Genomic DNA, 133,406 nt, shown 5'->3' on the forward strand with positions numbered 1-133,406 from the left:
CTCTCTCTCCACTCTCTCTCTCTCTGTCTGTTGTATGTTCTGTGTGTCACTAACCTCTCAACCTACTCGTCCACCCCCTCCCTCCACACTCTCTCAAACACAGCACACAGCTGTGACCTTACATGTGCATCTCTCTCTCTCTCTCTCTCTCTCTCTCACACACTCTCTCTCTCTCTCTCTCTCTCTCTCTCTCCATCCGTCCCTGTGTCCCTCCCTCCAGATCAGTCCACTCTCTCTTAAAGGCACAGAATCTTCATCTTTCTGTCCTGTCCTCTTCCGCCCTTCCCTCCCCTATGACAGACTTGCCTATGGGTTTGCCCTATGGGTGTGATCTCTCTCTCTCTCTCTCTTTCCTTCTCTCTCTCTCTCCCTCTCCCTCTCGGGCACTGTATTGCTCTCTCCATCCCCTGTACTCCTCCCTGCCCAAGCTGCAATGCAGTGTGGAAATCAAGCCCTTTGGACACTTAATGAGATTACAAACAAATGACATCATTCGTCTCTCCTACATTCCTCTTCCTGTGCTAGGTGCCCTCACTGGACCTATATGGTGCTGTCAGCAACAGTTATGGTTAAGTCCTTTCTCTCATGCTAACTCGATTGCTACCTAATATTTAAACCATTTTCAGATGTGTCTAATCATTATAACAGTCTTCTTCATCCCTCACAATAAATAAGTACCATACTATGCAGTGCAATGCAGTTCCAAATATCCAAAATACTGCATTTCCTGCATATGAACTGCCAATCATTTCTCTAAAACTGCAGCTTTTGACACCTGAAGTAGTGCATTTTTTGTAGGGAGCTTCCCTAATATGATAGTCGTATAGTACTAGCCTCCCTCTGTATGCTAGCCTTGCTCTTCTCTTGTAGGCTAGTCTCCCAAAATATTCTGTCTCTTACGCTAGCTTCCTTTATATTATTTGCTAACCTAGCTCACGCTAATGCTATTCACTCACATTTTCAAGCTAACCAAAGGCCTTTTTTTCTCAGAGCTATAGTAACTCACACATTTTCTCATAAGCAAACTTGTCTAACACCACTTCCAGTGAGTTATGCTAAGCTAGGATAACTGTGGGGTGTCAGACACAGAGAGGTTATTGCATGCACAGAGAGGAGAAGGGTATGTATACTCTTGTCTAACTCTGGGGGCAAATAAGCTAATTCCTCAAAAAGCTGGCGTGTTTGTTTATAAGCACTGCATCAAACCTGTTTGGCTCAGATACACTGTAAATTCTGTACATAAATTCTATCCTAAAGAATAGTTGACTACTACATTTCAATGGATTATTTCACATCAACATCAACCCGCAGTGCTAAGGCTTCAAATAGTTCATAATAGAAACCACTAGGGTAAAACAGTCAAAACCATTAAGTACACGGTTATACGGCCACTGTAAGCATTCTTTATTTTTCCTTACTGTTCATTCTAATGATCTTACAAGACAGCTGTTCTTATAACCAGACATAGGCTTAGCAGGGGCCTAAGTTACAACGTAGCCCACAGAAGTGCTCTAGCATTATACAGGTTCAAATAAACCCAAACACCAAACATGTTCCTTTCATTTGGGTCTTTGTGATGGAATGATTGATGGGAGCATAAAGCCTTACTAACTTAATCTCCATACTTTCATGTAAAGTAGGCGTGCATAGGCCGACATGAGAGACCATGAGAAAGATCTGCAATAACAGCCCAACAGCAATGACACGTAGGCAGGCTCTGTTCTCCAGTGGACAAACACAGACGTACCGTTCCTCACAGTCCGTGTCTCTCTCAACCTCCCCTCTCTTTCCCCCTCTCCTTCTCTTCTCTCACCCCCTCTCTCTCCTGTTCTTTCTCTACCTCGCCCTCAAAAGCTTCCAGAGAGTGCACTCTCCACTCTGTGTGTGTCCGTATGTGTGTTTGGGAGGGTGGATGGGTGGGTGGTTGGAGTGTGTGGGGGAGGGGGGGGAGAGAGAAAGAACATATAGAATCATTCATATTCATATTGGAAACATAACACAAATACACACATACACACACACACACCTCAAAAGTTAAGGAAGATTTAAGTTGACAGCTGGGAGTCTTCCACATAAATCCACAAACACTCACACACACACACACACACACACACACACAAATAACACTGGCCTGCGTGCAGTCAGTGGCAGTGGGAAACGCCCAAGAGTCTTTAAGGCTGGCACGGGGGCCTGGGTCTTATCTGGACACACCCTTCTGATGTAAACCAAGCGCCTGTTGCCTCCCACAAGCCGTCTCTACACACACACAAACACAGACACACACGCACACACGAACACATACACACACACACACACACACACACACACACACACACACTGACCAAGTTTCTCATACAGAAACTAAAAACACTCAACATACAGGAAGTCTTTCAAACAGGAAACCAACACAAATTCAACATGTAGCCAATTTAAACAGCCTTTAACACAAAACACAAGCCACAAACTGTCTCCTCTCCTACCTCAATGGAATTGGGTGCGTTTAAGTATGTGGTACTGGCTCAACAGTTTCTTCACACAAACACTACTCCCACCACAAAATTACTTTCACCAGTAAATTACTAAGGGTTGATTTTCCGTACCAGGATTAAGCCTAGTCCTGGACTAACAGAGAATTTCAACTGAGCTTTCCACTGAAAAAAACTTTTGGACTAAAAGAGGATCACAAAAAAAAAGAACCTTGGGCTAGGCTTAATCCATTTATGGGTAAAAGTCCTAAATGTTTATTTTGCAGGCACTAGACACTGGCAAGATAATATATGTATATTCTTTTATTTTCTTTTTTTCAGCGCTGATGTGCTCTCTAGGTATCAAGCCCATAGCTTTACCCCCTTACTCACACGGGCTAGCCTACAGTCTTGTGACTTTTATGCTGCTGTTATGCAGTGAAAAGATGTTGGTCAGACTTTCTCACACTTGCTTCTTTCTCTGTTGCTCACAAGCTAACCTGTTTCATATGAGGACGACCAAAACCACACAGCGCCAGAAAGAAAGAGCTTCACTTCTCTACAGCGGAGGTAGAGATAGACAGGTGGGGGGAGAGGGGGAGAGATAAAGAGAGGAGGAGAGAGAGAGAGATGAGGGAAAAGGGAAAATGAGAATGGCAGGTAGGCAGCTCTGGTGCCAGTGTTTGAAATCCTGGATGGCCTTCTCAGTTTCCATTGCACAGTTACCTGAGAAGGTTTGGGTTCTTCCAGGCAATACTATCAAGAGGTGAACGTGGTGATGGCAACAGCTTGCTTTTGTACTTTCACTCAGGATGACAGAAACACTCAAAATGTGTGTGTGTGTGTGTGTGTGTGTGTGTGTTTGTGTGTTTAGTCATATGTATGTCACACACACAATAAACACATACAGCTCATAGCCTTAACTCTCTTCTGACCCCGGCGAAAAGAGCCTGACGTTTCCAACATCAATAGCCTCATATACTCACACACACACACACACACACACACACACACACACACACACACACACACACACACACACACACCACACAAATACACATTCAGACACACCCTCCCCACCCCTCCTCACCCCTACTTCCCTCCTCTCCCATTTCATTGCAGGCAGTTTGGCAGAACTGCAGGGGTTGCTATGGGGACGGGATTCTTTCCCTCGTTAATGATTGTGCGGCGATGGCAGGGGGTCATTCTGTCACACCGGCCCTAATCTGGGGAGGCATGGACGACGTCCTCACACTCCCTCCACCACATTCACACACAAACACACACATACATACATCCAAACATGTACATACAAACACATACTGTACACACAACAAAACCACATTAACAGACACAGACACAGCAAAACACACACACAAACACACACACGTACACCAGCATTTACAGTACATACACAGACACACAAACATGCTCACACACAACCAATCTCATATTTACACACTCTCCATCTGGGCTACATACAAAGTACACACACCCTCATACTATATCTCAATTTGTGTGTGTTGTACATAAACACAAATGCAACACAAATGCACACACAGATACACACACACACACATATTTCATTCCTCCAGTCTTCTGCCAAGGCCCAAACCAAACCCAAAAGCTCTGAGCTCTTCACACTGAAGGCCCTCTTCTTTGTAAAGCACAAAAACAGAGCACTTCCTGCTTCACTCTGACAGCTAGCCCAAACCATGCAATACGCACACACACACACACACACACACACACACACACACACACACACACACACACACACACACACACACACACACACACACACAGACTCATTCTCACTCACACACACACACACACAGCCCACCCACCACCTGCGTCAGACCACTACACAAATCCACCCCTGCAAACTCAATCCAACCCTGCCAAAGTTCCCCACAACACACACACACACAGGCACAGACATACACACATACACACACACACACACACACACACACACACACTCTCTCCCTCAGCGCTTGCTTACAATGCCCCTCCTCCTCAACCACACCACACTCACATACACACAGACATACGCACACACCCTTTCAAGGACCCTCCCCTTAGCTCAGTCATGTGCTCTGGGCCCTTGCCTCTAAAGTCAGCAGTTCCGCTAATGCTAACAGGCTAAATGTATTACTCTTGGAGGTCACAGACGTTTTCGCTCTCTCTCTCTCTCTCTTTCTCTCTCTCTCTCTCTCTCTCTTCGCAGAAATTCTCACACAAACAGTAATACACATTCATTCATTCATTCAGTCAGTCAGTCAGTCTGACTCAAACTCCCTGTTGCCTTCTCTCTTTGCTTGTGTTTATCTCTCCACTCCTCTCATCCTCCTCCCTTAGCCTCTCTTCATCTCTCTCTCTGTCCCTCTTCCCTCTCCTCCCTTCCTACCTCGCTCTCTTTTTTGCTCTTTCTTTAGTGTTGCCTCACCAAGTCATCTATCCAGTGTTGACACTACCCAGTCCCTTGGCTTCCACCAGCAACACACTCATGCTCAAGGTCCCCACAGCTTCCCAAAATGCAGGACTTATTTGGGGTAAAGCCTGAAAAGGCTACAAGGCTACAAGGCTCCACGCAACAGAGCAGTATGGGCTTTTCAGAAGAAGGGAAGATACCCTGAGCAAGGCACCTAACCCCTCACTGCCCCCCGAGCGCCGCTGTTGTTGCAGGGAGCTCACTGCGCCGGGATTAGTTGTGTGCTTCACCTCACTGTGTGTTCACTGTGTGCTGAGTGTGTTTCACTAATTCACGGATTGGGATAAATGCAGAGACCAAATTTCCCTCACGGGATCAAAAGAGTATTAATACTAATACTATACTATACCTCCAACCTATTCTTATACAAAACTCCAACTTACTCCTATACAAAGCACCATAAGCATTGTTTTTTTTCATGTGATAAAGGTAATTGCAAACCATCTAGACTTAACAGTGGGTCATTTTGCACACACCAACTGAATCACATCTGGGTCAAATCTCTAACTCAAGGAAAAAAAAGGTTGTTTTTGTTTAAGAAGTGAAAGCCTGCATTCTTTCAACTGGACATCTTTAGAAATTGACTAGTCTCTAAGGTCCAAGTGAAGTCCATCAGATAGCCCACAGTTGTCCTCTTATAACACTGCCAGTTTATTATGACTAATAACGCACACCACTAGCAGAGCATAAGTGATATACATGGCCGCTAACAGTGTCTGATGCACGTGCCTGGTAACAGTTAATGGCAGAGTTCAACACAGATGACCCTGGCAGCTGAAATAAAGTGATACGGGGTCCAGGGAGACAATAAGGAGGTCTGAGAGCAGACCAGCCTCTCCACTCTTTCATCTTTTATGACTGGCCATTGAGCCAGCGCAGGGAGCTCGCTGTCGCTAAGGTGAAAACTGTGTGTGTGTGTGTGTGTGTGTGTGTGCGTATTGCATGGTTTGGGCTAGCTGTCAGAGTGAAGCAGGAAGTGCTCTGTTTTTGTGCTTTACAAAGAAGAGGGGCCTTAAGTGTGAAGAGCTCAGAGCTTTTGGGTTTGGTTTGGGCCTTGGCAGAAGACTGGAGGAATGAAATGTGTGTGTGTGTGTGTGTGTGTGTGTGTATCTGTGTGTGCATTTGTGTGTTTATGTACAACACACACACAAATTGAGATATAGTATGAGGGTGTGTGTACTTTGTATGTAGCCCAGAGTGTGTGTCTGTGTGTACTGTAAATGCTGGTGTAAATGTGTGTGTGTGTGTGCATGCGTGTGTGTGTGTATCTGTGTGTGCATTTGTGTGTTTATGTACAACACACACAAATTGAGATATAGTATGAGGGTGTGTGTACTTTGTATGTAGCCCAGATGGAGAGTGTGTGTCTGTGTGTACTGTAAATGCTAGTGTAAATGTGTGTGTGTGCGTGCGTGCGTGCATTCGTGCGTGTGTGTGTGTGTGTGTGTGTGTGACAGAAAGAGAAAGAACAAGAATGACTGACAGTGTGTACATAATCAAGCAAGAAAGGAAGTTTCCAGGAAGAACTGACATAGAAGGCTAAATGGCAGTCCAGGTGTAAATTTGTGTAGTGGTGGAGGGCCAGTTTTAATACACAAGTTTGTCTCCCTTCAGTTGGAGGTGTGAGCACCTTAATGACACTGAAACCTCAAGTCACAACACCTTCTCTTGTCCTCTTCACTCACCAAAACACACACACACACACACACACACACACACACACACACACACACACACACACACACACACACACACACACACACAGTAGCCTAACAGTCCCAGATGCACTCCTCCTCAAACTTTAAAGACAGCCTTCTCCCTTTTTTCTGGCGTGGGTTACCATGGCAACAGGCTTCTGTCTCATCCTAACTTTTAACTGAAATTCTTGCCCATAACACCACATACAGGCAAACAGGCACACACTAAAACACCCAGCCACTATATACAATGCAGCGTCAGTTAGGACACCCTATGCGCTGATACGCATAGATTCCCTGAGGCATTTATGACATAGGCTACTTATAAGAGTCAGCGAAGTGCAGCAGTTGTACTGAGTGGGTGTGATCCCAGCCACTTGTTTACTGAGAGAGAGAGAGAGGGAGAGAAAGAGAATTGCTGAGGTGAGGAGGTGTTGAGAACGTCTGGGGTGTGGCCCCCGAGAAACAGCCACCAGTCACTTCCTGCCTCGTCTCCTCGACAACTGATCTGAGATCAGCCCTGCCAAGCACCAACGCCCAGTTCCTCATCACTCTAATCAGGAACACTGCAACACGGCAGCGCTTCTGCCTGATGTAAACACAGAGAGGGAGGGAAAGAGAGAGAGGGAGACAGAGGGAGATCTGGAGGTGAAGTAAGGAGAAATACTGAGAAAGGCAGAAAGGACTGATCTGGATGACAAAGACATAAGGAAGGAGACTGACATCAAAAGAGAGGGGACATGGCCAAGGGTAGACTATGTGATGGTGTTTGTGTGCATCATCCAACCAGCCCCCCAGTTGTGTGTGTGTGTGTGTGTGTGTGTGTGTGTGTGTGTGTGTGTGTGTGTGTGTGTGTGTGAGAGAGTGAGATAGAGAGGACCAGTCAAAAAGAGAGGAAGAGATGAGCAATGGACAGCGATCTAGGTTATGATGACAAAGAGAAGATACAGGGTGGGAGTCAGAAAGTGAGAAGAAGCGAGAGAAAGAGGTGCACAGTTAGAGACAGCGAAAATAGAGAAAGAAGAGAGAGAGAGAGAGAGCTGCTAAGGCGTGCCCGCCTCTCCCTCTCAACGTGTACGTGCAGCAGAACCTCAGTCACACCCCGGACGGCTGCCTGCCTCCCCATTACACATGGAGCGCGGACACTAAAAATAAATAGCCACTCCAGGACGAGGCCAGACCTCCCTGCCTCCAAACCTAAAAACAGTGCGCCCTGCTAGCTAGCCGCCAGCCGCTCTCTAGCTGCTTGCTGTTGTCTTCGCTCTTCACCCAAAAAACTCCAGCTGATATGGCCGTCCAGTGGGCATGACCACAAAGCCTGGAAATGTGAAGTCTTCAGGAACAAGCTTCAACATCCCCTGACACTAACCCAAAGGAATGCTAACATCACTGCCACTATGCCAATGTCATCACCGCCCCCATTTAGTTGCTAGGCCTTTCCTCATAAACATCTCAAACACACATAAGCACACCAACACCGACACCACACCAAGTGCAACGTCACTGTGACAACGCCAGAAGGACTGGACCCATGTGCATGCACTAGCTGGGGTCTGTTGTATCTAACCTGTTGGGCAAAAGTTTGTGCACATCTGTTAATGATTGCTAGCTATGAGGCACACCCCTCACATCATGGCAACCTTGCCATCTGGCCAGAGGCTTCCCCCCTCTTTCTCACACTCTCACCCTTTCTCTTTCTTTCCCTTTGGCCTCTTGGACTTTTGAGCAATGTTGAACAATGACCAGCTGGATTTGTTCCAGGGCCTAACTATAGGTAACTTAGTGTCTGTGGAGGTCTATTTTACTGTGGGACCAGGTGAGATGCAAGCTGAATGGATTAGATGATAAAGTGAATTACACAAGCTAAAATGTGTTTTGCTCAAGAGAGCCATTTCTTAATAGACTTCACCCAACTGTTTAGCACATGGCACAAATGGTAGAGTGATTGCTGAATAGAAGTTTAAATGAAAACAGAATATTAAGTGAAATAATTTCCTTGACAATTTCTATGCTTACAGCCTATATCAATATCCGCAAGGGTCATCTGACATCTGACGAGTTAAGTCACTAAGATCAGTCAAATATGTGGCCACTGCCTGATAAAACGCATGATCTTTTTCATGTCACAGACACAAAGTACAGGTCTGATGATCTGTGCGTTATGGGTAAGCGCTTAAATGGTATAGCTTTGTTGATAATGGTGCCTGAGGATGCATTGTTCCGATTCCCAGGAGACTGTGCACCTGGCTTCAAGCCTGCCACCGTTCTCTGCAACGGTAAAGGCACTGTCGCTTTAAGAAACTAAGATGGAGTCTCGTTATCAAACAGTTGCCGTGTTTCCTTCCTGCCGCACGCATTGCTCAGTTGAACCCTGCACAGAGGACTCAACCACGCAGATGTCGAGAAATGTTGGTTCCATCCCGGTCGCGTTCATTTTCGCCGCATTTGAGACTCTCAATGCGAGGAATCACTATACCGGGGAGCAGGTCGACAGAAACATTCGTGCAGAGAATTTCACAATATTTGTGATATTGGTGGCAGCAATTCAAGTTGCCATGGGATTCTGCGCCAGTCGGTTATAGTCATCTAGGCTACCTAGTTACTCCACTATTGATTCGTATTAAGGGCTTATAGATGCTGGTATACGCAGGGTAAATTCACTGCTGTATGTCTACTGTCAATACTACTGTCAATACAACCTACCCAAAAGGACTATGTATTCAAGCAGACAAAATATGTTTAACTGTAAATATGAACTGACTGCTGTCACTGACAGTTGGACTGGAGAGTCAATAACGGGCAAAACGGACTTACTTTCGTGTTACGAGTCTCCGTGTGCATCTCGGTAGCTAAGCGGGCGAAGGGCTGAAGGGGTGGAGTAGGGGGATCGGTCGGGCGGGGTGTATTTGAATAATAGTATTCCTGCTTGCAGTTTTCTACCTTTAGGATTATTTTTAAACATGAAACGTTAACTGTTCCCTCGACTAGTCATTTAACGCATATCTCCAGCGTCGAAAATTCTCTTTCGCTCCCCCAGCCTCTCTCGGTGTGTTGTAGCCGTGTTCAGGGTTGGGCTCGATCTCTCCGTCTCTCCTCCGCCTCTCCCTGGTTCTGACCCCACCCTGCGTCCCCACCCCTCAACTGTGTCAATCAGAGGCTATGTAGCCAGCCGCAGAGCAGCTCGCACCAGCAGCAGCGTCCAGTCCTCTCCAAATAGCCTCCACACCGCTTGCTCCGATTTTTGATTTCATCGCCATGGTCGCTGGTTCAGTTTGCTGGCCAGCAGAACACACCCTGTCACCTCACCTAATGACGTCAATTGTACCGGATGTTCTAGGCTTCTCCAGTGATACTTTTACTTGGCGCTGTGTTGAGCACCTGAATTCTGCACTGTTTCCACCACGAGCGCGAGTGCGCGCACTCTCTCACTAACTCTCTTTCTGTCTCTCTCTCTCTCTCTCTCTTTCTCTCAAACACACACAAATTAAACACACACACACATTATAAACTCACATATGACAGAAAATACCCTCTCCCTAAAACATACCAAAAAGTATTATTTCAAAGGAGCACCGCTGTTTCACAAATCCTATCATTGTTGAGCAGGCAGCATTTAGTTTGGCACAATATATTGAACACAATATATTATCTTTAGTTGGCTTATGGTAAATATTTAAGTGGTGGGCTAGGATAAAGACCTATTTAAAAGTTTTAATTCACTGAGAAGCATAGGCCTACAACTTGATCAGTAGCCTACAATTTGCTCTTGTTCATCACGCTCTCTGAATGTGGCAGAGGAGGAGGGCCAAGCTTTCACAGCCACACCCTCCGTGAGCATATGAGAGAGGGTGTGGCTCGGTCCTTATCTATCCGATTTCTGTGCGCTGTACAGAGAGGGAAGCATGGTCAAACTAAACGGACATTTTGCAAATCATATTGACATTTTACAACTTGAATTCTACTGCTCAGACAGATGCATACCTGTCGCTATAAACACTATGTAATACAAAATAAATACAACGCTGCTAAATAAAGACGAAGATAGCTATTCAAGTACATTTTTAATCAACAAAGTAATCATAGCGATTAATTAGTGTGATTATGATTGCAATTATTAACATATGTAATTTTACAGATTTGAATTTCAGCAAAAGAGTTTAGAGAGCAGAAGAGAGTGATCCAACAGTCTCCATAGCAAATAATACTCTGTTTTTGATTTTATATTTCACAGTTGCTTTTTGCACCTCACCTGAATTTCTGCAAAAAAAAAAGTACACTTCTCAAAGCCAAACAGCCTACCTCTTCAGAAATGGAACCAGAAGTTGGGTGCAATTACATTTGTTGACACCATGGTTAGGGTAGGCCTATGGTCATGGTGATGGGGCAACTAACTTGAAAAAGAGAGAGTCATTAAACCCCACCCAGAGGTCAATAGTGAACAAAAAAAAAACATACAAATCGATTACTTAAACAAAACAGAAAATTCACTTCCCTTTTTATGTAAAATTTTACACATATCTTTACATCAGTCTACACCACTTGCACTGAAATTAACCATTTTAATGTGCATGTTCACAGAATGTAGCCTAGTCGTTTTGAAGAACCCAAATGCTCTTGACCACACACAGATATAGAACTTTTATGGTTAGAGACTTTTACTTTGACTAGCGATGGAAATTATACTCTTGGGTGGGAGGGTGAATGTTTGTGTGTGTGTGTGTGTGTGTGTGTGTGTGTGTTGTTCAAGGGAGGGTGTGTACTCTAATGTTTCCACCTAGTGGGTGTGTCGTGTACTGACATCCGTTGGAGCGATTTCAGCACGGCAATCCATTTAGGCACCCCTTCCAGAAGGGCAGCTGACCCTGGAGGACATCCGCTGCAACATCCTATAGCTCAGCAGCAGCACAGGTAGGTGCTAACCACACCAAGGGCATGGGTTTGATGCCCAGGAAGCTCACATGCAGGAGGCTTTATGTAGCTATACAACACTACAGTATATCTCATTTTGGATGAAGGTGTCTGCTAAATGATGACATGTACAATAGATCTTACATGTCATTTAGAAGTCAGCTGCTGAATTTACAACTGCACTGTCATTCCTCCTTTCTCATTATAATAGTTAATAGTAAATAAAAATAATATTAACTATAATAATAGTTAATAGTTAATACAAATAATAGTTAATATGAGTGTCAGAACACCTATATTGCACACAATACCATCTCAACTTTAGGCTGCACATTTCCCATCTATAAGTTTGTGTATGTTGTGTAAATGTGCAATGTGTCAGACCTTCATACTGAGTCTGAGGAAGGCATAACTATTAAGCGGTCAATTTATTTTTGTAATAATGATATGGTGAAGCCCATGGTCAGCTTTCATAGGAAAGTAAGTACTTAGTGTATGTATAGTTATTGACCAGGTTAGGACAAAGTACAAGCTGTGGCACAGAATTGAGTGAATTGAGAGATAATTGAATTGGCCGAAGAGTTGAGAGTTAAAATCAGGAACCTGTCAAAATAAATATTAGGAGGATGAACAGATGGATGTCACATGAGTAGGCCCCCTGGACTTGTTCCCTGTCTGGCGTGTTGAGCAAGGAGAACATACTGTATATGGCCAGGGCAATATAACAAGAGATATTTAGCAATTACAGCTTTTTCACACATTGCCAATGTCCATTATGTTTGGAAAGTGTTATTGAGAATATCTAGTAATATCGAGTAATAGACACAATATTTTAAATATCTCTTCTGTTCACTATCTGCTCATGGCCTGATGTTCTACTAATGTGAATTGTGAAAAGAAGATGTGTAAGACGTGTCTGTGGCCCTCGTGATCAATACGATGTGAAGCCCTCAGAGCTCAGTGTGCCAACAGCTGGACACCAAGGGAGGTGACACCAGGTGACATCAAAGTTTCAGACAAGTTTCACATTAAAACCACTAGATGGCTGCATAGGCTATGCAGTCAGTCTATGCAGATATTCTTTGGTACAGTTACATTTTATAATCATTTAACAGCTGTTTTCTACAAAGCAGTTTACAGAAAATATATATAGACATTTTTATTTTTTGTTTTTATTTTTCATTATAATAATGATCATAAGGAGACAATACAAAATCACTCATGAGAAATAAGAAAATAATCAGCAAATAATAATAAACAAAAACAGTAATAACCTCCTCCCTCTGCTTTTAGGAAGTGTGCCTATTTTATAAAGTATTCAATTATTTTGCATATTTATTTATTTGTCCGTCTACCCATTTCATTTTTTAATCTATCCATCTTTCTGCTTCTTTACGTTTAGCCCATCTTTCAGCATACATAACCTTTTTTGATTCATATGCCATTTGACATTCAGTTTTACAATACAGTTTAATATAATTTTTAAATCTATTAATATTAATCATATTTTTATGTTGATCTAAAAATATATATTTTTTCCAAGTAGAATAATAATATTTTGCATATCTTCTGTCTCTGACAGGCTACCAAGTAACACTGTAAACATATTTATATATAATTTAATGTTATTTTCAGTTGGCCACTTCTGGACTTCTAACCAAAATAACACAGTTGTTGAACAATACCAAAGTAAATGGTCCACTGTTTCTTCCTCTTCTTGACAGAAACGACAGTTTGGAGATTATTCTATTCCCCATATGTAAAGCATTTTTTTGTTTCCAAATATTTATATATCAATCTGTATTGGAAATATCTTGTTTTACTATCCAATATTATTTTGTATAAATTTCCTGTTTCCTGTTTGGTATGGGAGTATCCAACATTCCTTCCCAACTTGTGAAAAGTTTATGTGGTATATTCACAATCTTATTTTTGCCCAAAGAATATATAGATATTTGTGATATGCCATATATGTATGACATTTATCAATATGTACTACTTGGGTGTCAAACGCATGGTTTTGAACCTGTTAGTACAATGTAACAATGATTTCATTTTTGTTTTCAGGGACCATACAAAATGGACCAAATTCAATAAATAGATGATCGAGCATTCAAGGAATAGAGATGTGATCTTTGGTATAGCTGGTATAGCTAGATAGTGATTGCTACAGGATAATAAGCAGTAACAACACCATATCAAGACTATATAGACCTTGCTTCATAAATAAGTGTTTGTTAGGCTACTCATTAACATATCCTGCACCATGGGTTAAAATTCTGGCCTTAGGGTAGTTATGTATGTGACCCTGAATTGCAAAAGTATTTAGGATTCGGTGATCTATAGTATGGTTTTGTGTATTCATTTATTTTGCATTTTATGAAATGTATTGTGTTTCATCGTTTATTACACCTTTTCCTTTAGTTTTGTTCTAGTAGACTATTTTTTTTTTTATACATTCATTTTAATCTACTTTTTACTTTTTTGTTTAGTTTTTATTTCCTTTAATGATAATCTACAGTACATATATTATCTACCTTGATCTATTTACATGTAAAGCATGTTGGTAATCTTTGATTAGACTTAACTTTTAATGTACACACTTAAACCACTTAAGTGTGCATTATTACCTTATTACCACCATTAACATAGGCTGTGGTACCAGTTGAAAAGCATGGGGTAAGTGAGGCACCTAAACATGAAGAGAAAGCTAGATGTTCAACAGCAGTTTCTCAAGCGAAACAAGGACAGTGGATGAGCTGAAGATGAAGATCAGCTGGAGAGAGCTATATGGTCCATGGATGCCAACCACATTAAATTCAATGTAGTAGACATTATGATGTTTTTCCAACTCCACAGAACTTCAGTCAATGGGTGGGTGAAGACGAAAGCTGTAAGCTATTCATGGGTCATGGCTCTTTTTAAAGGTGCCATAGAATGAATGAACGAAGTGTTTTATCTTGTTCTCCAATGTTAACTTTGGACTGTCAAAAAATGTTTATTACCTCACAAGCCCACATTTTTCTTATTTTGGTTAACAGTTATCTGCTGTTAACTGCTGAAAAGGCAAGCCAAAGGCTATGACTGTGGCACTCATACCACTTGGGATTATGTTGTAACTTGGATCGACTTTGAGAAGTGTGAAATCATGCCACTGAGTTTCTGGAGTGGTAGCCTGTTGTTGGTGCCTACACGGAAGGGCTTCCGTGTAGGCTGTGTATGTTGCTGATTGGATTGTAAACAGCTACAGCAATGAAGAGGAATGACCAGAAAATGTGTTGCTATTTATTGGTAGAGAACCCATCATTGGTGTGGCGGGGGCTGGGTCTGGGACACTGTTTAGCCTTCTGGACGTGTTGTGGGGATGAAACAGGGAAGGTGACTGCTTGATAACCCCAGTGAAATGTTCTAGAAAGCTGCTCTGTTGATGATGGTTTTTGTCCACAAAGGTTGCTTGGTTGGTGATTTTGTTTTGATGGTAAAAGGCTTGGTTGTTGATTGGCCATCGTGATAAATCCCCTACCTGTAGCACAAATACTAACATCTTTCCCGTGTATATCTAAAATATGTGGGTCTCTACCCTTGTGTTGTTGGTTGTGTCAGCTGATAGTATGCTTTGTTACTGAAACATTTTTAAAAGGGTGCTAACAACAAAAAGAGAGGCTGGACCTCACTGAGGTAGCCTAAGTCATGATCTTGAAAGTTGAAGATGGAGCCTGTGGTCCATTGTGTCAGGCCTACTGTTAGCCTATGACTTTTCCTCTGCACTGCAGGAGTGATCTTCTGAAGATGGCATATCAGAGAGTATTGAAATCCTTTAGCCTTTCTACTGTGAGCCTTAAGGCTGTCCTCTATTACATTTCATATATGATACTGTGTGCTCTTTGTTCTTTTAGAAGATTCTCATGGCTTTAACTCAAACTGTATGACTTAAGGTTATAGTAGTGAGATGCCTCTGCATGCTATGATGCTACAATACCTCAACTGAGAATTATTATGTTATTACATTATTATATTATTCTATTCTATTCTATTTTTATGAATAATACAATATTTTATGCACTTCAAATTTGAATTTATTTAATTTATTGAAAAGGAAGATCATGGGAAACCGCTGACTGTTTTACCTAAATGTCAGTTGAAGGGAACTCTTCAAAATGATCAATAATAAGTGGAAGTGTGTGCACGTGTATGTGTAGAAAGCTATACACACTAGTACCCAACTGTCCTGTCCAGATGCCATCGTTCAGAAAGAACTACCATACAGTTGTATTGTTACCACAAGCAAAAGGTTGAATCATTCAACTCAATCATTTGGTTAATGTGTAAAAGTAAAGCTATGTGGACAGTATTTGGATAAGTGGGCAATAAACATGATTCCCTCTTCGTCTCTTCTCTCTCTCCCTCTCGGTTTCTCAGCCAGACCTTGTGCAGCAATGACTTCAATGGGAGAACTCCACTTCAGCTAATATTTGGCATGGGTGTGAAACAAACACAACCCCTAACGCACAGGTTCACATGTCCCCTGCTCTTACCCTGGTCAACAAGCCAGTATACAGTATCAACTCAGCATGGAGTGAAACTATCGATCAATGGCCAAACAAGTGCTTGCAGTATTCAGTAGTTGTGATCATAATCCTGTTTGCTGTTTACTATGACATGGTCTATGACCAAACAAGTGCTTGCAGTATTCAGTAGTTGTGATCATAATCCTGTTTGCTGTTTACTATGACATGGTCTATGACCAAACAAGTGCTTGCAGTATTCAGTAGTTGTGATCATAATCCTGTTTGCTGTTTACTATGACATGGTCTATGACCAAACAAGTGCTTGCAGTATTCAGTAGTTGTGATCATAATCCTGTTTGCTGTTTACTATGACATGGTCTATGACCAAACAAGTGCTTGTAGTTCTCATTTGTTTCTCTGCTCTCCAGTGTTCTGATCTGTGTGCACGTGACAATTTTATCTGACATGCAGTACTTTCAATAATTAATATCCTAATAATACAAATACTACAAACATTGCAAAGCAGTTACAATAGTGATATGAAGAGAGACCATCCTTCACCAAATCCTGGATAATTATTCTCTTTGGCATGTATAGGTATATTATTTTTTACATTTGTTTCATTTATTCACAATTTAACATCTGTTACTGGTTGAAGCAGAAACTGTTGGATCAAGCATCTGTGATCATAATCCTGTTTGTTGTTTAATATGACATGGTTTTATATTTACAAACACCTGGATGTGATCTGACAGTTTTGGAACGGGTGGTACAACAAAATGAATGCAGCCACAACTCACAAATTAATTAAAACATTCATTTACTTCTCAAAAAAGTAATCTTAAGGAGCATCTTAAGTACACAAACACTAGTCAGGGATAGAGTCCTTTTTTGTTGGACTGCCAGGTGACCTAATTCCAAACCTGAGAGCCTGTATACATGATAAAACATCTGACTTCCAGTGACAGGACTAGCTTGTGAAAAGTGCACATGTGGACATATGAATAGATGGAAGGAGGGCTAGTGTTGTAGCTGGCAGTGGAAAATAAATGCTGATTATCCCACAATCTCTTTATTCTTAACTACTGTATTTGAGGTGCATAAAATATTCAAGATCATGACGACTGACTACACATATGATTATTTATGACCACTCAACATTGTAAATGATTACAAATGTATGAAAAGTAAATGATAACAAATGTATGAAAAATGTATGCTCATGACTCGCCCTGTTTACATGGCTGTCCCCAGTTGAGCAGCTCTGGACAATCTTGTAGTGGTTAGGCTGTGGAGGCTGTAAGTGGTTAGCACTCTGAAAAAAAGTGACTAAAGTCTTGCAAAAAGGAGCAACTAGCAACTATTCTCAGAATATCCAGATGGCTGAAACATCTGGTCTTGCTCTCTATTAAAACTAGTTGCTTCTTTCTGCCAGACTTTGTCTAGTCACTTTTTTCAGAGTGCCAACCACTTACAGCCTCCACTTCACATTATTGGTTCCAACGCACCTGGACTTAAAAACTGTCATCTGGGCACAGCAATACTTCTCTGCCAGTGGTTAGGCGGTCCCAATTTGAAAGGCATATGGATAAGCTGAGTTCAATTGTAACCAAAAGTTTATCTGTACCTCTTTTACAAGAATTTTGGCCATGTTTTGCATTGCTGCCCAGAGTAGTTATGTGAGCTGAATGTTTCGTCAGTCTCTCTCTGCAGTTCATGTGCAGTGTATTAGCCACAGGACTGTCTGAGCGCACAGAGTTCTCTCCTCTGTGCTTTGGTTCAAAGCAGCCATCGGTAAAGGCATTACAGTCACATTCCCTCCAGTACAGCAAGTCTTTTTTTTTTACCAACAATGGCGCCAGTCCAAACACAAAATCCAGTCCATTGACACAACTTTTCTTTTATCATTTTTCTTTTTTGAATGGTGGCTGAGATCCTCAGTTTCACACATACCCAGTAACATCATAGCCAGGGGCTGCCTGTTGCCGCGGTGACTTCCGGGAGCCTTGCATGGCGACATGGGTGGAATGGCTACTAGTGCTGTTGTGGCTGAGCGTGTTGCCCTTGGTGGCAGCGGCAGGGGCAATCGGACTCCGCAATGGCATGGAGCCGCCCCCACGGGCGCCCCCACCACCTGTGCCCATCCCGCTGCCATGCGGGTACGGATACCCACCCCCGGGCCTCCGCACGCCCCTCATGCCCCCGGGCCCGTCGATCTCGTCAAAGCAGGAGACGCTGAGCAGCCCACCGCCCACCATGGACAGCAAGGAGGATGCGATGCCCACGTACAGGCAGTCCCCCAGCTCGTACTTGAGGCTGTCAGGCAGGTGCAGCGTGTAGAACGTCTGCACCACTTCATGGGTCTTCCACGCCACTGGGATCAGCGCCAGGAGTCCCGCCGTCAGGAACAGGCACCCGCCCGCCCCGGCCACCCGCACCTTGGCCGCGGAGCCGTCCATGCAGACAGTGCACTGCATGCCCAGGGTGGACACGGCACAGGCTAGCACGGAGAAGAGCACGGAGATGACCATCATGGCCCGTGCTGCCTGCAGGTTGGTGCTCAGTCCCAGGATGGTGTTGTAGGTCTCGCACTGGAAGGCACCGGTGCTCTGGTACACACATTCCATCCACAGCCCCTTCATGTTGTACACGGCCGTGACAATGTTGGCACCAATGTGCGAAGAGATCTCCCAGTAGGGCAACACCGTGGCCGTCAGAGTGCCAATCATACCCACAAGGCCCAGGAAAAATCCCAGCAGTTCTATGCCAGCGACAGCCATCTTCAATATTTTCTGAGCTGTTTTTTGTTCTGTTTTTTTTTTTTTGTCCTTACTCTTTTGGGAAATTCTTTGTTGGATCACTTTGTATCCTCTTTGAGTCACTGTAAACATCAAAGAAAAAGTGGGGGAGATCTTGTGAAACTTACCCCAATGTTTATGAGCTAGCTACCTCCAAAAAATGTTGCACTTCCAAGATTTTTCTCTGAATGGCATTCAGTACAGCAATATAATTTCCAGTGAGTTTACTTGGCAGTTGACTTGTAGTTTTCCAAGATGTGCTGCTTCTTAATCATTGTCTCACTCTTGTGTGTTCATCATCTCCCATTTGCAGTCTCCCTCTCTCTCTCTCTCTCTGTTTATTTCTCTCCGTCTGCCTGTGTACTTAGAGTCACTCTAGAATCCCTATCCTCAATGGTGACACAGAGAGGCCACGGCCAGCAAGTTAAACATTCACACATCAATTTCCCAAAAGAAACAGACCTTTGATATGTGTGCCTCAAAACAAGGCCAGCAGATCATGGAGCCAATTTTGCCAAAATAAACAGTTTTCCCCCAAAATCTTCTCTCAGCTTTCCTCCTGTGGAAATAAAAATACATTGTGTCTTTATAAAAACTTCAACAGCTTCATTATATATTTAAAAGTGTATTTAACAGTCTTCCTCAGTCAACACAAAACACATTAAATTGTTAAAAGCACAGAAAGCTTCATAATGACTGAACTATATTTCTGTGTGAGTTTGTGCTTCTACAAGTGGCTTAGTTGGGGAAAATCCCTTCCAAATTGTACAGATTTGAAATTCCTTGATTAAGATTATGTTAGTTTTCTAGAGATGAATTGAGGCGGGTTAGTCTTGACCTTATACTACAAAAAAATATTTAAAGGAAACAAATATAATATAACTGCCTACTCCATGAAAGCATGAACCACACATACACTCATACTCTATGCACACATACATACACACACACACACACACACACTCCACACACACACACACACACATACACACACTTACTGTAGTTGTCTCCAATCCAAAGTGGTTATGTTGAATATTTGAAAGAGAAATACCCTAACCTATAGCAAAGAACAATTTGCGAAAGTACAAGTGTTAGATTATGTGAATGTGCTTGTTTGTGTGCCTGTTTCCCTGTGCTCTCTCTCTCTCTCTCTCTCTCTCTCTCTGTCTCTCTTTCTGTGTGTGTGTGTGTGTGTGTGTGTGTGTGTGTGTGTGTGTGTGTGTGTGTGTGTGTGTGTGTGTGTGTGTGTGTGTGTGTGTGTGTGTGTGTGTGTGTGTGTGTGTGTGTGTGTGTGTGTGTGTGTGTGTGTGTGTGTGTGTGTGTGTGTGTGTGTGTTACGTTGCTAAGGGGGTGTGCACTAATTAGCAACTAGAGGTGCAGTGGTCCTGATCCACTTGCCAGTAAATGCAGCTAATCTCCACTCACATGCCACCAACAATGTAATGAGATTATGGCATAATCCAGGCCTCGTTTCTTTCACAGGCTGGCATCATTCAGGCTATGATTTATCACAAATGGACAAAGCCTGGCACTCTGGTGTCAAACCTGTAGGCCTATTTGCTGTCCTGCCCCCTAAACTGGATCTAAATCCCTCTCACTATGCTGCCACCACGACATGCCTATACTAGACAGAAAAGTAAATGAAGAAACTCACTTAAAAAAAGACTTTCACATCAATGTGTTCATGAACACATGTGTTATATTTTTGGGTGCTGAAGTGGACATTAGACTTTACAAATGAGGTCAAACAGGTTTGTTGAACCTGTTGTGTAGAGTGCCCTCTCCTGGAAACGCTGGAAGTCAGAAATTATAGGTCAAGCTCAATTTTTGAATGTATGTGACGAAGTGCACTATATTTTGTGAAATATGAATTGACAAAAGTACTCATTGAACTTTGAAGAGAAAGTTTGTGGAGGTAACACAACCAAGCGATCTGACCCCTTGATATGAAAGGAACATAGCAACTTTAAACAGTGAAGCGATTGAGCTCAATGAATCACTAACAATTTCTGGAGAGAAACTTGAGGACTAAGTCAGTTTGGTATAATTGCGGTAAAGTTAGTTTAACGTTTAACATTCATTTAACATTCAAAATTAAAACAACTGTAGAGAATGGAGATTACCTTCCCTCATATGGTAGCTATAAAAGCTTGATTTTTACATCCTACTTTTCCTTTTTTATGACTTTTTAGCACTTCTAGCTATGAATCTATGAATCCTTTATGCTTCCTGACAACTGACCTAATGACACCAACACAGAGCAACACAGAGACCAATGTCTATCACATGCCACAAGGCTTGCTTTTCCAAAATAATTTTTCCATGATTTTATAGAATTTGTTTTTCAACATTTTTAATCAAACTTTCGGTCAAAGACATTCTTCAGGAATAGTTCACAAAGTGAGAGTGAGTGCTTAGTTATCGTGTGATCCATTGTCCATCGTGCTCGTCTTACGAGTAGTAAATTGACCGAAAAAACTAAAGTTATGCTAAATTACGTGACCGCATGCCCCCCTAAACTCATCAGATGAGAAGCGATCTCATACAAATCAAAGGACCCCCAGCTCACAGCGAGTTCTTACGACAAGGAAATTATTTCATTTCACAAGTTTGTAGGGTTCTCACAAGCCATCAGCATGTACAAATGGAACGCAGGATTAAAGTCACAGCACTTAACACAGAATACCTGTGAATGGCAATTAGTGTAGCCAAGCATCAAAGTAGAGTCCCAGATTGATAGGTCTACATATTAAACATTGTCTACAGAGACAGCCATGAAACAAAACAAATAAATCGATGCAATGTAAAACATCAGGCTATATGCTCAAACCCTTCGATTTAATCTTTTTGTACAATTGTTGAGACAAAAGTCTTGGAGAAATATATAAATACTATATGAAAATGAGAAGTTAGAAACACAGGAACTCTAGGGATCCTGAAATCATCATTAAGCCAGCCAACAAGGGCGTTGCCATCGTCTTGCAGATTATGGATGACTAAAGAAAAGAAGCCTATCGCCAGCTCAATGATATAGACTTTTACAGAAAACTAGAGGCTAATCCTACTCCAGACTTTCAGAAGAGAATTTTAAAGGTTACTGAAATGGATTTGCAACTGAACAATATTTCTAAGAACGAACATGTTTTTCTGAATTGTAAACATCCTGTGAATCCTATTTTTTAATGTTGCCTAAAATTCTCAAAAGCCTGGTTAACAGTGTGATAGTGGGAGATATGTCTTGGAGGAGGTTGGTAGGTATAGGGTCTAGTGGGCATGTAGTAGGACAGCTACATGTTACATGTTCAGACACTTCACTCTCAGTGAGACGGGTTAATGACGAGGTCACGCAGTCAGACTGCTGCCTGTAGGTTCTTTGCTGCACACTCAGCCTGGGGAGGCAGGTTGTGACTGCTTGGTTCAGTGAACTGACTACTGATGGCTTCTACCTAGTCAGTGATGAATGAAGAAAATATGTCTGCTGTGAGGTTAGAGGCTGGTGGAGGAGGGGGAGGATTGAGTTTTGAAGGTGGCACTTTGGATCTTATCAATGTTAAAAGCCCTCTTTGCAGCAGTGACGCTGAATGAGAAGGAGGAAAGTAGTGACTGGTAGCTTGAGAGGTTGGTAGGTATAATAGTTAGGTGTTGTGCTATTTCCTCTATGCAGCTCTGAGACCAGTACGCAGAGTTCAGAGGGTATCATTCAACCATGGGAGCAGGTCTGGTGGATAGAGGGCACAGGCTATTCAGACAGGAGCTTATTGTAGAGCAGAGAAACTTTGTGGCATCATTAACCTCAAGAGAGGAAAATGTGCTAGTAGGTGGAAGAGCAGAGGTTACTAGAGAGGAGACATGGACAGGAGAGAGGTTGCGGAGGTTGCTTCAAAAGGAGACTATGGATGGAGGAAAAGAGGGCTGTTCCGTGAGGCACACGTTGAACTGTATGAAATAGTGGTCAGAGTGGTGCAGAAGGGTAACTGTGAGAGTACCTGTGCCAGTTTCGACCGACAATGACATCAAGCTCTCTGCCTGCTTGTGAGTTGGAGGAGTGTGGACCCGTGGTAGCTCAAAGGAATGTGTGAGAGACAAGAAGTCCACAGATTTTGGATTATCTAGGTGGATGTTCACGTCATGAAGGACAAGCATGGGACAGTCATTCTCAAGGATGGAGGAGGGCAAACTCATTAAGGAAAATGCCTAATTGTCCCAGTGGACAGTAAATGACAATCACATAGATTTTGACCTGAGCTGTTACAATGATGACATGGTATTCAAAGGAGTCATATTTGTTTGATGATGTCAGTAAAGTATGTTTCTAGTTGTTGGAAATTACGCCCATCCCACTCCCTCATCCAGACAGGCGTGTAGTTGATGGAAAGTGCAGCCAGGGTGGCACAGTTTTCCGGTTTGATCGAGGTCTCAGTGAGAGCCAAGAGGTCTAGAGATAGGTGACTAGTATAGGCAGAAATGAAATCTGCCTTGTTTACTGCAGATTGGCAGTTCCACAATCCAACAGAGGAGGTTTCACTAGGGCAAAGTCTGCCCTAGTGAGTGGAGGTTAGGTTACAATGCCTTTTGACATACCTTCTGTGTGACCTGGAGATGACAGGAATTGGCCAGAGGCACATTACTTAAGAATGATGAGAAAACCAGAGCTATGATAACAGATAAATCGGATAGTTAGTGCTTTATTCTGTGGCCTTACCCGGTAGACATGCATGTCTTTACTCTATATCGTCTTCACATGATTAAAGCTGAACCCGATACGGGCTGACACTACAGCACAGCTTTTACTGTTATTGTGATTCCACGTTTTGCTGATTGCACCCGGCCGAGACCGAACCAAGGAATTGCCAGGAGAGGAGGAGTGGATGGATTTACAGTATCACAAAGCAGATTGAAAATAGCAGTAAAAACATACCTTGCAGACAGGTTTTCAGCACTCTGAATCGCCGCCTCAATTTATCTTCAAGAGTATCTTAGCAGACACTTCTTAAGGCTCTATGAGAAGCTTTCTCAATGTATTTCCAAAAGTATTGCAGTTAGGTTGTTAAGCTGGAGCTTTGGTGAGATCCTGCCTCTAAATGAGCAACCAATGAATTGCCAGGAGTGAATGGATTTACAGCCTCACCTCAGTTCAGGTGTTATGCAAATAGCATCAAAAAGACACAATATCACAAAGCAGATTGAAATTAGCAGTACAAATGTACACCTTGCAGACACCTTTTCAGCACTCTGAGTCACATTGTTCCCATTAATATAGGGCAACGATGTATTTGCTGGAGAACTTTAATCATCAGTATGCAAATTGCCATGATCATCCATACACATCACAATAAATGGAACTGGCTATGTGGTTTCCCAGCAACATTGCTCAAAAAGTTGCACCATGTACCTTGTGTGTGTGTGTGTGTGTGTGTGTGTGTGTGTGTGTGTGTGCATGTGTGTGTGTGTGTGTGTGTGTCTGTCTGTCTGTCTGTGTGTGTCTTGTGTGTGTGTGTGTGTGTGTGTGTGTGTGTGTGTGTGTGTGTGTGTGTGTGTGTGTGTGTGTGTGTGTGTGTGCGCTGTACACTAAATTGTGCCAAGGGTGTTTGATGGGAGTGAACAGAGGTAGTGCAGAATCAGCTTACGTGTTTGTTGCTACACCTTTGGGCTCATTTCGGGGAGGTGTGGGGCAGCCACCCATCCTCACACCTCTACTGGCACTCACATTGAGCTGATAGGCCTGACTTGTCTGGACATTCACCGCCTTTGTCCAAAGAGAGGAATCACATATGAGAAAACCTTCTTTGAGAAAACCATGCCTATGTAGCTATCTTTCTCTAGCTGACCAATGTCCTAAGGCTATTGAGAACTACATTTATGTTGCAGTGATGTTAGCTGTCACTCCTGCTATTTATCTGTTTTAATCATAAATGACCAAATTAGAGATAAGCTATTATTATTACCCATATCAATTGAGACACCTGTAAGAGGCCTCTGTCCAACAGCTCTCCAGGCAGTGTTTCACTTTCATGAATGACCCTATAATTTTGATCCATTTGATCAATATTTCTCTCCTGATCTCATCAGAGGCTCACAATATATTGCAGACATCTAGTGTTGTAAATGACTAATGAATAACAGTATGCTCAAACAGTGCCATCATCTGGACAATTATGTGAATGCAGTTGAAAGTAAGATTGATCGGAGATGAAATTTGGTTACTAATGATATTTTCACATGGAAGAAAGGCAAGACAGGCCACAGTAACTTTAAAGATGAGTAACAAAACCATAAAAGTATAATATCATGAAGAAAAACAACAGGTGACTTTACTTTGCTTTATTCTTTATTCAGGACACAAAAAAACAGTTCATAGCATAATACAAAACATAGCAAAAGACAGACAAATACAAGACAAAACACATACAATAAAAAAAAATACTACAACAGCCAAAGTTCCAAAATACACAAAAAGAGATATTAGCATAAAAACTAAAATGCCAATGGTTCCACAGTCTCGAAGTGAACCTAACCGCACTCATTACAGGGTTCACTAGTGTTGCAATTATGCTGTCGAATGACACATACATGTGAATGTTTATAAATTAAAGATTTACACTTATGATATACAGTGTGTACAGTTTATTATGAGAATTATTTTTCTGTGATCTTTCTGTGGGTTCATAGGCCACGGGGCCCCAACTGAGCAGTCTTCACCTTTTCAACTCTACTCACACCACCAGTCAGAAGTGGGGAGGAGTGGGGTGTCACCATCTCCTTACACTCCAACAGGCACACTCCAACACCTCTTCTCATTACCCCCCCACACACACACACACACACACAAGAAAGCTTTATTGGCATGAACGTTTCAGCAACATTATTGCAAAAGCTCAGTTACATTATGTACATGTAGAAGGATAAAGTAAATAAATTAAGATAAATTAAGTAAGACATAAATAAAATGATGATTTTAATCATAAAGACAAACATACAACATTGTTGGTGGTTGTGGCCTCACTGGCTGTCCCTCAGGTCATGGCAGGCATAACCTCATATCGAATCCCATATTGGCAGGCTCTATAGGAGATGGAAACAAATTGACAAGAGGGATTCATTTTCGCGGAGAAGATGTACAGGACTGAGCGGTATAATGCATCTAGTTTAGATTGTGGTTTCGTGAATGTAATTTGAGTCTTGAATTTCCCTCTGGGGATCAATAAATTATCTATCTATCTATCTATCTATCTATCTATTTTCCTTTTCAGTGTTTGTAATTTGGTTGGGTCTCATTTTTCAAGCTACTGTAACATTGTCCTGGGCCTCAGTGATGTGGGATGGTGTTAGGTCACTGAGTTGGCTAAGTGGGCTCGTTCCCATGTTTTGTTCATGGCTTTTCAGAGCTAGATGGTGGAGTGAGTTGGGGTTGCTCGTGTTTTGCTCGTGTGTTTTTAAGAGAAGTTAAGGGATCTTTTTGAGTGTTGATAATAATGGAGTATTGGCCTAGCTCTGTCCTGCATGCATTGTTCGGTGTCTTTCTCTGTACCCGGAGGATACTTTTGCAGAACTCTGCATGCAAGGCTTCAGTTGGGTGTTTATCCCAGGTTTAGAACTCATACCCCAAACCCCATACCTCACAGCCATATAGTGCTATTGGCTCAATTACGGTTTTAAATATTTTAATCCAGATTCTAAAATTGATCTTTTGATGGCATAAAATGCTCTTTCAGTTTTTTCTTTAAGTTCCTTCACAGCCAAGCCAAAGTGCCCTGTTGAAGTTAGGGTTATACCTATAGGTATAGTTATTTGTATGATCAATTTTGCTGTTGCCTATTTTAAAGTTGTTGGTGTTTCCTTGTAGCCTGGAACATTTTTTTAAAGTATATTGTTTTGGGCTTTTATGCATTTAATGCGACAGGATAGTGGAGAATGACAGGAAGTGAGTGGGAGAGAGAGTCGGGGTGGGATCCGGAAAGGACCACGGGGCGGGAATCGAACCCGGGTCGCCAGCGTACAGTGGAGGTGTGCCACAGCCAGGGCATGCCTGGAACATTTTTTGAAAGATTAGTACCTTAGTTTGTTCAAGGTTTATTTTCAGGGCTCATGTCTGACAGAGTTTTGCCAGTACATCCACGTGATGCTGCAGGCCTTCTTTCATCGGTGACAGCAAAACCAAGTTGTATATTTATAGATGTGAGAAAAAGTGGAATAGAGCATTATGTCCAATATTCCAATATGTGATTTAATATTCTGCATTATGTCCAATATTCCAATATGTGATTTAATATTCTGCATTATGTCCAATATTCCAATATGTGATTTAATATTCTGCATTAGGCCCAATATTCCAATATGTGATTTAATATTCTGCATTAGGCCCAATATTCCAATATGTGGTTTACTGTTCTGCATTTCTCACTAGTGGGTAACTTTGACACTAAAAGATTATATGTAATGACTTTGTATGATATCTGTACTGTCCCTGTGTATATCTGTGTGTGACTATGTATTTAGAGATAAGTGGGAATATTATGACTTTGCAGTGTTTCACTGTTCTGCATGGCTGCGTCAGTAGCTATCTGCTCCGGATTCCCAGGTTGCCACTAATCAGAGTCTGATTCAGTGTAGTCCACATGAGATGGGATGACCAACGCCATCTCCCGTCAGCTTGGAAGGATACTTAAACCCTAACTATTTCCTTGTCTAGGGCCTGTCTTTGCATTAATACTATGCAATGGTGGTTGTGGCAAGACAGTTATGTCACAATCTATTTCCTGTTGTTCTTTGTTGATATTCCATTTGTCAAGAAATCAACAAGTGTGTCAGTTGAAAAATGACTATAGGCTTATGGATCGGCATGTTCTCCTCTACACTGGTTAAAATGACTGCTGAGCAGCACTCAGGCATCCAATCAAGCACACCTCAATCCACCTCACACCTCTATGCTAATTCACCTGCCCCCTCACACCCCAGCAAACACACTCCAGGACCCTCACTGTCTTTACCCCTCCCCTCTCCTGAGGCAGCTTTTTGACACCCATTCCAAATCAGTCAGTGCAGAATAATTTCAAGGGTTTACAGAGAAATGGTCTGAAAAAGAGAAAATATCCAGTGAGTGGACACAAATGAAGGGATATGCACAAAAATTATCTCAAACTGGTTTGTTGAATATAACAATGAGTTCACTCTAATCAAATGACCACCATAGTCACAAGATCTCAATCCAATAGAGCACCTTTGGCCTTTGGGTGTGTGGTGGAAAGGGATATTCACATCGTGGATGTGCAGCAGACAAATCTGCAGCAACTGTGTGATGGGGGTCATCCCTATGTTTCCCGGGTCCTGTTCCAGTTAGGGTTATAGGGTCCTATGTTTCCTGGTTCCATACAAAGCGGGGAACGTAGGACCCGGGGAACATAGGGCCTAGGGAACATAGGTATGCTCCTGTGTGATGCTATCATGTCAATATGGAATAAAATCCATATTAGCAATTAAGGCATTTCTGAAGGCAAAAGGGGGTCCAACCTGGCACTATCAAGGTGTACTAATAAAGTGGCCAGTGAGCTCATTGTCATTACATTTAGTTGTGTTTACTTGTTTGGCTGCGTAGCATGCTAATTTGTTTGTTAAACAGTGACATTAAGCTATGTTTGCTAATGTCCAGCTTCTAGATGTTATGTGGCAAACAGTAGTTATAATGTGATCATGTAAAAGCTTGCTAGGACAGACGCTCAAGGAGTTCATCGCTGGATTTTAGGATAGCCTATATGGCAGCCGATTGCATTCCAACCTACAGTCAACTCAGGCATTAAATGACTGGAAGCTTTGTGGATTTATAGATTGTCGTAATATTCAACTGTTGTTTTAAAGAAGATGGTTGAGCCTGTGTCTGTGGTTAAAGGTGAAGATGTTGATGAAATTGTGAGGGATGATGTTGGAGACCACACCAGAGAGCAGAGGATTCACACACACATACACACACACACACACACACACACACACAGATGTGCACACACTCAGGTATACACACATTCATTCAAACGCACACATTAAAGCAAAGCACAGGCGAACACACACACACACACACATGCACGAGTATGCAAACACACACATTTCAAAATGCTAAAAAAATAAAATCTAGATATACTAACTAACTCTACCAAAACATAGCAAACTTGGCTATGTCAAAACACTAGTATGTTTTTTTTCTACACACAAAACCAACCAACGAACACATTTGTATGTATTAATTAGACATTTCCTAATTACATTTCATGCTCCTCCAAACAAACTCTAAAAATGGTTTTAGAGAGAAAGTGTGTGTGTGTGTGTGTGTGTGTGTGTGTGTGTGTACCCAGACAAAGGGAGGAACACCTTTTGACCTCTAAGGCAGCATATTTTAAATTACTATGAAGCTATATAAGTAAATACATAATGTGCTTAGAGTTCGTACCCATCATCAATTTGTTTGGCATAAATTTGTCAAAACACTATTTTGCGTGCTGGAATGTCAGGGCAAGCCTTTGTTGGCACCTCTCCAGGGAGAGGGATGAGTGACTGGAGGGTGTCTGTATGTGTGAGGGGAGGGTGCCACCCCCTACACCTTCCCAAATGAGGTCAGTGTGTTTGTGAGGGGGTTTTCATCAGGGTCACCCAGGGTCATCTAAAATAATAATGCTTTTAAGAGGGGAGTGTGCTTACAGGTCGGTCACAAAGTTACATGTATTTACATTTACTCATAAGCTGACGCCTTCATCTAAAGGGACTTACTAGTGAGGAACGTTCAAGCTACAGTGAAATAGGATATCTCAAACTAAATAATAAGTACCGGTAATGCATTTTATAAAAAAAATAAAAGATAACTAAGGCAATTGTGCTAAAAACTTGAGAAGAAAATTATGATGTACAGCATACCTGTCAACACTCCGGTTTTTCCCGGGTTCTCCCGTATTTCAAGGTCATCTCCCAGCACCCTCCCGTTTTGTTATTTCTCCCGGAAAACTCCCATAATTTGCATGGTCATCAAACTTCATTTTAAAATCATTGATCCATTCATTTTTTCTATTAGTCTGACATCTCTCAAGTTGCCAGATTGTGTATGAAATACACCCTACACATACACGATCACTAAGTTTCAATTTCAACCGTTTTGTCATAGGCTAAAACCTGGCAACCCAAAACCCAAATAAGGAAGCGGGTGCCGACAGCGCAGCCTGAGTCTCGTCGTAAGCAAGCGGGCTAGTTAAATGGCCTACTCCAGAACTAGCTGTTGTGAAATTGTTGGGAATTTAATTGATTAACACATCACATAAACTGTTATTGAGTGTTGTTGATACACTGAAACTTGTGCCCTCGGAACCAAATCTGGCAGCAAGCAGCTTTGGGGTTTTGGAAGTAGGCTGCAGGCAGGCAGCTGGTGGATACATAACTGGCATGCGTAAGGTACGCCCCCCCCCCCCTCAAAAAAAAAAAAAAAAAAAAAAAACCCGTTTTTGGAAAGCTAAATGTTGAGGTATGATGTACAGTATGAGAGATACTAGACAGAAGAAATGTATGGCAAGTGTGTGATAGGCATGTTAAGGTTGTTAGAAGTGTTAGAAAAAGAGAGACTCACAAAAGATGTAGGTCTTTAAAAGAGATTCTGGAGATAGAGAGGGACACCCCAGCTCTAGCAAGTAGCTCGTTCAATCATCATGCAAGTCATCATCATACAAAGCAGATAGCCTTTATTGTATTGTGTGTAGGAATGGCTGTGCCAGAATGCCTGGAGGAACACAGCTGCTGAGAGCTAACATTACATACGCCTTTGTGATAACATGTTTTTTGTAGTGTCTACACTTTTAAGTAAAAGGGTCTAAATGAAGTCGGCATGTGAATGTTGTTGTCATATGCTTGTATGAGATTAACGAGTGAAATCCCTCACCTCGTCACATCAGACCAGAGGTGTGAGGGGAGGTGTGGAGAGCTCGGGTCAGGGCACTGACCTCCTCAGTCTGACCCAGGCAGAGGTGAAATAATTATCAATAATCTGTGTTCAGTCAGGATTAGAATAGGCTGTCACTTATTTTACATAGCCATCTGGATATGTTCAATTAGTGTAATTTGATTAACTTGCTCATTCAGGTGATAGAGAGCAGAATAGGGGTTCCTGTCAAATGTATTTCAGGGGTGTCTGCCAGTTTAACACCTAAGGCAAATGGATAAGGATATCGACTCCACAAATAACATTAGGATGCATTATGATGATACAATTAGCAATACACAGATAAGCATTGATCTGTCACCTATTTGGATGTTGAAGTAGAGGAAGGGGCATCAAATCAAATGGAGTGAAAGGCCAATGGTAAGAAATGAAAGGTATCTAGCAGGAGGGGCAGATAAAAGTGCAGATAGTGAAGCTTGATGGATGGATAGAGAATCTGGCAATTTAGAGCTCTGTTGATTCAGAAGTCCCATTGCAGTGTGTTACAGTCCGAATTTAGAGAAACAGAAATGAGAAAAGAAAGAAGCTAAAATCCAGCACATCCACGTGATAACCTTTGGACGTCCCTCCATGTAATACTGATTAACACAACTGTTAAATGTTAAAAGCATAAGGTAATACGTCATCCACTATAGGCCCAGCCTATTTTATTGATGGCAAAGCGCAGAGGGCAGTCATTCTGTTGTGATTCGCCATTGCAGACATTCCTCTCAACGGGGGATAGCGATTTTAGGAAGGATGGGGGTATCCAAGCCCAATCTGTCTCTGTGATCAGCAAATGTGAAAACAGAAGGCAAGGCTCATGCCCGCAGACTCGCAAATGAACCAAGTAAACAACTCAACACGGGTTATTTTCTTGAGAGATCATTTGAAAGATTAGACATTCGTAAATAACCACAACGTCGGTTAGCTGAGTAGTAGCCTATAGCCTAATCTATTTCATCCAGATGGTGAACAAGTATTAACATTTAAAAGAAGCAGAAGAACCCTAAAAACAAAAACAACAAAGTCTAAAATAAGTTCGTTAGGGTCAGTCGAATCTGACAAGGGCCTATTGTTCCAAATTATGGAAATAAGACTACAAGTAAAATAATTTTAGTCTTTAAAATAAGAAAAATAAAATAATAAAGGCACTTTGTTCAATTGAGGAAGGCAGCCTATGATCGAATTAAATTATAAAACGCTCATTTGGTCTTTAAACGATCCATTATTAAATTAATCAAGTCTACTTTGTCCCGTTTGTCAATTTGCTGTCCAAACAGGGGGTAAATATAACGAGGTTCTGCTTACTTTTCCAAATGGGCCATTGGGGACTGTTGTGAGTCCATTAGAGGATCATTAACATAGCCTTGTGCTATTTCTCGCACCTGGTCTGACTGACAAGTTGGGGTCGCGTGCTGAGCCTCGAACCATGCTTCGGGTCAAAAGCTTTTCATAGGGTTGCCAATCATATGCAACGTATTTTTGTACAATATAGTTGACATGAGTGGCAACAGTCACAATGCTATCTATGCCTGAGTTAAAATGTCAGAAGAGAGTTGCGTGTTTTAACATTTAGTCCTACTTAGTGATAGCCTAATGAGGCACATTGGAATAAACGGTTCCAAATGACCAACCATATGTTGCCCAAATCAATTTAAATAGACTATGTTGCTTTAACCTCCCCAATTTCCACCAAATAATACATGTGACTAGAATGCTATGCTTCTTATCTATTTCATTTCAGTATTGTAAAACAGCCTACTAACTTACCCAATTATAGGTTTATATGGCCCTCTCTTTATTTGCCCCCTGTTGTCTTTCGCGCAGATGGTGCGTAACTTTTCCCCTCCGTGTTTTTACAAAAACCTCACGGTACCAGATTTCTCACCGTCACGCAGCGCTTCTGTGTTTATACAACTGGGTAAGTCCTCACACCAAATTGCTTATGGTCACCCGAGTGGGTCACGCAGTCACAGCAACCCCCTCGTTCTATCGTTTGGCAGTGCCCCCTCCCCACCCCCTCCTGCGGCTAGGTGCCTTTATAAACCTCGGGCTGTTTGCTCGGCTAGTCACTCGATCGAAAGCAAAGGATAGCAAGCACTCTGCTGGCCAACCGGACCGAAGACAACATCCTGCGGGGAAACTGATCGACTTAATTGCGAATATAGTTGAAGATTAGCACGAGCATCATCAAACATGCAATCCGCTTGTCTCGTAGCTCAGCAGACGCCCTTCGCCGCCTCACCTCGACTGGTCTCAAACGGGAACTGTTCAGTACACGCCAGGTAAGACACGTCTTCCTGAGTTAGCTACGATACATTTAAATGCATTGTCCTGCTTCTACTGTCTTGTTAATATTTCTGCAACATTCATAATCTTCAGTCGGATTTTGAAATGCCGCTGAAAATAATAGACCGTGTAAGCCTCATATAACTTTCATTTACAGCCTTCTGACACAAACCATTTTCTTTTTCAGCAGTAAATCTGCCCTGTGGAGACCATGGCTCGTGACTCGCGACAATGCGCAAACTAGATGCCAGAGAAGCCAGCTTGCTTGTGTAAGTATCTATTTCTCTGAGATATAGCAAATACATGTTGCTGTCATGGTCAGATAGACATATTAGATATCCAGTCTCACTCCACCAGAACAAATAAAATGAACAGGACTAGCAGCAGGGCTGCAGTAGAGGAGACAGACGAGCATGCTGTGAGCATTAGCCTCTGTGTTGGCTCAGAAGGTGTGACGGTTAAGCTGTTTTCTTGACACTGAGCCACTTACTGGAGAGAGAGAGAGAGAGAGAGTGGGGCAAGCAACAGCCATATGGCACTACTTGTCTTGTCTCTCATACTGAGGAGCCAGTTAGGTGGTGCAAGAAGAGAGGGGGGTCGACAAAAATGGAGGTGAGAGGGAGGGAGGTGTGCCTCTCCATAATGCAAACTGCCCATGCTACCAGCCAAAACAGACACCTCTGCCTCTTCCGCCTCCTCCAGCCCAGCTAGTTTCCCACAGGATAGCGCCACCCTAACACCTCCTAAGCTGCCACACTGGAGCCAGTGCTCTAGCTGGCATCCTGTAGTAGGTGCCACCACGTCCAGGGGCACCATCCGGCTATCATCCACCACTTGGCAGGAAGTTGTCATAACTGCCTTTTGGGTAGACACCGAGAGTGTCAGAGTGAATCTTGTTTTATTTAATTGCAGAGGACTAATGTTTGTCCCTCTCTCTTTCTCTCTATCCTCTTGCAGCCTTACTCCAGACCTCCTGTGCCAGGCGCCACCACAACCTCCAGCAAACTACAGCCCTTTCAACACCCTGTCAGGTTAGTAGTGTCTGGGAGGACATTCTCATTCCCCTTCTACGATGGTGTACTGTGTGTTTGTGGCCTCATAGTGTAAATGCCACGTGAACTTACTTTAATCGGACCAGGCAATGTGTTAGTTGTTCTAAAACCCACAATCACACCTTGGGTGGTGGTAATTCGATAAAACACCCAAGGCGCTTGTGTGTGTGTGTGTAAAATGCCACACATATGTAGTAACTGCACCTAAGAGTTTTAATTTCCGCCCGCCCTAATTTTATGTACGTGTGGGTGAAGAAAGTGCAGACACATTTTTTTTTTTTAATCAGTGATGGTAGTGTGTTGTGGGATGTCGGAGACCGTGTTTTTAACTTTTTTGCCTCTCTTTACCCTCACAGGCTTTTCTGGCCCAAATCTAAGTCATATGACTACCTGTACAGCGATGGAGACGCCTTGCTCAGAAACTTCCCTGTCCAAGCGACGATCAGTTTCTATGAGGAATCGGACAGTGATACTGATGAGGAAGATGAGGACAATGAGGAAGAAGAACAGCTGATGGAGGCAGAGCAGAAAGGCCAGTCTCAGGAATATGTCCAGCCTCACCCTTGCTTTAGTGGCTTAAATTAAATCCATGGACACACTGAAGATGCCCCAGAGGGGGGAGAACTCTGGTTTCTCTGCCGTAAGTGAACAGGACTGACCACCAGTCAGATGTGGACAGCCTCTAGTTGGCAATCAGAAGCAGGGCTTCAGGAGCTGACGGCGGAGCTCACTCCAGCCAGCATCAGTGCTCTCGCTGCTTTCAGCTTGGGCTGAGAAACTAAAATGCTCTCACTCTTTTGATGTGTGTGTTCTTAGAAGTTCCTTTTGGGGACAGAATCATTGGTGAACAAATGGATCTCACATTGGGACGAGGCTGTTTGCCATCCATCTCAGGACCTAACTCTTGTTACTATTTTTAAATTATAGTGTACATATCCACATAAATATATTTATCTTTATATTGACTATTTTTCTACTTTTCCCATGTTATGCCAAACACAAATAAAATTGAAAAATTGACAGTTTTGTTTGTTTTTTAGCCTCTTTGTTTTGTTTGCAGTCTAATTGGGGTGGGGTGCAGTAGTTTTAAAAAGGGAGGGGGGGGCAGTAGCATAAAAACACCTCCTTTTAAAAGCCTCATTCCTTTAATCCTTTGATGTGAGGGGACCAATGGGACTGGCAGAGAAGTGGGGCCTGTGCTGTGTCTTCACGCTTCGCGCAAAGATGGTCTGATAGTCGGAAACGCCAGGGGAGGAATGTCAGGGAGGGTAAATCCCCTTCAGTGAGAGGTCAGCACTCAACCTCTTTTGGGGTTAGCTTTACTAAATAGGGAATTAGGTACTTTCCCACATTTTCAAAATAAATAAAGCTATAGAAATAAATGAAGTTATCTTTCATACCTTTTCTCACACTTTGTAGATGATAGACTTAAAGATTGTGAGCAAATGCATGGAGCATAGTTTTCACTGAAAAATCTTTTTCCAACTGTAGGCTACAATAGTAGATTGCCCTTAATATAAATGCACACATGCCAACCTAGCCTTACAGCAGGCCTAATTTGTGTAAGATATACAGTTTTTGTTGTTTGTTGTTTGCTATTCATATCTGGAGGAGTCTGGTAAGATTAAATAGTAATAGTCTAGGCTAATTGATAATTTTGACTGTGTGTGCTATTTAATTATGGATCATTATTCCTACAATACTCCACCCCACTTGTCTGATAAAAGCCCACTTCAAGACACTATCCAATCTACATTATACTGACCTAATATAAAAAAAAAAAAAACGCCAATGACACCAGGCAAAGGGTGATCCAGGGAATTGTAGTTTATATGAGTAAGGTGTGGCATGAGCAGAAATTTGGCTGGTTTTATTTTTGACTTTTGCAACATCTTGAGCAAAATGACTGTACGTGGTTTAGTATACGGACACTCGTATTCACGCAGTTATATTTGAATCAACATTAAGAGATTAGTTGCCCCAATTTTGAAAAAAAAAAAAAAAAAAGACCAGTGGCATGGTTTAATCCAGACTCCAATACCCACAGTGCACTTCGCCATCAGGGGGCTGTGTTACAGACTCAACAAAGCAATAAGAGTCCTTTCATTGGACAATTATAGATATTTCACTACCCTTATTGGATAGTCTATACCTCTGTCTCAATTTGTGTGACTCATGTGGCTCTTCTGGGACTGGAAATAGGGACAGAATGCGAAGGCATCTGCGATAGCCTGACAGGTAGTGTATGTTTTTGATAAATACAGTTGAACTTCGTGTTCATTTGGAAGCCTTTAAGTCCAATACAGTGATAAGTGGCGAGAACTGAATGATTCTGAGCTCAAAGGCTAGAGATAAGTGCCCGCTTTTACAGCAATCAGAAATGGCTAGGCTTTCAAGCTGATTAATATTTTATTTGCTTGTATGTTAGAAATCTGGCTGCAAGAAAAGCAAAAAAGATGATAATATTTTAAGAACAGTTCAGGGGAAAGTGAACATGGGTTATGATGGTTACCTACTGTATGTTTTAAACAAAAGCCTTTTTCTCAATTAAACCTTCCAATTAATTAGGGTAGCGTGCCTTGCCATGCTGGCATAGCCCACTAACCTGTAGGAAACAAATTTGAGATCATTTTTACAACTTAGGCCCAGTCCTAGCCTAGTCTTTTAGTTGGACATTTGTTCGTGGTCTGTTTTCTTCGATAGGATGCGCCTGTCTGTCTGTGTTTTATTAGGCTAGTAGGTTACAGGAGCATTGAATAGAACGTAGCGCTCCGAAACTGAATTGAGAAAATAGGCTGAAAAAAATAAACAAATTAGGCTACAGCCTGTTTGCCAGCCCGTAGTTTCACTGTGATTGTTTTGTTACAATATGGTAGGCTATTCCTCTTGCATCCACTTCAGTGGTTATTTTATGATGACATGCTCTCCGACTCTCACCGCCGCCTCATCTCTCGAGCGCTTCCCTGATCAAATCATAACTATTATTTCTAAGGCTAGGTATTCTACGTGGTCTGAAACGCGTGAGTAGAGATATTTTTTGAAGTTGGATATTGATTCATAAATTGTTACACACTAGTTTAATCAAAACACTGAGATGATTTGACTATTTCAATATGATATTATTTGCCAGCAGGCCTACTTTAACTTCCAGGTCGTGTCATTAGAGCGTTTAAGTGAGAGCTCGGAGAATTGGATGGTTTCGGAGAATTTTTAGTATTAGCCTACTGTCCACCGATATAAGATATAAGCTATAAGATATTAGCTACCTCTATTAAGCATTCCAGTCTCGGATACAACCGAATGGCTGAATGTCACGGTGCAACTGCTAAACTGGTATAGATAATGTAGCTAATGTCTATTACTCCAATATTTAATGGGGGCAACATAGCCTAGGCCTATGATTATATTGAATAAACGCGCGTCTCTCTGGGCTAATATATCAGTTTCCATGGGAACACCTCCCATCTCTTAAAATAGGATTTATATGAATAGGGTAGGCTATATTAGTTCCTAATTTATTGGGATACAAATTGGATTAAACTGAGTAGCCTTTAGTGTAGTCGGCTAGGACTCCATATTCAGTATTGTTATAGACATTTTGTTGGTTGTTATTTTATTCCTTTGTCAAATATTGTACACACCTGTTTGACAGATAATGTGTTATAGCCTAATTATATGTTTTGGTTTTCAGGTCAGCATATGCCAGTCAGAGGAGCTGAGCAGCATGGCAGCTGGTAAGTGATCTGCAGTTAAAGGTAGCCTACACAAGGTTAGAATAGCATGAGGAGAAATTCACTGCTTTGATAAAAAGTAAATTGGACTAAATGGACTGTAGATTTAAATTTTAAGTGTTTTTTTTAAAAAAAATCTTATTCCTTATCTTATGATACTTCTTATCGCTTAAGTGTAAAAAGGGTTAGCAATTAGATTGTAATGTAAGCAAACATATAATTAGCTTTTTCTATTTTTAAAAGATAAAAGCTTGGTGCAGGCTCATGTAGCAACAATACAAGGTAGAAAAAGTGTGGTCTGCACACTGCAACTGCTCCAAAATATAAACTTTATTAATTTAAAAGCAACGTTTCGATCCCCTTGGATCTTCGTCAGGCATCGCAACAATACAAGGTCAAACGCATTGTCTCCCTGACAATATCTGACTTCATTAATATGGGTGGTGGTGACCGAGAATGTGTGTCAATGCATTCAGGGTCATGTCATGTGGTCTCAGCTGATGATTTAGTGAGGTGTTTCTGTAAATAGCCTGAGCATTTATGTGGTCAGAGCAGGGTCATTATTAATGAGAGGGAGATGGCTTGAATTCTGTGGAATGAAAATGAATACTGGGGATAAATGGTATATGATGTTACTTTTTACATAGGAGTCACCTAAAGGCTGCTTGAGGATAGACACGTAGACACAAGTACATTGTACACATTTTGGTAACAAAAAGACTTACAACAATGCCTAAATTCAGGGGATATGATACATATACTGTGTAAAGATATACTGTATCATTAGTCTTAGTTGCATTCCTGAGTTGAGGCAAGAAAAATGCATACAATCACACACATAAAATCATACATGCAGCCTTTGAGTCATTAAGCAATATTTCAGAAGTTTCTATGCATCCAGAAACAGATGTGTAATTTTGCTACTTTTCTGGTGTAGCATTCTTGGACGGGAAAGATGCACACTCACTCCTTAAGCGCTTCCCGCGGGCCAATGGCTTCCTGGAGGAATTCCGCCAGGGCAATATTGAGCGAGAGTGTGTGGAAGAGAGCTGCAGCTTTGAGGAGGCCAATGAGGTGTTCGAGAACAAGGAACGCACGGTAATCCAAAATCTTTTTAATCCCCAGCAATTTCCATCTCCATTTTACCTTTTCCCACAGATGTGTCCTGCATGTCTTCCAGCTATGATCAGTACATGTTTAAATACCCTCTCACTCTTTTGCGCTCTCTGTATCTATTCATCTGTCTATCTATAATTGTAAAGACAGATCATTTTAAATATCAGACTGCATTATTCTGTAATTAAATAATATTAAATAAAATTAGTCTGCATTGTGAAATATTAAATAAAAAAAAATCCCCAATGTAATTAATTAATTTAAATAAATGAACACACCTGCCCTACACCACTTAGACTAGGCTACAGTAAAGTTCTAAAGAGAATCTTTGCAAATATGTGTGAATTGTGAAAAGTGATATAGTGAGGTGTGAAGTGACAGATATAACAAGGAACTTAAAAATGGAATTCTGATAACTGCTGAGAAAACACTAATAGAAAATAATGGGAGAATCATTGAGGAAACATTCTGAATTTCATTATATCTCAGCATGTTATAAGCCTACAGTATGTGTGCACTGGACTCCTTCTTGTTCACATGCTTCTCTCACTCTGAGTCAATTTGAATACTAATTGGTCCCGATGGAATTATGAATTTCTTTTAAAAAATCAATTGAGAAAGGAATGAGAAAATGTCTAAGTGTCATTCAATTGTTTTGGATGAAGTTTAGGATGAAGCTGTATTATACCAAGAGCTGACCTTTTGCCTTTCTCTCTCTCTCTCTCTGGCTGGTCTAGATGGAGTTCTGGAAGATGCGCAGTGCCGGCAGTAATGCCGAGTCCCGCTCCGACAGTAAGGATGTGGTGTTTATGGTGGTGCCCCTCCTGGTCATGACGCTGCTGGCACTCATCGGGCTCTTCCTCCTGTGGCGCTGCCAGCTGCAGAAGACCATGCGCCGCCGGTGGCCGGCCTACCCGCAGAACCGCTACCTGGCCAGCCGCAACTCACGCAGCCTGCCTCGCATCCTGGTGCACCGGGACACGCCGCCGCCGACGTCCTCCTCCCAGGCTGACCAGTCCCACCACCATCACCACCACCACCACCCTGCGGCCGCGTCTGCCCCCGTCCTCCCTGAGCCCCCTCCCTGCCGACCCACGGTGATCATCAGCGGGGTGGAGAGAAGCGGTGGTGGAGGGAGGGGCAGCGTGTCCGAGGTCCCGCACCCGCCAAACGGCCGCGCCCTCTACGTGCAGGATTCCTCCACATCGGTGGCGTCGCGACTATCCGGGGCCACGCCACCGCCATCTTACGAGGAGGTGACGGGCCACGCCGAGACCAGCAGCGACGAGACCACCGCTCCTTACAGTGACCCGCCGCCCAAGTATGACGAGATCATCAAGGACAAGTGAACTTGTGATGCCAGGACAGTAGACAGTGGCAGGGAGAGGGGGAAGAGACCTTTTTCAATTTTGTCAAAATGCACCCTTTCTCTTTCCAACTCCGAGGGGTGTTTTTGTAATGCCTGTTGCTGCCAGAGCATGCCATTTGTGTGAGTGTTTGGCTTTGCATCTGACTTTCCTTTCCTCTTGTCATTGATTGCCCTGGGGGAGTGTGTTTTGCGGGTAGCTGCCTAAGTGTTTGGCTGTGTTTCATATGGCAATTCTATGAAGATTTGGATGATGCTGAAAAGAAAACGCAACCTCTCTATGACAACAGAAGCGCAGGCTCAGGTCTTCACCCCTCTTCCTGTTGTGCCATGTCCTCTGTCCCACCACTCACAAAGAGCACTCTCTCTCTCTTTTTCTCTCTCACTCTTCTCTCTCTCTCTCTCTCTCTTACCTTGTAACGCCTCAACTTTGGCCTTAACATTTGAAGAAGGGACAAATATCATTATGGAGGGGGGAAGGGGATGGAAAACACTTCCTCTACATCTACAGTTTATAACATTTCTGACATTTAACACAAAGGCAATCAAGTAGGGTGAGATTAATCTGAAGGTTCCTGAGGTCATGTGGTGAAATGTACTTCAGAGCTACTTATGGAAACATAAGTTCCACAGAGTCTAAAGAGGAAAAACAAAGTTAATTATGAATAAGTTGCTTATGATCCACATTTCATGTGCCAGAATGGGGATTTATATAATTCCTTGTAAGATAAATTTACGGTAAAGTTTACGTCACAGAGAAGCATTCTAAAAAAATGTCATGTGTTTAATATTTACTTATTGGAGTGCCAAAAAACACTATAGCGTATGACTTTATATATTTATCTGTATCCTGAGAATTAAAACTGCCCTGTATTCACTGCCAACACACACACACACACACACACACACACACAGTGTACACATGTACAGAGACGCACACTTGTAAACACTTGTGTATCTTATAAAGTGCATGATCAGTGTATCAGCCAGGAATCCTACTGAGACCAAAACATCCACATACACACATGCATGTGCACACACACACACACACACACACACACACACTCATTCAAAGAATGGAGTCTACATTCCGGTTTTAATCCCCCAACACAACCTTTGACTGTTTACTCTTTGTATGACAAAAGACAACTAAGTAAGATTGTACAGAGCATTCAGCACTAGCTTATTTAACCATGTGCTGTACTGTTTCATTTATTTTCTGTGCTGCTTACATAATTGTGGTCTGTTTTATCTTGACTTAGTGACTGTCGATAATGCTAGGACTGTGATTCATCAGCCAAGCAGCCCAGCATACAAGAACAGATGCCCTATGCTCAGGTTTTATCCAATGTTAAACAGCACAAACCTAGTGAGTTTAACACACTGCCAGAACTGAGAAGACCTCAGAGCTTTACAGCAGGACAGAACATGAGTGATTGAGAAACGCCATTGACAAGTCAAGGAAGACTGGACACATGGTCTTTTAAGTGACCATGCGCTTACTTTCAATGTCTGGTGGGCCTGGTGAGAGTGCTACCGTGCAAATAGTTTTAGTTGTGAATTGACTTGACTGACTTAAGTATTCATTGTGCCCCAAGCACTGGAAAAGTGTTTCTTGTCTTAACCAACATGAGTGCTAGTAGGATGATTATATACTAAATGCAGTCAAAGCACTATTATATACTGTGTTGAAGAGAATGTGGTTGCGTGTGTGTGTGTCTGTCTGTGTGTGTGTGGCGTGTCGGCGTCCTTGCACATGCTCTTGTGGGTGTGTGTTCAGTGAGTTTTTACCTGGAGGTGTGTCCGTGTGTTACAATGTACGTTTTCTGTAGGAAAAAATCTAAACATTAATGATAGGAAGGAAATCACTGTCATCCTCATATGAACATCATTCATTTCATGTGTACAAGCTGCCAAAACCATCTTACACCTCTATGCCAAATTGCATGTCATTTTTTATATTGATCTATTTATTTATTTATTTAGTAATGAACATCTCTGCTGTATTTTTGCTTTTATGGACTTTCTATGTTTTCTGAGTCGTAAATGACTTAAATGAGTTGGCCATCAATATTGATCTGTTTGAATTTTTGATTAATTGTTGAATAATTGATGTTTTGTATATATAAAAAATAGATACATATATATATATATTGCTATTGTAATTGGTGCATCTGCAATATAGGGTCAGTTTGAGTCTGTACCATGTTTTTGAATTCACCACAATGATTTAAATCATAATGTGTCAGTGGGTGAGTTAACAAATTGGAGTTAAACTATTATATACTTGTGTATTTACCATATGTACACATATATTGTCTATTTAATATTTTTGGCAAATCCAGTTATGGTTTTCATTCAGAGTTGATTAATGCATGAATGTATTTTTGTTTTGGACTTTTGAGTTAAAGTCAGTTAAAGGTGCCATGTGTAAGAATCGAGGTAAAAATATCCAAAAAAATTAGCTACACGCATCAAAAGAATGAGAAGAAATAAGAGTGATGATGTCATTAAAAAAAGACAAGGTATAGTGCTGCAGAGACATCAACCTGAATTAGCATGCTAAATTACTAGCCACAGCCCGACAGATGTATACTCTTTGGTTCAAGTACGTCCACAAACCGTGCGAGTTATTCGTGTATTGCAGTTTGGCTGACGGTTATGTTGCCCGCATACCGCCTCCCATGGCCGAAACTGGTATTATGACACCTGTCGGGCTGTGGTTAGTAATTTAGCATGCTAATTCAGGTTGATATCTCTGCAGCACTACCTTGTCATTTTTTTAATGACATCATCACCCTTATTTCTTCTCATTCTTTTGATGCGTATAGCTTATTTTTTTTGGATATTTTTACCTGAATTCTTACACATGGCACCTTTAAAGTGTGCATCTGAACAAATTGACAACTAATTGTTCTTATGCAATTTCTATTTGTTTTGGTTAGTGGTACCTGAGTTTTGTGAATTTAATGAAAAGAATCATAGAATAATTCAAATATCGGGCTTTCTGTGCAACAATCAGCTACTGCTGGAGCTGGAGGTAGCTTTTCCCAAAGAAGAGAACTCTTAAGCTAGTTACAACCTAGTGCCATGCAAGAGCTTTCTTTCTTTGTTTGTTTCTTTCTTTAAAAACAAAAAACAAAACAAAAAGACAAACACTTATGTTCTGTAGCTGCCTTAGAGGTTGATGTATTCCATCATCTCTTTCTTTTTCTCTTTCTCAGAAATTCAGAATGCTAAAAAGTATAGCTTATGAGTTATAACTTGACCGATCTTAGACATTAATCAAGGCATCCTAGGTACGGCTGAGAGCATTCACATAGTGACATGTTCTCTTGCCCTCCACTGTGGGTTTCCCTTGTTTGAAATATAAAGAGAAATTATAAAATATACATTGCCTTCACTTACACCACACTTGTAGCCTGGGTGAACCCAGACATACCTGTTAGCCTGTTAGGATCCCATTGATGCCTGTTTCCGAATTTCCCATTTTACAACATCCAGGGCCTAACGAGCAGTGAAATTAAACTTTAATTGGTGCATTATACTCTTACCAAATCATTTCAGACGTGCAGCAAACACATCTTTCTGGTAAACAAAGGTTTTAAATGCAGTTGTTTACTCAATTCCAAAGAAAATATGCATCAATATCTGTTGTCATCAGTGCAGATATGTTAAAAGGTTTGTCTGGGTTCACCCAGGCTACCACACTTGTCCATAGGCCATCAGAACTCTAATGTAGTTTCACTCCGTTGAGTGTGTTTTCACAATCTCCTATTTTAGGGGAGCCTAGCCTAATGAAATACATTTCACATATGGCAGTCATTAGTAGCAGCCTATAGATGGAGGCCTATAAAGTCTAAATGGGATGAAAAGGTGTAAAATAATATTTGACTATCACTGATATGACTTTCTGACTGCATATCAAATGCGGTGAAATTTACTGGCTTACCAGGCATTCTACCATACCCTGATGTTCCTCTCAAGCTCAGTTTCATTCCTGTCAGAATAGTGCTCTTCAGCTTTTAGTTATTATAATTAATATGTTGTAACCATGGTGACCAATTTGAAGTGCTGTTAATGTTGGTTATGGTCTCTGATCTATAAAGAACACTGGATAGTGTGTTCTTTATAGATCAGTGGTTATGGTTGGTCACAGTGTCATTTTTTGTCTCCATCCCATCCTGCCACCTGTTTGTCACCATTTTGTCTATCTAAGTGCCAAATCTTGTCTTTGAAAGCACTGATTCCTTTTGTGAATATGTTAAATGAAGGATTTTATCTGCTCTAGCTTTGTGTGATTTTGCATTAATGACATAAACAGCCTCTTGAAACATATCGACATGAAACATTTAGGCTACATTTTGGAATGTTGCCTACATCTAACCCTGGGTGTAGCCTAATGAAAGTGATAATTGTCAAGAAATCTCTGGTAGCCTAGGCCTAGCCCACAAATATGAAATTGGCAACTTGCTGAGGAAGAAAGCCAATGAGGAAAACTATAAACATACATTAGCTGATCTGGTGGACAATTTAAACTGCTTCTTCGAAAAGCTTGTGAATTGTGGTCTATTATTATGATTGATGTGTATTGCTGTTATTAATTATGTATTTATTTATTTGCTACACGTTTTGCTCGCTTACTTATTTAGTTTGTTTGTTATTATTGTAGATATTAAACCATGAGTAGGCTAGTCTATGTAGGCCCTATCATTCAGTTGTGCTACTTTGTATGCTTGCTTTGGCTACTGTAGGCCTACATCACATTGAAGGGTAAACAATGGGTAAACACAATGCTAATGTCATTGGCCATAGCACGCAAAGGGCGTATTATGTCACGCAGCCTACGTTAACGACGTTAAGTTTCCGAAATAGGAGTCAGACTGCTATGACAAAGTTTCGGGGGCGTCTTGAATGTTGATACGTTCCTAGAAGTAAAGGTGTGTGATTCTATCATAGTTCATGTGAAAAAGCCTGGGTATGGTTATTTGCGGTCGCGTGCTTATTTGCATTTACAGAAGTCGAATGCACTTGACCGGTCAGCGTCGTCCTCTTCTTCGGAAGTTTGTTACGTTAGCTAACTAGCCAGAGAAGCAGCTAGTAGATTAGCCAGCAAGCAAACATTAGGTTGCTATGCATTTATAGGTCTGTCAGTGACATTACGCTTAATTTAGGCTAAAACACATATTTTACTTTATGCACTTTGTAAAGTTAAATTGCTGTTTTGTACGACGTATACTCGTGGCTTAGAATACAACCCTTGTTAACTAACAGTCATAGTTCAGAATGTCAACGTCAACTTTCCAGACATGCACATGTAAACCTTGTTGTCAGCATAGATATAGATATGGTTGTCAGCAGTGGCTTTGAGTTAAGACCGTTTTGCCTTTGCTAACATATAGCCTAGATGTAGCTGATTTATTGGTGGCCTGGCACGTTCACCCTGTCAACCGGATTCATCCTTAATCTTGTTCCCAGGTAGCCAGCCTACACCTATGCTATGCTGTGTGCGTGCGTGTTCAGCTAATCTATGATCCGAACTGACAAAGTAGCCCCACTTGGGCAGTCCGGTTTTCAGTTAAGCCTCTCTTCGACACATTTATCAACGGAATCTGTTCTCAGATTTGGGGGCATACTATGTTGTGGATGTTTTGAAAAAGAAAGCAAAAGAAAACACTAATTTATTTGTCACGGGTTGCAGTTGTTGCCTAAGCTTGCCTTTATAATGGCCGCGCAGATGTTTGACTACGCACCAGGGCGGACCTCCAGCCAACATCCATCCGAGGTGAGTGAGAATGTCTACAGTTTTATGAGACGTTTGAGATGTAAGCCTCCCAACAACACGAGAACGACGTCCTTAGGTTGTGACCCGTGACGTGACGTTCCCTCTTCAAATTATGTGTCGCATAACCTTTGCTTGTCCTCAAAAAAATACTTGAGAAGAAATGTAGAGTTCACGGGGGATACTGTTAGTGGAAAAAGTTATTAGTCCATTAGACTTTTTGTGGTGAACCTAAATTTGAACTAAATTTGTCTGTGAAACTGCTGTAATCCTTTCTGGACTATTTTTTAACTGTGCATATAGTGACTAACCAGTGCATAACTGATCTGAAAGTGCTTGAGGCTCACCGAATCTTGAGAAGAACTGAAGATCTTCAATGAAGATTGATTGTTTGGTGTAAAGCGGTGTCCTTGTATATAAGCTAGATTTGACTCTTCAGATGGTCTTTAAGCATCCAACTTTCATATCATCCTGTATTTCACCACAGGCCAATTGGTCCACTTACTCTGAGGGCATCAATCAACGGATGCGGGTACCTGAGCGAATCAGAGTGGCTCCTGGCACATTGGCAGAGGAAGAGCAGAAACCTGAGGATGTTCATCCTGCCTACACCATGCACATACCAGACAAGCTTGCATTAACAGGTAAGGGTGTGGGCTTCACACGGTGGTTTAGTGGTCCATGAAGGTTCCACAAGCACTTCAGTGGATTATTACATTACATTACATTTGGCTGACGCATTTTTAACCAAAGCGACTGACAACCTGGTAAACAGTTTAAGTTTTAGAGCAATTCTCTGAACAATTTTAGGACAATTTAAAAGAGATTATGGTAGAGATTATGTATTGTGATGTTCAATAGAACACCTTGGACTGGTCTGTTCGGTAAATCGATGCACCACCAGTGTTGGGGAAGTTACTTCTTTTAAAAAAGTAGTGTTTGCTCGTTACTCGTTCTCAAAAAAGTAACCCTTTACTTTACTTAGTTAGCCTCTATGGAAAGTAATTTTTTACTTTACTCGTTACTTTTACATTACTTTTATGTTGCTCGACTGGGCAGAACCCAATATCTGTTCCTAAATGTGTAGGCCTACATAAAGTTCTACTATGGAGGACATAACAGGTATTTCTTTTGTGCTCTTTATTATCAAAAATGCCACAAACCGAGCACTTGGCAAGAAAACACTGGGCTTATAGGCTTCAACACCACCACTAAAGCCCTATGAAACAATATCAAATAACATAGCCTCGATACATCTTGGGCACAAAATATATGAGGGCTTATTTTATAGCCTTATACTGTTTCATTTAACAGGCGCTCCTCCGAAATTTGGTGCAAAGCTAGTGCAAATAGTATCAATAGGCTGGCAGTTGAGTTAACGGCAGTAGACAAAATCAGGACACAGTGTAGGCTACAACTAACACTCACATTCCTCCCCTTAGTTTCAACGAGTTCGAAGTAATGTGAATACCTCCAGCTCTCAGAAGTTAGCGTTGGCTGCGTCTCGCTTGCTGTGATTGCTCTTCATTGCCACCAGCCTCTGTCACGTACCGTGTGGAGCTATGATTGCACTTCATGCTACCAGCCTCTGTCACGTACTGTAGGCTGCCATGTGGAGCTCATGCCTATTGCGCAAGCGCAGCAGCTTAGAAAGCAGCGTCACTGTCAAATCTGTCCCTGGGAAAAGTGACGTTGCGTCGATATGAAAAAGGAACTATGTTACGTTACCAAATCTTCAGTAGTAGTGTGTTACACTACTTTTTACTCGAAAAAGTAGTTACGTTACTGTAACTCGTTACTTTGTAACGCGTTACACACAAGACTGTGCACCACATCTATCAAATATCAGATTTTTATTTTTCAAAATCCTTCTTTCTTTTTAATCTTTTTTTTTTTTCAAATTAATTTTGTATGTTATTCTGAATTAATCATTTGGTTTATGTCAAATCATTAATTATCATACCTAAATAGGATCTTTGGCCTGTCAGTAATAACACAAACTGTAATGAAGAACACTCATTTTGTCAGTCTATATTTAGTCCATTTGCAATGCACTAAACTATGTGATGGTCATGCAGTGGCTAGTGTGTGACTATAAGCTCACAGCTGTTTGTCTAGCAGATGTCCCAGACCTTAGTGCTCGGCCGATGTTCTCCAAGCACAGTTCAGGCCATGCCAGCTCTGTGTGGGACCTGGGAGCCTTCAGTGTGGATGCGGCCCACCTACAACATTCTGCACAGGTGTGTGTCATATAGTACCGACATTTCCATGATTTTTGCCAGTGCCAGTGTATGTTTGTTCATTCTCTCTTTTTGTTGTATTCACCTGCAAAACATGCCTCTCTCCTTTATTCACCCCCTTGGCAGTTTTACTCTTAAAATTGCACTGATGGATTGGAAAAATCAAATCATTGTACAGATTATTATAATGTAATCATTTACATATTGATAATAAATTACATGCATTAGACATGGGCAGACTGGCACTTGTATTTATTGTGGTCACACACAGTTTCGGCAAGTGACTTAGTGTCTGGCCTTTGAACAGAGCCCCATTCGGAGGTCTTACAGCGATCAAGCCTTTGGCCGCAGCCCCCCAGTCACCCCCACGCGCACTAAAGAGGCCCTACAATCTCCACCCTCGTGAGTATGCTCTCATTGTACCATGATTGCTCTTAATAAATACATAGTGCTTTCTGAATGACACTGTTAGGAGCTTTGTTACAAGATTGCATTGGCAGATAAATATTTTAACAATTTGACCAATACTTTTCAGAAGGGCATTAAGCTGCTCTGTGATGGGTTAGTTGGTTGGCTATGTGTTGTAGTGCTACTTTTGTATCATTATCACTAGCAAATAATACATGTGCAACCTTGATGTGACACTGCTGTTGATGGTGTTTATTCCTCTAAAACATTCTCCTATCAGAAAGTTAAAGATAACTTCAAGGTAGGGCTGGGCGATAAAACGATAGCGATATGTATCGCAATAGACATGTAATCGATATCAATAAAAAATGTGTTCGATAGAACATTCCATAATTAAAAGCAACACACACCTCCCGCCTTACGTTGTCCATAAATAAATAGGCTAAATATATCTTGCATTGTAGCTAGTATGTGCAACTCTACCAGGGTAGACGATAGAAGTAGGCCTACCTCAACACAGACTTTCAATGAGTCCTTGCCCCGTGTGCGCTCTCTCTCTCTCTCTCTCTCTCTCTCTCTCTCTCTCTCTCTCTCTAGGTGCATCCCTCCTCAGCATGCGCATGTAATCCAAACATTCACAATCGTGCAAGACGACTGAATTGCTATTAAATCCGGTTAGCATCATTAGCACGCTGCACAAATTTGTTTAAAACTGTTGCATTCAAATTGACTGCTAAATTCTAATCAACTCAATCCCGATGCAAATGGGAAAGTATTTTCCAAGACTCAAACGGGCCTGTCCCAAGGAGAAAAAGTATTCATTTGAAACTTAAACACACGTGGGGAAACTGAATAGTCTAACCAGTAGATAAAATTGAACTTTTTTTCCCCTTCTGGTCCTTATCTGAAATAGATTTTTAAAAAATCAATAATTATTAGGGCTGTCAAAAATAACTGATTGATTTCGATTGATTAATTTCAGAAAAAATAACTGATTAAAAAAATTAGTGCAGATTAATCGATTCCGTATGACCTTTGACCCTGAGCCGTTCTAGTCAGCAAAAATTAGACTGTAAAATGAAGGAGAGAGAAGAAAACGTGCTGCCGGAATCATTGATTGGAACATTTACTTTTAAAAAACGGCCTGATGGTGTTGATAAAAAAAAAAAAAAGTGTTGAAAATAAAGTCCTCTGTGATGTCTGCAGCAAGGAATTTGCATATCACTGGAGTTCATCAACTCTATAGTCGCACTTCAATGCAAAGAAATAAGTGTTGACATTGAGGGGAGTGTTAATTTATTTTAATTGTGTCCCCTAGGTTATATCTGTGGCCTGAAATGCCTTGTATGTGAAAAAAAACTTCTTCCCGAAGCACTTTTGAATTTATTTCCTCAGCATATTAGGTCATATCAGATTATTATGGCAATTATTTGAACAATGAAAATAATAATAAAAGAGTCTTTGAATTTGAATGTCACTAATGCTGATTATTCAATGATTCATTTGAATTTAAATATTTAAAATACTTTCACAGCAAAAATTATATATGCGATTAATTTAGATTAATCAATCACAGAGTATGTAATTAATTAGATTAATTTTTTAATCGATTGACAGCCCTAAGAATTATCGATATCGACCGATATGAAATACTTATATCGTGATACAGTTTTCAGCCATATCGCCCAGCCCTACTTCAAGGCACCACAAACTCTTTTTTTAGTTAAGGCAGACATGATGGAGGGCTTGTTGCACCTTTGTGTGATACTGTCAGAAGCTGTGTGTGTGTATGCAGCACACAGCACTTGGTGAAGCCCACATACACATGAATTTACTGTCATTGTTGCAGTCATTGTTGGTGAGGAAGATCAAGTAGCTGTCAGTCTGAACTCACAGTAGCCGTAGTGCTGTGAGATAACATAGCTACTCTGCTGTCTTATTCTCTCAACTCACCACCACTCCGACCTCTATCCCTCCCTCCCTCCCTCTTTACCTCTTTCCACCAAACCCGACTCCTGACACCACCCCACCCACCACCACCGTGTTGCTGTAGTAGCCGCTGTTCCGGAAGAGCCTTGGCTCCTAGCCAGCGAGGCAGTGCCACTGTCGACCCCCCCGCAGCCACCCCCCAGGCCCTGGCGCTGGGCTCTCTCCCGCCCAACCTGCTGTCTCCCCAGGGCGTGCTCCAGGCGGCCAAGGAACTGGGACAGCAGGCCTCCCAGCGTCTCCTGCAGACTGTCGCCCAAAAATACTCCTCCAGGTGACGCAACTAACCCCTGGCTTGCTTGCCACCCCCACCTCCACCTGCACCAGTCCACCAGCTTACTAGCCCTCCCATAAATGCTCACCACGACACACGCATCCCCATCAGATCACAATCTCCTGCCTTCTCATCCCATCCCATCCCTGTTATTGGCTACAATCCTTTAGTGAAGGGCAGCTTCCAACCCTGTCTTCTATGTAGGCTTGTATTGCTGTGGTCGTGCTGTACCAGGAGTGGCTTTACTAACCCTTAAGTTTTCCCTGACAGTTCAGTCTGGTAAACTATTTATAATAACATTCAGACAGGCTCACTTCAGTATTGCTGTCATTTATTTTCCAACCCCTCTCCCCCAAAAACATCCATTCATTTGGGCTTTAAAAACAATAGTATTAGCAGGCAACTCTGTGTTTGTGACCAGTGCATGTACTTTCACCATAATGCAGGTGAAGGGTTGTCCCGGCATGCTTTAGTATTTCTGAATGTTGGCCATCCTCTTGTTGGATTCAGAGGCAGAGCTCCATGTCAGATCACTCATTTGTTTACCAATCTGTGGCCTTTACATAAGATATGTGAAAGGTTATCTTGCCTTGTGCAGGCTATGCCTTATTGTCTTTGCCTGGCTCTCTACTGATCACTCTTGCTACATTACCATTGGTGCAATAAAATAGGAATAATTCATAAAAACCCACTCACGAATTTTGTCATTTGGTATTACTGAATTACCTCACTGCCTTTGCTGGCCAGCAGAGGGTGTTGTACTCTTACTTTTTTGCTTACTTTACCAGGTTTCCTTGTACTTTCATCAGTAGTCTTATGCTATTGACTCAAACCACCAGGCAGTATGGTTTAAGCAAAAGTGGACTGGTAACACAGATAGCCCCAACATCTTTGCTATCCTTGATGTGACACTGAATATGCACAGGGTGTCTGTACATGTGTGGATGGATGTAGTTAGTGTTGTGTGTGTTCTGGTTTCCAAAACCTCTGGAAAGCTACTTACAGTGAAAAACATATGTTTTGAAAGTGCTGCAGTGTCTTGATGGTTTAACCCTAATTAGAGTCTAACTTCAGCTTTATTTTCCTTTCTGCTTCTGAAGGTTTGGCATCCCAGAGAACCACTCACGCAGCTCAGCTGAGGTGCAGCCATACACAGAAACCAGGAAAAGGTGGATCTCTCTCTTGTATATATGTTAAAAAAGATAAAAACGATTATTTTTTGATTCCATGTTTCTACCACATTGTCTTACAACCTTTTGGCATGTGGCAGTGCAATTTTCAGTCAGAACAAACATATTGGTCAAGAGAAAATCAACATTACATTAATATTTGCCAGGGGTATGAACAATTTTGTTCGCCTATATGTGTGTGTGTACTGTATATATATACAATACAACGTATTACTTGCTGACTTTCTCTTTCAATGAAGCGAATGAAATCATGGAATGATATGAATGACTTGAATCAGAAGCACAATACTTGTTGCAATTGGCAGCAGATATAATTTTTTTGCCGCAGTTATTATACATAATTATGGGCCTTCCAAATGTTGGGAATGTCCGTTTATGTGACTGGAACTTTTCGCAGTATTCTGAAGAGCTGTATAATACATCATTTATAATGGGTTTGTTTGGGTTATGTATATCACTATGGGAGCCCTCATCAGAATGGATTCAACAGTCATCTACTTTTTCCCATCTGTATGTATTTTAAATATGTATTAGTAATAGGAGCACATACATCAACCTATGTTTTCGAATGAAAGCTACGTTTAACAAATTAAGTATGTTAAACATATTAAAGCTAATGGACAGAATCATTACCTGGAAGGTAAACCTACTTAATTTCTCTTGACTTTTGTGTGTGTGTGTGTGTGTGTGTGTGCGCGCGCGCTCTGAAGTGCCCTTCAGGAGCCTTGGTTGAGCCCAGAAGAGGAGTCTGGAGCAGCAGTGGAGTTCATTGTGCTTCGGCGACAGGTGAGAACAACATTCTAGACTGTCCTGCTGACCAGATGAGACCCAAGCATTTCTGTTCTTAGGGACACATTTGTGGCCTTTGTCATGGCCTGAATTTGCCATTTGTCATCCCTGGTTGACAGTATACATAGGCACTCAACAAAGTGTCAAAGTTTAGTATGCTGATGTTGCACAGTATTACATGAACTAGTTGAGCCCAATATGCCTCAGTCTTACCGACGGAGCCTCTTGCATACAGTATATGCAGTATATCTCATAGCCACCCCTGCTCCAAGCACACCTGCTTTAAGTCAGTGGTATTATCATAATTATGCCCCTTGTCCAATCACACATAAATAAATAGTTTGACCAGGCTGTTGAATAATATTAGTCAAGTCAGGTATAGGACTGAGATCCACTTGTCAAACTCATCCTTGTTATTTCATCCATTTGCAGCTCCTGAAGATGAGTCGTCGTCTTGCTGCACTCGAGCGTCAGAACGTGGAGCACAAGCAGGCTGAGATGCTGCTCTTCTCTCTGATGGTGTCGGCCGTCCTGCTCAACGGCTGGCTGTGGATGCGCAGATAGCTTCTCAGTCAGTCTTCCCACCTGTGCTTGGATTCCATTGCCCGCCCTTGGGCCTCCATCGATTACCACTCTCGGTCGCAACCCTGTGTGGGTAGCCCTTCAAACACCGATGCCCACCACACTAGGGCTAGCTATGCTAACACCACTGAGGACTCAAAGTAGCAACGGATAGCTAGAAAACACCAATTGCCCACAAGCACCGGTGTGAGTTGTTTGTAAGCAGGGTAAGTGTTGTGAAGGCCGTGGTGAAGGTTTGGGGTGTCATTTTGAGTGTGTTGATTTGCGAGGTCATGTATTTATAAAGTCAGGAAAAATGAGGCTTGAAAAGCTTGAGGTGTTACGGGCTTAGAAAAGTTTATTGTTTATGATGGAAGATTATAGAAAATATTGTATTTGTATTTACTCACTTGACAGATGTATCTAGAGTTGTATACTATTAAGCACAGCATTTTACAGGTAGACATAATCTGTTTTTGCTGCATCTCAATTATCCCTCCAGGACTGGTCAAGGACAGAGACCAGAATATGCAATATAAATATTTCTGTACACACTACACTTCCTGGAGTTCTGTTCATTTGTCAAGGAAGATGTGACCATACAGTGTTTTTGGATTGTTTGAGTTTTACAAAGTGTTTCTGTTACAGAGCTATTCAGCGGTCAGCAGGTATGTAGTGGAGACTAAACGCAACTCAATTCTTGAATTTAACTTGCAATTCAATTGAGGTAGCAATCCTGCTAGGAACCATTTACTGTAATACTGCTGGTATTGTTATAAACATTGGACAATAACCTCCACCATCATCAAACATGTTCTGAATGCCTTTTTTAAAAATCCGATACTGCATTGCGCAGTCCACCTCACCGAGATCACAGAATTCATAGTTTACCCACCTCTTATTTTACCACTACATCCCTGACAGTCAGCCAAACCTGTGTATGTATGTATGATGAAAGGAAAGTTTGTGCTCCTTAAGCCCTACTGAAGTCACTTGCAATATTCTCTCCTGCTCTTATCAGTTCAGAGCAGAGGTCAAACAGTAGTCTGGATGCAGCAAAAACAATGAACTTACACCACACAAGGCGTAATATGTTGTAAGTAATTTAATTTATATATCAGGTCCGCTATGGGGAAATGTGAAATTTCACTTCTATATTAAGCTGTTGATGCTGTGCACTTATCATCAAGGATGCAAATAATGATTATTCCATGGAATAATTATAGACCATGACAAAACTTTACTCTGGCCTACAGAGTGTTTCTTGTCTAAAATGATATTTAGACCAAAGATAATACTTTGGTTTTCTCTCAATGTGAAATGTGGATTCCATTAAATCAGTTTTACAGCAGATGCAGTTACCCATGTGTTGGATTTTTGCTATATGCCAACATTTTTCAGTCCTGACAATTCAGCTACTGTACTGTAGTATACAATACATTTCAATGAACTGGACTATTAATACTACAAGTAACCAAGAGAAACAACAAGTCTGTCAGTATATTACAGAGCCTCTAAGGAACATGGTCAAAAGAAAAAACATGTTTAAGTCACTAAGCTTTTTTCAAGAACTCATAGTGCACACCAGATACTTTCTTATGTCATGTGCACATGAACCCCAGTCATTCAACACAAACAAAACAAAAGGTTAGGAAAGGCATTTTCTTTTTAATATCAAGTGGTTTTAACAAAAATATGTGAATAACAATAGAAATTTTAACAAAAAGGAATTCTTGTAGATTTTACTCCATACAAATTTAAATTAAGAGTTAACTCATTATTTTTTGGAACATTGCAGAAGTAATAACAAAATAACAGTAAAAGTCAAAACCACAAAATGAAACCAGCATGAGATGATTTGTGTCAATTGAATTCTGATTAAAGGAGAATACAAGCTATTTTTTTTTTTTTAAAGAATGATTGTATGGTAAAAACATTCTCAAGCAGCTTCTCTAAAACATACCTTTTGAGACAAAACAAACCAGAAACACTATGGTAGGGGATGTTGGCACAGAATGAACTGGAAATTCAAAGAGACACGCAGCTTTGTTAACCACATACAGTAGACACCGTCCATTTAGGCCCAGATTAATCTGGTGACAATTTCCTAAAACCATCGGTCATGAGACAGACAAAAATGTCATTGTAGATGTGATATTCTGTCAAAGAATGACAATAATTAGTGCCAGTGATGCAAAAGGATAATCTACAATGGTCAGAGATTGCAATGACAGCTATGTAAATACATCACAGGAGATATGCAAACATGACACGTGACCAATAATAGTACATGACAATGGCATGTCATTGGAAACAATGATAACATATTATGGTTTGTCTGCTGTGACACTTTAAGGTCAGTTTTATAGCTGTTACCAAGTATGTAGTCGGACAACTTGTTGGGCTCCCATTAGCCAGAAGAGGAAGCAACAAGGATAGTAACAATGGAAGAGAACAAGGGAGTGATAACTAGGTTCCAACTTCACCTAATCATATGTCCATTTGTTAGGTATTGTAGTAAACATGAGTCAGCTGCCTAATCAATTAATTAATTAATCAATCAGATGCCAGAAACACAAACCTCTAGAAAATGTCCTCTATCTACTGTCCACACAGGCATGGTTAGTGAATGTGTCCAACCTGGGTGGACTGTGACTGCCTCCATTTTCTATGTTCCACATTGTAGCCAATTGTTTGATTTCAACAAGACAGTTAGAGACCAGCAAACTAGACCAAATTTAAAATGTTAACACATTTTCATGACACAACAATGTTTGAAATTAAACTATTGAAAGGCACCTAGTACAATACGTTTGTGTGCTGACTGGGGACTGCTATAGATGAAAATATGAAACCGATAGCTCATTTAGTGCCTATTGCTGCCAGCCAAAAGACATTTCACCTCACAGATAGACAAGATGGAACAAAGTCTTCTCTGAAACTGTTTATGGGGGACAAATGAAGACAAAAATAGCAGTTTCTTTTTTTTACATAAGAGTAAAGCAAAACCACCAAGAAAGGCAAGCCAGACCATCAAGATGGGCAAAAACACTTTCTGGCATTGAATGAAAGAATTGGATAAATATTTGAACCACAGCTTCACTGGTCTAGAAATGCAGCTCACCATCAGATATGTGATGTTGGATCCAAAGGAAAAACACCAGCATCTGTGATTATTGTGGATAATTGAAATGTCAGTATTGCTTGATTTCTTTCTTGAAATGTTTCCCCAGTACATAGACAATGATAAACTACCCTTAACTGCAGTCATCTTCAGGTAACTGATAAATATATGATTGCAGTCTGTCTATTCAGCATGTGAATTTAGAGCCCTCTTGTCTGGTCTATTGTCTAGAGTGAGCAAAGTAGGCTGTGCTGAAAATAACAAACATTCAAGTAGCACAATAGAAAGGCACAGAAGCAGTCTTCTTTCAGGCACTGAGAATATGGCATATGCCACAGACACGACATATCCCACAGTGTTTCTGCTAATGATTTGATCTTTTAACCACTGGTCAGAAAACAATTCCAGACTTCCAGATAAGTCATTCAGGACAAAAGTGTAACCCTGGTTTCTCCAAATGTTTGTAACGCAACATTAACGTAACGTTTGTAGTCACAGAAACTACATGAATACTGTCATAGACCTCTGTGGTCCTTCTACTCCCACTGTTATATGTTGATTCCTACAACTCTACACTCGCTGGATACCTCTTTGGTCATTAATTTCTTTTTGTTTGTAAGAAGACAAAAATCTACAGCATTCATCTCAGCCATCTACTATTGTTCTTTAATGATTTAATACTCATCATTGTGTTTTTGATACATGACACTCTTGAAATACATTTCACTAAATGAGCTGATAAAGATGGGACAATGGCCTGAGTGGCATTTCACAATCTCCTTAAGATCTCCTTTTTGTCCTATTGGGAAATCATCTGATTCACTGCCTCTCAATTTTCCTGGGCAATCAGCTTGATGTCTGATGACGACTGTTCGGACATTATAATAATTATGATTAATCCCTTGCAACTTAGCTGCGTCTGGTTGTACACTGAAAGCATTCTGAGACTAGGTCCATTCAATGAAAATGCACAGCGCACACTGGCACACACACACCCAAACAATATACACATATGTACATAAACTCTCTCTCTCACACTCACACACACACACACACCACTCTGAAATGAAATCCTTTGATAATTCTGAATGAGTAAAACGCAGTACGTCTTACCTCCCCAATATTTTACCACAGCCCACAAACACACACACACACACACACACACACAGGGCAAACATCAGGATTCAGGAACCCCAAACCAGTGGGCTTTTTTACAAGGCACTATCACACCACTCACATTCTGCCAATAACCTTCCCCACAGAAACTCCCTCCCAGTATACTGTGGTCCTTTACTGACAATGCCTTATGGGGCATAAAACCCTTATGGTTTTTTTTTTTTATCTACCTGCTACAAGAAACATTCAGTTCAACCATCGCACTAACACCACATCTATGGACAACTATGTACATAGTTACACGTCATTTCTGAAGGAAGGTGTCCAAATAAAACGGTTGGATTATAGTTCTGTTCAAACTGGTGACCTTGATTGTAAAGAGTTTCAAAGGCTTAACTAGAAAAGGGACTTGCAGTCAGAACACAGCTGTGTTTTGTGAAAACCCATTTACCTTTAGGGATCCGTTTGTTTCAGTTGTGCATATTTCATTGTTATGGGCAGCTCATTAACAGACACAAAGAAATAAAAAAGCAAATGTTCTACTACCTACAATATTTGGGTCTGCTACCCCAAGTGCCATATGTAACATCACTAAATATCATTCTAAACATAAATATACTGAGTAAAGAAAAAAACAGAATGTGTACAGGGTAGATAGTGCAATACATGCAAATGGTAGAGGAGCAAATTGGAGAAAAAAAATGAAATGAATGATAACTAAAGACATTTGGTCCAAGGGTTTGGGATTGAAGGAAGACAAAATTCTTCCAATAAAAGAGGACTGATTGTTCTTTTAACACCAAGCGCGGCAAGTTCCTTCCTAACTCCATGAGGTATTTTTCACTGAAAAACACCTTTTTAAAAGCACATGACAAATAGTGCATTTACACACACCCTCACATAGAATCAACGCAGTCTGAGGAAAAGAGGGGGAAAAGAGGAATCCTTCACATACATTGAAAGTATGTATCAAGCATGGCATAGAAAAATGTGTAGATGTGTGTGTGTGTGTGTGTGTGTGTGTGTGTCTGTGTGTGTGTGAAAGCACTGTGGTTTAGATTAGAATCTCCACCATGTCATTGTCCACATCGGATTGGCTGAGAGGTTGAGGAAGTGACTGCATTGGGGCTCTCCTCTCAAGCGTGCTGCAGTGATACGCAGGGACATCTGAAACACACACACACAGGCATGATCTATTGGATTGCCATTTTTCTGTAAAGCAAGAATGCAGACACACAAATACAATTGACTCAATTTGTTTGTTACATACAACCTGATCTTTAAATGGACCAGCAGTGTTTATGGTCAGACCAGACTTGGATTACCCGTGCGGTTGAATATATGTGCACAAACATGATTATGCAATATCATGTGCACAAACCTGTGTGTTCCTATATATGTCACAGTAGATCCTTATGTTTGAATCCAAGATACAGACGGCTCCAATGTAACACTGCTGTCTGAGGAACATTGTCCAATTTGCATAAATATTTTATGAATATGCTTAGGCGAGTCTGTGTGTGTGAGGGGTTGGTACACACATCCATAAGTATGTATGCGTGTGTGTATGCGTGTGTGTGTGTGTGTGTGTGTGTGTGGCTCCTACCTGCGATGCGGTCTGGGATGTAGACTGGGCTGGGGCTGGTGATGCGGGACTGCTGGGGCAGGGAGGGCAGGGCCGGGGTGCTGGGCTTGCTGGCCTCCTGGCTCTTGTCCGTCTGTGTGCAGCTGTCCCTGCTGCCTGTCTTGGAGTGGCTGGAGTAGAGCACAGGGGATGGGGACGAGGAGATGGACTCTGTCCTTAGGGAGTCCATGCGGAACTCAGGTCCCAAGAGCACTCCTGCAAGCAGAGGATTCTCGTGGTTAGCACACTAACAGAGGTTTCAGGTGATTTGCTGGTCAAGGAAAAGTAACACATTTGATGAATGGAAAGTAACAAGTTTCCAAAAATTTCCGGAAAGAAAAACTGCCTTGAGCAACATAAAATTCCTATCTGGAATAGAGACATTTAAGTGTTACAAAGTAACAACAAAAAAAAACAAAAACAATACAAGTAGATGAATATCCAAACATTGACACACACACACACAATCTCTTTTGTATCCAATGATGACACTTGCTCCAGGGAAAGGGTTGGGTGGGGAGTTCAATGCTGTTAGCGTTGGTGCCAGTTTATTTGGTTGGGGAGGCCGATGCATGAGCCCCACACTCGCCCAAAGGTGGGGCTAGGGTGTCCTGATGTTAGGATGGTACCAGCTGACACATCTTTCGGTCCTCCAGTGAAAAAAAAGATGTTTATTTGTTCAGTCGCCGTGACGCTGATGGCTTGCCAAGTTGTTCTGCTGAGTGTAACATCAACCCAAACCATTTTGAACCTGGCAGTGCTTTTGGGGGTCTTTGGTATGGTCCTTGTAGCGCCTTTCCTGTCCTCTGGCAGCCTGTTTTGAATGACTAAGTGGACCATAGAAGGTTTGGTGGGGGAGGCAGAGGTCAGGGGTGCGGACGGTGTGGCCAACCCAGCAAAGGTGCCTTTTTGCCAAAGCTGCTTCCATATACAGTGTTGGTCATGGAGAGAATCTCAGTGTGGGGGTCTCGGTCTTTTCCCATGACAAACTTTTTTTTTGGTATCTGTGTGCAGGCACCAAATGTGGAAGATCTCCAAGCTTGTGATGTGATGCCTTTATGGGGTCCATTTTTCTGCCCCATAGAGCCGGAGTGGAGACACACACTGCATTGTACACTTCGACTTTGGAGCTGACTTTCACCCCTTAGGCAGAATTGCCCAACGGCTTATGAGGATTTACACTGATATGGCAGTTAACTCACACACACACACACACACACACACACACACACACACACACACAGAGAAGTGAGTGAACACACACACAAGACCGCACACACTCCCACTGGCTCACCCAGGCTGCCTTTCCAGCTGCGGTCGTCCTTGCGCTGCTCCTCGGTGATGGGGCTGCCGCTGAGGCCCAAGCTGTGGGACAGGAGGCCCGAGCTGCTGGCCCCTCCCCCGCTGCTGGCGTTGGCAATGGACATGAGCGACTTGGACGGCCGCATGGCTGAGGACGGGGAATCGCCCTTCCCGCCAGGATCCTTCCGTGAGCGCTGGTGCAGCACCTTGATCATAGCATCCTTCTCAATGATCTGGGCGTGCAGGTTCTTTATCCTGGTCAAAGAGGAGAAAAAGGGCCTTTACTACAAAATGGTCCTAATAAAATGACTGAGTCATTGAGTACTCACTAATCAGCTGTGCACCTGGGGAGATCTGACGTCCACATCCTATTAGCCACTTTACTTCAACTTAAGAGGCTTGTGTGTGTGTGTGTGTGTGTGTCTGTCTGTCTGTTTGTGTTTGTGTGTGTGTACACTGTATTGAGACCTGCTCTCCATGTCCAGGCAGCGGCGGTTGGCCATGAGGATCTCCTCTTCCTCTTTCTGGATGCGGGCTTCCACTGATGTGTCATAGCTGCTGCTGGGGGAGTGACTGATGCCTGTGGAGGACGTATCCCTGTGGAACACACACACACACACAAGCCTTTGATATACAGTAGAGATGCATCTACATTTTGAACATATGAGTGAGCGTATGTGTGTGTGTGTGTGTGTGTGTGTGTGTGTCAAACTTGTTATACATGTCTTACCTCTGCGTAGCCACAGAGGCAGCTGCATCCAGGGCGAACTGCCTCATGACGCTCTCCTCCAGGTACTTTTGCTCCCACTTGGTCATGTCGGCCTCCAGGGCGAGGATGCGCTCCTCCTTCTCCCGCAGGTGCTCCATCAGAGCCGTGGCGTTGTACTCGGGGGCAGCCGTGCTCTGGGAACTACCCTGCCTCTGCACACACACACACACACACACACACACACACACACACACACACAGAGAGAGACAGATATTCAGCAACATGAAATGCAACCATTATGTGCAAAATGAAAAGGAGCAAAGTGCAAACCCACACAAACTCTTATTACAGTATAATGATACTGGTAATAATAATTATGGAGGACTTCAGCTTAGGTTAGTGGGTTCAGTAAACTAACATCACATATACCTCTGGATGTAATATGCACTTCAGGTTTACCATTAAAGCATGTAGTAATCAACTCCACATACATGTGAATGTTTAGTGTACCAAGATAACTCACAGCATATTAATACAATGCATAACTTTCCAGGTTACTAAAATGGCCCAGCTGCTATTGTAATCACTATTCCCAGTCGTGTTGGTGAACAGAGGCCTGCTAGGAGTGTGCTGTCGGGTGTCTGCTTAATCAGTCTGCACTCTGCAGGCTATAGGAGGCATGTGGAGACTGGGCCCCTTAATGCACAATCCAGCTGTGAAGTCTTCCTCTCTGTCTGTAAGTTTACATGTGTAGACAGATAAGGCAGGCCTCAGACACACACAGACACAGGTGCACACAGAGAGAGAGAGAGAGAGAGAGAGAGAGAGAGAGAGAATAGGCCTTCACTTAGACAGTAATAGGACGCAGAAATGCTGACCACACACAGACACAGACACACACACACACACACAGTCACACCACCGCCAGACACACACACACACACACACACACACACAAACAGTACATATGCTGACCACACACATTAACAACCCCCTCCCCAAACACATACACACATACACCCATGCTACTGTAACCTTTACCCCAGATACTGATCCCCAGTCTGGAGACAGAGAAAGAGTAGAGCAACAATGCAAGCTGGAGTCCTCCTCAAAGACTCAAACCTCCCCCCAACCAACTTGACTACAATCATTGCTCCACTACTCGGAGCACAGTGGTGTACATGCCCATGTGTCCTAGTGTATATGGTGCTGGGTAAGGCTTTGGATATGACCACATACTGTGGGCCAGACTGGACACTGCTGTGGGCGTTAGTGACTGTTTGAGAAGACTCAGAAGTGTATGCATCTCTGGATGTTACCCACTTCATGTCTGGTAGCGCTAGCTCTCTCTCCGTGTGTGTGTGTGTGTGTGTGTGCGTTACCTGTTGCATACGCAGCGACTCCAGCTCTCTCTCCAAGCGTGTGCGCAGACGGTGCTCCAGCTGCTCTCTCTTCTCACAAGCGGACTGCAGCTGAGCCAGAGCCTGCTGCATCCTCTCCACCTTCTCCACATACACCTGCTTCTTCTTCAGCTATACAGACAGACACACACACACACACACACACACACACACACACACACACACACACACAGGCAGGTTAGACCATGAGGACCTTAGGAGCTAGCCTAGCAATGTAGACACACCCTAGCGGCAACAAATGTAATTTGCAGCCAGGGTCGTCTAGCAACTCTCCGATGGCTTGCAAGCTGGAAAAACCAAACTCTAGTCAGGCCAGTCACATCATGTATAGAGTCGGTGGGCTGGCTTAACATAAATGATTACAGAGTTACGACAGTTCCGTGTGTATTCCCTGCTACTTAAAAAACAAAGGAGATGGCTGCTGTTGCTGGCAAACAGCGGTCTTTCGAATCGGCTTTGGCCGCGAGTCTTAAACTGGGTCTTAAGAACGAGTCTTAAGAACGGCACGAAGTCATAGCTATAGTGCTAACCTATTGCGTGCAGCAGGAATTTGAAAGACAACCGTTTATCCCGCCCCTCGGATTGAGGCCTGCCAATGGAGAGTTCCCAGACCCAACATTTTGATGTGAGTCTGGCTCGTCAGGCTACTTAGGAGCACTCCTTCAAAGCCAAAAGTTAAAAAGCGTAAATCAAAATAAGAATCATAAGCATCTAATAGGCATGACATGTAAGGCCCAAACAAAGAGCCAGTAAAGCTTTAAAGTCCAAAGTTGTACACTCCAGGAAAGTATAAATAGGACTTCAGACTCTCACACTGACAAACTCTGTGCCACTAATACCCCTGCCTCTACTGCACTCCACCAAGGACTTTAAAATGTCGTTGAGCAGATCTTTATTCAGACAGACATTAAATGAGCTCAACCAAACTTACATCAGATTTTCATAGACACCTCCACCATGAGCTAGTAGTCATGACACCTCTGTTCCACTCCATACAGCCTCTATGTGTCCATACTAGAAACTCCTTGCAGTGGCTCTTTACAGCTGTGCTGAATACACCAATTTAGAAAACAGAAGACAGGATAGACCAAGCAACAATAGGAGAGAGAAAAATAGTAAAGAAGAGAAAGAAAGAGGGAGGAAGAGAGTGGGAGAGAGAGAGAAAGACAGCCAAGAATCCAGCCATCTCCAGGCTCTTTCATGGCAGGGCTTAAACTCAAGGGCTTTTGTTGGGAGAACAAGCAGGCGTTTGTGGCGGGGCCTGCCCAGAAAGTGGAGCAGTCCTGGGCTTCAGAGGGCACTCATACTGAGCCCGGCCATTCTTCAGGGCCCAGTTACCAGGGCAGCTGGGCCACGGCCAGGCTATTTCAGACACACACATCCAACGGATGGAGAGGGAGATGGGAAGAGTGGAGGAGAGGGCATCAAAAGGCTGAAGACGAAGAGCATAATTCACACTGAAAAAGCCCAGATCTCCTCCAACCATACAGCGGGTGGGTGCTCCCTCTTTCTCTCTCCTACTCCCTCGATCTTGTGGGGTTCACCCTTTCTTTCTTTTTTCCCTCCTTTATACTTCTTTGTGTGTTAGCTTTGCAGTAGAGATTTGTGAAGATTTGTCTAGGTGTTGGAATGTGTGCCAAGATTTAAATAGGGGAATCCCTAGCACAGAGAAAGAGTCGATCTAGGGGCCAAACAGATAGAGCCACAATCTCCTGTGAGTTCAGTCTATAGGCAGTCTGCTGTGAGTTTAGTCTAAGATGAAGTCCTATAGTGGTCTCCTGAGTAATCATCTTTAAGGGGTTCAGCTCTAAGGTGACTCTCTATGGGCTATTCTCTCCTGTTTACCCTTTAATTAATCTCCTATCAAATCAGCAATGGAATTAGACTAACTATGGGGTTGAGCTTGGAGCCACAGTAGCCACTGTGTTCAGCCACAGTCAGCTGCTGTCACTATTGTGCTCAGACCTATAGCCTGGCTATAAGCCACAGCTTCTACTGAGCTCTTCTGAATAGTTAAGAGTGGAGAGGTTCTCTCAGTGTACACAACTGTTGATTTCCAGGTGAGGGAACAGGTCCTGGATCAGACATACACAGGATTCTGCTTCACCACATGACTCTCTGGCACATTATGAAAATGGAGTATGCTATTAACTTTTTTTGACTTGCTATTAACTTTGTCATTACAATTCAAAATGTGCTGACTGGCTTTTTCCAGAGACAAAATGGCTGCTCTATTGTAAATGTGCTGGTGTTTTGTGCCATCCATTATGCTCTACGCATTCTTCTGTCCTCAAGGGGGGTCCGAGAAACCCAGCTAATTTAGGAACAGTGGAGAAAAATAGAACTTAGAATTCCTGTATTTGTGAATAGGCCATTTCTCTCTCTCTCTCTCTCTCTCTCTCTCTCTCTCTCTCTCTCTCTCTCTCTCTCTCTCTATCTCTCTCTCTCTCTCTCTCTCTCTCTCTCTCTCTCTCTCTCTCTCTCTCGCTCTCCTCTCTCTCGCTCTCCTCTCTCTCGCTCTCTCTGTAAAGCGGTACTGAGCAGCAATTCAAAACGGGACTGACTCCAGTAGCTAACATTGTCTGTGTATTGATTTTGGCTTGGGCTTAATAGTGTTAAATATAGCTAACCTTTCCAAATGTCAATTTCAGTAACGGTTTAATGAATTTTGTTTCCATTTCAAGTCTTATGAATCCAAAATGAACACTGGGAAACTTCTCTCTTCTTGGAAAATTTGTGTCAGCGAATTATACAAAAAAAAAAATGTTTACTTCACCTCTCTCTTTATGGAATCGTTAAATTTGATGATTCAGAAATAGACCATCACAAAAACATACAAACCAACACAGTTCACAAAAGACAAGTCCGGAACAAATACTAAACACATCCGAGTCAACGTTTTCTAAATTTCAAACATTTCATCCTCCACCCTGCCATTTCAACACTGACCAGGTGTATGTATGGCTCTAAAGGTATGGTGTGATGGGCTCCATGGCTCCTCAGGCGGAGGTAGGGCTTTGGCTCCCTGCCTGCAGGTCTGGGGAGAGTCAGAGTCGCTAGAAAACAGAGCCCTGTCAAAGACGTGTTCCTGGCGTCGCAGTGCCGCGCCATTTACCAGATAACACAGCTCCGAGCTGAGGACGCCTGAAATGCCTGGAGTGCTTGTAGGGTACACGTACAATACTTCCCTGAAAACAGGAATATGTCCAGCCCGGGTATGTGTTCTGTGATAGTGATTTTGGATTTCATAGTGTGTTTATACAACAAAGGATTTAGTTAGATGGTAGTTTCCTTTCTGAAGACATGTGAGACAATATAGACCTCTGTTTTGAGAGCTTTGATGCCTCAGCATACATTAAGCCATCTTGACCACAGGGTGGCGCATATTCCTATAGTGAGTTCATAAGTAGGTGAAACAAGTCCTCCCATATACATGGGGCCAAATTTAATGAAGGGTGTTTTTCTCCCTCACGCATCTACAGTAACTTGGCTAGATGCACAATGATCAGTTGCTCCTCAAAGACTGATTAACCAAGAAGCTTTGAAATGTTAAGTCACCTGTGATTAAATGACAGTAATAGAGATTATTACTTTTTTAACAGGAGATAATAGAACATTATCACCACTGATAGGAACTGTGAATATTTAAGTGATCTCCTTTGCAATACAGCGCTGAAAGAACCATTTTATTGGCTTCTGAATCTTAATAAATGTATAAATCATAACATAATATGAACCGTTTCTTTGTATAATATATATTTAAAACATAATATGAGGACCATTTCTTTTGGGACATTTTACTCAGACGACGCGGTGCGTTGTTGACACAGGTCTGACTCACCCAAAAGAATGAGGGCCCACACAGCAGATGATTCATTTTGAACAAAGACCTTCAAGGAATTAGCCGTTGACAGTTAAGCAAGGTATGTGCATCGTATTTGCTCTCGTCATCGCCGTTTGCTGTGTCTAACGGCGTCTAGAGACAGTTGTGTTCCGTCACCGCATGCCAGTGCGTGTTCCCGACGGTCGGGGGTGTGTAGCCTACCATGCAAATGCCTTGAAGTAGGCCTATAACCGTAATTTGATTGTCTGGTGCCTTCCGTTGCTCTCTGCAGTCGGTGCAGTTTAACTTTTTGACAGGGGCGACAGGAGCGACGGGACGCAACGGACCCACAATTCAGTTTGGCAACGGATGACGTAAGCCTATGTAAAGTGAAGGAGATGCGTCTCCAGCACTGCACTGCACAAAACTGTGTAGGCACCGCAAGTGCCGAGACACTGGACTGAAAAACCACTATTTTGTAAATATGGTTCACCATGCTTATGTCCTCCACTGGTCCCATCTGTGTTCGTCTACATGTCAATTCAACAAACAAATTCCTCGCTGGTGTGTGGTAAGCGTTCTGGCGCATAATGGCTGCCGTGCATCACCCAGGTGGTGATAAGTGAGGTCCCCCCTTCCATGTGAAGCGCTTTGAGTGTCGAGAAAAGCGCTATATAAATGTAACATATTGTGTTGTGTTGTTCTGCTGCTGCTTCTGCTAGGTTGAATGTGGCCCAGACCTGGCCCAAATTCAGGCCAGACCAGGAGAGTCATGATCTATGGGACGGCCATGTAAGAAGAACTCACCTCTTCCTCCAGTTTGACTACTTTGGCCTGGGCATTGTTGAGGGCCTGGTCGCGGATCTCGATGTGACGCCGCTGGTCCTCATTGGTGGAGCGCAGGGCACTCAGCTCCATCTCCAGCTTCTCCTTCTCACGCTGAGTCTCCTTGTCTGTCAATGCAGCAGGAAAGATGACAAGGCATTACAGTTTCAGGATTATGCTAGTTGCCTGGCTGGCATACGGAGACATTTTGAGGTGGTAGGGTCTCCTTGTCTACGAAACACAATAAAAGGACCTTTTTCATCATGTTGGACACTCTCATATTGTGATCCCATGAGGGAGAAACACTAAAATGTCCTTACAAGTTTAGTGGTGACAATTCACTTCATCACTGGAACACACAAACTTTCTATTTTGTTGATTTAGGATGAGCTTTGGGGGTGGAAATGAATGACAAATGAAATAACATGAATATGCATGCACTGCATCCTTTGCCATAGACATTCTGAAGGCACACAGCAGCCAGTATTTAATACAGGGTTCCCACTCTCAGTCAAATGTAAAATTCCATTACTTTTCCCTGACAAAAAAACCCCTGAATTTCCATGACTTACTATACAATGAATAGTACAAGATACCGACCAATGATTTCAGAGCACCCGCATAGCAGTCAAGAGTCTTTTACTTTTTTAGAGTGGGAGATGAATAAATAGGAATTGAATAAACAGTTGGGCTACTCAAGCAAGCCGTAAAGCTAACAACCAGATATACACCAATTCTGTGTGGAAATATATTTGTATTAATGTATTTTGGCAAGTACATTTTAAACTGCTACAGCAAAATTCCCTGATATTCCATGACTTTGCCCCCAAAATGATACAATTCCCTGACTTTCCATGTCTGGAATAGTCTTTTTAAAATTCCATGACCTGTGGGAACCCTGTTGGGTGAACTGATGACTCAGTGAATCTTAAACACAGCCATGTCTTTCTCTTAATCATAACCTCAAAACACACATACTGTCTAATACCAGAAGCAATGACACAGCTATTCGTCATCAATCGCATCCAAAATGGTGGCACTATTAGTGAACTATATTCACTAAACTGAGTCCAGGGTGAATTGGGAGCACTGTACTGAATTTATTGAATTATTCAGAATATTATTATTATTATTATATTATATTATATTATATTATAGCTGCATTTGGCAAGTCTGACAGATTGAGGGGACTTAGCCAAAATTTTGAATGTTTACAACTCTCGTGCCCCTCCCCCACTACCACCGAGCACCCCCTCATCGAGTTTGTGCTCGTCAGTGTGCACCAGACTGTGATTGACAGTCAGATCTCACACAGCCCTGCTTTGATTGGACCAGAAGAACCGGGAGCTGTGGATTTTTGCAAAACAAATAACAGACTCTAGGTGGAGGTAGAAGTGCGTTTTTTTTTTCCAAAACCGGCTGATTTATGTTGTTCTGTCGGAATATAGTGTCGGTTTCAGTGAATATGATCAAAAAAATCTTGCCAACTGCAGCTTTAATCAGAAGTTATTTAATGAGCCAAACTCAATCCTGTTGGCCAGTCTTCCAGTTTCTGTTTGGGAATCAGTTTGTGTTTTCCAGAAGATGGGAGGGTATACTCACTCTGAGCAAGAAGCTGAGAGATGGTCTTGCGGTTCTCTTCGGAACCTTCACACTCTTTTGCTGCCAGCTGCTTGTTGGCCGTTTCCATGCGCTCTGAAAGTAGACAACAATAACAACCATAAGATTTCCCTCCACACACCATCTATAAAAGTCTACTTGAAGTGACGAAAGCCTGCAGTTTGATCTGTTTATCTCTGTCTATGATCACTTATCTTGTGGACTTGATTAGCAGGAGAAGCTTGTTTTTCAGCAGAATCAGATGCTTTTCTAACCACACTATTTCCGAGCATGCAAATGGCTCAAACAAATGCCTTTTCTTCAACACACTTTCAACCACACAATTGCAAGCCCAGCCCCACGTATGTTAGTTTGACTACACTGTGATTTCTTGAAAATCTGTGGCGAAGGGGGAATTATTAGTCAGAGATACAGGATATTCTGCAACCCTGCTGGGGAAAAAAATAATATGGCAGTTGTGTAAATCCAGACCTTCTGGAGTGGAGCTGAGACAAGAGATGGATACAGAGATGATTGGGTGGGGGTCGGTAAAAAAATGGATGAAGCGTTGTCTGTGGAGTGCAGCACTCAAAGCGCCTCTCGGCTTGGGCAAATTACACTCAGATACTGCACCGCTGGGGCCTGTTGCTCAGCAAATACCAAAACAAAAAATTCTAACAGTAACCTTGCATGAGGAAATCTCCCTCCCTATCCAGCCCAGTCATAATTTAGCAATGGAGGGAGAGCAATATTGGATTCATTAAAAGATGTATTGTACTACAGGGCTAAAGAAGAGCACTCTTTTCTTCCTTCTTTTTTAGCTGAGGGGATGGGAATGGGGGGAGAGCAAAAGTAAAACTTTCATCAAGGAACTGGGCCAAAGGTTACAATAATATTTCCATGATGGTAGGACAACGCTGCTCAGTGAGGGACATTCTGGCATTGACTGCCGGCCCCATTATTTCCCTAACTCATCGCAACGCAATAATCAAAACAGCTTGTGCTCTGAGCACGGAGCATAACCCTTTCAAATCAATTCTCTTCTCACGTACAATGAACACCATTAAACTCACCCCAACCAACAAACAATCACTCCTATAATGCGGACTGCATGACATGCCAAATATGTTCCCACAAATCCCGTCAGGAATACGTGTGCAGTGAAAACATCCAAGGCATTCCTAACGGCTCGGCTTTGACAAAGCCTCTTAAGACGTGAGCCTTGGGCCGCTAAAAAGCCCAGCAAACAGCCCGAGGTGGTAAGCGTTGTCTCTGGGTGGGTCGCAGGTCGGGTTTGCATGCATAGCCCTCACATCACACCACCCAGTTCTGGAAAGCTCAGGGAGCCCTGCGGTGTGAGCAAGACCCCAGGCCACACTGCACGGCCAGAAGAATGAAAAACATGGAAAAGAGAAAGAAAGTGAAAAATAGGGGGTGGGGTGGATGGGGAGGTGGTGTTGGAACGGAGCTGAGCAGCCTGGAGGGGGGAGGGGGAGTAATGTGTGTTATGTGTTGTAAAAGTGAGGGCTCTCCCAGTGGACATACGTCTGGGCACTCCGCCATGTGTTGAGTCCCCCCACCCCCCTAACGAAAACGCACGGCCGGTATGACTGTGCTCGGCCGACGTCAGCACCAAAGACTGAATAAAGAAACAGGAGTTTGCTTGAACAAAGGAGGCTTTGCTTTCCCTTGTGCTGAGATATATTCATACTTTGCCTGCAGGAAAAGTTCTTGATTTTCGATTTGATGTGGCTGTGTGCGAAAGGAAGGCAGGGACTGTTTTGGCCTGGATACTCAACAAGAGGGGGTGGGGGGAAGTTTTGGGAACATTCTAGAAGGAAATCCCTTGTTGGGAGCAGAACTTGAACCGGTCCCAGAACCCAGTTCAGGCTGAAAGCTTCTTCCCATCTGATTGGCAGAAGGGACTCTGGACGGGGGTCAGGATTTTATGGCGGTTAGCCTGAGCCTTTTCTTTCTTTACTGACCATCTCGCCAACTTTTGGGCGAAGCAATGCTTCACTTAAGGGAAGAGGAAAGATAGACTTCTCCGCATAGTCGGTCTGCCTCTTCACCCCCTCCATGTTTGGATACTGTCTGTCCACTAGCCACTTTACCACCGTCTTTCTGCCTCACTGTTTGCGTGCTATATTAGCACATTAGCACATATGCATAACCCCTCCCTCCATGCCACAGCCGAACTGTGGCCACACTTATACCTTTTCTTAATATAGTTATATATATATATATATAGATATATAGATATATATAGACTTTATTCTTGCACTGTTGCACTGTTGGACCTACTCATTTGCACCATCACCATGACATTCACTCACACAGAGCACCTTAACTTACCTTACTATGCACAGAGAATCACAGGCTCAGTCCCTGCCTCAGTCATTGCAAGCGCCTCTTGATTGATTAATCACCCACTATGTGGATACTGTTTTTAGAATTGATTTAGATTATGTGTTATTTAGTATAATTTGTATTTTAGTATATTCTTTATCTTCTACTGTCCTTATTGCTTAGTTGTGTTTTTTATATTATATAATTGTAATTACTTTTTTCTGCTGTTAGTAAATGTGTGTGTGATGTCTGTAGGCTACTGAGACCTTGAATTTCCCCTGGGGATCATTAAGTATCTATCTATCTATCTATCTATCTATCTATCTATCTTTTCTTACCTCTGTCGGTCATACACACTGATGCTTGCTCTCTCCATCTATCAGTCTCAATCTCTATCACACACACACAAGGAAAACAGGAAATAACAGAAGGACACAAGGGTCTTGTAACAGAAGAGATCCTGTCCTGTCCACACCCCGGAGCGCAGCTCAGTTTGGTTTGCTGCTGATGCTCTGCCCTGTGCTCTGTGCTCTTTGCTGAGCTCTCTGCATGAGCACCAGTGGGTGATGGGCTCAGGAGGCCTACTGTGCCTCTCTACCCTCTGAGCTTTACACAAAATAAACTAAATAAAAAGTAATGTGTAATACATAAAAATACCATCTGTGTGGTAGCAAAGTTATATTATGTGTACTATTTGCTCTGATGATTGACTAACCAAATTACTAAATGACTGCACACACGGAAAAAAAAAAATGCACTACTAAGCCAGAGGCGTGTTCAAATTCCTTACACAAGCAAACATTCGCGGTGAACCTGTCTTCTCTAAACATGCAATTTGAACAATTTTATGTAACCATTCCATCTCAACGGTAACCATCCGTCCAACTCCCAGCTTGTTCGCGGAGAACTACCTCCTCAAACTCTTTGCGAGTGTTTGCAAACATTCGCTGGAAACTCAAGTCGAACAGAAAATGAATTTAAACAACTCCGTTTCCCCACGTCATTTTCCAGCATGACCAATTCTTAAAAGCATGATGGTGCAAGGCCACATGACATGAACTCAAGGTACACTTTACAATAGCTCTCAGGTCAAATTTACCTGATGAAGGTCTGAAACCGAAACGTTGTGTTATATTCTAATAAATATTTGCATGCGGAATGGACAGTGTGTGGAATCTCTTCTAAACCACCAATAGCTCTTCAGGTACCAAGAATGCAGCGCTGCGATTGACTAAATGATGAGAACTGGTCGAGTCCTGCCCTCAGGCTCACCTCTGAGGTCCCGGTTGAAGTCGTGCAGCCTCCGCACCTCCAGCTCCAGCTTGTTCCTCATGGTCTTCTCCAGGGCCTCGCGCTTCGTTGATGACTTGGCCAGGTTCTCGTACGCCTCCGACACCAGCTGAATCTCCGTTTCCAGCTGAGGTGACACAGACACTCAACTGGCTCAGTACCGGCTTTTTTTTCACTGAAGACATGTTCCAGCAAGGTGAGTTCAATTGCGCATCAACAGATAATAAAAAGAGATAACAGAGAAACACTATACTGGTCCAACAGCAAACCACACACTATCCAACAAGCTTTTGTCTGACCACTTCCTTACTGTATATGTTACGTTTCAAGAGGAGGCTTTTGTTTTCACTGAAGACAGAGATGTTCCAGCAGACACTCAAAAGAGATGGTGTAAACTAAAATATTAGTCCAGTAAACCTCACATACCACAAATAACAACACAGCAGCCTGACCATATCCCTCTCTTACTGTAGAGGTCAAAAGAAAGTGATGGTTGCCCCTACCAGCAGATAGACTACTGTTAAAAAATGTGCATTGATAACATAACCCAAGAAAGAACAACTGAAATGGTCATGTGAGAGTCTGACCTTCTGCAGCTTGGACACCTTCTCGGCACACAGCTCCATCTCCTGTTTCAGCATGCGGTTCTCCTCTGTCAGCATGTCCACCATCTGCTGTGCCCGCGCCATCATGGCGTATGGGTCACTCTGCATAGAGTACGGATGCCCGTAATGCCCACCCTGTCCCGAGCCGGACCCTGGTCCGGGTCCATGACCCTGCCCAGACCCTGGTCCCTGCTGGTGCTGGTACTGGTGCTGGTGTTGGTGCTGGCTCCTGGGCGCCGAGCCGTAGGGGTCCTGGGGGAATCCATGTGGCCGCTGCTGAGGTGCGTGCACCGGGCCTCCAGGCCCGTAGGGGTCTCCCTGATGGGAGCCCGGGCTCCGGGGGCCCAGGGAGTAGGGGTCGCCCTGGTGGGCCATGTGCTGTTGGGAAGCGTGGCTGGAGGCGGCCGCTGCAGCCATCAGGCTGCTAAGGGTGGCGGACTGGGCGCGGGACAACGAGCCCACGGACGTAACGGACGAGGTGGGGCTGTGGTGGTGGAGGTTCCTCTGAGAGTGATGAGAACTCTCTTTGCTCGACCTGTAGGGAAACAGACACAGCAAACAACACAGCTACTTAACGGAGGGATCGGAAATGCCAGGCAATGGAGACCGTTTACTGGATTTTAAGACCAACCAGAGCTCCTTAGTTTTAACATAGAAATGAATGTGAACAGACTAGCAACTTTGTTTACATGTAGCTATATCATTCATCTGACCCCACTGTAAACAAATACTAAGGTATTTATGAAACACAAGGTCATTGATCATTCCGGACATTAAAACAGACAAAACATGGCCTACAAAATTTAAAATTGGGAGACATCCTTTCTTTCAGGAGGAGGTTTGAGGGTTTGAGACTTCACCGCAGGAGCAAGTGACATACAAAAGGGGAAGAAGAGGGACTATTTTTGGTGATTCTGGATGATATGGAAAATAACCACAAAGGGAGTCACATCTACAGTTGGTGTTTGAGAAATCTCATGACTTGTGACTTACATTCTCCAACTTCCCTGCAGCTTAAATGATTTTGAAAGAGGTAAACAGCCTAACTAATGGTCGATCATCAAAAAAAAAAAAAAAACATGTCAGGACTTGTCAGTTGATTATTAAAATTCTAGATGCATTCCTCTTGTCATTCTACGCAAAATAGCGCAGGATTAACACATGCAGAGAGAACAGGAAAAACAGGGTTCTTCCTAGACGCCTTTGTGTCAGCGAGTCCCCATCGGGAAGGGCCCTACATATTTCCATTGGGGAACATCAAAACGGCAAGTCCCTACACATCCGCATCAACAAACATCAGGTCACTAAGTTTACAGCTGGAGGTGTTAAATGGAATTTAAATGGAATTTTAACTTGTTCAAAACAGGTCATGAATGATGATTAGTGATTTCTCTAATCATTAGTATGGCCAGGGCGACCAAAGGCCTTTGTATTTATGCCTGTTGATGGGGCAGAGAGACATTTCAAGATGTAGGATATAGTGCAGCTTGGGTTGATAGGACAGCAAGACATATGAAGTGGCCCCAGTGTTTAAAGCACCTAACCAAGAATCTAACTCTTTACTGGATAATCTGTTATCCAAAAAACTACTGCTAGCACTGCACAACAATGGCAAATGCATTTTGCCTAAAAGGCTACTAATCAAATTTAGCAACAACAGAAACTGAATTGATTTGGAGGGATTGAAGGGGAATGTGGATGAAGAGGCAGGTAAGGCACTAACTGTTTTCTACAGTTTTTACACTTGTAGAGGTAAACAGACACACATGCATCTCTGTAGGGATCTTCTACATGTTGGCAGACACTTACTTAATAACATGCTGAGCCTAGTCAGTGACTGACATTACTCCATTCACTGTTGCTCAATACTGTCAATCTAACTCAATGCCACTGGTCTTCTCAAAACGGCATTCTACCTACATACTGGACAACTATACTTTAATTGAAAGTTTGAAAAAAGGGCCCAGAGTTTCTCTTTAAGTACTTATGGTTAGCATTACCTTATTCAGGTGTTTCCAAAGACAAATACGTTTTACATCCAGCAACAAACCAACCAGATAACTTCCACAACCAACAAACCAACCAACCAGATAACCTCCACCTTTACAGCTTACAAGGTTTTCAACTTTTCAGTTTTCAGCTGAAAAGGTGGAGGCGGACAGTGGCTACATCCTATTATTTCACACAAGGCAAGGAAACAAAACACCTCAGTGAAAAACGACTAGTCAGAGAAACTGCAGCCAAAAATGAAATTTCCTTTTTTTCGAAAGACCGGTTTTGTCAAAACATGTTGTGTCTAGAATGTAGTTATCACTAACAGCCAGTACCTTTGTGAGTTTTTTGGCACTGAATGCAGTCATATCAACTGTTCTTTGCATGCGGACAGATGGCAATTCATCTGAAGAACATTTACATAAATTAATTTAACCATCATCTGTTGTACAACCAAGTAGGACAAATGTATATGTTTAATCAATATGTGCTCCACCAGTAGGACAATGTATATGTTTAATCAATATGTGCACCACCAGTAGGGCAATGTATATGTTTAATCAATATGTGCTGCCTCCACCAGTATGTGGTGTTGTAGTGGCTAGGACGTTACTCTACCAGAAAAGCTGCAGGAACATAAATCCCCCTTTCAAGCATGAGGGAGAATCCAATACAAGTCAATATTGGTCATTTTTTGGAGGAGAACACACTCCTATGAACATGTTTTCACTGCATAACAGGCCTTGACACTGAAGAGTTAGTGCAGCCAAACAGAGTTGCTTTTACACTCACCGGAAGGATCCGTACTCGGGCGGGGGCTGGTACCGGACGTGGGGCATGTCGGAGCGTCCCTGCTGTGGTGGTTGCCGGTGGGGCTCGGTGTAGTAGTGCCCCCCTCCCGGCTCCTGCCCCTGCAGCTGCTGCTGGTGCCCCTGCTGTCCACCCTGCTGGCCCTGGTGGGGCTGGTGTTTGGGCGGAGACCCCATGCCTTTGAAGGGGTAGTCGGGCGGGGGACCGCGGTGCGGCTGGCCCAGCGAGGTGGGCTTGTAGTAGTCCCCGGGGGGGCCGGGAGGGGGCAGCTGTGGGGAGAGCGGTGCGCTGGTGACGGGCGCGTGGGCCTTCACCCCGCTGGTGGCCAGCGACAGCTGCATGAGCCGCTCGCTGAGGGAGCGCACGTGGCCCTGCTTCAGGTCCTTCAGCCCGTCGTCCTGGTGCACCTTGCCAGCGCCGCTCACCCGCTGCACCGTCGGACGGCCCTCCGTGCGCACCTTTGCACTACCGCCACCGCCACCGCCGAATCCGCTGACCCCCGTCACGTAGAAGGCCGCCCCTAGCTGGGACTGAGGCTGGGGCTGCTGCTGCCCACATTGCTGTTGTCCCTGCTGCTGCTGCTGCTGCTGCTGCTGCGATGGAGGTGGCTGCTGGTGACCTCGGAAGTACTGCGACTGCACCTTGGCCTCCTCGTAAGTGGGCAGGTCCTCCGGGTTGGGCCCCTGGCCCCCTCCCATGCCGCCTCCTCCTCCTCCAGCTCCTCCGCTGCCTCCCCCTGCACCTCCCCGCGTCCCAAGCTGCTTTTCCAGGCCGCTGTCCGCCTGCAGCTCCTGTCCCTGAGGCTCCTGCCGGGCAATGTGGGGCATCATGGAGTGGTCATCCACTGGGCCTCCAGGACCCTGTGGGTACCCGCCCATGGACCCCTGCTGGCTCTGTTGCTGTTGGTGATGTTGCTGCATCTGCTGCTGTTGCTGCTGATGTTGTTGGTGTTGTTGGTGTTGTTGTTGTTGCTGCTGCTGCTGCTGTTGCTGCTGTTGTTGCAGAGCCAGGTAGTTGCGGCTGTCGCCGTAGCGCATCTGCTCCTGTAGGAGGCGCTGGAGGACGGTGTTGCTGCCGCCGCCACTGCCTCCGCCGCCACTTCCTCCGCCAGACGCCTCGTCCGCCATCGGCCTCATGTCGAAGTCGCGCAGACCCCTCACCTCATGGAAGGAGGAACTGCGGCCTCGGTCAGCGCTCCCTGAGGAGGACAAACATGAGGAGAGAGAGAGAAAGAGAGAGAGAGAGGGAGGGAGAGAGAGAGAGAGAAGGTTGGGGGGAGGGGAGCACAAAGACCTAAGGGTTAAGGGGTGCACAACGCTACAAGAACCTCTCGTAGTGCACTCCAGATGCAGAAAAGAGAAATGGAAGCAAGATGAGTCATGGAGAAGGGGGGCAAATCAGGGAAACTCCCAAAGCTACTCCTGAAGGAACCTGGAAAATGTAAGCCAAAGACTAAGCTGCATCCCCACCCGCTTCCCCAAAAGCAACACATTTTTAAAAACCTTTGGAAAACCAATACATACATACCAACACTTTGACAGTCGGATCCTTTTCTGGAAATGATTTAAATCTGGATCTGAATTGGATCTGAATTGGTTTAAAACTAGATTTGAGGGAAGTGAAATGCTCCAAGTAAAGCACTTGTGTTAGGAAATCTTTAGATCATTAATATGTAAGTGACATATGAGATGCCCACTGTCAAAGCATGGAAGAACTCCCCAGTATTCATTAAAGCAAGTTCCAAAATCTCCAATGAAGATGACAACAGCAATGATTTGCCAACATGCAGTGAATGCAGTCCAATCACTTTTTACACAAATCCCCCGACATTTAATGGGCAAACGAAGTGTTGACAAACCACAGTAGTTACCAGCCGCATCTATCAAGTTATGAACTAGGCATCCTAATTGCCTCTGAGCAATGGAAACAATTACAAATGAGGAAGTGACATGTTAAAAACAAACAAAGCCGTTAGGTAGAGAAACCACTCCAGTAATCGAATCAAGTGCCAATGTAAACACTAGCTTTGAGTTAAACCATGTCCAGGTCAGACACTAAAGCGACTGCACAAGAGCAGGCACAAAGATAATCTCTTGTCATAGACTTATGTAAATGATGATCCAAAGAGGTTAAAAGTTAAAGTGGATTCAATAAACTATAAACTGTAGTCTTCCTATGAGATTTAAAGTTGGAGTGGTTTCAAGCAACAGCTTTGAATGCCTACTAGAAGCCTAATAAGTGCGGTCGACATCTAGGAGAGTAAGTAATAGGGAGATTATTACATCTAGAGCTTTCTGATATTCGTCCCATTCTCAAGGAGGAGGAGGCTTTTTTCCGAAACATCTGTGGCAAACGAATAGTGACAAAGAAAGAGAAGAGGGGTGTCGGGTCAACGCTGCAGTGCTTTTGTTTTTCCTTTAAAAGATGAGAGATGGGAGAGATGAGACATATGAACGGAATGGCAAAATGGCAAAGTCCACACACACACACACACACACACACACACACGCACACACAGGGACACACACACACACACACACCCAATTACCCAAACACACTCATACATACATACTTCAACCTCTATTTCCTGTTGCTCTTCCCCAATATCTTCTCTTTCTCCCACTGCCTCCCCCTCTTCAGAACCGATGAGGATGACAACAGACAAATGGAGGGTGGAAAAACAAACACACATGAGCAAAAAAACGCAGGGTGAGGGGAAAAAGGAAAATGGGTGACAGAGAGGAATGGCTACAGTGACAAGACAGATAGGGCTTGTTTGGTGGTGGTGCTCTGAGCACAGGAATGAACTCAAATACGCCTGTAACCCAATTTAGGTTTAGATAGCAGCTAGCCACCTCGTATCTACAGATTGAACACATATGAGATTGAATAACAATCTGTACTGAGATGCATCTTTTTCCATGGACTTTTCTGGATAATACATGTGACAAGATGAACTTCATCTCTCTCTCTCTCTCTCTCTCTCTCTCTCTCTCATATATGTGTGTGTGTGTGTGTATAGCACACCCTCTGAATTGAATACATCAGGCTGTGTTTTGTAGAACTGCAACATGCTCATATTGACAGACACATTTGCAAAACACAAACCCTGCCCCAATCAGTTTTGAGCTGGACTGAGTTTGATCAGATATTCTCCTCATCCCACTGCCAAATGCACTCTCACACACACACACACACACACACACACACACACACACACACACACACACACACACCTGTGTTCACTCCACTACGGTACATCCTGAGGCCTGGGCCTAACCCCCTCTGCATACCACCCACCCCCTCCCCATGGTTGCTAGGTTACCTGTGTGGCTGTTGTGGCTGTTGCTGCTGGCTGGGAGGGTCACGGCTGTGGTGTGCTCATGGTGCGACGCTCGCTCTTCGCTCCGCTGCTCGACCACGCTGACGGCGGCACTGGGGTTGGCACTGCCGTTGGCACTGGAGGTGGGGTCGGGATCAGGCTCTCCGGCCTGCAACTCCAGAAGCTCCTCTAGCCGTTGTAGGACGCCCAGTCGTTGTGCCACGTCCCGCACACCCAGCCACTCTGAGACAGGAAAGCAAAGGTCACCAGCCCATCCAGAACAATGGGGGCGGGATGTTCCCCACACACACACACACACACAGGAGATAGGATAAAGGAGGTGTATGTGGGCAACACACACACACACACACACACACACACACACACACACACACACACACACACACACACACACACACAGGGGTAAAGATGAAAGATGAAAGGGGTGTGGGGCATAGCTTTGCTTTGTTTTTATTTCCTGGGTATTGAACTTTAAAAAGTATCACTGCGTTTTGTCACCCAGCTGTGAGAGAGAATGGCACTGTTGGGGGAGATAGTGTGTGTTTGTGTGTGTGTGTGTGTGTGTGTGTGTGTATGGTGTAGCTTAAACACAGGATGTGGAGGATGTTCCTCTCGGACAGCAGAGAACAAGAGCCCCTCTGGATAAAAACACACAGGACTTCAACAGCACAAAATCCTCGGGGTCAGACCATCCTGGTTATAGATAGATACCTGGTTCATAAAACTTTACAAGTTACAAATATATGGCATGCACTTTGTAATACTGTAATTATACTTTTATAAAACATATGTGATGTACATTTATGATTTAGCAGCATATTGAGCATACAATTTAAGTCCACATTGTATCAGTATGTGTGCTCCTGGGAAGCAAACCCATAATCTCGGTGGTGTTCTCTTCTGGTTGAGCTCTATCAACTCATAAACAAGTACTGGTAGGTCTTTAAAAGCTGCATTTCTCCTCAGGGTTACAGCCATTTCTCGTGTTTATGTTGCTCACCCTTACTGTCTGCAGAGGGTTGGGGGAAGGGCCGGCTGGGTTGCCCATGACCATGCAGATCCGCACAGCCCAGTCAAACACAAAGGAAAACACATGCAAACCTGAACTTCCCCAAAGTTTTACCACCAAAGCCTGATAGTGATCTTCAAGATGATCCAAAGCACACACGCACACGCACACACACACACACACACACAGACACGGACACGGACACGGACACACACAAAATAAGTAACTCAAGCACTATCGCATCGAGTAATCACCTCCAACCACCCTGAAATCACTTCCAGATGTAGCTTCATTGTCCCTCTTTCTTTTCCCTTTTTCACTTTTTTTTAAACAAATTCTCCTCACTCAGACCATTCCCCTTTTAACCTTTAGCCCATCCCCCTCTCTCTCTGATGCAGACTGTACGTTCCCGGACTGCCTCAGATAAACTGTTTATTCCCCGGCCCCCGTGGCCCTCGAGCCAATCTGCAAAACCCAACATTCCTCCCGGACACACTGGTCTGCGCTTCCCAAAAGTGAACAGTTAGCAGAGCGGGTGACCTGCACCTACCCCTGAGCACTCAAGAGAACTACTACATCTCAGCTGACATCTTAAGTACATAGGTAATGCCTATTGAGCATGGACAATATCAGCCAAAAGACACAATGTGACAAGGGCAGAGAAGAAAACACCAAACTCAAGTACATGCTTGGTTATAGGAAAGTCTATCTTAATAACACTGGTGACAGCTAACGAAAGTTTTTCTGATGCAGTACAATTCTAACTAACTGTTGAACATACTCCACAATTTAGTCCAAGTAAGTAAGTGAGTAAGTAAATAAGTCTTTATTTATATAGTGCAAGTGATGACTAAATTAATAGAACTTTAAAAAGAAAATGCACTTAAAGCAAGGGAATCACTCACAACAAATAGCCATGGACCAGCCCGTGGGAGAATACTGTAGCCGAGCAAAGCTGCTGTGACGCCGGTGTGCAGATCATAAATGATGGATGTGCTCCTGAGAGGTGTGGGAAATCCGCTAAAAGCTCTGAGAAAGTCCTGATCTTTGGTTGTCAGCGCTCTGTACGGAGTGGCACGGCACAGCACGTCTACTCAAGGCAGGATGAGCAGTACTCCTCCTCCAGGTGTGGCCCTGGGGACAGGTGGGTCTGGACACAGGCCAGGTTCACATACACACACTCATATGCACACACACACACACACACCCTCATACCTGTGGAGTGCCGTCACCACCTACCAAGCCAGATCAATCCAGGTGGAGGGGAATTAAACAGGCACTTCCTTATCATAATCACCTCTGTCAAACCATTAGTGTGAGATTGATATAATTGAAGGCATAACACACTAAATTATATAATAGCACATGCCTTCATTGTGGCATGGGAAAGTATGCGAAGCCTCAGCCTGCAAGATGTAGGATAGTTTTAAATCTAGATATTTGCCAGGAAAGGGACTGGCACACGTTTATCAGAGACTTTGCCAGTGGTGCCAAAAGCAATAAGGGGCTTTGATGGAGGATGTAGTGGGCACAGGTGCAAACCAGTGCTGGCCAAGACCCAGGCTCACATAAGGCAGGGAAGGAGAAGAAACAGGGACTGAACACCATTGGAGAGTGGGAGGGAAGAGAGGCAGACATGAAGAATGCAGAGTTAAGAAAGGAAAAGAAAGAGAGAGAGAGAGAGAGAGAGAGAGAGAGAGAATGAAAGAGAAAATGAGAGAGAGAGAGAGGGCCACACAGAATGAGCAAGAGGGAATTGTCTGTAGAAAAAGAGCCAAGCCAGAAAACCCAAAAGGAGAAAAAATAATGAAAAGAAAAAAAAACCTCCTAGCATCTCTTAGCAAGGAGCTCAGAAGCCAACGAACAGTCAGGACTGCTTCCTCGAAATTAAATCCTCCAGTTACACTCTTGGCTTCATAAATCACCCGGCCGCCATCAGGTACTCTCTTCATCTGCTCCTTCACATGCCAGCTACTTAATCAGACACTGCCAACCAGTTCACCTGGAAATTTAGTCCATTGAAATAGATACCCTGGAGAAATAGTTACTCAGGCAATGCCAAACGGTTAACCTGACCACACCAACCGGTTCACCTGGAAATTGCCCACAGAATCTCAATGGCATAGCCTGGGAATACCCATACAAACCTTTGGCGAATTTGGGATTTGCTCTGCAGCTTAATCTCAATTGAGAAGTGTCTGGTGTCAACGAGGCCATCATAGCAGGCAGTGAACCGGACCATGGAGCTTGATGAGGGGCTAGTTTATTTCCCCCACCATCGCCAGTCAAAGTCTCTCCATCCCTCACTCCCGCTCATGGGATTACATCCTGATCCCAGTTTGAGATGGCGTGCTACATTCTGACCGCAGGCTAAGGTTCTGCGCTATAATCTAAATATTTGCCCTCCATGTGCGAGTATCCTGGAGCCCTCCTCCCACCCCCACCCCATCCCCCATGTGATAGGTTGCTTATTCTGGTAATGCAGTTGGAATGCTGCACAATAGAGGCCCAGCACGCATGCAAACACACACACACACAGCTAGCCCCCTCCTGCTGACCTCATCAGTGTGAGACGCTCGTTGGGTTTCAGTGACTGTGAGGTCTTTTTCAGTGACACAAACCCTTTCAGTGCCTTCCAGTGAAAGTTCTAGAATTGAGGGATGTTTTTTTTTCCCAAAACTGCTCGAAAGACCTTTTCTTTCAAAGACTGAGCCAAAAAGCCCTTTAGAGGTAGCCCTGACCATGCTGGTATGCCACGTGGGTTTCAAACTGGACTTACAGTTTCACTTTCACGCAAAAATGAGCTCAAAAAGGAAGGAGTACCAACCATTCTAAGTAGGATTAAGCATGTAAGCAATGCAGGTCTCAAATTGGGCTTACAGTGTTACTGTTCAGTTTAAGGTCACACAAACGGACACACTCCGAGAAGGAGAGCTAGGATTACAGTGGCAAGAGAATCCTCCAGCCTACCCAAACCGAAGACAAAGGCCCAGCACAAAAAAAGCTTCCATACATTTCTCCATTTGACACTCTCCCACACTGCTCGGATGTACATGCAACAGGAGAACCCCCAGCTATTGACTTCATTCCCCCTTTTTTTTTTCCTGCATCGTAGCGGCCATCTTGCTCACGTTTCACTTACGATAGCGACAAGCAGTCTACGGCACTTTTCGTCCCTTTTTCAGTCTCCCAACCCCCACCACTATAGACACACACACACACTCTTCCTCCTCCACTCCTCAAGGATCCTCCTGCTGTTCTGCCAATAACTGAACACTATCCTCCTTAGCCACTGGCAAGAACTACAGAAAAGTATTTTGGCATTCCAATATTCCCTGTAATAGCAGGGGTACCGTGACCCTGTTGACCCCCGATGGTGCTGTGACAGCCTTCTGACACTCAATCACATGGGTACAGAGGGGCAGGGTGGGTTGGCAGGGGGCTTTGGTAATGTCCAAGATGGCATTTGACCTCCACAGACCCCACTTCAAGCAGCCCTCAGCTACAGCTCATCTGAGATTTACTACCCATGGACGCCTTCCAGTGGTGTAATCAACAGCAGAGGGTCATCTGAGGTTTGAATATGAATGCCGTCTGATATGACTACACTGGACCTGATTGTTGTGGTCGCTTAGGAATAAGTCTTTGTGTGTGTGTGTGTGTGTGTGTGTGTGTGTGTGTGTGTGTGTGTGTGTGTGTGTGTGTGTGTGTGTGTGTGTGTGTGTGTGTGTGTGTGTATGTTGGGCTTTCAGGTTCTTTGCCTTGTTTCAGGAACTAGAGTTGTTGAACTATCCAGAAGGAGAACTAAAGGAGAGTGAAATCTTAAAACATATTTGCATTTTTCTTTGCCAGCACTAAAGGAAATGTGAAAGTGATAAAACTAGGAGAAACTAGTCATACATATCATTCAGTCATCCTAGTTACAGTTTTCTGTCATGTTTCTTATGTCTTTTTCTTCCTTCTTACCATCACTGCCATGAAGTGAAGATGCTGTGTCAGCTTTAAAGAGGCCCTATGCAACAATTTTAGCAAAAAACGACCTTAATTATGCAGGTTGAGAATCGTTCTGATGGTTCTACAACACCTTTTGGGTCGTTTGGTGGGTGCTTCGCCTCCCCCTAGTGCTTCTCCGCGGAAAAACCGAATATGCAACTTTCTGGTCTCGGACCGAAGAAATCCGGATGTGACTCGGCGGAAGGCCTCGAAAATGTAGTAAATTGTAGTTTCTAAGAAGACTGTAAAACGGACTCCGACTTGGCTTTGTTGCTGCTGAAATTGTAAGTAGAACAAGAACTTCGTTTTTGTAATGTGGTTTGATAGTCTCTTGAACAATGTGTTTGCTTGACCGTTTTATTGTGAGCCCTGTAGGCTATGTGTTTAGCTTGGTTTCTTGATGGCTAGCTTGCTAGCTAGTGGGGGTTTAGCGTAGCAGTCACTTGCTACCGAAGCTGCAGGGGGAGCTATGTCGTGAAAAATGCGAGCCAAAATCAGGCGAAAACCCAGAAACAGCGAAGGAATAACCAGACTTGCATAGGGCTTCTTTAACGTCAGTTCAAAGACTTTCCCTGTTGGAGGTTACGTTGTGCACCTCTTCAAAGCTCAATTTTCCAAAAGCTCAGGCCAGCTCATAAAGGCATAAAGCTACATAAAGACAAAATGCTAGTTCTCATCATTCTGTGGAACATGCACTTGACCTACTGGCTTGTCAAACTCTTTAATCTTTACGGCCTATGTTACTTTGATGGAAAGGCACGTACAGTTCCTGAGTTCCTGGGAAAAAAGTTATTTTAAGTCCCAACGGCAAAAAGGGTCCCATGCAGAGGCAAAGACATGAGATGATGTTGGGGGAAGGGTTACATGGAGGTGGAGGTGACATTCGGAGCAGTCATGCAGAGATCACAGGCAGCAGCCAGAATGGCACCATTACAACACAGGAAGGAGCCGGAAGGGGAAGCCATTTTTATGCCAACTAAATCACTTCATGACGGGGGTGTATTACTACTTCATATGAATGAATTAAGGAAACACAGTAATTGAAAGTCGGGGAGGTCTGTTTGAGATGATTTTGCTCCGTTTGATCGAGTGAAAAAGGAACAGAGCGAGAGAGAGAGAGAGAGAGAGAGAGAGAGAGAGAGAGAGAGATGATGTGAGTGAGTGGGTGGGTGAGAGCAAGAGGAAGGGGGAGCAGGGGCTTTTGGGAAAAAGAAGGGGAGGGAGGAGTGAGAAACACATGGCAGGAACCAAGCAGGAAATGCAACATTCCAATCTGGGAGGGCCAGGCACTGCGAGAAGACTACTGGGAGAGGGAGATGGAGGGAGAAGACAGAGGCAGAGAGGAGGTAAGAGAGTTTGAGGGATGCTGAGAAGTCTCTCTCTGTATGTGTGTGTGTGTGTGTGTGTGTGTGTGTGTGTGTGTGTGTATGTAAGCGTGTGTGTGTGTGTGTGTGTGTGTGTGTGTCAGAACTGAGCCGTTTCTCTCTCAGTGTCCATTACAGTCTGGAACATGCTAACAGTGTGCAACTGAAGGAGAACTAGGCCAAGAAACTCTGACACATCAATGCTCTCTCCCCCTCTTTCTCCCTCACTCTCCATTTCTCTTTCTTCCACTTCTACATGTTCCACATTATTCTCAAACCCCCACTCCCCAGCTTTTTAGTTTCTACAGGACTTGCATGGAGATTGATTTGAAGACATGGTGCATTAATTTGTATGACAAGCAAACAACTTCCAATAGCATAACATAACATTTTACACTATCAAATTCTGGGAAAATAAATAAATAAATAAATAAATAAATAAATAATTTAAAAACATCTGGTCTGAGGAGACAAGGCATCTAAAGATGTTGTCTGATACTGGTCTTTGACTATCCTTCTAAGACCATGAGAAACCTTTCAGAGAGACCAGTCTCAGGGAGACTGTTAACTAAACTGAATGAGGATGATTACATAGTGTTTACAGTGGATTCATACAGATTTGTTCACTGAGATGAACTCAAGAATGATACAAAATTACTCATGAACGATCTCGGCATTCATTCTGGTCACATTTACAATGTTGCCATTGATGTAAAATTATATACTATAATATCTACTGCTCTACTTAGTTTTGATTTATTTATGTGCCAACCATGCTTTTTGATATAGCCTTCATCTTTCCCATGCCAAAGTCTAACCAGTTCTAAGTTTAACACCCCACGGACTCCTGCCAAATTTCTGTATTGTGGTAAGCCCCTACCAAATAACCACCACTTCAAACAAATGGCAGCACTCCCTGACTCCAACCCAAGAAGACGGAAACACAGGGCTTTCAGGGCTTTCTCGCCCCTGTCCAAAAGCTCCATCACAACGCCACCGCCACCTCCCGCTCCACCCCCATCCCCATACTTTAATGGGAAGCATGTGCCCCAGTTGAAGATGAGATCGCTCTCCACCTCGGTCACTGAAGCCATTCTGTGAATTTCATGTGAACACAAAAGAGCCCTCACTCACATCCATATATTTTGATTGCTTTGTCTTGAGGGCAAACTCAACCAGCACAAAACATCAAAACCAACTTCCATGGACTTCTTCCTAAATAATCTGATTCAAGCACCTACAATACCATCACCACAATACATAATAAGTTGGGTTTTAACGGCATGCGAGTTATGTACAATGCACAGTCTCTCATCTGCCTGGTGCTACTGTTTTTAGTAGTGCAAATAGGCTGGTTGGAGTAGTGATTAGCTCTCTAACATTAACTTCTCTCCAGGCTGCAAGTCTACTACATGTGCTTGTTTGTTTGTCATGTGATCTATGCATCTGTTGATCATTAAAGGTCACCACTGCTCCAACAGATCATGACCTGTAGAGCTTGCATAAACATAAGGAACTGTTTGTCAGAAAACTGAGACAGAATTTCATCAAGACACCTCAGCTGTGAGCCCTGCGGCACATCTGTAATTAGCTACACATAATGGCTACAGACGTGTACAGAGTGACACATCCTCCTTGAGAGCTGATGAATGGTGTGATGAACGTGTGGTGAGACACCAGACCCCACCCTGACTGCAACACAGTGACACATTCCACCCCCAATGGCGTCCACAGAACATTCAGTCCTGAAACTGCTGTTGCTGCTGCTGCTGGTTGTGCGTGTGTGGTGTGTGTCTAAAATATGTAATTGTGTGCTTCACAATACAGTGGTTCTGATAGACAATGCTGTATTAGAGGTTTGACCTTTATTCTGCAGAATGTCCAAAACCCAGCACATGGTGGTCTCACATGACATCACTGACCTATGACAAAAGACTGCTGGCAAAATCAGAAACTATGAAACAGAATGTGACATCCACACAAAGAAGTAAAATAATAAAGGAGCTGGTTGAAGTTAAGTTTAAAGGAACCGTATGTAAGAAATGTAATTCAATTAATCATAAAATGGCCCTGATTTGTCACTAGACATTAGGAAATCATGCTAATTTCAAATACTTATATCACTCACAACAGTAGTCCGGCCAGGATATCGTCATTTAAAAAAGTGAAGTTGCAGCCCTCAACTGATGTTGATGTTTACATATTTGTGTTTTAGCCTGATCCATACACCCTCCACCTATCTAGTAATCACAAAGTCAGTAGTGTTTTTTTATCTGGGTTGCCAGCTCTGCTCTAGTTACCACATCTGCGGTGTACACCGCTCTACAGTATTTTGAAAGTGATTGTAGTACCAGTTTTGGCCAAAATCCTACATACGGTTCCTTTAAGTGGGACTCTATGTCTGCAAGGAAAAGAAAATGAAACAATTCCTTCAAACTGGAAATGTTGTGTGTGAATATGACCTAAGATTAATAACAATACACTCTTACATATTTACTTATGTTGTATACTGTAACTGTTGTAATCTTATCAATGAAAATAGCATTTTTAAGATGTAATGAATGATAAACCCTTGATCTTTTAGCTGGGCGAGGGAAACAAAAGGGTGAGAGAAACACAAAAATGCTTTTCGGAAAGAAGGCTCTCCAGCCTGAGTCAGCAGAGAAGACTTTGGCTCCACACTCGAGAGAGGGGAGGTGGAGGAAAAGGGATGGAAAGACTCGAGAGAGAGTCAGAGACATTCTTTCACTCTGAGTCAAGGCAGCTAGAGCACTTCTCCAGTGGGCATTCACTACTTCTACAAGCGGCCCAAACAAAGCCCAAAGCCACCGGTCTCTTTCACACAATGTTCTGAAGAAAGAAATAGGGAACGCAGGAAAACAAAAGACAATTAGGCATTGATTAGGCGTTGATTAGGCCTAATTGTCTCAAACCAAATTATGTATTTAAGCATTATGTGTGAGGTAAAACAAAGAACAAGGTTAACTTGCAATTTCACCAAAACTCAACACATCACAGGAGTATTCACAACCATCACTATAACCCCAGAACCTAATAAATGCAAAGCATGCAGTACATGAGCCTACATGAATTGTGACTAAAACCTGAAAGAACTGCATAGGTCAGACCAACAGCACAGATTCGCCATTGGTCTGCTACAGACAGCTATTATCTTCTGAGCTCTTTTTTCTTATTCGTGAAATTCAGGAGAGCTAGTCTTGTTGTGTGGCTATCGGTGTGCCCAGGAGACACGCTGCATAGCAACATCCATGCGCTCCAACTTAACCTATCGATTGATTTGGAGTGAGTCACTGCATGCCAGAGCAGACTGCTTCAAAGGCCTAGCCAATACTTATCGGTGGGCCCTGTCTGAATGTCAGGAGATCAAACTTGCAAAGATAAAGAGTGAGGTCAGTCATTTAAATACAGAAGATAAACTGACTTGCTCACCGAGAAAAGCAACAAATTGATGGGCTAGCCTAATAATCATAAGCTTGATCTTTTGGCAAGGGTCTATCACTCACCAACAGTCATGAAATGCAATAAAATGTAGAGATATTTGCAATATTCTTATTAACAGCTGACCTACTTTATCAGTGCAAAATCATTCCTGGAAGCAGCTGGGATGAGAGAGGCATGTTGCCGCAACTATGGCAGTGGGCTACCAGAAATCGTAAACATCAGCATGACCATGCAAATGCCATGTTAGCCAGGAGTCCAGCTGCTGTAGCATAATAAAAACTTAAGCTATAACAAAACAAAAACTAGTTATTACCATAGTTCACAATGGAGCATCATCACTTTATGACATGAAAACTAAATTCATAAGACCGAAAGTGTATCCCGTCCCGCCGTACGTGTACACATCAACTGGATAGTCCAAATAATGAAAGGCATGGCGTAACCTAAACATTGCTGGCTATAAAATAGTCAATATAATTAGTTACTCTACTAGATTATATGGTTGACCTAAGACACGAAACTAAGTAGTATACATAGGCCTACCTTTCAATGAAATCTGATGTCTGTATCCCCCGTCTTGGTGAACCGCTCTAAGACCCGGTTACTTTCTTCCATCGATTCTGATTTTATCACAAATGCGCGCACATTCCAAAATGAAGCACTTGGTATTGTTTACAAAGATAATCCAAGTAGTTTGGAATGCTCCCCTCGAGTTGTATATGGACCTTGCTCCAAATACAGCATTATTCCGACATCCCGTTTCATATTTTCAGTTGTTCAAAAGTTCAGGAATGTCTTTTCCACTAGATTGCGCTATGAAGAGAATGCATGAAAGGACTGCCCCCTTTCACAAACCGCAAAGTCGCAGCAGCAGCAAATTCATGCTCCCAAGCCGGACACAAGCGCAACCCCCAACCCCCTAGCTAGAAAGTTTAACGGAGTCCAAAGTTTTTTAAGGTGGGGACTTCCCTCCTTCGGACTCCGCTATAGGAGGTCAGTCAGATATGGTTGCGATGCAGTTGGCTTTTAGAAACGTCGCTCAGGCATTAAACTAAAATTGACAAAAGCCCTTTGTGTGTTTAGATCAGCTTCTGGGGCCCGCTAGAATGCCTTGTCGAGGCAGACAGGCTATCTGGTTATCCCATAGGCCTTCGGAAAACTGACCGCACCGGTCGTTATGCTGTAACATAATAAGCTTCTGAGCCAGAGTTGAACATAATTTTGATGAGGAGCCAAGGCTAAAAAGCTACAGCGAATACTTTATGTTGTGCCAGAGGTGATAATCCACATGCGTTTTCATCTTAATGATGCTGTATAGCCTATTATTTATTGCAAAAAATAAATAAAATGGTTAGACCTGAAATAATAGGCCAAATATTGATTACACTGGATATTGTTATTAAATATTAATGTGCATTGACAAAAAGAAATCTAGAAAATGTAATTTCGAGGAAATTACCAGTGCATGAAAATATAAACATACTGTATATTAACATAAAATGCCAAACAAACTTTTATTTGGAAACAGTTGGCAGGAGTCATAGTTGATAACAACTGACAGTTGAAATGGCTGAACAGGTAAATAGTTGAGTAGTTTAAATAGTTAAATAATTTAATAGTGAATTATTGTAGTGAGGACATTTATTTTGAAACAGTTGTGGGCAGAGGAAATAGTAGTCTTAAGAGAGCCAGATTGTATGCTTAAAGCCTGAGACAGAGTATATAGTTTAAAAGTCGAATGTAGATAGTGTAATGGATGTTGATAGCCAGAAAGTTGAATGGATGTTGATAGGCAGATTGTTTAATGGATGTTAATGTATAGTTTAATGGGTGGATGAGTGAATGGTTTGAAGAGGATGAATGGATAGAAAGTTGGATGGAATGTGCCTTATATCCTTGTAGAATGGAGAGACACAGAGAGAGTTGGCCTAGTTAAGCAGAATGCAGTTGATACAGGTGCAATCAGTTTAACTAGCCCTTTGATGGGTCCTAGTAGTGAGCAGCTGGAAGTTGATACAGGTGCAAATCAAGTTAATTAGTCCATTGTGATGTCATAGTGATAATGCAAAGTCTATGGGGAAAAATAAGCTTGTTTTTTATTAATATGTCAAAAAGTATAAAGTTTACAAAAGTGAAAAATACATTCCCCACATGTCCTTTTCAAGAAGAAGAAGAAGAAGAAGAAGAAGAAGACGACTTCGGATAACAGAACAGTGCATTTTCATGCACTGTAATAATAAAAACCTGCAACACTGACTTAACACAAAATGTGCAATTTGGGTTTATCTCCAACTGCTCCAACTAAACTGTAAACTACTTCCTCTGTTCCTTCCATTGTATCATTATGATTACACATTTTTTCAATCACAATAGTCTTCAATTAACATTCAATTGCATTCCATTTAAATTTTGTTACTGTAGATTTGCATATTTAGCCTACTATAAATGGATAATTTTAGGATTATGTGATTATGAGGAACTATGAACAGACTTCACATTCTTCCACTTTCCGGAGGTAGAATTTACTGGGTCAAAAAGACACATTTGTATTTTTAACACTTAATCAACCACTTAATGAAACAGTGATGCAATTATCTGGAGGGATCACACATAAGGACAATTTCAAACCATGCACCGTTTTGCTTGGTTTAAAGTGCTGTAACCATGCCATTTCTTTCACCTGTCTCATTTTGCTTGGGTTCTTTGGGGACAGTCTTATTGCCATGTCTTGGTCTGTAAATACTGCATGTGTGTCTGTGTGTTGGGTATGTTTTTGTTGTATTTATTTTTTGCTATGCGAAGCACTTTGATCTGAATCTGCTATACAAATGTAACTTACCTACTTCAATTCTTATTTCAACCTGCCATGTTTTCTGACATTTTTAATGGCACTGTGGTTTACAGCACACCATGGTGGAAGAAAGCAACAAAATAGTTTTTTAACCAATATGCTGTTGTACGTAACCTAAGAACAGTTAGGCTATGTTAAACAAATTAACTATCAAAAACATGGTTCGAACCTCTATGATTTTACAGCTTTCTGACAATTTACCAATCAGTCTGCCTTCAGCATTATTGACAAAGTGGCAATGTATATCCTACTTTTACACAATGGGAAACCTACCAGCTACACACAGCGGGAAACTTGTACCCAATAATGCATTCCCTCCATTTTGTCACTTATTCTTTGGCATTAAAGGTTTTGAATGGGGGGCACACATATAACAGGAAGGCTGGCAAAAATCAAGTCCTCAATGGGGTTATACTTACAATGATGGTAAACATTACTGTGCTCTATTCTGAAGGTATGATGCTATATTAAACATTACTGTGCTCTATTCGGTTTCAACCCTTTTGGGTTGATTATGCTTCCTCTAACTGTCAACTACTGGATCTTCTTTACCCTCAAACACTGGAGCAACCATCCTTCAGATGCACAACATTGTAAGTCTAGGATGCATTTCAGTCTTTCACAACAAGACCAGACGAAATGCACATTTAATTTATGTCATAAGAACTGAGACACATCCATGGAACCCAGTGGGTCATTAAACAGTGATTATAGGCCTAAAGCTTATTCTCACCAAGTGTTGAGTCGCTGATCTCCAAAAGATCCAATCCAGAGACTGAGTTTTCTGAAAACAAAATTAACAAACATGAGCTAATGTAAACTCCTGCACTGTCAAGACATGCTCAAGGACATTTGCATCACTTAACATGTCTGTTGGTGTTATACTGGTACCCTCTTGTGGTAAGAGGTAGCCTTACAACTGTCATAAACAGCCTAGAGGAGGGGAAAAAAACTTGTTCCCATCCACTTCAAAAGTTATCCGTTCCTTCTGAAGATCTCATCGAGCATTAAATACGTTTTAATAGCCTAACTGACTTACCCAAGAAATTTTGCGCATGTTCGGTAAAGCCAATGTGTTTTATCCAAGCCGAAACCTCTTCTGGTTTCCAATGTTCCACAGGAATCATGTTTGCCCTCGTGTCTCCTCTTTTTGAATGCAAGATCAAGGGGGAAAACACATGAAATAAGTTCTACTGACACATCAAATTAATCAAAACGCCAAAGAGCAACAGAGTGTGGACAAAGATCGTAAGCAATGTTAGTCCCATTTTAATGAGGGGTTGTTCCTCCTCACCGTGTTACAGGCAGAAGCTTTGTTTTCAGACTGCTTGTTGCCATTGGCCTTGACATAGTTCGAAAATGTACAATAGACCTTCAGACATCACACCGAACCTCGCGTGGGCTATCTTGCTTTTCACAATGAAAAAAAAATAGACTATTGTCCACGCCACCAGGTGAACACATCCAAGGAAAGAAAAATAGCCTTAGCTAAACTAACGATATATGCCTATAGGCTACTGATTCTTTCTGAATAACTTTACACTTTGACAAAAATGGCAACACGTTTAGAACTTACCGCCAATCAGTCGCTAAAAATAAAAAAGTATCATTTTCGGCTTCCCGAGAGTGATGAATACACATCAAAAGCACACCTCTCCAGGTAAGGGTGGAGCTTGAGCGGACAGTTAGGCAGTGGCAGATGCATTGTTGGAACTGTAGTTCATTTCAAGTTCAACATAACTTGGCAAAATCCGTGCGCTCTTCAAGAGCAGCCGGCGCTCCCCTCCACCCGTGTCACTGCAATTTCATGGCGGCAAGTTGCGCTGACGCTGCGCTCAACGTCACCATGGCTGAGCACACAACCAGTCATACATTTCTGCATGGAAGATTAATCTGCATCACTATAGCAAAGATCCTTAATATAAAAAGCTTTATCATTCGTCTCTGACTATAGTATATGGATCCATTTAATTGGTAACACCAAACACAGAAGGATTCTTGTAGAAGTCTGAGTTTGTTTAAGAACACATTTATCTCACTCTACCTCTATGTGTTGGAGTACACAGGACAACAGATATAGTAGAACAATGATCAAAACACAAGTTATTTGGGTATTGCACCAATACATTTATTTCACAAGAAGATTAATACAAATCTTCTCAGTATCTTCAACTGGGCCAATGCAACTACAGTATCTTCCAAGCGTACACATTAGGATGACCACGACAAGCCCTACTGTTACAATATCCAACATCTGCATGGAGGCAACAAATACAAAATAGAAACTCTATTGAGTTAGAACACAAAACAACTTTTACGTCATCAGAAGGTGGCACACACCTCTGGCCTGATTGTTCATGGGAGACGCAAAAACACAAACACACACACACACAAACTAATACTTTATTTGCAACACCCAAACACAGATGACCAACTCCTGGTGTGCCATGGAAAGTCAAGAGATAAATAGCAGTGATGAACAACCGTTTTCTGAGGCACGTCTCCTTCTCCTCCTCTGGGTGAAAACCTGCAGCAGCCATATGAAGTGCTTGCTGGTGGCCATCTGCCGGGGAACCGTGAGAGTGAAGCTCAGGGAGCACTTGAGGCGGAGAGACAAGGAGATAGACCGAGAGACAGGAACACAATGCAGCGCCTTCGGCAGTTTCTCATCCATTAGTACAGCGGTAGAGTAGCTATTGAGAGGTGTTGGTCATCGGTGTCCTCTCGCTGGAAAGATTGTGATGGTATGAGTAGAAGGGTGTGTGTTTGTATGCAAGTGGGGGAGGGGGCTGGGGTAAGAGATGGACAGAGTGCATTTCTGGGTTTAAGTGCTTCCAAACTCTCAACAGGGACACGACTAGCTGTGCTTACACACTGCTCAGGGCATCCACACCGGGAAGCACTTTACCTGTAGATAACAAACAAACAAACATTTAGGCCCAAATAGTCTCAATACTCTACAGTAAAACTCTACAGTAAACTAACCCACCTTTACAAATAAAATAATACTAAGACCTTTTTAGTCTCTTCCCTATATCTCTTATATCTAGTCTCTTCCTTAATTCATAATGTAAGTAAAGTTAATTCTGTCTATCCAGTGGGCAGAATTATTCACTGACAGGAAGTGACATCACTCACCCTCCAGAAGCTCAAGGCTGGCTCCACCCCCTGTGCTCACGTGGCTGACCTTGTCCTCAGTGCCCCACTTGGCACAGCAAGTAGCCGTGTCCCCTCCACCTGCACAGGAGCCAAACAAGTGGTTGTTAAATAAACTGACACAGACACACACACAATTTAAGCATATAGTTTTAGGAGAGATTCATTGGACGTTCAGCTCCACCCTTGGTGTCTGAATGCTAGGGACTCTTCCTGAAATGTTTTGCACAAGGCTTGGCAACTATAATTACTATTTTCTTTCAACCACACTTTGAGTCAGACTGTATTTTAAAAGGGCCTGGTCACCCACAAGCCGGTGTGCACATAGTATCTATGTGTAGAGTTACTGAACACTGAACTCATGAGAGGCTCCACATGACTTGCGTTATTTTATTATGCAGCACTAGTTCTGCCTGAAATCGAATGCACAGTGGCTACAAAGTTTTGGTTTGTTTGAGTCAAACAAAGAGTTTGTTTGCAAACAAAAAAGGGCACAAATTGCATAAAATGTCTCAATACAAAAGTTAAAACCATGAATGATATATCCATGACAGAAAATAGTCTTCTTCCAAGTGCCCATGGGGACCCGAGTGTGAATCTGACCTGCGGTCATTTCCTTATCCCACCCAATCTTTCTCTCCCACTTGCTTCCTGCCACTCTTCACTATTCCTGTCCCATATTGAACGTATAGCCGTGAGCCCTTCAACAGAACTAATGCATAGATAAAACATAAAATAATGGAAAAGGTCACAAAATAGGCTACATGTAAAGCAATAGACTCCTTCAATGTTTGATGCTCACATTGACAGCATTAAAGTGCCACCTGCATGTATACTTAGTACAGTTGAGATTTGCCATAGTTCATTTTCATACATAACAAATAATACATCTTGTTGATATCACCACTGTGTAAGTTCTACTAATGGGTCTCTCATGCGGGTAGTCACAGGCATTTCTGATATACTGTTATTCACAACAAAACATCCCAAGGAAAGTGTTCTCCAACTCAGTGATGGAGGGGTCCATCTAGTGGCATACTGCATCTACACACAAAACTGATTCAAAATGGCTGCCAAAGGGTAACATATTTCCATTGCCTATTCCTTACCAGGCTGGACTTTTTTTTAGTAATGAGTCATTAAAGTGAACATGAAACAAAGACAACATGTTAAGTGTCAAAATAAAACAAGAAAAAACAACAACTTCTAAACCTTTTTCTGATGGAAATCAGGACAGGCACATACAGAGCTACTTCAAGTGATCATGGTGCCCAGCAGTATTGTTAAGGGTTCTGCTAGATCATGTTTCACCTCTTGTTTGGCAGCATGAAAAGACAAGACACAGCCCTCTCACTCAACTCAAATTTACCTCAGGCTTGTCTGAACAGGTGGGAAATAAAATCACTGTGTACACTGTGAGCAACACCCAGGGAAAATATTTCCTGAGTATTCCCTTCAGCATGCAAATGCGTTATGCGTACCATATTTTACTCAGGGACTGGGGTAATGGGGTGTGTGGTTTGGTCCAGGATCACTAATAATCTGCCTGACACCAACAGAAACTACTTTGGAATTATTTTCAAAGGGGTTGTTGAATAACAGCTGGGTGAAATGTCTCTTGAGTTTTTGTGAAATGTAAATGCTGACAAGTGTCAAGTTTGTCTTGGTCATTGAACTAAGCCATATATTTTGTGCTCAGATTATGGGTATGTAGGGCTAGTGACATGAAAAAGCAACAGATACCCCTTAGGAAAATACACAGGTGTTTGACCAAAATTGCAAATTTAAGTGTAGACAATAGAGTACCGAAGCCATGACGTAGCGTTGTCAAGGCAGCAATTTCACTGGATCTAAACAAATCAATCTAGTAGTGACCATAGTGGTGGCTTTCTTAATCTATTTAAATAATTTTACAACGTTTCCAAGACGTTAGTATATTTTTATATACTATATAGCCTACATTTAAAAACAATTTATGAGGTAGAAACGATGCCACATGTCTAAATGCAATGCTGCTGATGCCACTTCGAAAGTTTGTTTAGATCCAGTGGCACTGCAGTCATGGAAACAGAACGTCACACTTCGGTACTCTTTGTACAGAGTACGCTACACTTTGCTATTTGCTTAATGGACCTCATTAGCTGGGAGGACTTGGTCACAGAAGGTGTAATTCACTGACCAGCACTCCGACCACCTGGATCTGTGACCCCTGCACTGTAACTTTAGTGACTTCACTGCAAAAACTGCTTATCTAACAAAATCTAACCAAGTGTTATTAATCCTCCATCAAGATAAAAAAAAACTAGTTGGTATCGTTTTCAGTATAAATAGACTTACCTAGCGCTTTCTTGTGAAATCATTTGACTTAATTAAAAAAAAAAAAAAAAAAATTACTTATTTTAAGACATCTCATCTTGAAAACAAGCAAATTTGTCTGCCAGTGCGTTGAGCAAAGTTGTCTTGATAAGACTCCTTAAAATAAGTTAAAGTCTTCTTAAATTAAGTCAAAATGATCTTTTGAGAGGGCACTAGGTAAGTCTTTTCATACTAAAAACAATACCTAATAGATTTTTTAATCTAAAGATCAATAACACTTGGTTAGAATCCATTTTTTGCAGTGTTCTTACCGATGATGGTGACACAGCCAGATTTTGTCACCTCCACCACCTTGTCCATCAGGTTCTTGGTTCCATTGGCAAAGGTGTCCCACTCAAACACACCCACAGGGCCATTCCACACGATCTGCTTGGCTCTGCCCACTGCCTCTCCAAACACCTTTGAGCTCGCAGGTCCACAGTCCAGACCCTAAGCAGAGTGGAAAGAAGAGGACTGTAATCACATGAACATGCTTACAGTCAATGGAATGGAATTTAGCTCCTCTCAAACAGGGTTACGTCAAAAAGAGTTGAGTTGTTGATAGTCAAAGGGTGATTGAGAAATACTGAATTTAAAGGGACACCAGGCAAGCCTGATGCTTTTTCTCTACGAAACTCCCCCTCGCTCTGTCTGAAGCTCTTTTCCTTTTCTTTGCGTCTTCCGTCAAGGGTTTTCGCTGCTTCTTCGCTGGCTCTGCCATTATACACACGTTTGCAACAATCTCTAGAGTTTCCTTAGCCTGCCTCTGTGCTGTAAACTGATCCTGCTTCGGTCGGCGGGTAGGATACACCGAACTTGCAAGTGGGATATTCTTCCTACAGGCAGTAGGGGCGGGCGAGAGAGCCTTCATTCGCCCCGTAATGAGTCATTTAACCATATACCGACTTACGAAGATGATTAATTAACACGAAAACGTTGCCTGGTGTCCCTTTAAATGTCAACATATTATGAAAGTTACACATAAAAAAAATTAAAAAAATAAAAACATTTTGTATCATTTTGCTACTGGCAGTAATTGGCAGTGACCTATGGTGCAAATAACTTTCACCTCTGTGTACCACCCATCAGTATGACTGACCACCACTATTCACATAATTTTTTCCAAACTAGCATTTCTCTCTTTTAGCACAACAGCTATGTAGCTATGCAAGCATCCCATTGTATGTGTGGCATCCTTTGAAATCTGCAGTAAAGCAGATTAAAGCCTGCATTCTCTCACCATCCAGCCGGCAGGAATGCCTTTGTCCACTGTGGCCGTGCCTGTGGTTGCTTTCTCATCAAATTTATCAGCAGTGATAAAGTCTGTGGGGAGGTTGATCTTCACTTTGTTCTTCTCAGCCTTTGCCATCAGGTCCTTGACAATCTTGGCACCCTCATCATCATACAGGGAAGTTCCAATCTGTCAAATAAATATAACATACCTTAAAATGAAAACCAGTTAGAACTGTACCATTCTGTTTATAATCCATCACTTTCTCTACTCTAGACAAGTTGGGCACTTGATTTAATTGGGTACAACCTGAATTCCGAAAAAGTTGGGATGTTTTGTAAAATGTGAATAAAAAAGAATGCTATGATTTGCAAATCATGCCAACCCTATATTTAATTAAGAATAGTTCAAAGACAACATATGAACTGTATATACTGCCCATATTCAAACAGTATTATCTCCATAGAGGAAGAGTCCAGGTGCTAAAATGGCCTATCTGCAGTCCAGACCTGACAAATTGGGTGCATCATGAAATGAAAAACATGATTAAGAAGACCCCACACTGTGTTGAGCAGCTGAAATCTTATATCGGGCAGGAATGGGACCACATTTCTCTCTTAAAACTCCAGCAACTGGTCTCCTCAGTTCCTAAACATTTACAGAATGTTGTTAAATGAAGAGGTGAAGCAGTGGTAGAAATGCCTCAGTCCCAGAGACGTGTTGCTGGCATTAAATTCTAAATTCTTTTTTGTATATTTTTTGGGCTTTTTGCCTTTATTTGGACAGGACAGCGAAGACAGACAGGAAGTGAGAGGGAGAGAGAGAGAGAGGGGTGGGATTGGGACATGACCGCAGGTCAGACTCGAACCTGGGTCCCCGTGGGTGCTCGGAGCCGTTCATGGTATGAACGCTGTAGCCTGCTGCGCCACAGCGCCCCCCAGCATTCCATTCACATTTTACAAAGCGACCCAACTTTTTGGAATTCGGGTTGTATATGGCTATTTGGCACCATTAAAGGATAATTCCGAACGAACATCACTAACCACTCGGTGAGTTGCACAGTTTTAAAAATGAACGTTAAAGGTTGTTTTAAGGACATGTTTGTGCATGCCCATAGCCAGCCAGTCAAAGGCGATTCAAAACAAGTCAGAAAGTCGAGACAGGACCCATCGTCAAAATTTCGGTGTCCACCACTCTAGTTCATCCAAAACAAACCAGAAAAGGGACTCAAAGTGCTACATACCGGAATTATCCTAACATTAGAGCTACATGATTTCACAGGAAACGGGGCAACCTACAATGTAAAAATGCTATGATCACTGTAGTGCTACTTGGCCTCACATGTAAAACCATTCCGTAAACATTCATGAATCCTTCAGTTGAGTTTCTTGTGAGGGTACAACAACAAACCCAGGAGTTTCCATTCTTCCTCACCCTCTCACCTCCATGTTGTTGAGGACCTTCAGGAAGGTGAAGGCCATACCACCACCAATGATCATCTCATCGACTTGGTCCAGCATGTTGTTGATCAGCTGAATCTTATCTTTGACCTTAGCACTGAGGAGAAAAAAAACAGATCAAAGGCGGCAAGTTAAGTATGCGCACAAAGTCTTTTATTACAGCCAGTACAGGTCTCCTTCTGATGAGTCAGAGAACGAGTTCTAAATCTGAGATGATTTTTAGGAGACAATAATTTAACAAAACTTACACCAAAAAATAAAACGTGGGCAGCCAGCAATAAACCCCTTTCAGCTTTTCATTTTTGCGTTTACTTTCTGCCTTATTGTGGCGCCGTCATAGACAAAGTGAAGTTGCCTTGACATTTTCTTAAGTAGACATGATATGATAGACAGTATGAACATCCACCATAGCACAAAGAGTTTTATCAGCGGTCACAGCAGGCACCTCTGAAGCATGTGATCAAAGACACTTGCTAGAAGACCACTGTACTTTTAAGCAAAAGGACAAAAAGAAAAAAAACAGTGGGTCAACGCCTTTGTTATCCAATGACCATGAGGGGGAGGGAAGCTCAAAGATGCTGTTTGTTGCACAAGGCCGGGTACAAACATGGACCTTGATACAGAGTCAAAGTCAATCAACTCAAACGCATAGGCCTGTATGTTGTTGGTTCATACATTATCCATTTAGCCCTACCTACTGCAACTAAACATGGCATGGAAGTGCACATAAACTATATTCTTCATTATTAGACAGATCAAATAAATGCAAATCACACAACAGATTGTTTTAATTGTGTGCTAGTGTTGGATTACTCTTCAGCATGAACCCAAAGTCTTAAATAAAGGTAACACTTAAAGCCTGCCATATTACTTCGCCATCCCGCTACAGTATCAGGAAGACAGTGAGAGGGGAGAATTACATAACCAGATAAAGAGTTCTATTCCTGGAAGGCCATTGGAGCACACTGGGGATTTATCCTCCACTGATGTCCTCTTTAGGTAGAGCCAAGGAAGCATGTCCAAATGCTGACACATACATAGCTTCCAGGGAAGGCTATCGCATCTCCAGCTAATCACACCTATAACTTGCTCTTCATACAGATTTGCTTAGTTGTAAAAGCTAGATTAATTCTGTCAGAGTAGTTGATAAAGTCCAACATATTAATTTAAACAACTATAGTGCTTGATTATAATGATGGTAGTGATTTGCTTTTTACTGAGTTTCATTATTAAATACCAGAATTCCACTTTATACTTAGTGAAGTCTAGTGGTGTGATCTATTAGCCAAATGTTGGGATCAATTGCAGCATAGACTGTTTGAAATAGGTAAAAACATACAAGTGACAGCAAACTGCTCTAAATGTCAATTTGGCTGAAAGCTCTGTCACTACAAGCAATGGTTTGCATCAGGATGGGGGCTGACAAAGTAGTTCCCAGTCTAGGCTATGTTGCTACCTACCCTCCAAGGATGGCCAGGAAAGGCCTTTGGGGTTTCTCCAGTGCCATGGCAAAGTAGTCCAACTCCTTCTTCATGAGAAAGCCAGCAGCCTTCTGGGGCAGGTTCACACCCACCATTGAGCTATGAGAGAGAAGTAGAAAATGGCGCATCATTATCAGTAGCAAAATTATACTGCAACAGCAAAAGGGCAGATCAGGTGTTCTTGACTTGTTGTTGAGTAAAGGGAGGCAAGTGCAATGCAATTTTTTTTAAAGATTAAATCCAGCTACACTTTCTCTGAATGTGTGACAAGCCTAATTAATGTGAATGGGAGTTTATGGGCTTTTTTTTTTTTGGGGTCTGTGGTTACACCTGATCACTCCATGTTGTGCGCTGTACGTTTATACCTGTGTGCTCTGTGTGCTGTGCCGAAAGCATCGTTGATGTAAACATCCCCCAGCTTGGACAGGGAGGCTCTGAAGGAATCGATCTGCTCCTGAGATGCTTTGGTCTAACAGCAGACAGAAGCAAAATACAGATAAAAAAAAAAACTCAATTTTAGTCTCAACTCTACCATGATGCAGTACACACCACACCTGAAAAACAATGGTGCACATACACAGATAGATTATAAAGTCCAAACACATTTCACAAGAAGTAGCTTTGCTGGGAAATCCTCTTCAGATCTTGAAGTTAACAGAAAGGTTTCTTCACACCGCTGGCCCGTAACTGCAGGCCCCATGTGCAAATCTCTACTTATTTTATGATCACAGTAAGAGTCAGTAACAGTCACATGAGACTCATAACATTTAAATTATGTGAAGGTCATCTCGCCATGTCATATGTCAATTGTATTGATGAAGCATTACACTTTTTACTTGGGATATATCTTCCTGGTAAATGATCCCCTGTAGACCATTATGATTTCCCCTTTAACATTCAGTGCAGAGTTACCTCTGTTATTTAGCATGGAAAGGGTGTGACCCTTCAACCCAGTGTAACAGAAAGGTCAAGGGCCTGTGACATGCTCGTGTGCAGAAGTTCAATGGTTCACCAAGGCCAGGCATGCAGCCTTCCAGTGAGTGAACTCAGCAAAAGGTCAGAGAACCAGACATTTCTCCGCTCTCCAACCGCCCCCCTCCAGTCAACTACATGGGAGTGGAATACCAGCTGGGGCTCAGTGGACAGGAAAAGCAACACGCTCTGACCCAGCCTACTATTCTAACCTTCAGACAAATGTCAAGAAGTCAACGTTATCAGGAGCAGCCTTACTGTACTCTGCTTTGCTGAAGAGCAATTTGGCACTTGGCACCACTCTCCTATAGGCTGTATTAAGGAAAGCAAATGTGTGGTGAATGCCCCTTAAAAGTCACTACATTTTAGCATTTGTGCCAATCAGGTACTGTCCCTCAAACACACGTGAAGACCATAAATGACAGTCTGTGTTTCTCTATGTCAGTTCGATCATAAGCACCTGATACTACATCAGTTAAATTTTGGTGCAATCAGTAGGGCCAAGAAAGTAATAGTGGTATTGCCTTGGCAGCTTGGGGAAACCCAAAGAAAAGTCTGGAGGTTTCTCTTCTGTTGTCCATTAACTAGCTGCAGGGCTCTGTGCAAGTTGAGCTGAAGTCGTGCCAATTACCTTGTTTCCAGAGGCGTCCTTGCCCTTGCCCTCCTCTGCTACGTGGAACCGCAGGTTCTCCAGCAGGATAACGGAACCATCAGCAGGATTTGCACAAGCCGCCTCGACATCAGGGCCAACGCAGTCCTTGAGGAACTTGACATCCCTGTGTGAATATACACAGAGCAGAACAAACGCTATGACACACAAAGAATCATGAGATTGCTTAGAACTTATCAAGCACTAGAACATCAAACTTCTGGGTTACTGGTTTATCAGAATGAGGAAGTATCAACACACTACACACACACACACACACACACACACACACACACACACACTGCATTGTTAACATAACTAGACTGTAAAGTAGCCTAATAGTAAAATATGTATAACCGTGATGTACCAGGACAAAAAAAACATGTATTATTATGAGTAAATGCTTGTGTTTGCGGCCTCAGGTTCCCCCACTTACTTGCCCAGCAATGTCTTCAGCTCAGCAGCCACTGGCTCCAGGGAGAACTTCTCAGGCATGGGGTTTCCATCAGGCCTGCCCAGATGGCTCATCAGAACCACTGCTTTGGCTCCGTGGTCCAGGCAGTGCTTGATGGAGGGAACGGCAGCTTTGATCCTGGAGGGAACACAAACATCTTTTAGTTACAGACACCCCTTTATATAGAGTACATCATTAAGAGGTGAAATATCAACTATTTTTTTTTAAAACTGTTGAGGTCATGAGACTTTGTTAACACCTACCTCTGGTTGTTGGTGATGTTCTTGTCCTTCATGGGGACGTTGAAATCAACCCTTAATAAACAGTGAGAAATTCCATCATCACACTGATATCAGAACAGCACCAGCAGAAACTGGTACAAGATTCATTTTACTATAGCTTGCTGCAAATGCACTCCATTCAAAGGGACAGCAGACATAAGGACGCCTAATGACTAAGAGTGCTGTGTCACTTCTCATCTCTGACTCAGCATTTCCCAATGCAGCACATGCATCATCAAGGAACAACACAGGACATGGAAACTACTATGCATTTTGACTCATATCACTAAACACACACAGAACAAAAAATATAGAGGCCTTTGTTTGGCTGTTTATTTAAAGTGACTTCACTTAAACTCATAAGAGGGAGATCAAACATGTCCCTTCATTAGGCGTACACACCGTCTGCCAATAGCTGCACATTTCCCCTCAATCGTGAAAATTTAGAACTGAAAAATCAGCCGCCCCTCACACGCACCAGCGCCCTGATCTCCATAAGCCTTCTAATTGTAAACATTAAGACATTAAAACATCTAGTTTGAATTCACACCTGGGGATAAGCATGGCATGCATGGCTGTGACGAAATGCAGAGGACTCAATGCACCCACTATGTACTAGGGCCATTGGATGTGTGAGCAAGTGCGTTTTGCACTGGCCCGAGTGAATCTCTACACTTCTATTGCATAGGACTTTGGAACAATATTGACTGTGAATTGTTTACTTTTTTCAGCCAGTGATCGAACCCCAGGGGACTACTGATCATTATTGATTGACAGAGAAGAGGCGTGACAACTAGAACCGTCTTTGTCGAAGGGATTTTGGTGCTAATCCCATGGAGCGTGCAGATAACGGTTCGGTACTATGTATGTGTCACACCGCTACTTGAGACGCCAAGCACCTCCATGGGTTTTGAGTCAGACACACACCGAGGCACGTTCGCACAGTCACTCCGGGCAACCACCGATTACGTAAACCAGAAACACTCCCCCATCCTGCAGGGCGCACTGCTTCCATCTGATGTTGAAGTAGTAACGTTAATCTAATGTTGGGGCTTTTTTTTTACTATTTTAACCACCAATGGTATGGTTATTAACTAAGTATTACCATTAATGAGCAAAGACAGACACATATTATATATCTGCATTATCTGCGTGATCTGATTGCAGAAGGTGCGAGATGGAGTGTGGACTACAGTATCAGATGTATTTTCCGACACAGATTCAGCACCAAACTGGGGAAGGACCTACCATGTCCAGTGCTTCATAAGCATTCGACAAGGAAAACGTCATTCATTCGCGATGTCGTAATCTTATCTGGTAAACTGCTAAAATGGCCTACATTTCGCCGATGCATACAATGTAAAAGTCAAATAAAACATCATCTTGCCATGTATATTCAAAAATGGCAAATTATAGTCGCGGTAGCATTCCTTTACCAAACAGGTCATATCAAGGAAGTTACTGCACCATGGCATGGGCACACGCAGTGGCCGTCTGACATTTAGAAAACATGGGTGTCCATTTTCACTTTGCTCTTGACTCTGAATGCAAAATACAGTCAGCTCTTTAGGCTTTAGCAGACGATGTATGTCGATGTAACTTAACTCTCAGTAAGTCTATAAATTCAAGACATTGGCAAAACGTGACTTTCGACACACCATCCACTTCCGGTAAGTTTAACGTCACAACTAGATGTGTTGTACTAAAAGCAAAAAGGATGCTAAAGTGGTCTTATGCATCAAATTGCCTTACAGTTAAGATAATGGCAACTAAGTTAACATCGGATTCCATAAAATAGGGGCAACTAGTGGACGTAAGCTTCTAAATCTACACCAAATTCGCAAACCGACGTCCATCTAGCCTATAACGTTACCCCGTTAGATATTCCTACCTCATGATGACACGCTTGCCCTTCACGTCCACCTTATCCAAAGTGAGTTTATTTGACAGAGACATTTTGGATGTTAACTTGTTCTTTGCGCTGCCGTGTTCCCTTGTATTCTCAGCCTCCGTTGCAGATGGGCACTTCCCAACTGTGAATGACCTTAACGCAGTGAGGATTTCATGTGCTTGTGGAGTCAGTTTACAACGCCCACTGCTCTCCTGGCGTAGATTACCATTGGATGATTCCAACGCCAATCACAGAGGTTTAAGACGACAGAGGAAGTCACGTTCACCTCAGTAGATACTGGGAAGTAGGCAGTCCTGGGTTCAGGCTGTGGGTCGTGAGTAATGTGACAGCGTGAGCGTCTCCTACTGTACCATCGGAGACGCACGTTCACCATGGGCGATCATGGAATGTCAGAAAGGGTCTAAAAGGGCTAAAAGTCGTGTATGCTATATCTCTATAATTAATAGTGACAATACATCATAGTCATACGTCTCATGTTTTCTTTCTAGTTTGAGTTAGGTTAGTTGTGTGACAGTAGTGTTTAACCACCTGCTGCACAATCTCTGATCCAGGGAAGGCCACAATATTTGGCAATGTGAACAGAGAAGCAGGCTTTAAGATTTAGCTAGGAGATGAAGACACTCGACTTGGTGCACTGGCATAGGCTGCAGTAGTAGGCTGTCACAATGCATCATTGTAGTGGTATAAATAAAAAATAAAAAACGTCCACTAGATGGCAATATAACATTGATCTCCGCAGAGCCGTATATCTCTAAACCAAAAACCTTTTCCATCTTCAACTGACCATTTCTCTCAACATTTGTGTAGGCGAAACCTGGCCAATCTTGTGAGGCCAACGTAGTGTCATGATCACAATGTTCATGTTCATATTTAAGGATAGCTGAATATTACACATTTGTAGATTTACAATGGCGCTGAACCACGGTTAGTAGCCTATCCTTTATTCATAGGCTTAGTTTATCTACCATGTGTAAAGTGTCTGCATTTCTTATCCAAAACACATTTTGGGGAGTGTAATTTCATTGTCTGTTGAGCTCAAATGCCAAGAACCTTCAAGGCATTGTAGACTATACTTATACTAAAAACACAATAGCTTTATAAGACTGGGATATATTATCCCAGATAATAGAGTGCTTCCCCTGGTTACCGCCCACAAATCAGGTTGAACCCAATGCACCAGAGCTTGAATACAGTGGAGCTGGTGTGATCCCAGGATCCCAGTGGGCGAGGAGTCCTGGGGAATGGTGAGGTGATACCCTCTGAATGAGTCTGAGGAATGGTGAGGTGATACCCACTGAATTAGCATGTACCTGGTGTCAAACTGAAACTGCTTATGTTCTCCTTGTCTAATGGACGTACAGTGGGTAGCTAGGAAGTGTGTTTCCTTTATTTTCCTGGTGAGGCCCTTGGGAATTATAAGGTTTTATCTGCATTCTGAGTAGTTCTGAGATATTGATATGGAGCTTCAACATTTTTAGAATTCCATAGAGTTTTTTTGATAAAACAAGCCTCTTTAGATATAACGTTCAAAAATGCATACTCAAGAAACACCTCACCTTATGAATTGTCACAGAATATCTCAATAACTTAATTTTGACAAAAATGTCAGATAGAATGATTATGCATTGATCTGTGTTTTTGCAAATGTCTCTCTTCTATATTTTAAATATTTTTCTTTATTTTCAAGTTTTGTTCTTGATTTATTCATTGTATTGTTTTTTTTTATCCAAATAGCTAATGAATTTTGTGTTTTCATTCTTCTTTGAAAATGACACTCTGCCAGTTCTTCTATAGATAGCATATCAGCTAGACAGCAATTAAAATAATTAATTAGCCAATGGCAATAGACTTTCTGTCCTTGATTGAGGCCCCATTCCATTCCACCCTCTCGCAAACTCAAGCAATTTACGATTTTAACAGTACTTCTAATTCACAAGGTATGCAGGACTTGCATGCAGCTTCATATTCTAGACTTCTTTGACTTTTTCTTGTGTCAGAGAGGATCCCTCTAGTTACATTCAAATCTGGGTACCTGGATGATTATTCATATTTCAGTCCTCATTCTGCTGCTAAGAGCTCCCTTTTTCCAATGTTATTTTTGCACTAAGTATAAGTATATATACTCTTTTGATCCCATGAGGAAAATTTGCTCTCTGCATTTATCCCAATCCGTGAATTAGTGAAACACACTCAGCACACAGTGAGGTAAAGCACACACTAATCCCGGCGCAGTGCCTGCAACAACAGCGGCGCTCGGGGAGCACTGAGGGGTTAGGTGCCTTGCTCAAGGGCACTTCAGCCGTGCCTACGGGTTCAAACCGGCAACCCTCCGGTTACAAGTCCGAAGCGCTAACCAGTAGGCTACGGCTGCCCTATGGCCATTGGAAGTCAGAGAGAGGTTCTTGCAGGACTGCAAAGCTTAAAAGAAATGTAGCCGAGATGATGATAAGCTGAGTTTATGCTAAGATATGATCTGCTGTTCAAAAGTGTGGGGTTACTCAGAATACTAACTAACAGCTTCTTCCCTACATAAGTCTTGCATAGTTTGGAGCTTTACTTTGGGTCATTGTCCTTTTGTGAGGAAATGGCTTCAATGCAAGCACTGTCCACTGGGCCTTGCAAACTGGAGTGATATCCTCCTTCAAGATCCCTTTCCTCCTACAACACGGGTGTTCCACTGGTTCTGACTAAGAAAGTAACCCGAGGGCTACTGCTGAATAAAAAAAAAACCTACATTATTTAATGTTTACTGTATCAGGGACCACAGGCCACTGGTTGAAAACCTGTGATATACAAATACACCACCAAAGCACCATGAACCACCATGTTGTCTCCACCATGCTTTACAATGAAGTCAAGCATTCCTCATATGTGTCTCACAGATGTTTTTCTTTGTGGTTTGAACATCTTAAATAAGTAGCCGGGCTAACGCCAAATCTCATCTCATTGAGATGGGGACTGGGAACTAGACATTCATTTTCTTGTATTTGAAATGTGGTTTACGAATGCACAGAGCTGTTTATTGGGAGATACGAATGTCTATCAAATGCGTCTGTACGTAGCTCATAACCGCTTCGGCGTGTAGTCATCGTCTTGCTGCCCCCCCTCCGTTCTGTGATTGGTTCCTTCGTTGAGGTGAAAACGAAGTCCATGGAATCCAGGCTGCCTAGCAGCGTGAATAAAAGGCAGCATGGGAAAACCCAGGGTATTAAATAAGCCTATGTTTCGCTATAACCCTTTTCCCACTCTTCTTCTGCTCTGTCCACTGTTCTTTTGTCCATCTTAATCTTTTCTTTTTATTGGCCAGTCTGATATGGCCAGATGGCCAGCATCCTGAAGTTACCTCTTCTGTTGAAGTTGACACTGTGTTCTGTGGACACTAATTAATGAGGCGTGCTGTACATTTCCCAAACTACAGTCTTGTATTTGTCCTCATGGCCAGTTGTACACTGCAGCGCCTCCCACTCTACTCTCCATTCTGGTTGAACCCGGTTTATGCTCTTCTGTGAAGGGATTATAAACCAGCATACAAGGATACAAGGATACAAGGAAGTTTATTGTCACATATAGTTACTGGAAGTAAGAAATGCAGTGAAATTATGTCTGGTGTCAGCCTATTTGTGCATTTATGGGGGGGCAAGGGCTGCATAAGAAAGGTGGGGGATGATTGGGATTGGGGGGGGCACCCAAGAGCAACAGGGGCAAGGAAAAACTCCCTTTACCAAGGAAGAAACCTTGGGCAGATCCACGGCTCAAGGGGCTAACCCAACTGCCAGGGGTCTTGGTGTGTGTGTTGGGGGGATGACAGGGGAGATGGGATAGTGTGCTGTGTATGTGGGGAGAGGGCAGTGTGCAATATGTGTGTTGGAGAACCTTCCATTGTATGTGATCTTCAGTTTTTAACTATTTCTCACATGTGCAATGGCCTTCATTTCTCAGAAAGATTCAATGGCCTGTGAGGTCTGTACCGTGGTAAAGTGGTTCCAAATAAAAACAACATGGAGTCTAATGTCCCTGATGTGGTGCCCTGCAAGGCTTGTTTTTCACATCTACCTTTTACTGTTTTTTTTAACTATGTTGCTACCTGATGTATGTATGTTATGTTCCCTGACCAGTTGACCTCATTACATCAAACCAACTGTGCACCAAAGAGATTAATGGCCCTCACATGTCACAACTTGTTCTTCAAATATGGCATTCATACGATTCCTTAGTGAAACATTTTGCCAAAATGCAAATTCATTATGCTCCCTGAAGAGTTGACTGCATATCAGACATCAACATCAACTTGCACAGTTGGTCTTGTCATGAGGTCAGCTGGTCAGGGAGCATAGGGAAAAATGTATTTATTTTTTTTTAGAGAAAAGGTAGCCTACATTTGAAAAACAAGGCTTGTGGCATGTGAGGGTTATGGTTTGATTTAATAAGGTGGTTAACTGGTCGGAAAAATCATGACAAAAAATAGCTAAAGGTATTTAAAAAACAAGCCTTGTCGGCTACATGAGGGACGTTTGTCTCCTCCCTGTTTTTTGAATGCTAAATGAATGTTACACGTTAAACTAACTCTACCACTGTGTGGTCTATTATGCTTCCTATAATAGGCCTGGCTAAGTGCAATTTGTTTTAGTAGGCCATTGTTTAGAATCTGGCCATTTGTTGCTTTCAATTACAGAAAAACAAAGTTATATAAGGCAATGCAAATATTTAACTTTAAAGGCATTTACAATTTTTACTTCACACTCAAAATACCAAAAAGGATATAGTAGCCTAAGCCCATAGACATAATATACATAGACGCCGCATTGGCTGCTGGAAACAAGAAATGCGGCCGCCATCTTAGACCGGTCATACTCCTCGTTGCGTTGCAGCAGAAGACACAAGATGACAGCACTGTGCAGCATGTTCCTTCTTAAATCGGCGGACCATACTCGGGGGATTTACTTTTCACAAGTAAGATTTAACATAACCGTACCATTGGTTGTATTTTGTGAATAGAATATTACCAGAGCTGAGAAGGAGCAATCTTTGATATTACTGTATGAAAATCGTAGCCATCTAGCTAGGCCATGTTTACTCGGTGTTCACCCGGCCATAGAGAGAAATCTCTATGGCTCTGCACCCGGCTATGAACTGAGACTTGATAAGTCATATTCCATAACACTGACTTAGATTACAACTGACACAAGAAGGCTATTGTAGAAATAAATCGTACTAGATTTGGCCGGCGAATTTTACACAAGTGGCACAGACTAGCCTATTGGGCAATCGCTAGCTGCTACTTGTAGCCTAAGTGTGTTGGTGGTAGCCTCACTATTTCCTGAATAAAGTAACTTTTCAATAGCTCAACTTCTTTATTTATCAAGTAGCTTAGCCAGACAAGCTACACTTTTCTTGTCATGTGAAATTAGCACAATTTAAAGTAGCTTCCTATGTAGTGAACTAGCCTACTGCTGTGTTTGTGTTAGGCTACTAATACATTTGCCTGGGTGGTAGTTTTGTGTAGTGTTTTATTCATGGCAGAGTAACTGATAGTTTAGCTCACTAAAATGTCGAAGTAGCTTGCCCAACACTGTATTATTCACATGTCATTTACCCTAACAAGAATAAGATGCCTCTCAAATTCCTTTTAATTCGTTATTTATTATTTTGTATCTCTCCAGAACAACTGCCTTGTTCAAGAAGACTGTGAATGAACTGAACGGTCTCCTCACACCCCTGGAACTGAGGAAGGTGCAGCTCTTCATTGCAGTACTGCAGGGCATCTGCTACACTGTGACTGAATGTTTGATTTATGAGCTCCACCTGCATTCGCCACTCTGTGTCCCATTTTCCCATCGTCTGGTTGACTCAGTCCTTTTTTATGGAGTTTACCCAGTTTACTATGCCATCTTATTTGCCCACCTGCTGTCTGAAGCACTTTTGTTCTCAGCCAAAGTGTACCCAAGCGATTTTAGCAAGGTGGGAACATACAAAATGACATGCACCAGTTGTCGAAATCATAGAACCAACTGCATGACGGTAACTCTGTCTCACTGAGCCTGTGAAGACACTCCCTGATTCTTTACTGATTGCAATGAACGGGTTGATCTTAGCAGTTTCTAAAATGTTTCTTAATTCCTTTTTATTTAATCTCTTCATTGGGGCTGGAACCTTTCTGTGAACTATAAATAACAGATGCTGTTGATGAACCCATTGACACTGTACAAGTGACAAGTCACCTTTTGTCTTGAATTGATGAACTGTTACACTTACTATGCCAAACCAATGTCTGTTTTTAAGGATCAGAAACAAACCTACAAACTTGCACTTTACAATATTTATGGAACTTGTCTAACAAATGCTGTTGATATTGAACCCAGTTACTCCATTTCCTTTATGCCACACCAATGTCTGTTCATCACTTTATTTTTTGATGGCACTGAACTGAAAATGTTAATGGATTTTTTTGTAAATTTAACTCATTAAAACTTGTATCAAACCAGTTTTTGTCTATGCTGTCAAACGTGGATTAGTTATGTTCCCAGTTTTTATATTGGATGTCATCACTTTATAATATATCATATATCAGAATATTCTATTACTGTTTAGCCCACTATGAATATTAAAATACACACAACCATGTTTCCTGTATCATACAGCTTTTCTACTGGGAGGTTTACAACTTATTCTGAGTCAATTTACCCAAGTTTGTCACTAAAACCACATAGGCCTACTTGGAATACCCCTCAGATGTCTGAATGGCACTGATCTCACTTAAATGTTTATGGAACCTTTCTGTGGACTGTGAATAATGCTGTTGATGGAACTTTTCTGTCAACTGTGAACTATATTTAACTCATTAAACTTGTATCAAACTAGTTTTGTCTATGCTGTCAAACATGGATTATGTTCCCAGTTTTGATATCGGACGTCAGGTCACTTTATATCATATATCAGAATATTCTATTACTGTTAAACCCACTATGAATATTAAAATACGCTAAATCATGTGTCCTGTATCATAGCTACATGTATGACCTTTGCAGCAAAAAAACCGCGTGAGAATCTGTTCGGTATTCAGTGAGATATGATTAATTAAGTGCGTTGACAGCTCATCTCACCTGCCAAACAGATTACACTGAGTGGAGTGGATGACCGGTCCAAGATGGCGGCTCCAAATCTCGTCAGCGCTAGTAAGGAGTAGCGGTCGATGCGGCGTCTATGTATATTATGTCTATGGCCTAAGCCTACCGATGAGGTGAGTGTTCTGTAATGGCCTCTTTGGATGAAGGCGGACCACAGCTCATGGAAATGTAAACGTGCGAACCAGCATGGCGTGTATTACCGTAATTCTGCAAATATGTCTGCAAACATGAGTGAAAAATTGTAAATGACGTCAGATAGCCTAATTTTAAGTTGATGTCTGCACTGACTGAAACGTAGGACAACTGTATACTATTCACATTTTCTGCATGTCGGTTCCTTCAGACAAACCCGTTTATAGGCTAGCTACACAGGACCACTAAACAGCGACGAACATTTGCAGTAGCCCAAGGCTAGCAATAGTATAAAGGATCAAAGAAAAAAAGACTAATTTTAACAATCTCAGTAAATATCCTACATTTATCTTACACGTATGCGACCACGGACTCAATTGCCTTCCTGTACTATTCAGAAGAAAATAAGAGTGGCTGCTAACCGACGTTCACGTGAGGCTACGTGATTCAAGTCGAACATGTAATATCGATGGCAATACGTGGGTATGTTGAGAATGTCAGTGCGCGTTTATTAGTAGAGTAGCGCCAGAGTTCAGTACGTGGCAGGGGGAAAATCAGCGAGCTTCTCGAAAATTTCAGATCGGAAATTTGTATCCTAGGTACTCAACTGCACGCGCAGAATTCACAAGCATTATTTGTTGCAGAGTCCAGGCTTTGTACGGTAAGAACATACACTTGCTCTGAAGGTTGCAACATTGTTGCTTTCTGGCGAGCCCTTTATGATCCGTTGTAACATGTTTCTTTCAACATAGTCAACAACTTTTTAACGGGTTAGGCTGTGACTGTAAGTAGTCTCCATCAAGGTGGCCTACGTATGTAGGTTCTAATTTAATCAAACAGGTCTCTTATGTAGCCTAAAGTTTTATATGTTCATAGCTGGCTCGGATAGGCTACAAAATCACGGCGATGTCGATACTGAAGACGGCGGCACCAACCATGCTCTTCCCTTGTTGCCCGTGATGTGAAGTTGAAGGCTAGGTTTTAGACACATATCACGTCATCAGATAAAATTACTACTTGTAGAGTAGGCTAGGCTATGTCAGTATAGACTAGTTAACACATTAATAGAATAGAATAATCAGCAGTCCAGTAAAACATTCACTCAATGCTTGAAATATAGCCCTATTCTAACAAATACTATTTATTATAATACCGTTATTACCTTTTAATTGAATGGCCAGTTGTTATCCTTATTAGGCAGAGAACTGTTTGGACAATTTGCAGGGGAAACTTGAAAATTAAATCTTTTCGTGGACACGTCTACGTGTACCTTTATGTTCACACCGTTAGCTGTCAGTAGCCTATTTCATACAATGTTATGAGGCCCTAGGGTAACTGGAGGTTCGGGCGTACTTTGCCTATTGATTCAAGGCATTTTTATTACTTTGTGAAAATAATAAGGCCTACATGTTTTGTGTTGTGTTCAGTTGGTGACACTTGGTGGCAAGTGAGGCTCATTTGCTGCCCTAGTGAATTCCTGTTAAGGACAATTAAACCAACCAAATGTGCCCTTATTGGGGGGGCATCCTTGGTTTAACTTTGCTTTACTGTTTTTATTCTGCTCTATTGTTATTATAAATGCTTATTTATTTTATTGCACATCATCTCTATTTTTGGAATTGATCTTTTATGCCTTGCTACCTGAACTGACAGTGCAACTGGAAAGTTTTCAGACCCTTTCAAGTTTTCTACATTTTGTTATGTTCAGACTCATCTTAAAATTGATTTAATTCATTGTTTCCCTTATCAATCTACACACAATACTCCAACACTCCACAAAAAACAGGTGTTTCTTATGATGCTTGCAAATTGAGCTCTGGTGCACACTTCTATCAGTGGTCCTTGAGATGGTTCTACAACTTGATTGGAGTCCACCTGTGCCTAAATGAATTCACTGATTATTACGAGAGGCACAGATCTCTTTTTATAGACCCTTTCAACAATAAAAACAAAAACAATGCTTGAACGTTTTATTTGGGCCCCAATCTACTTCCTCTGCATTAAGATAACATATGGAATGTTAAAAAGGAAGTCTTGTGGGGCCAACTATGATGCTGAGAATGGAACTCTCTTGAAAGGGTCCATAAGGTCTCACAGTTGATGGTGTATGTCAGAGTGACCTCCGTGCGATCCTTCGCCTCTGCTCCTCCATGTAGAGCAGTTGTTGCAAATGCAAACAGGCCAGAAGCGTTTGCACAAAAGTAAAAATTAGTAGCACCTTAACAGCATCTATGATAATCCTGATCAGTAGCCAAAGAAACTGTAAACATCAGGCGCTCACATGACGTTAAGGATTTTCTGGCGCATAATGTGACATTTAAGAAGCTAAAACGCCGTTTATCCCTGTTGACACGGCAGCACATAACCGGCATAATCAGAAATCTCCACTTTGGCCGGAGGTTTTAGAAATAATCGTTTTCTGTGATAAAAAACGGGGTTTTGGTGTAAACGAGAGGCCAAACCGCAGGGGAATATCTGCGTTTTCCCTTCGTGTAAACGGGGTCTCAGCCACGAGGTCGAGAAAATTATCCGTAGACCTGCGAGACAGGGTTGTGTGAAGACACAGATCTGGGGAAGGATACAAGAACGTTTACGCAGTATTGAAAGTGCTCAAGAGCACGGTAGCTTCCACCATTCTCAAATGGAAGTTATGAAATGCCCAGTAATCCATGACGAAGGGCCTTGGTCAGACAGGTAACCAAGGACCCAATGGTCGTTATGAATGAGATCCAGAGTTCCTTTGAGAAGATGAGAGAAGCATAAAGGACAACCATCAGGGCAGCTCAGTGCCTGGTTTCTACACACACCGTTGGGAATTGTGGCCAAATAGTTCAGTCTTCATTTCATCAGAACAGATGATTTTACTTCTCATGGTCTGAGAGTCGTTCAGGTGCTTTTTGGCAAACTCCTGGCAAAAAATGGCTTCCATCTGGCCTGTTATAAAGGCCTCTACAATAAAGGCCTGACTGGTGGAGAGCTGCCCTGATGGTTGTCCTTCTTTACGCTTCTCTCATCTTCTCAAAGGAACTCTGGATCTCCTTCATAGTGGCCATTATGAGGCTACCGTGCTCTTGGGCACTTTCAATGCTGTGAGACCTTATATAAAGAGATCTGTGCCTCTCATAATCATGTCCAGTGAATTCATTTAGGGACAGGTGGACTCCAATCAAGTTGTAGAAGCTTCTCAAGGACCATTGATAGAAGTAGGATGCACCAGAGCTCAATTGCAAGCGTCATAACAAAGGGTCTGAATACTTATATAAGTGTAATATTTCAGACTTTTATTTTTTATAAATGTACAAAACACTCTAAACACCTGCTTTTTTGTGGAGTGTTGGAGTATTGTGTGTAGATTGATGTGAAATGTGGAACACTTGAAAGGGTCTGAAAACTTCCAGTTGCACTGTATTTTATTTCTATCCTTCTAGTCTTTTCTTTGTATCCTATTATAATTCTGGGTTCCTGTTTTACCTATGTGTGCACAGATAACTACCTCTCTGCCTTACCTGTAAAGCACTTTGGGTCAAATCCTGTTGATTTTAAATGTGCTATACAAATAAAGTGACTTGACTTGACTTGAGAGCTCTCCAAAATGTAATGGGGCTTTTGGAAGTTGCAGAGAGCTTTTGTAGAATTTACAGGGCTCCAGAGTGCGACCAATTTGGTCGCATATGCGACCTAATTTTTCAAAAGTGCGACTAAAAAAAATCAGAGGTTGCACCGGTGCGACCAGCTATTCGAGAGAGGAAAAAGTGTCCGCATTGAAACTCTACCTTTGGTTCAATAACAGACACATATTTGGCCAATATCGTAGTTTAAACACAGAGAAGATAGTGAAGGGCGGGACCTGCCCTCTGATTGGCCGTGGCCCAGTGCCTGTGTGTAAATTTGAAAATGCGTGTGCTGCAGAGAGAGAGAGAGAGAGAGAACAAAGAGCTGTGTTATAATGTATACTTTAACAAGTGTGCTGTTAATCCTTAATTAAGCAGCGAAAACAAGCTAGGGCTAGCGGGGAGGTGAAAGTGAGGAGTGTATTGGTGGAGTGAGCTGAAGCATGCTGTTAAGTACACAGACACGCACACAGACTCTGAAGTAAACAGTCATCACACTAGAATGTGCCGGAGCAGCTGCACTGCAGCCTGACAGCTTGCCTGTCCCAAAGCAAACTGGGCCATCAGAACACAGCGCCAATCAGCTCCACACCACATTGTGTCAGTGGGTTTGGTCAGCAGATGGACGATGCTATCAGATGATACAACTCTGAGAAGTACTTTTCAGTATAGCTAGAACATCCTGGTTTTCTTCACATGTTGGAATGTTGTTTAGTCATGGCAGGGGGAACTCATAGCAGTGATGCACTGTTCAGACTCCACTTCCCGGGGAGCCACGTTTACTGAAGGCAGCACAGAGCCTCCCTCCACCACAAACTAATAGCCCCTCTCAGTCTGCGAGAGCGATGAGCAAGAGCCCCACCCCCCCCAGACTGCCCCCACCCACACACAGGCACACACGCATGCACACGTACACACACGTACACATACACACACACACAGACACACACATGCACACACACACACACACACACAGCAGACACACAGCAGACCAGCTGTGTAAAGACAGCTCCAGACTTAGTTCCGTTATGGAACTATTATGGTCTAACACATGATGTCATGAATTGAAGGAGGACATTAGTTTGAGAGAGGAGGAATCGACTTCATTATGTGTATTCCTAGGGTACATGTTTGTAAATATGCTTAGCAACAGATTCATATTTTTAAATATGTACACATTCCAGTGTGAGATGCCCTTTCATGCCCAACCCTCTGGCTAGCTGCAGCATGTCACAGATCAGCATCCACTCAGTTGGTATCCCACTTGTCTGGGATGTGGAGATGTCACACTTGATTGAAATGATTTCTGTATTATCTCACTCTTCTCCTCTATCTTTTTGTCTCTTTGCAGATACAGCTAAAAAAATGCAGATGTGTCCCGCTATCTTGGTTTTCATCCTGTGTTGTCTTTGTCGGACGACTGATGCTGAGGTGTTCACCTCCATCGGTAAAGTTATATGTACATCCCTGAGTGTTTTGTCATGCCTTAATGACTTATAAAAAGTCTAATCCTCCATGTGTTTGTTTTATTTGACTTTTTCACTGCTAGTTGTTTGTCTTGGAATGACAGTTTCTTGGAATAGAACAGTTTCTTACGCGCTCCAACTTGTTCTTAATCCACTCAGCAGTGAACAAGTATCAAATAGCACAATGCAATTTTTGCTATGTGTTATCATGACATGATTTGAAAGGAAATTGTAATAATGGGCAGTTCAAATTTCAGCTGACACTGACATGAAATGGCCTTAGCTTTTATGTTTTCGTAAACAGGCGCACACATACACACCCAAATGGTATAAATAGCTTGTTTAGCAAAAGAAATCACATTTTTGAATTTACTGCTTTTCAAATGTTAGTGTTTACCAAGCGAGGCTAACCTCCAAATATCCGTTGTTCCACAGTACTTTTACCTCTTTGGCTCACGTTATTCACAGTTGGTTGAGTGGAAAATGTGATTGTATACAATCACAAATACCGTAGTACACCGTAGTTATGGGTGGAGAGAGAATGTAGAACAAAAGTGATTCCCATATTAGTCACAGTGGTTTGTGAAAGGCTTTCCGGGACAATAGGCCACTCTGGATCGGCTGGGCATGAGGTTTACTGTCGTGTTACTGTCATATTTGTACTGTGTTCTCTGAGAACCTACAGTGTAATCTATGCCTTTCTGTAGGTGCAGGTTGCACTGCAGCCATTAGGCTGGAGGCCAGACAGTTGGAATAGATCCCTATCTACATTCTTTCATTGGTTGTTTCCCACCCCTTCCCACAGGGCAAATGACAGACCTAATCTTCACGGAGAGGGAGTTGGTACAGTCCCTGAAAGAGTACATCAAAGCTGAGGAGTCCAAACTTGCAGCTGTCAAAAGGTAGGGAAGCAGTGAACATTTGGGGCCCCATTTAGCCACACCTGTGGGTGTGGGGTCAAGTCATAGAAAAAGAAGACGGTAGAGAGGGTGTGGTCAAAATTAATTCAAGACAACTGGTGTGAGACTGCAGCTTTATTCACGACGCCGGGAGCATGTTACCCACATGAAATGTCAAAGTAACAAGCCCACCCATCTGTGGGTGAAGCCAACTCTTATACCAGGGGTCTCAAACTCAAATGAGCTGGGGGCCAATTCTGCCAACGTCATCTGATTGGAGGGCCGGCTATTTCTGAAAATGCAATGTTCTTTTTTTTCAAATACCACACAAAACTGCAAACAGAAGTGCAAGTGTTTTTATCTAGTTTTAGACACCTGTGCTAGCAACCTTAGCTTATAAATAAAATAATGATAAAATAAATATTAATACAAATTATAAAATAAATGAAAAACATAAAAACAGGTATGTGTGTGTGTTTCACACCAAATAAAAATATTTCCTCTCATAACTTTTTTTAAACCTGGCAAACTAGGCATCAGGGTTAAGAAAGCAACACCATTGGATTTTTATATCAAAATTTCAAAAGGCCATTGCTTGAAAGTGGTCAGAGATAAAGTCCTACTGTAAATGTAAAAATCTTTGAGTAAAACAAAAGTCTATGAAGGGGGTAAATTTACCCATCTAATTTGTCACTGGATGGCAAGCACCTCAAATTATGCACCTTTCACTAAATACTGGATGAACATATTTAAGCAGGTTTATCGCTTCCGCGTCATTACAAATGCACGTCTTTGTGTTTCTCGCGTGTAATACAAGTATTTCCTGAAAACTTTGCGCAGCGATTTTGGGTTTGAATCAAGCTCTGGATGTCTTGCACATAGTGGAGCAGAGTAGGCCTACAAATGAGATTTGTCACCGTACCTGGATCTATCGTCTATTTTAATCAGTATCGTTGTTTGTCGCAATTAATAGCTTCAAGGTCCGGATTACATTATTATTTTGTCATACGTCGCGGGCCGGAATTGGGCAGGACGCGGGCCGGATTTGGCCCGCGGGCCGGGTGTTTGAGACCCCTGCCTTATACCCTTAACACACACCCATGGAAAATCACAAGTTGTCACCCACCAGTGATCACCTAACCATCTGTTTTTTTAACAGAGATAAGAAATGTTTACCACCCCTCATCCTGAGGGTCACCCCTAGTTCGGTGACACAGGGTTATCTTAGCTTTCCTAAGTCAACAATTGACTATTTTTTTTCATGCTCAGTACAGACAAAAAAGAAAAAAAGAATGGGCAGGCTCATTTTAATGAAAAAGTGAAAAAGACTTGCACACTGCCTTTAAACGACTCAACTTTTAATAGAAAAAAGACACAACGTTTCGATCTTACGATCTTCTTCAGGCATCTGTCTTTTTTTCTATTAAAAGTTGAGTCGTTCAAAGGCAGTGTGCAAGTCTTTTTCACTTTTTCACTTGTATGCCCTTTTTGATTTGGCACCTGCTAAAACACTTTTTTGGATGTGCGCACTTCATAGTATGCTCAGGCTCATTTTAATGCCATGTAATTAAGTTAGAGTATAGAGTACAATTAAGTTGGAGTATTGTGTCGAGGATGATCTAAGTGGAATCCACATTTATTTTACTGAATGAAAACGGATAAATGGATCAACTGGTTGCTCTTGGTTTTAGTTGGGCGAGTAAACTGGATGCCCTGACGCGAGCCTCCACATCCGATCCTGAGGGCTTCCTGGCTCACCCTGTGAATGCCTACAAGCTAATGAAGAGACTGAACACCGAGTGGTCTGCGCTGGAGAGCCTAGTGCTTGAGGACCCCTCTGATGGTAAATGCACACACTCTCTGTTTATGGTTTAAGTTATGTTTATGATGCTTTTGTCCACAGCTTCAGTAACAATTTAAAAAAATATATTACCTTATCATCATTACATTATTATCATAAAATGTCATAAAAACAATAACCAAACATATACAAACCATGACTTTGGAAAATGAATTGGTTATATACAAGGTAAACAGATGAGTCTTTAAACACTTTTTGAAAATCTCCAAACTACCACTAGAACAAAGAGCATTTAGGTAAATCATCAGCAGATGGAATCACAGATGAAAAGAGTCTTGACTGTGACCTGTTAGGGTTGATGGCCTACATAGCCCTTATCAGAGGACATCAGTGGGCAAGAGCTGGATTATAGAATTGAGATAACAAGATGCAGATACAGTATGTGTCCTCTGTAGGCCAGGGTGAGGGATTTTAATTTACTTCTGGCTGTTGAGGAAGCCAATGAATAATAACTATGGTAATAGAGGAGTTACAGTTTTAATCGGGGTTAGTGAAGATGACCCAAGATGGATGCTGATATGTTGGGGAATAACTGGATTAGCCAGAAAAGCCAGAAACTCGGTTGTTTAGGAAGGAGACAGATGTTTACATGGAAACCAGATGCCTGGTCCATTCTCTGTCTTTCCATTCATCTGTTGTCTTTGTCACAACTGTCATACTTTAACAAACTCTGCTATGGCCTGAATGTTTACTGTATATGTTTTATGTTAATGTTTTAGAAAATAAATATTTGAAGAATATAAGAATACACAACAGAACAGTACACAACAGTAAACTTGTTTCACTCTCTCACTTGTTTCACTCTCTCTCTCGTTCTCTCTCTCTTTTTTTTTCTCTGTCTCTCCCTCTGATGTAATCCAGGCTTCATCTCCAATATCTCGGTGCACAGACAGTACTTCCCTGACGAGGAGGATGAGAAGGGTGCGGCCAAAGCTCTGATGCGCCTGCAGGACACGTACAAACTGGACTCGGAGAGCTTCTCCAAAGGCAAACTGCCCGGTGAGCATGAGTCACTGTGAGGAAGGTACGCAGGGTGTCTTTCTACAGCCAATTTATCAGGCCCTTTGGGGTAATGGAAAGACTGTGTGTGGTGATGAAGACATGCCTGCTCTTTCTTTCTCTTTTCTCTCTCTCTGTCTTTCTTTCTGTTTTCTTCAGTGTCACTTCAGAGATATTTCTCTTCTTACCTTCTCTCTTCTTATGTTTTCTCCATATGTAGACCGGTCTCAACAGCAGTCTTTTGTACCCATCAGAGCAGTCATGCATGGTGCAAGACCATGTTCAGAAAGACATATAGAATATTCTGTATTTAGCTTGTACATGCTGTTTCTGTTCCTCATACTTATATCTGACCTGTTAGTGTGTAGTGAAGACCCTCTTGTGTTTGAGAAGGTCAGTTGAGAGGCTCAGGTGCTGCATGTAAACACAACTTTTGGGCTGTCTGGTGTTCCCAGGTGGGCGGTACAACACTCACCTGACGGTGGACGACTGCTACGACATGGGCAAGACGGCATACAACGAGGTAGACTACTACCACGCCGTGCTGTGGATGCAGCAGGCCCTCAGGCAGATGGACGCTGGCGAGGAGGCTGACGTGCCCAAGAGCGACATCCTAGACTATCTTAGCTACTCCGTGTACCAGATGGGGGACCTGCCCCGAGCCATCGAGCTCACCCGACGCCTGGTAGCCATGGGTAATCAATCAATCAATCAAAATATCTTTTTTTTTGCCTTTCGTGCAACTTTGCAATGCAATGTGCAGAACAGTAAACTCCAGTACATAGGAAAATATGTGTAGTGACTAGTAGGACACAGCAGAGAAATTATCATAAATACAGTAAACCTTTTTGAATTAAAGAGTAGCAAAATAGAAAGGTAAAATAAATGGAAAAAAATGATAAACATGGTAACAGATAAAGGAGAAAGTTGAATGAAAGAAAATGAATAAAGGATACATGACATGAACGGTCAAATGTGTTAAAAGATAAAAGGTAAGGGAAAAGTTAGGCTCCTAACATGGATACATTTACACAACAACATTTTAGATAAATGCGGAGAATATTTGTTGGTATTGTGAAAGAGTGTGTTGCCTAATGATGTGTGCCAATGGCAGCATGTACAGTAGAAGCTGGATAGTACTGTGCCAAGAATGAATCCCGGAGGGACCCCATATGGTGTGCTCACCAAGAGAGAGATGAACGTCTCTGCCTGACAGATTGGTGTTGAACCAGGAAGGCCAACCCAATTTTTCAGCCTGCTGATAAGGAGGGTCATCTGTGTGAAACATGGCACTCTCGTCTAAAAGTAGAATGGAAAGTTTGTTCTTTGATCAACGCTGTCTATGCTATTATGGGGGTGAAAACCAGACCGTAAATGCTGTGGTCATTTAAGTAGTTGAGCAGCTAATGCCATTTAATTTCATTTCACTTTTCAATAGTTGTTAACAACTATTTTTTCCAGAATTTTACTGAAAAAGGAAAGGTTAGAGATTGGCCAAATATGTTTGAAATTAGAGGATTCAGAATGCTCTTCTTTAAGAGAGGTCTCATGACTGCTCTTTTCAGCTCTTGAGGGAAGATGCCAGCGAGCAAAGAGTGGTTCACAATCACCAGCACTTTGTCCTCTAGTCTAGGCAATTAAACACAATCTTACAGAAGGTAGTGGGAATGGGATTAACTGAGCAGGTGGAGAGTGTCAGTTGCATCATGACTTTTTCAGAGCAAGATATAGTAAGTCTCTGTACTTCTCTTTTGATGGCACATAGTTGTGAAAATAAATGAAAACAGATTTGGACTGATGATGATGCAATCTTAAATGTATGATGAAAAAAGATAGCGTTGCACAATTCTCTAGTGTGCACTCTATTTGTCTTTTATTGTGTTTGTGTACCTCTGAGCAATATTAAGAAGCAAATAAAAGCTCTGGAAGTGTAGGTATATTGCTCAACTGGATTTTTTTATTGCTCTTTGAAAATGTTGTAATTGTAGTTGTGCTAGGAAGGTTTTTTGTCTGTAATGTGTTGACAAAAAACTCTGGTTTAGTGAGGACATTTGGAAGAGCTACGTGCCTCAGTCCTGCACCTCATTCTCCCTCCACTGCTGCTCACATAGCTGATGTGTGTGTCTAGTGTGGTCACTGTCCTGGAATCAGTTGCTATTGCGGGGGTAGATTCTAGATTTTTAGCTAGCTAGTCAGACTCTCCCTAGTGCTGTGGTTCTCAAACTTTTCCCATCATTCCCCACTGTGGGGAACTTTCAAGCCCCACCTGACCCCATCACCCTGGCAAAATGGTAACGTTAAAATATTATTTTCACATTTTGGTTCCATGTTACATTTCCCATCTCAATCTGCTATATCTAATTTGTTGTTATAATTCATATGTAGGTCTCTCTATGACTCCAATGTTTGTGTGTGGCTTTTTTGTTTTGAATCTATGATCTTCCTTGTCCAAAAAGAAAGCCTTTATTAAAGATAGGCACAAAAAAAAAAAAAGATTCCTCCTGTTCATCGGGCCCCACCTGTCATGTCTCTATTCCCCACTAGTGGAGCCCACCCCACACTTTGAGAACCACTGCCCTAGTGGGTCTTTCTTGGTCTGTGTTGTACCCCTGTGACATACTCCATATGCTTAAACCTGCCTCTCAGTTTCACTGTCAGTGGTAGGATGTCGGCTATTAACAGCTTGTTGGCTGTCTGCTGTATTTCATGGTGGTTTGTCATGTATTTTCCCGTGCAAAACAGTTTATGTTTTTGGTTCAGCCGGTTCAACACACACTTTCTTTCACATGACGAGATGGGTCATATTGGTCTTGGTGGTGAACTGCACTTTCTGAGCGCTCCTCTAGTTCAAAAGCTGTAATTTTGTGGTCTAGCTTTTGGCTGGGTTAGACTGTCTAACTGACCAATGCCCAGTGTTTACCATAACAAACGACAACACCAAGGACACATTTTTGTCAATGTCTCCGTTTTAGTGCATAATGGTTTTCACCCCACAGCACTGAAGGAGGAACCATGCTAAGCCTCAACATACCAGAGGGGTGCATTCTTTTTTAGCTTGTGTCTGAGCTCTGTAAATGCCATCAGCATTTTGATTGCTTTAGCAGATTTCCCCTTACCTATTCAGTGAACCATTGAGAAAAGCTGTTTAGCCTCTCATATGACTCATACTGCTGATGAGGCATATGGTTTGAGAGCATTAGCAAAACAGCTGAGTGAGAAATTGATATGAACTAATTTATAACTTAACTTTAATTGCTAAAGTGTCTCTCCTCTCTGTGCACTTACAGACCCTGGCCACCAGAGGGCAGGAAGCAATCTGCGTTACTTTGAGAAGCTGCTGGCCAAAGAGCTGAAGGAGACGGCAGAGATGACTACGGTGCCGGCCACTGAGCAGCCTATCCAGCTGGACACGTATGAACGTCCACGTGACTACCTGCCCGAGAGAGAGATCTATGAGGCCCTGTGCAGAGGAGAGGGAGTTAAAATGGTGAGATGGAAAGATATTCCTTCTGTTGATTTGCATTTAAAATACTGTTTATGTTCTAAACACATACCTTTTTGTGGAGATGGAAGTTTTTCAATATTAAATTCAATTGAAAGAAAAGATGTCAAAGCAGCTTGCACACACTAAGTTGAATATTTATATCAAGCAGTGGGACTTGTCTAGCATGATACTGTAGTTCTTGTTAAATTCTCACTGTGCAGTAAAGCAAGAGAACAGTCTATGCTGAAGCTTTTTCAAAGGAAATGGAATGCATGTGAATCTGAGTGAGATTAAACTGTGCATTAGTTTCCTTATCAGGGGCTACTCTCTCTGAGAAATCTATTGACTCTGACAAGAATCTGATCTGCCGTATTTTCCGGACTATAAGTCACACTTTTTTTTTCATAGTTTGGCTGGTCCTGTGACTCAGGTGCAACATATATATATATTTATATATGTTTTTTTCCTCTTCGTGACACATTTTTTCACTGGTGCGACTTATAGTCCGGAAAATACGGTAGTTCTGGCAGACAGTCCCACCACACCAGGCCTAAATCTGCTGCATCAGTCAGTGTCCATCTGCGATTCCCAGCATTGCTACCAGCTGCGGACTCTGCAGCAGATCTGGCCCTACACACAGCCAGAGTCCAACCTCACCCTTTTCTCCCCCATCTTCAGACGGAGAGGAAACGCAGCCGTCTGTTCTGCCGCTACCAGGACAGGAACAGGAACCCCAGGCTGCTGTTGAAACCCATGCTGGAGGAGGATGAGTGGGACAGCCCCCACATCGTCCGCTACCTCAACGCCCTCTCCGATGAGGAGATTGAGAAGATCAAGGAACTTGCCAAGCCCAGGGTGAGAGCTACATGGCTATTGCATTTTAGTCTGGATTATCAGGAAGGGAGGAATTAGAACAACTTGATTTGTTTATGGAATGGAATGGAATTTGTTGCAATGAAAGAAAAATCTATTTTCATTTTTTTGTGTTTTCAGTATCTAATTTGTCTTGTTCTCAACAGCTGGCAAGGGCCACCGTAAGAGACCCCAAAACCGGTGTTCTGACCACGGCCAGTTACAGAGTATCAAAAAGGTAAGTGAAAGCTTAGTAACAGTGTAGTTGACAGTGTTGTTGATTTTGTTTGGATTTTTGTTTGTTTGTTTTATTCTATGAACACTTAGGTATTGTGAGCATTCATCAGGGCTGAAAACACGTGTATTGATGGAATAATGCCTCAGTTGCCACAAGGTGGCGCCAAACTCATAAAGACCTGCAGGATCTTTCTAAATTTTGCAATGGTTGAAGACAACACCAGAGCATGAGAGTTGGGTTAGAGCTCTAGACTGTCACATACAATTGGGGCCTAACGCCTAATAAGAAGTCACTTACAGGCAAAAAAAATATCAAGTGTCCACATAGAAAATGGACGTGTTGACAAATTGAGACTGTATTTAATTTCTGTGCGCAGAAGTAATACCAAAGATCAAAGATCTTTGTACATGTAATCAAGGATATTTGGTATTACTTGCTGACCTTCACTTTCAGTTCCATTGCGATAAGCGAACCAACTACTAGTGGAATGATGTGACAGACGTGAATCAGAATCACAAAACCTGTTGCCATTGACAGCGGTCATTATATACTTTTAACAGACCTCCGAACGTCAGGAAGGCCAGTTTTCTGCAGCACTCCGAAGAGCCGTATAATAAATTCATATAACTGATTGGATGTAAGATGTAGATGTGTACACTTGACACGTATCCACCTGTACGTTTCCATCTTTGTGTGGACATGTAATATGTTTACACCTGTAGGTGATTTCTTATTAGGCGTTTTGGCCCCAATTGAATGCGATATCAGACATTGATGTACAAAAGCTCACAGAGCGAGTGGATCTATGACTCAGGATGATGACTCGTCCACAGTGCTTGGCTGGAGGGAGAAGAGGACCCAATCATTGAACGTGTCAATCAGAGAATAGAGGACATCACAGGTCTCACAGTGAAGACTGCAGAGTTGCTTCAGGTATGACACCACCACATAGTCTCACAGATAGAAAATCATGTCTAGGTAGATGCTAACCTTTTGTTTTGTGAATGAGTTCAGAGTCTCATGTCATGTTACGGTAGGAGCATGTTTGTGTGTGCCTGTGTTTGTGTGTGTGTGTGTGTGTGTGTGTGTGTGTGTATGTGTGTGTGCATTTGTGTGTGTGAGGGCTGTGTTTGTTTGATTGTTTGAGTGAACACTTACATTGCTGTGTTCTGTGGGCAGGTGGCTAACTATGGCGTAGGAGGACAGTACGAGCCTCACTTTGACTTCTCAAGGGTAAGTAGTGGTCTTTCATCAGCTTGGCAGTTCTTACTCCATGTGTTTGTCATTTTGTAAGATGAAGTGCAACATACAGTTTTGTCCCCCCCCCCTGTTGTGTAACAGTAATTGTACCCGCTATTTCATTTATGTACTGTACCATTTCAGCTGGCTGTGAATACATTTGCTGCCAATACATATCATAGAACATGTAGTGTATATAGAATATCTTGTTATACTGTGTAGTATGTGAGAACAGGCTGTTGTGTTTTTTTCTCACTTTCTCAAAGAACACCAGTACATTGGACTTGACCAGTGTTGACTGTTCCAGAGGGATGTTGACGGGAACAGCAGTGTCCAGAGTTAACAACTGTAGAGCTCTTTTGTCATGTACACAACATATAATCTCATGTGACATGGACTCTGCTCTCAGTTATTACTTCTATACAGTTGCTAACGGACTGAGTGTCCAAACAGGTGTCAGACACTTAGAACACTCATGCTTGAATGGAACACTTTATGTGTTCAACACACAGGGGTAAGGGGTCACATCCTTACCGTCTAGCTGCTGGTGAGAATCATAAGAACCCTTCCCACCATTACTAATGTATATTGTTAATGTTCATTTGACCTGCTTAGACATTTCAAGCATTTTGAGCAGCTACCCCAGAGGGTAGTTGTCTACGGGCCCAAAACGCCCACAGTCAACTGCTTGCTAGATTTAAAACACTCTGCTGTGGATTGAGTCCTGCAGCTCTGCAGTGCATTCTCCATTGTAAAGTCACCACTCATCAACATCTGTATTTTGACAGCGTCCTTTTGACAGCAACCTCAAGGTTGATGGAAATAGACTTGCCACCTATCTGAACTACGTAAGTACACGCGCGTGCCATCACGCGCGCATCTCAATGATAAGGCTTCAACATCTGTCTTTGCTCTCAAATTTTATCTTCATAGAAAGATGAGCCTGATGCATTCAAAACATTAGGCACTGGAAATCGTGTGGCTACATTTTTAAATTATGTAAGTATGTGTTTGTGGTATTACAGCCTTGATGGTGGACAGTACGAAACCCACCCATTTGGCATTGTAGTTTATATGACTTAAAGCACCAACTCCCTTTCAATACTGGACTTCAGTTGATTGACATGTCTGCTACAACTTACCTCTTCTACAAACAGCTTTGCAGCATTAGTTTCATATTCCTTTGCAGATTGATAGTATTTGGGAGGGGGTGGAGGTTGGAGCGCAGTAATGCTAAAGTGGTGAAACCCATTTTGAACACTTGCACCATTTCCCAGTGCATAGTCCTGTTCTGTGTCAGTCAATTTCAGTGCTATATTGTGGAGAGTCGTGTACCGCCTAACATACTGGTTAATGTGAAATATGCAGGGGCAACAGGACAGCCAGAGTCTAAACCCACACACAGCTTAATGATTGTGAACTAGAATATTGCAGTTGGGTGTAAATATCCATATTTCTTTGTTTCTAGACTGCGTGTCTAACATTTGTCACAAAGAACAAATAACTGTCCCCTGCAGATTTTGCCAAACACATTTTTGCATTCCAGGGGCAATTGCTCTAATCTACATGAGAGAGGACGTAGTGCTTTTACTCCGGCTGCTTTTTGCGCATCACATGGTATCGCTCTTCTTTTGTCCGCTCAGTCTCATTCTTTTCCCATTTGCTTCATGTGTGCGTTACGATTTGTGTTTTTGAAGGATGCATGCTTTTTCTTAGATACTTGAGTCCTTTTTGAAGCCATTAAGGCAGAGGTAGACGATGACACTGTAAAGGTGGAGCTTCTCAGCAATTATTTGTAAGCATTTGTGCTGTCTGTTCACTGGTGCTTGTCCCTGTGCCAGATGACTGACGTGGAGGCAGGAGGAGCTACCGTATTCCCTGACTTTGGTGCCGTCATCTGGCCCCGGAAGGTGAGGCCTTTTCCCCTGAGTGGGCTTGATATGCTTCTGGGGCTCACTGCCTCTGCTGTTGCATAAAAATGGCAAACATGCCTATTTAAAGCTACATTGTGTAAATTTTTGGGTTCTTGGGTTCTCAAAAGGTTGTGCCCATTCATGTGTAATAACTTCCACCAACAAATCAAAGTATTCTCATAAGCGTAGAATCTGCCATTCAGAGTACATACGAGCGAGTCGCCTGTGTAGTGGCAGCCATGTTTTGGCCTCCATCTTTAGAATACATTAGCCAAGGATGGACATATCTTAAATTCTAGCTCTGCCTTTCGCGTTTGTCAGTCAGCTATGACAGAGTTGTGCTCACGGCTGCCGGGAAACCCCTATTGTTGAATCACCTGATGATCTCTGACTCTTCACCTTGAATCACCTGATGATCTCTGACTCTTCACCTTGAATCACCTGATGATCTCTGACTCTTCGTACAGAGATAGAAGACCATAATAGCGTTAGCTTCAACTACATATCCTGTACAGTACTGTTGAATAAAGTTTGCACTGGTAAGTTGCTCGCTGAATTTAAGCCAAAATAACAAATCCATAACGATATTATTCATCTTCCATGAAGTATATGAGCTATAGTTTCACAGACTAAATTACTAAATGCAATTTACAAATACTTTTTCTAAAATAACCTCATTTTGAGAAGGACTACTCGATAAAGTAATGTATGACATCTTGTAACGTCAGCTAAGACATTTATGGTGCGGCTTCCATAGTGGGGGAGCACACAGTGGGGGAGCTGGAGTCTGTTGAAATATACCATCTCACCACTAGATGGGAGAATGTCCCCCAAGAATTTAAGGTTGGATTCCCATTAGAGATGCGCGGTTCGCGGTTACAGCCGCGGACTCCGCGGTTAAACCGCGGATCGGGCGGATGATGTGAAGAAATATAATATTTTAATTAAATTCGGGCGGGTGGCGGTTGAACCAATCAAACGCATCAGCCATATACATTAAAACAACCAGCGGATGGCGGGCGGGTGCGGTTTTGAAAATTGGTCAAAAAACATTGGTGGGGATGGATGGAGGATGGATGATAAGTTTTGCTATGCGGTTACGGTTGAAATAATAGCCCATCCACGCATCTCTAGTTCCCATTTAGAGTGCTCTGTTAACACTAGCCTGACGAGCCAGACCCACATTAAAATGTAGGGTTTGGGCACTCACCGTTCGCAGTGCTCAGTCCGAGGGGCGGGATAATCAGTTGTCTTTCAAATTCCCTCTGCACGCAATAGGACAGCGGCAGTGCTATGAGTCCCATGTGTTTCCCACCAGCGGAGCTAGTTGGCTAGTTCAAACGTTTGCCAACTTAATAAAAGCTTAACTCGTGTCACACTGTTCGCCAACAGCAACATCCATCTTATTTGTTTTCAAGTAGCAGGGAATTTAAGCCAAACTCTCCATCAATCATTATGTTAAGCCCACCTAACGACTCTATACACGATTTCATTAGCCTGATTGAGTTTCGATTTCTGGAGCTCACAAGCCAACGGAGAGTTGCTAGACTAGCCCTGGCAGCCGCTATGGGGCGCGTCTAGATTTCTAGGCTATGTTAACACTGCTCTGTTAATTGAAAAATATTTTGATCAGAGATCAATGGTAAAGGTGGCAGTTCTGGCATAATGTCTGTATTACTTTCTGATTGATACTTCATCGCCGTCTGTGTTTATCTGCAGGGAACGGCAGTGTTTTGGTATAACCTGTTCCGAAGTGGTGAAGGAGACTACCGAACCAGACATGCAGCATGCCCTGTATTAGTTGGAAGCAAATGGGGTAACTGCTTTGGGGAAATGGGGCAAATGGGGAAAATTTCTTTATGTCTGTCTGTTGTCAAGTGAAGTGAAGTCAAGTTTATATAGTGGATTTCATACAAGGAAGTCATTCAATGTGTTTTACATAAACAAAAGCAAACAGTAATAGCTAATAAAAACATAGAAGGGCAATAGTCAAAAAATAGATTGAGTTTTAATAGTTTAGTCTGTATGAGTTAGTATTTGTGATATTGAAAGATTTGTAAATGAACCATTATGTTGGTTTGGATGGTGGTTTCTGGTTTATTCTACATGTACACAGATCTAATTTAATTCTGTCGAAAAATATTTGAAAACTTTTTTCAACATTCAAGTCTTTTGTCAATCCTCCACCAACCGCCACCATTACTACACCACTACCTGCAGATGATATGGCAAAATTTTTCACTTAAAAAGTTGATAAGATTAGGGCCAGCTCAATGTGCTTTTAAAAGGGGCATTACCTTATGTGGACATGGTAACATCATTGCCACCTCTTAATGAGCAAGGTAAAGGTTGCCTTCACACTGGGTTCGTTTAACTGGACCGCACCCGAGTGTGATTACTCTCCCCTAGCCCTGACCCAGCTGGTTTCCGGCACATTACAATTTTGAACTGCGTTCACATCATGAACCATCAGTCTAAATGAACTCGGGTCCAGAACAAATGGTGTAGTGTGAATGTTATTAACACATCACTCACAGTTCTGGAGAAGTTCCTTTTTCTTTCAAACAAGAAAGGGTTGTCTGTGACTGAAGCATTGAGAGTAGCTAAGGCCTTTGATGGTCTGTCATCAGTTTTAATTTTACTTGACTTATCTGCAGCCTTTGACACCGTGAACCATGAAACTCCCAATTTGCAATTTTCAGCTCCCAGCAGGCAGTCTATGCTTTTACCTAAGTGCGGCCTGTTTGTACATACCTCGCCATGATTTTACACGCACGTTGCGAAACAAATACGCCTGAAGTGGACGCAAAAGCGTTAGTACATCTGGCCCGAAGAGGTCACAGCCAAGACAATGAACCATGAAACTCCCAATTTGCCATTTTCAGCTCCCGACAGGCAGTCTGCGCTTTTACCTCAGTGCGGCCTATTTGTACATACCTCACCATGATTTTGTTCTGCATTCTAGAGATTTTAGATTGAGATCAAGACTCACCTATTCACCTTGCAGTTAATTAATTCATTTTCTTACAGAGTTTATCATTTCTGTTTATATGAAAACTCACTATTTTCATTGTTGGTAATTGATATTGTTATTATTATTGATATTGTTGATATTAGCTATTATTATTATGCTGTTCAACTTTATTTTGAACTAATAATATTAATAATAATGGTTATATACTGTTAGTCTTTGGACAAACGCATCTGCCAAATACCATAAACACAAACATACCCAAACAACCTACATAGTGTAAACCTATCCATAGCCCTGACTTTATACTGTAAACCTATCCATAGCCCTGACTTTATACTGTATCACAATATATGCACTGTATGAATTATCTAGATTGCATAGAACCTAGGTGACTTTTAGATTAAGTGCAACACAGAGTTGTTTTGTAAGCTGTGAATGTGTCAGAAAAACT

The 133,406-nt window shown here is 42.5% G+C and overlaps 8 protein-coding genes across 25 annotated transcripts in view; 4 read left to right on the forward strand and 4 right to left on the reverse strand.

Moving 5' to 3' along the window:
* Positions 1 to 10,050, reverse strand: part of klf8 (Kruppel-like factor 8) — a 43,743-nt gene extending 33,693 nt beyond the window's left edge. The window contains exon 1 of the mRNA XM_048233926.1: positions 9,471 to 10,050. Coding sequence (XP_048089883.1) covers positions 9,471 to 9,497 — 27 coding nt within the window. The 5' untranslated portion in view covers positions 9,498 to 10,050. The remainder of the gene's footprint in view (positions 1 to 9,470) is intronic.
* Positions 10,051 to 17,120: 7,070 nt separating this feature from the next.
* On the reverse strand, positions 17,121 to 19,419 carry cldn2 (claudin 2). Its single transcript, XM_048237341.1, has one exon. It carries the CDS (start codon positions 18,961 to 18,963, stop codon positions 18,016 to 18,018), a length of 948 nt encoding a protein of 315 aa, XP_048093298.1. The 5' UTR covers positions 18,964 to 19,419; the 3' UTR covers positions 17,121 to 18,015.
* Positions 19,420 to 32,876: 13,457 nt separating this feature from the next.
* Positions 32,877 to 35,145, forward strand: ripply1 (ripply transcriptional repressor 1). 2 transcript variants are annotated; one of them, XM_048238174.1, is made up of 4 exons: positions 32,877 to 33,102; positions 33,294 to 33,375; positions 34,064 to 34,137; positions 34,515 to 35,145. In XM_048238174.1, the coding sequence occupies exons 1-4, from the start codon at positions 33,014 to 33,016 to the stop codon at positions 34,741 to 34,743; spliced, it is 474 nt and encodes a 157-aa protein (XP_048094131.1). In that variant the 5' UTR covers positions 32,877 to 33,013; the 3' UTR covers positions 34,744 to 35,145. The 2 variants fall into 2 exon arrangements, with proteins under 2 accessions (XP_048094131.1, XP_048094132.1); XM_048238175.1 differs by having other exon boundaries at positions 33,297 to 33,375.
* A 1,135-nt stretch (positions 35,146 to 36,280) lies between these two features.
* LOC125291424 (transmembrane gamma-carboxyglutamic acid protein 3) lies at positions 36,281 to 42,442 on the forward strand. Its single transcript, XM_048238172.1, has 4 exons — positions 36,281 to 36,396; positions 37,850 to 37,892; positions 38,827 to 38,987; positions 39,743 to 42,442. Exons 2-4 carry the CDS (start codon positions 37,883 to 37,885, stop codon positions 40,352 to 40,354), a joined length of 783 nt encoding a protein of 260 aa, XP_048094129.1. The 5' UTR covers positions 36,281 to 36,396; positions 37,850 to 37,882; the 3' UTR covers positions 40,355 to 42,442.
* Positions 42,443 to 45,198: 2,756 nt separating this feature from the next.
* Positions 45,199 to 54,411, forward strand: LOC125283821 (mitochondrial fission factor homolog A). Of its 6 annotated transcripts, none has more exons than XM_048227256.1 (9): positions 45,199 to 45,311; positions 46,073 to 46,156; positions 46,641 to 46,797; positions 48,260 to 48,393; positions 48,701 to 48,795; positions 50,855 to 51,061; positions 52,162 to 52,230; positions 52,962 to 53,037; positions 53,473 to 54,411. In XM_048227256.1, the coding sequence occupies exons 2-9, from the start codon at positions 46,097 to 46,099 to the stop codon at positions 53,602 to 53,604; spliced, it is 930 nt and encodes a 309-aa protein (XP_048083213.1). In that variant the 5' UTR covers positions 45,199 to 45,311; positions 46,073 to 46,096; the 3' UTR covers positions 53,605 to 54,411. The 6 variants fall into 6 exon arrangements, with proteins under 6 accessions (XP_048083213.1, XP_048083231.1, XP_048083241.1 ...); XM_048227274.1 differs by having other exon boundaries at positions 50,858 to 51,061; XM_048227284.1 differs by having other exon boundaries at positions 48,272 to 48,393.
* An 838-nt stretch (positions 54,412 to 55,249) lies between these two features.
* Positions 55,250 to 93,962, reverse strand: amot (angiomotin). 7 transcript variants are annotated; one of them, XM_048270911.1, is made up of 18 exons: positions 93,789 to 93,962; positions 93,507 to 93,618; positions 93,252 to 93,358; positions 92,946 to 92,996; positions 79,516 to 79,755; positions 78,763 to 78,824; positions 78,473 to 78,605; positions 76,173 to 77,388; positions 73,371 to 73,923; positions 72,766 to 72,910; positions 69,148 to 69,240; positions 67,528 to 67,673; positions 62,859 to 63,008; positions 61,498 to 61,688; positions 61,236 to 61,364; positions 60,760 to 61,022; positions 59,448 to 59,681; positions 55,250 to 59,008 (listed from the first exon to the last, which is right to left on the reverse strand). In XM_048270911.1, exons 2-18 carry the CDS (start codon positions 93,560 to 93,562, stop codon positions 58,896 to 58,898), a joined length of 3,882 nt encoding a protein of 1,293 aa, XP_048126868.1. In that variant the 5' UTR covers positions 93,563 to 93,618; positions 93,789 to 93,962; the 3' UTR covers positions 55,250 to 58,895. The 7 variants fall into 7 exon arrangements, with proteins under 7 accessions (XP_048126868.1, XP_048126876.1, XP_048126851.1 ...); XM_048270919.1 differs by lacking the exon at positions 93,507 to 93,618 and having other exon boundaries at positions 78,473 to 78,533; XM_048270894.1 differs by lacking the exon at positions 93,507 to 93,618.
* A 356-nt stretch (positions 93,963 to 94,318) lies between these two features.
* Positions 94,319 to 106,304, reverse strand: pgk1 (phosphoglycerate kinase 1). Its single transcript, XM_048237605.1, has 11 exons — positions 106,143 to 106,304; positions 104,234 to 104,284; positions 103,953 to 104,108; positions 103,499 to 103,643; positions 102,261 to 102,364; positions 101,875 to 101,994; positions 100,397 to 100,511; positions 98,964 to 99,143; positions 97,996 to 98,173; positions 95,351 to 95,449; positions 94,319 to 95,120 (listed from the first exon to the last, which is right to left on the reverse strand). Exons 1-11 carry the CDS (start codon positions 106,205 to 106,207, stop codon positions 95,080 to 95,082), a joined length of 1,254 nt encoding a protein of 417 aa, XP_048093562.1. The 5' UTR covers positions 106,208 to 106,304; the 3' UTR covers positions 94,319 to 95,079.
* A 7,545-nt stretch (positions 106,305 to 113,849) lies between these two features.
* Positions 113,850 to 133,394, forward strand: p4ha2 (procollagen-proline, 2-oxoglutarate 4-dioxygenase (proline 4-hydroxylase), alpha polypeptide 2). Of its 6 annotated transcripts, none has more exons than XM_048237679.1 (14): positions 113,851 to 114,080; positions 118,382 to 118,477; positions 119,302 to 119,398; positions 121,087 to 121,238; positions 122,118 to 122,255; positions 122,711 to 122,950; positions 125,543 to 125,742; positions 126,418 to 126,594; positions 126,759 to 126,829; positions 127,663 to 127,762; positions 128,009 to 128,062; positions 128,857 to 128,916; positions 129,910 to 129,978; positions 131,701 to 133,394. In XM_048237679.1, exons 2-14 carry the CDS (start codon positions 118,396 to 118,398, stop codon positions 131,860 to 131,862), a joined length of 1,602 nt encoding a protein of 533 aa, XP_048093636.1. In that variant the 5' UTR covers positions 113,851 to 114,080; positions 118,382 to 118,395; the 3' UTR covers positions 131,863 to 133,394. The 6 variants fall into 6 exon arrangements, 5 of the variants coding, with proteins under 5 accessions (XP_048093634.1, XP_048093636.1, XP_048093632.1 ...); XM_048237675.1 differs by lacking the exon at positions 128,857 to 128,916 and adding an exon at positions 129,002 to 129,067 and having other exon boundaries at positions 113,854 to 114,080; XM_048237676.1 differs by lacking the exons at positions 113,851 to 114,080; positions 128,857 to 128,916 and adding exons at positions 118,093 to 118,153; positions 129,002 to 129,067.
* The last annotated feature ends 12 nt before the right edge of the window (positions 133,395 to 133,406 follow it).

Source organism: Alosa alosa, chromosome 2 (genome assembly GCF_017589495.1).
Source record: "Alosa alosa isolate M-15738 ecotype Scorff River chromosome 2, AALO_Geno_1.1, whole genome shotgun sequence".
In the NCBI taxonomy this organism is placed as follows: domain Eukaryota; kingdom Metazoa; phylum Chordata; class Actinopteri; order Clupeiformes; family Clupeidae; genus Alosa; species Alosa alosa.

Excerpts from the sequence above, each read along its gene's own strand:
- cldn2 (XM_048237341.1), bottom strand. The coding sequence starts at position 18,963 with ATGTTTACAGTGACTCAAAGAGGATACAAAGTGATCCAACAAAGAATT.
- ripply1 (XM_048238174.1), top strand. The coding sequence starts at position 33,014 with ATGCAATCCGCTTGTCTCGTAGCTCAGCAGACGCCCTTCGCCGCCTCA. Across the intron at positions 33,103-33,293 it reads AACTGTTCAGTACACGCCAG|CAGTAAATCTGCCCTGTGGA; the intron begins GTAAGACACGTC and ends TTTCTTTTTCAG. Across the intron at positions 33,376-34,063 it reads AGAGAAGCCAGCTTGCTTGT|CCTTACTCCAGACCTCCTGT; the intron begins GTAAGTATCTAT and ends ATCCTCTTGCAG.
- LOC125291424 (XM_048238172.1), top strand. Across the intron at positions 38,988-39,742 it reads TCGAGAACAAGGAACGCACG|ATGGAGTTCTGGAAGATGCG; the intron begins GTAATCCAAAAT and ends TGGCTGGTCTAG.
- LOC125283821 (XM_048227256.1), top strand. The coding sequence starts at position 46,097 with ATGGCCGCGCAGATGTTTGACTACGCACCAGGGCGGACCTCCAGCCAA. Across the intron at positions 48,394-48,700 it reads ACCTACAACATTCTGCACAG|AGCCCCATTCGGAGGTCTTA; the intron begins GTGTGTGTCATA and ends GCCTTTGAACAG. Across the intron at positions 53,038-53,472 it reads TCATTGTGCTTCGGCGACAG|CTCCTGAAGATGAGTCGTCG; the intron begins GTGAGAACAACA and ends ATCCATTTGCAG.
- amot (XM_048270894.1), bottom strand. The coding sequence starts at position 93,853 with ATGTGTATTCATCACTCTCGGGAAGCCGAAAATGATACTTTTTTATTT. Across the intron at positions 79,756-92,945 it reads GATCAGCGACTCAACACTTG|AGTGGCTGGGTGTGCGGGAC; the intron begins GTGAGAATAAGC and ends TTCCTGTCTCAG. Across the intron at positions 59,009-59,447 it reads CATCCCAGACCGCATCGCAG|ATGTCCCTGCGTATCACTGC; the intron begins GTAGGAGCCACA and ends TGTGTGTTTCAG.
- pgk1 (XM_048237605.1), bottom strand. The coding sequence starts at position 106,207 with ATGTCTCTGTCAAATAAACTCACTTTGGATAAGGTGGACGTGAAGGGC. Across the intron at positions 101,995-102,260 it reads ACAGCACACAGAGCACACAG|CTCAATGGTGGGTGTGAACC; the intron begins GTATAAACGTAC and ends TCTCTCTCATAG. Across the intron at positions 95,450-97,995 it reads TGGCTGTGTCACCATCATCG|GTGGAGGGGACACGGCTACT; the intron begins GTAAGAACACTG and ends GCTCCTGTGCAG.
- p4ha2 (XM_048237675.1), top strand. The coding sequence starts at position 118,396 with ATGCAGATGTGTCCCGCTATCTTGGTTTTCATCCTGTGTTGTCTTTGT. Across the intron at positions 122,256-122,710 it reads CTCCAAAGGCAAACTGCCCG|GTGGGCGGTACAACACTCAC; the intron begins GTGAGCATGAGT and ends TGGTGTTCCCAG. Across the intron at positions 125,743-126,417 it reads GAGGAGAGGGAGTTAAAATG|ACGGAGAGGAAACGCAGCCG; the intron begins GTGAGATGGAAA and ends CCCCATCTTCAG.